The sequence below is a fragment of the Gadus morhua genome, chromosome 19 (genome assembly GCF_902167405.1).
Source record: "Gadus morhua chromosome 19, gadMor3.0, whole genome shotgun sequence".
Taxonomy (NCBI): domain Eukaryota; kingdom Metazoa; phylum Chordata; class Actinopteri; order Gadiformes; family Gadidae; genus Gadus; species Gadus morhua.
Genome location: NC_044066.1, coordinates 2,978,942 through 3,086,472, shown reverse-complemented (window position 1 = coordinate 3,086,472; position 107,531 = coordinate 2,978,942). Strand labels below are relative to the sequence as shown.

Sequence of the window (107,531 nt, the reverse complement as noted above, 5' to 3'; positions counted from 1 at the left end):
TTGAAAACGCAAGGTCATTGAGTGAGCATACCTTCTTTATTGGCGAACAATTGAGTGACCAGTTGCCTTTTGGCCCTCTCCTCTTTCTCCCGTCTTTCCTTCAGTTTTTGCCAACCTGACTTCATTTCTGTAGCTGTCACCACCAGCTCACCATCATGTGGTTAAGACCTGACCTCAGCCAGCCCAGCCGCTCTGTACACCTGCTGCCAGTGCCAGCAGGGCTTGGGCTGGGCCCTTAGAATCAGTACCACTTTTCCCCGCCAGGCAGCGCCCCTGGGTGAAGGAATACCCTCGAGACCATAGGGCCTATAAGAATCGGGCATAGTGATAGAAGACTACCTATGGCCAAGTAATGGATGTGTATTAAATAGAGCTGTCAGTTAAACGCGTTATTAACGACGTTAACGCAAACCAAATTTAACGGCGTTAATTTTTTTAGCGCGCGATTAACGCAATTATTTTATAAAAAAAATAATAATAATTTTTTTTTGGCTCAAAACAAAGAAGCAGTAGCCTGACTGCTATGTTCAAATGACATTTGTTCATAGCAGTCGTTTAATTGCACTATAGGCTCTTTTTTTGTATCGTCCTGTTTTGATCAGTGTATATGCCAATGTTGTTATCAATAAAAAATCATTTGCACAAGGCAAGCCGATGCAATTCACCATGTTGATAAGAGAATTAAAATGAGAAGAATTATGGGACAAAAAAATCAAGGGATATTTAGCATAGAAAAATAATTTGCGATTAATCGCGATTAATTAGAGTTAACTATGACATTAATGCGATTAATCACGATTAAATATTTTAATCGCTTGACAGCTCTAGTATTAAATAATTCTATGTGGTAAGAAGGTTAGAGTCCTTTATCAGGGTTAGAGTCCCTTTGCAGAGGAAACGGTATGCCTGGGGCATGAGTGGCACCCAGAGGAAAAAGGTAAATGAGAATAAGATAAACTAGGCTCGTTGCGTGGTGAAAGAACACCCTCGAGGCCTAAGGCTCGCCGCCCTTGATAAGTGAATCTGAGGTGCCCGAAGAAGAAGAACGATTTCTTGGCCATATATTCATTGCATATGCGGGGACTGACGGACAGACACCTGAACTGACGCAGACTAGGGATAGCAGAGACCTCTCACCCCCACCTTCACGACCAGAGAGCAAGTGCGTGTGTATGGAGTCAAGAACGAGAGTCAGCGTGGGTGGAAGAATAGGAGAGCATGGGTGAGAGAGACAGAGAGACAGTGTGTGTATGCGCGTGAGAGAGAGAGACAGAGTGGCTGTGTGTGTAAGTGGCCCAGAGAGAGAGAAAGAAAGAGGGAGAGAAAGAAAGAGAGAGAAAGGCTGTGAACGATTCTGTGTGTGCGCGTGTACGCAAGAGGCAATGTTCATGTGTGTGCGTCTGCGGGAGACAGAATGAGAGGGGCCATGTGTGAAGTCAGTGTGAATGTGCGTTTGTGTGAGAGGGAGCGAGAGAGATAGAAAGGAGAGATAGCAAGGAGAGCTAAAGTCGGAGGACGATCGAGAGGGACCATTTTCCCTCTAGACAGTTGGAGGTAGCGATAGAGTGCGTGTTTTTCTAACAATGAACGGTTGTTTCAGGACCACGAGAAGGGACTCTGTATGGTTTTCAGGCCCAGAGTGTAATCCCCTTTCCCATATGTGTAGTCCTCCCATTTGAGGTTGCCGTCCACCATATTTGAAGTCCTCTACTCCACCTCATGTTGTAGTTCCCCTCCCTAGAATTGTATGGAAGTTAGAACCTGTGAGGGTGTTTTGGTTCGGCCTGACGAGGCCTGTACCAATTTCGGTGGTCAGCTTCGTAGTTTTGTGTATATAGAAATTTGGAAAGGGGGAGCAGTATTAAGTTATACATAATAAAGTGAAAAGTTATTTGTGAATGAAGGGACAGAAGGATCTTTTTGTGTGTGAGAGATAGTTATTAGGCCTTGTTCCATGATGGATAGTTCAGGATGTTGCATTCCAGGCTTATCTGTTAACGGTCCTAGCTGCTGCTTGACCCCAAGGGGAGTGAGGAAGGGTGAGAGAGAGAGAACACATTTCCCCCCCATTTGTCGACCTACACCATTCAGGCAGTACAGAGAGACACACTAACACACAGTACAGAGAAAGGAAATAGTGTGTTCAACTGAAAGCGTTTGGTGGCCATACGCCATAAAATACCACATATCCAAGGAATGCAGGTAGAGCTCTGTTGAGTTTTCAGGCTTTGATAAATTTGTAGTTCCCTGTCTGCCATGTTTGAAGTTCCTTGTAGTCTCTGTCCATAGGTTTCACCTGAACAACCCCTCTGCTGGCCGAGAAAAGGAACTACCCATGGTTTCTCTCACACCCAGCCCCCAGAACACGCTTGCTTTCAAGGCGTTATGGCCGCACATAACGTGGGAGGGAGACACCCTTATCTGTTGTCTTGCACCAAACAGCACCCCGTACTGAGGAGGGAGAGAGAGCGTGTTCTCCTGAAGGAGGGAGAGAGTCACAGGGAGACACACAGTGGATATTCACATTATGGCTAATTTGTTTTAGTTTTAGTTTTGTTTTTTGTCTTCCTAGGACAACAGTTATCATTCATGATGATGAACATCGAAGTTCATGAGGAGGTTATAAGGACAATAACGTTGATACTTTAATAGGACAACAGTGATGCTAATCTAATGCAATTGCACTAAAGAAGGTGTTGCTATTAACTAAGTGATTAATATTATTTTCACACAGGGAAAGAATAATTGAATAAATATGGATATGATAAAGATGAGAATAATAATAAAAAATAAAACGCAATATTGATAAACTGTACAAGTAGTACAACACCTATTAAAATATGGGGTATATCTCTTTGGTCAAGGATGACAGGTGGATTAGCGCTACATCTGCTGGGAAGGGATCCTACATGCTATGTTGTCAATTTGGATTCGGAAGTAGTGGGTTTACCTTTCAAATGCCACTACTGCTGCTGCAACACTTTAATAATTTTAACTCTGATAAATTACCTTTTGTCTTATAGTCCCCCTGATGTGTATCCATTACGCACACGCTTGGCTGCATAGGGCAGATGGGGCTGAAGACTCTGTCTCCATCCCTCCACTTTGCGATCTATACTACCATATGGGTGGGGGTTGATTGTATTCCAGGTACGGCATCCTGCAGCGAGCCAGTATGGAAGGCTGGTTAGCCAACGACGGGTAAGATCCCACCTTGACACCCGGGACGACCTAAGTCAGGCACAGTCACGATTACTTGGCAGAGTCGCTGTGGGCACTGGCTCACTTGATCATGAAGTGACGAGCTGCAACAATCATGGGAAGTGCCGGGTGGGGTGTAGGGTGGAGGAGGAACAGGAATATTTTATTTTATTTTATTTTACCTTTGTGGTATAGAAGCCCACTAACGCATGTACGTTTTTCGGTTTAGTGCATGACTTTGGAACAGCGTGGTTTCAGGCGGCTGATGGTAAACCCACCCATATTGGGCTTTGGTTTTGGACATACTGGTTTCGATTTCCCTTCCCAAAAGATTGGTTTTAGTTTGCTGATGGTTAAGGTTAGACGTTTCGACGTTGGTTGCACCAACGGCGTTCTTAGATTTGCTTATCATTTAATGCGCATGGTTTTGACCATTGCCCAAGGGGGGAGGTATTGAGGAGAATTAAAAAAAAAATATATATATATATATATATATTAAGAAAACAAGGTTTTTCTTCACCATACTTGCAAACAATGATTGACATCCAGCTAAATAAGTGTGAAATATAAAACAAAACAAAAGTGTTCAACAGATGGGTAGAAGCAGTCCCATCAAAAGACCAAAGTGCGGCTACAGTAATCAAGTTTCGGACTAGAGAAGTCATGACTAGGTTTGGAATTCCTTCAGAAATAAGCTCAGACAAAACGTTTATTCAGAGAACACTCAAACAAGTGATTCAACATTTGCATGTCAAATAAAGACTAGATTACGCCCCAATCCTCAACCACAAGGTATGGTGGAAAGAGTGAATGGGACGCTCAAGACAAAAAATTAACAACATTTGTGCAAGCACTAAATGGAATTGATGCACTACCACTGGCACTAATGAGTTATCGCATGAAAACTAACAGAACGACACATCTAACCCCGCATGAAATGCTTAAGGGTCGACCCATGCCTTCACTTAACATTCGAGGGTGCCAAAAGGGACTTCCATTAGAGTAATTAGAAATAGAATTAAGGAAAATATGTTTGAACATCTAACTGTTGTACATAAGTTTGTAATTCCAGCAAGAGAAACACAAAGTTCCAGGGCCAGAGGAGGAGCCAGATGCAGACACGCCCGGAGCCGACCAACTACCCAAGGATGATGCAATCAGATTTCGCACCGGATGGGTCGGTGGCCAGGGTGCTGGCAGGGTTACAGTCCCTCAGATTAGAGTTGGCAGAGAGCTCCGGCATTAATGACCCCTTCACAGGATGGATGGAGAGCCCAATGAGCGATGGGCGCTACAGGTGCAGCAGGTGCCATCCAAGCTTACCTGGGGATCGAGTATACACCGGAGAGTTTGGACGAGGGACCACCAGAGGGGCCCGACCTGATCCGGCTGGAGAACATGGAACAGACCCCTGCCCCACTGTCCAAGAGCCCCCACGCAATGCAGCGCACCAATACATGAAGATCATCCGGCCCCTGCCCCACTGTCCAAGAGCCCCCACGCAATGCAGCGCGGGGGCTCCCCCCCCCTCCCTTCCCCATCCCAGCCACTACAAGCAAACCCCACCACCACACCCCCCTCCCCCCCCGCCTATGACGTGCTAGTAACCTCTCCAGGTGGGCTGCCCCATTCCCGTCCCCGCCAACGGCAACACCCCCCTCCCACCTGATGCACCCACGTCGCCCGGACCAGGGATCTGCGTTCCGGTACCAGGGGCTTCCCTTAAGGCTTGAGGGCGCCCCTGGTTGTATTTGCTTCTGTACGCTTCACTGTTTTTAGCCGCTCCCATATCTATGCCCGTGTCTACGCAACCGACGCCGGGAACGCAAATGTTGTTGTTTATATCGCTGTCCCACTAGATTGAGCTCGGGGATACACATGGGCGAGATTCCAGGGGCCTTGATTGCCCGTTAATCAGATGAGGTCCTGAGCGCAGTTGAATAAAAGGGTCTAATGCTCAGGTGGCGCCTTGCGTCCACCTGCCCGTGATGACGCTCAGGACTATTCCGTGGTTTCTTAGTTGTTCCCGTGCCCCGGGCCTACCCTGGATACCCCATGCGTGTGATTGCTTATTGTTACACGACCAGTTAACTCCTCCTCACATCCTTAGTGTGTGGTCATCTAGGGATGGGTTGAGGGGGATTGCCATTCGTTGTGTACCTCATATCTTTCTGATATTATTATTATTATTATTTAGGGACACGTTTCATGGTTGCATTTCTTTCCTGTGATTGTTATTGTGTAGTGTTTGTGTGATTGTTGCATTTTTGTTTATATCGTTATTGTTTACTGTTAGTTTTATTGTTGCATTTTGTTGTTGTTATGGTTTGGTGTTGGTTTTGTTGTGTATCATCTGCTGCCAGTATTGTTGGTATTGTCTGCTCGCGATGTAAGGCCGGGGTGGATGCCACCCCCTAGGTGGGGTGTGTATGGCATACCCAAGTCTGAAGCAGGGGTAGCGTTTCTCCCACGTGGTTCCCCATACACCCGGTCCAGCGAGTTGTTTTAGTCCCATGCTCATGGTTGTTTGTTTTTATGATCATTTTGCCTTCTTTCTGTTATTTCTAATGGTGTTATAATGGTAGTCCCGCGCTAGAGTCCTATCCCTCGTACCCCTAATGAGTAAAAGTCGTCTTGCGATGACTTGAGGGGGATATGTTGGGCAAAATAACCTGCTGAGTACATCACATGTACATTACAAATATAGCTAACTCCTACCCTAGCCTGATGAGCACATCACATGGCAGTCACATTACAATATAGTCAACTCTTGCTCTAACCCAACGAACACATAACACAAACATGATAATATAGTCAGGTCAAGGCCGGAGCCGAAGGCCCCATTTCCCAACCAGGCAAATGGTAGACACTCAGACAATGCACCAGTCATCCTCAAGAACGGGAGAGCCACATTAATTTATCACACAGGAGACACTTCGAGGAGCTCTCCCCCGTTAGGAGGAACACAAGAGATACACATGCATATACCAGGGCCTGGGAGCCAAGGTCAAGCAAAAACACACAGAACCACACACACCTCAAACGCACACACCTCATCGAGAGGAGGATACAGCATAAGACTATCACACAGGGACTCTTGATCTTCTTCTGAAGCAGACCTTCCACGGAGGCGAAGCTCTGGACGAACCATCAGCGCTGATTAGGGACTTAGACATATTCGATCTCTCACGCTTTATGACTCTGTATAACCGTTGCCACTTTACTTAATAAATCCAAGGTCCTCGTGCCGACAGACTTTATTACCTCTCCGTCTCATTTCATCTGGTCCAGTAACTAGACAGACCGTTTTTCCCCTCACTACAAGCCCCTGCAGCAGCAGCAACATCCTAGCATCAAGCCCCAGCAGCAGCATCCTAGCATCAAGCCCCAGCAGCAGCAGCAGCATCATAGCATCAAGCAGCAGCAGCAACATCCTAGCGACAAGCCCCAGCAGCAGCAGCAGCAGCAGCAGCAACATCCTAGCTACAAGCCCCAGCAGCAGCAACATCCTAGCTACAAGCCCCAGCAGCAGCAGCAGCAACATCCTAGCTACAAGCCACAGCAGCAGCAGCAGCAGCCTTCTAGCTACAAGCCCCAGGAGGCTTGTAGCTAGAATGCTGTGGCTGATGCTGTGGCTTCAGAAACATTCACCTGTACCTCATCAGCTTCATCAACATCTAAAGAGATTTGGCAGTAATTGTGCTCTTGATTCATATTACTTACCTCTGCCCTTACCTTACAGGGTGCTCCAGGGTTGCCGAAAAGGGTGGGGACCGCATCTGCACTGTAAAAACGAAAACTTAAAATTGTTTGTCTCATTATGATTTCTGAGTAAAATGAATATAAAACATTAAGTATTCATGTCAACTGTGCAATTCAATTTAGTCCAACCAACAATGTTGAGTTTTGGGTCAAGAGTTGGGCTCACTGTAGTATCTTTCTTAGCAAGACACACAGGTTTAAGTCAGACTCTGTCTGAGGCTGGGCCAACTACGATGCACATGCGCATTTCGACACTTTGGAAAAATACGGGGTTTCATAACGGAATTTTGAGGGGTTTCACCTACATTCCTGCACGTCGTGGGTCTTCGCTACGTATCACAACACAGTTCCATGTTGGAACACAGTTCCATGTTGGAACTGTGTTGTGAGCCGCACAGGTGCTTTTATGCGTTTTATGCGTTTTATGCGTTTTATGCGTTTTATGCGCACAGGTTATGCGTATTTTTATTTGACACGGCCACTTCAGATATGTCAGCAATGTTGTTGCTGTTGTTACAATTGTTATGCACTGCACAATGACATGTTTATAAGATGGTAAATATTGTGGCGACTCCTACCCCCCGGGGAGTCTGGGTATTCGTGATGCCGGATGGGAAAAAGGGGTTTATTGCCTTTTGTCAATTTGTTTCTGTTAGGTTAAGTGGGGTTAAAGGGTTTGGGGTCTTTATTGTTTGTGTGTTGTTTATTGTGTGTAGTGTTGCCGCCACCGTTACCGAGACTTGCATGTCCGTTGGTTGGGTGTGCGGTGCGCTGTGTGTTGTGGGTGTGTGTTAAATAAAGGCAGCTCTCGGGATCGTGCGGGGTATGAGGCACGAGAGTTGCGTCACCGTTTAACCTGGTCTCCCGTCTCGTGCAGACAAGTTTGACCATAATGTCGAACTTGTTCTGCTCTTTGGTTTGCTGAATTTAGACAGCGATTCTCTGCTGCTGAACTATGTTGCTTGTTCTATTGCTGTCTGGCATTCAGAAATGGAAAATGGAAGTTTCCAATTATTACTTTCAATAAAGTGAACTTAAAACTTGTTTTGCATTCTTTGAAAATGCAATTATGTTATTAACCTTAATTTGAAATATTAAATTAACAACCCTGACTTACTTTTTTGAGTTTTGTAAAATATAAAATCTTAGTTGGTACAACTCTAACTTTCAAGTTTGTCTAAAGAAGAAAATGTAATTATACAAACAAAATAATATCAGTTGATGGAACTTTTTTAAAACTCAAGATCTTTTCTTGGGCTCAAAACTCAAAAATTGATTGCAGTAAGTTGCCTTGCAATTTTGAGTTTTCTCAACTTTTTATTTTTTACAGTGCAAGGTACACACTGTAATACTATAATCAAGAGTACATACAGGCAGTTCAAATAAAAAGAGATAGAACTTTATTGATCTGGAAACTTCATAAATATGTAAGATTGCTCCATATAATACCATAGTAACATAGTAAACGTATGTAGGCCTAGAAAAATACAGTTCAATGTTATTGCTTAAGAAACAGATTCCTTCCAACTAGCTATTTACGAAAAATACAATCAATAATTTATATAAAAGTAAATGTTTACATATCGACCAGCAACGGAGTTGCAGTAGCCTACCCAAATAATGAATTGTAATACACCAACATTGTTAACTGTCATACATAGCTAACCATAACCCTGTCAAACATAGCTAAACAAGCAAATGAAAATGAAATACCTACCAACGCAACTGAAATGTTAATATTAGACAATTAACAATATTATGAAAATTACGTAGGTCTCCCATAATCATTCAGGTAATCAATACGTCCGTGCCTGTTACAGCTATTTCAATGATATGTGTGTTATATATCCGTGTTCAACGCCATTCATGTTAAGTAAAAGGACAAATCTCAGACTTCGGAAGTTAAAGGCCCACTATGCAACTTTTTTAGCTAAAATTACATTAAGTATGCAGGTTGAGAGTTATGCTGATGGTTCTGCATCCATTTCTTGGTCGATTGGTGGGTGTGTCATTTACCCATGTCGCCTCTCCAGTGAAAAAGCGCATATGCAACTTGCTCTGTTCGGACCGACACAATCCGGATGTGACGCAGCGGAAGTATCCTCGAAAATGTAGTCAGATTGTAGTTTCGCAAATGCTTTACGGCACAGACACACACCCAAACATGGCACCGGCTAGATATAAACAGCCAGTTGCGAGGCAATTGTTGCATTCATCATGGATCAATCGACTGATAAGGGACCCAAGAGGCGACCGTCGACGGAACAAAAGAAGAATGGACCAGAAAAGAGATCAGACACGAGTGAAAGGGGAACTATGCAACTTTTTTGGCTTGATTTACCTTAATATAACAGGCTAAGAGTCATTGCGATGGTTCTATTATACATTTTTGTTCGATTGTTCGTTGTTTCGACTCACCCTTGGGCATCTTGGCGGAGAAAAGGAATATGTTTCTGCCGGCGACCCGCCGCCCACTCTCGGGGGAGTCTCGGGTCTCGCGAAGTAACGAATTGCTTTACGGCACAGACCCCCAAACACGGAACCGGCTCGATATAAACACAAGTCACTAGGGATTGTTATATTCATCATATATCAGCCGAGAGACAGATAAGCCCAATGTCGGAGGAACAGAAGAAGAGAAAAGGGAGACTGACCGGCAGAGAGGCCAGACACGAGTAAACGTTGGGCAAGCTTTTCAGGAATAGCGTGAACTGAAAGAAAAAGAAGACTGCAAATCAGACGCCGACTCGGCCGTGTTGCTTTTGAAATTGAAAGTACCCTTGGGTGGCCTTTGTCTTCGTGGTATTCTTGATGTTGATAGTCTCTTTACAAATGTGTTTGCTCAACCATTTTGTTGTGAGCCCTGTAAAAATTGTTTTCCCGACCGTTTTGTTGTGAGCCCTGTATGTTTCTAGCTTGCTTGGTTGCAACCATATAAACACCTTTGTTTCCATGGGTGTTTTGCTGTTCGTCTGTCTCGTCCCCCAGATACAGACTGAATCCCCGAATCCAGGTTCTTGTTTATTTAGATTATTATGTTGGCCAAACCTCTTACACTGATTGTTCTGTTCAACCTAAGATAAAACAATTATAATCTAGGATATAAATTCTCCCCGTCAACTATAAAAAAGGATGGATTTATGTTTATTGCAATACAAATACACCCTTTTATGTATAACCTTGCCTACACTTTATGATAATCTACTTCGGACATGGCTCCACGCATTCGCCGGCTTCTTTGAAAACAAATGCACATGGCTCGCGTAGAAGTGCATGGGGAAGGGTCGTCAACGAGTTGTTACGACAGTGTTGTAAAATATCTACTACAAAGCTGTAGGGGGCGCTGTGTAGAGAAATGTGCGTGCCAAAACCAAGAAAACAGCGAAGAAATTCCCGAAGTTGCATAGTGGGCCTTTAATGGAGTTAATGAAAGTTAATTCGGAATTTAATTCCGAATTTAATTTAATTCGGTAGGCCCAATATGCAACTTTTTTAGCCAAAATTACATTAATTATGCTGGTTGAGAGTAATTCTGATGGTTCTGCAACCATTTCTGGGTCGTTTGGTGGGTGTGTCATTGCAGGCCCGGTTCTACGGGGGTGCATAAGCATGCATTGCACCCCCAAAAAAAATGTTTGCACCCTCAATTGAAAAAAAATAAAAAAGATTATTTTTTTTATAAATATGATAAAAAATAATAAAATACTTGCTCACAAAACAAATTGTAATGAAACCTGTGACAATTTCCATTAAATACCGTTGAGATATCAGCATCCAACATCACTCAGACTGTTCACCAAACTGACAAAATCACTCCGCATTTATGTGTGGTGTTTTGTTTATATGTTGCTTGGCAACAGTCCGCTCAGTGGGGATCTATTTTTGTTGCCGGAAGCAATTTCATTCGTTTATATGATTAAATAAACAAACAAATCAAAATCTATTGTCAATTATTATTATTAACAGTACATTTTACTAGTATAACTGTTGTATAAAGCAATATCACACTCGAGGTCGCAATGTTGTCGCTCTATATCAGCGCTGCTGTGATTGGCCGCCGGCCGGCATCGTGTGCAAAATGCACGCACCCATATAGTATATCTATGGTGCGCACGGTAGTGACGTTGAACTTCTTCGGCAGCAACAGTTATATATCCGTTGGATATCCAATACATGTATTAAATGTATTATGTTCATAAGAACCCATATTTCTTTTTATTGCATTTATTTACAATCGTGTTAACTTTAAGAGTATGATTACTTTTTGTTCAAAGTTCAAAGTCTGAAAGTGTTCTTTCCTTGTTCAGCTAAAATCTGTTTTATTTGTAAGTGGCAATGTACAATTGCCACTTAATAATCGTTATTTTTGAATTGCAGTCACATGTTTTTTTTTGTGTAGAATTCTGTTCTTTTTTATCCTGCCACAATTTATAAAAAAAATAATCGTTATTTTTGAATTGCAGTCACATGTTTTTTTTTTTGTGTAGAATTCTGTTCTTTTTTACACCTCAAAAACCTATCTCATATTCAAAGCTATCTAAGATATCAATAAGCTAATGTTTCGGCTGAAATGTTCTCCACATCCCAAGACATGATATGATACCATCTTTTAAGCACAGTAATTGTTTGTTGTCCCAACATGTCAGTAGAACTACGCAGAAGTGCTTGTCTATGGTAGGAAAAGCCTGTGTGTAAAAAAGCGAAGTCTGAACTGAAGCTGGGTAGCTGGTTTTAGTATAGTACTGGTGCACCCCCTGTAATCTCAGATGCACCCCAAGGCATTCTGTTCTGGAACCGGGCCTGGCTGCAAATCAGAGTGCCGTGGAAGATGCAAATGTTTTAGATTGTGGTTCACTTGCACAGAACTGTGCAATTGCAAATGTGAATAAAAAAATAAGTAGGGGAGGCATTGGCTACCATTTTTAACAGTCTTTATTATGACTCGACAGGGCACAAACTCTCAATCTCAGGTTCGACAGTCTAACCAGAAGGCCTTTGAGCTGGTCAAAATGTGAATACAACTTTTTTTTTATCCTTCCTTTTAACTCAGTCCCAACAGAGTACACTATTAAAGCAACACCCACCGTGAAAAATGAATCTAGAATTTTTGCGATTGCCCTTTTCTAAAAGTGTGGCCGTTATTTTGCTAACATGCATGTGTGCATCAGTGTACATACTACCAAAATGGAAAAGTCTCCATCTTGAATTTTTTATTGGCCCTACAATTTTAATAGTAGTAATAATAATAATAGTGGCCTTAATAGAGGCATATTTTCTGTATCACTATTTGGAAACAGTGGCAATGAACATAGGACAGGAATGGCAGTCACCTTGAAAAATGGTTTCCATCCTGAATTTTTACTGGCCACTTCCCAGTGGCCCTTCCTCTCTGTGGACTGCACCTTGCCGTGGTGGAGAGGCTTGTGTACTCCAATGAACCTGAGAGCTGTGCCGGCGGGGATTTTATATCCCTGGCAAGTTTAACTAGGCCGGACAGGTCAAAGGAGAGGAGGCAGACAAAGCCATATGACTATTTGACAGAAATGGTGGCCATCTTGAAAATGTTAATTGTAAAGAATAATACCTCGAGGCTACTGTTTGTTTGTTTTTATCCCCACGTCGCCCGGAAGTGATGATTCTGTCGACCAATCAACGGAGGGGGTGTGTAGCTAGAATTTCCCGGGACCCTTTCAGGCGTCTCGTCTCGTTTTCAGTACCCCAACGGAGGAGTCCTGAAAACGAGGCCAAAACGGGTACGGCTAAGTCCGGGTCACGCCCACTTTTGGCGGTGGAAACGCGACCCAATCCGCACCTTTGCGATCCGATCCGTTCCTGCAGTGGAAACGCGCCATTAGAGAGTATCTGTGCTAAATTTCATGCTTGTATACAAAAGTGAACGATTTTTTTACTAATCTGCTCACTTATTGAATCTAGAATAATGTTGTCGTTCTTTACTAGTTTGTTACTCTGACCGTCCTGTTTGATATTGTGGAAATTGTGAGGAAAGGGTGAATGATTCAGAGCATGATGCATTTTAAATGGCATCAATTTTGGTCAGTCTTTTCTTAAAACAATTGTTACTGAAAATAAACATAGCTCAATTACAACCTATAACTTCAGTCATTGACGGCAATCCATGAGTGCTGATATAGAGTAATTTAGCAAAAATAGGCCCCGATTTTTTTATTTACTTTTACAAATCAAGAGTAGGCCTGATTTGAAAATTGGGCTTTGCATCCTTTCCTTCTGCCCTTGTAGTCCATTTCAAAGACATGCTGCCCACCAGCTTTCAAATTACAGTGATGCCACTGGTGGCTTTGTATCAAATTTATTCACATAACTATCCCTCCATACTATTTTGTAGTTCACCAAAACACCCTGAAACAACTTGAGTCTCACATTCTTATGCCACCATACACCGACAGTGCAAGCAGGCCAATGGCAACCAAGCGCGCAGTCCTTCCTCCCTCACTTTAAAAACTACCAGCCGCCACTGGTGTAAACATAATTTGGATGGGAAGGAGTGGTGTCCTTATACACGCAACTGATCCCTTCCCTTCACTTAATCGGTTCGAGTGAAGTAGAAAAGAAATAGTGTTGAATTATACGTAGCACTCAATCGGTATCGGTACCCAGCGATACCCAGCCCAATGGTACTATGTTCTTTACAGGTCAATTTATTTAGGATTTGTAAGTATTATCTGGTTCCCCATTTCTATCAGCATAATGTTTTGCAAGTATTATTCAGTATAACAGTATTGTACCTAAAATACTTATATTCTGTAGACTGTAGTATAGAAAGCAGTGATAAAATACACTTCATTTTGACTTCTATTCTACATTATAGTATAATAATATTGTACTGAAAGTACATGCCTTTATGATGCCTAAATTGTGATAGAACTTTATCAATATTTAAGCGATATCACACGAGAGGGAGTGCTGTTGTACTGAATATCAGCACGGCTGTGATTCGGTCGTAGCGCCGAAGATAATCCCAGCCGTGCTGATATTCAGTACAACAGCACGACCTCAAACGTGATATTGCTTTTATGCAACAGTTCTAAAGGCACCATTTATTAGTTAACAGTAACAAGCAACAAGAGATTATGATTTGTTTGTTTATTTAATGATTTATTTGGCTCCGCCAACACAAATAGATCCGCAACTGGACTGGGACTGAACTGTTGACAAGCAACACATAAACATACTAGCAATCTAAGATACATAAAGTCTGTTAACAACATTAACGGTTTTTAAAACAGCTGTTAAGCGGAGTGATACATGTTTAGTTAAGTCCCAGTGCTTTTATACTCTATATCAGCACTCATGGAATGCCTCTTGTCCAATGAAATTACTTGGTCGGAACTGACTGTTGTACACACATTTGTATAACATAACAGCACACTTTAAAAATCCTAAATGCAATCAGAAAGTGCATTATAATTAATTTTGAAATATTACAGGCATGCTAGAATAATAGTAAAGAGTAGTTTCCAAATGTTTACAAAATACACCTCTACAATACTATCAATTGAAGTATAAAGGCTTTTTCAGTATATTTCCAACACACTTGTGATATAATACAATTAAAACACTATAAATATATTATATAAAACACCTGCAAGTGTGTTTAGAATGCTCAAGAATCGAAATTTTCACTGTTCAGCACACAAAGTTCCTAAAAAGTTGTTCCAATACAGCATACTTACTAATTACACTTAAAGGATACTAAAGTAATAGTCAAGTAGTACTGAAGGACTTCTTGAGTACCATGAAGGCGACAAAAAAAGCACAAAGTACAGTTACATGCTAAAAGTGTACATTCTTTCAAAAGTATCGTTGAAATATAATACTTTTCCCCTGGGTGTGTACATATAAATGCTGATGTAGAACTATAACACAATGACAGACGTCATGTCCTACCAATGTCCTAACAACAAGACAGACCTCCCCTGGGATAGAACCAGGACAACATGAGACCTTTAAGTCAACAGGATGTTCCCAGGAGCTCAGTCTGTTAGGCGTCTCCTCTGACCTCTGTGAAGGTAACGCTGCCTGTCAACGCGTCCGTCACCATAATGGGCGTGGCCGCAGTGGGCGTGCTCCCCTCCGTGATTGGTCCCATTGCAGTCGTGTCCACGTCCGCCGCTGTGATAGTTGTTACGGCAACAGTGGGAGGGGCCAGTGTACCAGGGGTGGAACGCTCCTCTTCTTCTTCTGAGGAGGAGGAAGCTGAGTCATAGGACTCAATGGAGGAGGAGGAGGAGGAGGAGGACTCATGGGACTCAGACTCAGAGGACGTCTCTGAGGAGGACACCAACCGCCTCATCTTTGCAGGAAGTGTTGGGGAAAAAAGAGACGATTTCAGTTCAGACTACTGGAATTAAACTGCATCTGCATGGGTTCTGTGTGTGTTTATGTGTGTGTGTGTGTGTGTGTGTGTGTGTGTGTGTGTGTGTGTGTGTGTGTGTGTGTGTGTGTGTGTGTGTGTGTGTGTGTGTGTGTGTGTGTGTGTGTGTGTGTGTGTGTGTGTGTGAGAATAATAATCAATCAATCAAGGCATCTCAATGAAATCCATTATTTGTGAGGGTATGAAAGAAAAAAAAGGTAAACCGGAGCTAGTTAGCTTACTGGCATAGCGAACGCTGGGGAGAGGAGAAGCAGGACGAGGGACAGGGATTCCATCTCTTTGCCCTGATTGGTCACTGTGCCTGACGGAGGGAGGGAAATCCACAAATAAAAACAGATTCAGGAAATCAACTTGATTATCTGTCTCTATCCTACTAAAAGTAAAGACAACCATGGTCCTACCTTTGGAGACAGAAGGAGATAAGATTGCTGGAGGTTGTGTTTCTCTAATCACTGGGGAGGTCGTAGTCGGAGGGGGAGCAGATCTCTCACCAGATATATATACTGTGGGGGCTGAGAGGTGGGACTGGGATGTTGAGGGTTGGACCTTCCTCTCTGCCCAAACCAGTGTTACCTCAAACCCAGAGAGGGTGTCACGAGATTGGTATGACTGTCCCTACATCATGCTGAGGTTACTTCACTGGAGAGTATCACCACAAACTTGCTCATGGCAGCATGAGATGCTAAAGCACACCCTTCTTCAGCATATGCAGAATATCTCACAACAAAACAGGAAACGAGCTCTAATGCTCCCTTTCGGTTTGTGGATTCAGGCCCTGGCTCTGTCCCTTGTGCCCCCAGAAGTTCTGGTAGATCTGCTGGGTCTCATTAACCAGTCCAGGCAGTGTGAGTATGAAAATTAGAGCCAGTGTAAGTATGAACCCAGACCAGGCAGACCAGTGTAGTGGCGAATTGTCCTCAATAAAACAATAACTGGAATATAAAGAAATCAAACTAAGCAACGTAATAAAAATAGCCACTGAGGCACCAGAGGCAGGAATTTTATGAAGTGTGGGCGAAGAGTCAACTGTCCAGTCGGGATATTGAGTTTCTGGAGGTTTATTTTCCGGTGTTACAAGCAAACAAAACAAATGACAGTGTGAACTCCTTTGTCTCTCTGGTACAGCTGGTGAAAAAACACGACCCTTCCCCGTGGCCTCTCTTACCTATGCCCGCCTACCTCTATATATATACACCTCTATATAGACAATCAGTTAAATTAACTTTAATTTATAATGCAAACGAGCGAATAAACATAAAATAATCATATTAATTAAGCAAATGAAATCATGATCCCAAAGCAGGCAGTGTCAGTATGAACCAAGAGCAGGCAGTGTTAGTAGGAACCCAGACAGAATTCTGGGTTTTAAGTAATGAGTCAACGTTACTCAACCAGCCAGGTCTGTTCTTGTCCTCTGTGGCAACACTGTGACTACATTGTGGTTAGCCTACAATAACTCAGTTAGACACAGTTAGAGCAATGGCCTTGCTTCAATGGAAGGACACTGTGAGGTTTCTCAATACACAAAAAAAAAAACTAAGCAAAAATGTGTTGATCTGCATCATCGTCGCGTCCGCTGTCTCCACTGTCGTGCCAGCTGTCAATGTCACAAGCTGTCACTTTAGCATTGCGCAGAAGGTTCAGACATGTTCCCAAACCACTAACTGCGTTTGGGAACATGTCTATGTTCCCCGGGTCCTATGTTCCCCAGGTCCTATTTTCCCCTCTTTGTATGAGACTGGGGAACATAGGACCCTTTTTTTTAAAAAAGGGTCCTATGTTCCCCGCTTTTCCAATCCTGTGCACATGCTCCTACCGGGGGATCACAGGGAGACCATCCGGTTCATGCTTCTGCCTACCCCCAGCCAACCTGTCATCCTGGGTCACTCCTGGCTTCGTAGGCACAACCCCAATATTGACTGGTCTACCTGTTCCATCCGGGAGTGGGGAGTGACCTGTTTGCATTCCTGCCTTAAGACGCAATCACCGTCGCCTTCCCCCCTCGCTCCTGCTCCAGCCTCAGACATCTCCGGGGTCCCTGCAGTCTACCATGACCTGAGGGACGTCTTCAATAAGGCTTAGGCCACGTCCCTGCCTCCGCACCGTCCCTATGATTGCGCCATTGATCTCCTTCCAGGCACTTCACCCCCCAAGGGACGTTTGTACTCCCTTTCCGCCCCCGAGCGACAAGCCATGGAGGAGTACATCCGGTCCTCCTTAGCAGCGGGGATCATCCGACCCTCTTCGTCACCCGCTGGGGCAGGTTTCTTCTTTGTGGGCAAGAAGGACAAGTCCCTAAGGCCCTGCATCGATTACCGAGGTCTGAACAACATCACAGTAAAGAACCGTTACCCCCTTCCACTACTCTCCTCTGCCTTCGAGATGCTCCATGCAGGGGGCAACGTTGTTCTCCAAGCTCGACCTTAGGAATGCTTGCCATCTGGTTCACATCCGAGACGGAGACCAGTGGAAGACGGCCTTCAACACCCCTACAGGTCATTACGAGTACCTGGTGATGCCCTTCGGTTTGACCAACGCCCCGGCAGTCTTCCAAGCGCTCGTCAATGACCTTCTGCGGGACATGTTCAATAAGTTTGTTTTCGTCATCTGGACGACATCCTGATCTTCTCCCGCAACCTAGAGGAACACGTCACCCACGTCCGGTCGGTTCTCCGCCGCCTCCTAGACAACTCCCTGTACGTCAAGGCGGAGAAGTGCGTGTTCCATGTACCCTCTGTCTCCTTCCTGGGATACATTATAGCAAGGGACAACCTGCGGATGGATCCTGCCAAGGTCTCTGCTGTCACCTCCTGGGCCCCCCCGGAAACACGCATGCAGCTGCAGCGTTTCTTGGGGTTCGCCAACTTCTACCGCCGCTTCATCAGAGGCTTCAGCTCCATCACGTCCCCCCCTCTCGGCCCTCACCTCGCCCAAGGTTCTCAAGACCAGCTTCACCACCGCCCCCATCCGTCAGATCCCCGAGCCCGACCGGCAGTTCATTGTGGAGGTGGACGCATCCGGTGTGGTAGTAAGGGCGATCCTCTCCCAGCGTTCTTCCACCGACCAGAAAATCCACCCCGGAGCCTTCTTCTCTCGCCGTCTAACCCCCTCGGAGAGAAACTATGATATCGGCAACAGGGAGATGGCCTTGGAGGAGTGGTGGCACTGGCTAGAAGGAACCAATGTTCAGTTTTTGGTCTGGACCGATCACCAGAACCTAGAGTATATCCGGTCCGCCAAGAGGTTGAACTCCAGACAGGCCCGCTGGTCACTGTTCTTCGACCGGTTCAACTTCACCTTGTCCTATCCACCCGGTTCACGTAACCTAAAACCTCAGGCTCTCTCCCGACAGTTCCCCGAGTGTCCCGATGAGACGTTCAAGCCTTCCACCATCGTCCTAGCTTCCTGCTTCGTCGCTTACATCACCTGGGAGATATAGGAGAAGGTACGAACTGCCACTGTGGACCAGCCAGCTCCGAGTCCCTGTCCCCATGACCGCCTGTTTGCCCCGTCACACCTCCGTTCTGACGTGCTCCAGTTGGGCCATGCTTCCCGGCTCACCTGTCACCCCGGCATCCAGCGGACCCGGGACTTCCTGGGACGGCGCTTCTGGTGGCCGTCACTGGAAGAGGATGTCCGGGGCTTCGTCAATGCCTATCCTGTTTGCAACCAGAATAAGACCTCTCGCCGCCCACCTGCCGGCTTCCTAAACCCTTTGCCCATTCCCCATTGTCCCTGGTCGCATATCTCTCTGGACTTTGTGACTGGTTTGCCTGCATCCAAGGGCCACACCGTCATCCTTACCATCGTAGATCAATTTAGTAAGTTGGCCCATTTCATCCCCCTTACTAAACTTCCCTCTGCCAGGGAGACTGCGGAACTGCTCCTCAGCACCCCATGCCCATTACTCGTCTTCCGCCTCCATTGGTTACCTACGGATGTCGTCTCTGACCGGGGGCCCAAATTCACCTCGGTCTTCTGGAGGGGATTCTGCAGCCTAGTCTGAGCTACCACCAGCCTATCTTCCGGCTTCCACCAGCAGTCCAATGGACAGACCGAGAGTGTCAATCAAGATCTGGAGACCACCCTCCGATGCCTGGAGAACCGCATTCCGGCTTCCTGGTCCGACTTACTGGTATGGGTAGAGTATGCGCATAACACCCTTACCTGCTCATCCACCGGCCTCTCTCCCTTTCAGTGCGCCTACGGGTATCTGCCACCCCTATTCCCCGACCTGGATAATCTATCCTCCTTGGATAGATTGTTGAGAAACGACTAAATATACTCTGCAATTGAGCCTACTAGTATTGAACGGTTACGAGGGTTACTAGGGTTAAAGGGGTACCATGGTTGGAAGGTTGGGGTTAGGCAGTTCCAGGGAAATTGTGTGTATGTAGAAAAACTAAATAAATTAGAACATTACCAGTGTTCATGTTTTTATTGCAGTGGTATCAACCCTTATTTAATATTCATTGATTTCAATAATTGAATTATCTGTTCAGTTCTTTGAGGAAGCAATATCCTTTATAGTTATGAGATGAAGTAACAATTTAATCAGACAATAACTCGGTTTATCATGGGTAAACCCCTCCTCCTCTTCGTCCAACAGATCTCACTCTTTCTCCTCGCTCTTCTTCCGGTTCCTGTAGTGTTCATCAGGGACATTCCTCAACCTCTCTGCTGCCTAGACAAACACACACACAAACACACAATCCCACTGTAACACACACTGTGGAACAGGAGCTGGATGAAGTCATGTGGACGCAGGATGAAGGTCAAACATAACTGATATAATAACTAATAACTGATTAAATGTGACTTGGCTATTTGTCCAAACCCTTTGCTCTTGACACCGGTGTCCCTAAAAGGCACAATACTTCACATATAGTACTGAACAATAAACCATGTAGTGATCCAAACCAGGACACACCCGAACTGTTAAACCCCTCGTACCTGTTGAAGGGTCACTTGGTACCTGTTGAGGGTTAGTTAGTATGCAGGGTTAGTTGGCAATGGCATCAAGGGTTAGTAACTACCTTTTGGGGGTTAGTTAGTACATGTTGAGGGTAAGGCAGTAACTATTCAGGGGTAAGTAAGTAGGTCAGTGCCTGCTGGGTTAAGTCAGTACTGGAAGCGGATTAGTAAGTACCTGTCTGGGATAGGTAAGTACCAGGGGTTGGTCAATAATGGTGCAGGGTTTATTTAGTATCAGGGGTTAGTTAGTATCAGGGGTTAGTCAATACCAGAGCTTACGGTAAAGTAGCTCACGGAAACTTTTTGATACTCTTATAGTAACGTTTTTGATTTATGTGACATCACATAAATCACTGCTCAGAACAAGCTCCAGACATCCACATACACCGTAGCGTTATACCTTACTCTCTCTTGAACACGATCATCAAAATCAACGGCTTTCCAGAACTAGCTCCACACACACAGTAGAGTTATAGTACGATGAGTGTTTTTAACTTTAACTGCTGCCCGGACAGAGCGCTACACGTCCTCACACACCTCTGCTCCAGTATTCCTTAGTCCTGACAACGAAGAGTTTACTAACGGGCATTAAGCAGAGTGGAACATCCACCTGGTGTTTTGGGGACTGTTTTCACTAAATTGAGGACTTATAAAATACCTAAATGTAGGACTTTTAGGACTAAAGACATTCCTTAAGACAAGAAAGGGACCACAGGGCAGTGACCACGGAAGCAGTGATATGGTACAAAATGGGGTTCATTAAGATGTCGCAAAAAATCACAGCCCCATATATTTTTGGTCTTTTTAGTTTGTTTAGAGAAAAACTTTTGCATTAGTTTGAAAAAATCAATGCTATATTTTTAGGCCGAATCACCCAGCCCTGGTTTGGAGTTAGCCAGCAACCGGATAGTCAGTCCTGGTTGAAGGGTTAGTCAGGACCATTGGTAAGTCTTTACCTGTCGGGGGTTAGTAGGTACTAAGGGTAAGTCCGTACTATTGGTTAGTCTGTTCCTGTCGGGGCTAGTTGATACTTAGGGTTAGTCAGGACCAGGGCTTAGTGGCTACCTGTTTGGGGTTAAGTGGTACCAAGGGTGAGCCAGTACCTGTTCAGGGGTTAGGTCCCTCTGCTCCTGGGCCAACATCTCGTATCCCACCATGAACTTCCTGACGGAGGCGGAGCGCAGGAGGGGGGGGTAGTAGTGGGCGTGGAGCTGCCAGTGGTCCACCCCTCCAGACAGGTGAGGACCTGTGGGAGCACCTGGAGGAGACAAACACTCACTATCACCACTAAGGCCACATAGTATTGCAAAATCATGGAATTGCAATACTTTTGTTCTTTACATGTATATTTTGATGATAAAAATACAGGAATTCCATCAGAGATGACGTTATATCACATATAAATTACTTTAAAGTTGGATAAAGAATTGAGTAAATAATGCTCATAATGAATGACACAAATTGATTGATATACTCAGAAAACTTTACTGCTTGCCAAAATTCTGATGTCCCCGGTCATCTATGAATACAGCGCATTAAATTAAGACTGGAAACAATAGCATAGTTTTATATATCCAGTTTCTCCAATGCCAAGCATGTGTGTCTACTTTGTACCAAAGCAGCTGTGACTGTGTGCAATGAATACAATATTAGAGCCACCGCAAAATGTATGCATTGATTGAGTGTGGAGAAACCCATTCTTCATAACGCCTCACTGGGGCCTAAATGAAAATATAACTTGAGAAACTTGAGGTCATTCTTCATTTGGACATTATATTGGGGACCTCATAGTTGGTCCAAGAATGGTCAACAAAAAAGAGAATGTTATTATAAAATCATCTTGTGGGTCGAAACATGTGTCTTGGTGCCTGATTCGGTCCATGTTCTTCCTATTTCCAACCCCTGTTCTAGTTAAACTACAGCTCTCCTAACTGTTAACAATGCTAAGGCAGCTCTGCTAATGTTTTGGGTCTGTTTGTGGTACTATTGTGCGCTCACTCTTGAGAGGAAGCAAGAACCCTCCTTGATTTTAATTTCAATCTACTGTGTCGTTCACGAGCGCACTTTGCAGATCGATTTTAAAGCAACCTGGGATGTATTGTGTGAAATAAAAAAACAATAAACAAATAAACATTATCGCCACACAGACACTCTTATACCACAGTCATTATCCCCTTACATACAAACTATTACCACACACCCATTATCTCAAAACACGCACATTCACTCAAGCTCTTTGTTACCGTTTGTTTTAAAAAGTGCTATATAAACATAGCTGTACGTTCTTACTTACTATCATCACAACACACATTCATTATCCCCACACACACACACACAATTCACAACACGTACACACTCATCACAACACACACAGCGGCTCACCGTGCCAGCCCATGGAGTAGGGGAAGGACACCTGGAACAGGTTGTCGTACTTGGTGAGCAGCCGCCGCATGACGTCAGCCAGGTCTGAAACACATCAGTAATACTCCTGTATTAACACTTATAATGCATTACGCACAGATACATGCACACTCAATGTAACCACACACACACCCTATATAAACACACACACACATCCTATTTAAACACACACTCATAATCACAAAATAACCTTATCATCACTGGAAACTCATTATCACCACACACACACACACACACACACACACATTATCACCACACACACACCCAGTGTTTACAGGTCTGAAAATAAAACGCATCAGTTAATAACAAAAATCTATGAGTATATATTATATGTATATATATATATATATATATATATATATATATATATATATATATTTATTATAATGTACTTTTTATACTCTTTCAGTAACGTTGTTGTGTAAATTGCTTATAATGACGAACGTTGTCTATGAACACGCACTGTGGTGTTACACCACAGTGAGAACCGCATTCCGGCTTCCTGGAATGCGGTTCCCCCCCCCCCCCACACACACACACACACACACACACACACACACACACACACACACACACACACACACACACACACACACACACACACACACACAACCTGTTCTTTTCTTTTTTACTGGAATCCCCTTAACTTCATTCCGGGGGTATTTAAGCCATTTATCCATGAACGCTAGCAGCTGAAGTTGGTTTGCACGCAATCTTGACGTTTACGAGAATGTAGCGTGTGTGTGTGTGTGGTAGTAGTATAATAATAATAATAATACATTTAATTTAGAGGCGCCTTTCAAGACACCCAAGGTCACCTTACAGAGCATATAGTCATCATACATTTTTTAAAAAGCAAGACATTGTGGAAAAAAAAAGTATGCCAGTATGACTAGTATTATAAGAATTACTAGTAATAGAACTACTACTAATAAAAGCAGCATGAAAACTACTACTGGTATGATAGGCTTATTACTAGGATATGTACCAGTAACATAAGTACTATGATAACTAGTAGTAGTATGATAGGCGTATTACTAGTAATAGAAGTACTATGATATGAGCGGTTGGGCTCCATGGAGGACAATGAGATTGAGAGAAAATATACAAAGCGGCCATTCAACTAAAACTGTGGATTCAAGAGTAAGAAATAACCTTGAAAAGGAAAAACGTTTCGAGGGGAGGGAAGGGAGAAAGTTGACAGCCATGAATATACACGGTTTTGTTTTGCCGTTTTGTTTTGCCTACTTTTGCACTATTCAGAATTATTTTGCACTATTTAGAATTTATTTATTGTGAAAATTACTTATTTTATTTACCTAATTTTATCCTTTTCCCCTTGTACCTTTGGGCAGAGAATTTTGATGCCCAATCGAACGCCTCTTTTCAACGGCAATATGATGTAAACCAAGATGCATGAGCTCCACACACAAGATCCACTGAACCCGAAGATCAACTTTTTGGTTTAAACGGGTCATTTGATCTTATAGGATCGGCAAAAAAGTAATCTATGGCATATTATCACTGTTACTGAAATAAGTACCTAATGTAGCTAAAGAATTGTCTACGGTGTGCGGCAAATTTCATATACAACATTCCTTATTATAACCCTCACACAACGAAGGTACTAAAAAAGTATCACAAAGTTGGCTGCGGTCGTAACCATGTGGTCAGCCAAAAACCCTTTTTTTTATCCCATTGTGTTAAGGTCAATGTGAAGCAGTGGGTTCACCGGCTCTTTAAGGGCCGTGGTGTTGTCAGAGGGGGTCTGGTCCGGTTGGGTCTACACTACGCTGGGACATGACTGCCCAGACTGCCTAGAGGGGAGACCTGGGTTAACACAACCCAAAGAGAATAACATCTCTCTCTTTACCTCTTCTCTCCTCAGGGGTGAGGTCAGTGAGTCTGAGAATGTGTCGTCGTCGTGGTAACAGCATCGTCTGGTACGGCCATGTGGCCCAATACGGAACCACAGCCAGCCAATCAGACGACTGAACCACCACACGTTCCTGAGGGGAGAGGAGAGGAGTGGAGAGAGGAGAGAGGAGAGATTAACCTCACTTAAAATGAACAGTCACGTGGTTAACACAGAATTTTTGTGATGGTGTGTAGAACCACCATGGGTACTCAATAGAGTAGAACCATGCGTACTGTATTGTTTATGCTGGAGGTTGCGAGTGTTGCCAGTGTGTGTGTGTGTGTGTGTGTGTGTGTGTGTGTGTGTGTGTGTGTGTGTGTGTGTGTGTGTGTGTGTGTGTGTGTCTGTGTGTGTGTTACCTGTCGGTTAGCTTCCTGTTCAGCGTAGCGTAGCAGCAGCTGTTGCTGATGTTGTTGATAGTAGGCTTTCTGACTGCGGTCTGACACCACTGCCTCATTAGGCAGGAAGCTACTGGCCCACACCTATAAGGCAAGGCAAGGCAAGGCAACTTTATTTATATAGCACATTTCATACACAAGGCAGACTCAAAGTGCTCCACATATAAACATCGTCAGACAATAAAATAAAATAATAGATAAGTAAAACAAAACATATGCAGAGAAATGGGTAAAATAGAAAGTTAAAAAAAAAGGCATTTTAGTATTAAAATAGAAAATAAAGGCAAAGTTAAAAAAGCTTTTTAGAAGGTGAAATGTGTTTAAGATTTAGCAGAAAGCTAAAGCAAACATAAAAGTCTTCAGTCTTGTTTTAAAGGTGCTCAGAGTTGGGGCAAGTCTTAAATCCTTAGGGAGTTTATTCCAGCTATTTGTTGCATAGTAACTAAATCGTGCTTTCCCATGTTTCGTGTTTACTCTGGGGATAATTAACAGATTTGTCTCAGAGGATTTTAGTGGTCTAGAAGGCTTACGTAGTGGAAGCATATCAGTTAAATATTTTGGGCCTAAACCATGGTTTTATAGGTTTATAGGTTAGCAACATGATTTTAAAATCAATTCTCTGACCTACAGGAAGCCAATGTAACGATTTAAGAATTGGTGTAATATGTTCACATTTTTTGGTAACTAACACCACAGGAAGCAAGGAGTTGAAATAGAAACGTACAGAGACATGAAAATGAATACAAAGCTTTCAGACAACATGAAAGGACTGATAGGACTGATAGGATTTCAGCTAGAATTTGATGGTCTATCACCATTCCGACTAGTGCGGCCTGCTAAATATGTTGCTTTCTTTGTGCTTCCAGCTCCATGTCAAGATGGTTGCTCTGGCCTCCTGCCTCCCCTCAAGGCGTTCACCTCAGGGTCCCTGCTGAATCTCCACCAGAAGCTCAAGAGGCGGCTGAATTGTCTTTGGGACTCTTTCCAAACAGGAGGTGTTTGAGATTCTTTAATGCTGACATTTACGTACCACACCAATGTATGGCCACAGATAAACACTGGATCAGCTACCAAGTCTGAACGTTGTGATTGGTCTGAAAATATAAAGTTTTCCCAATTCCTCCTGGACCCTTTATCTACCACAGGGGCTCCCACCACCGGGAACACAGCCCTAGCTTGAACATAAGAAGTAGTATTGGAACAGACCCTTTATTAAAGTAATACTTAACTCTTTGGAAATTATGGGATACAACATGGTCTCTCAAAAAAACTATTTAGCATTGGTTGGACAGCCTCTGGGTACTCCTCCAGCTGAAACAGCCAAGCCTAGCAGTGACTTGTGAGCCGTGACGGATGGACATGGAGGATCCGTTGTCCGACTGCTATCTGTAGTCCAATTCAACATTATCCAAATGACACAAAGCCATACTGCAACTCTGGAACAGACGGTAATCTATGCCATTTTGTTACCGTTACTAAAATAACGTCATTTCGAGAAAACCGGTGAGCAATCCTATGTTTATGCCAATCTCCCAAAAGCACTGCATAAACGTTCAGGGTTCCAGAACGTATGTCACTAGAGTCGCAGAGTGGGCGTGCTGACACTCACAGCAGACTGGGCTACTCGGGATATAAATCAGAAGGTTTTTGACGCTGAACATTATCCGTTGTCAATAAAATATTTACAAATCATGGAGCTGATTCGTTTTTTCTGTGAATCGTTTTGCTGTGCCAATTTTATCTGTGTTTTTTTTGTTGTGAGCTCCAGAGTTATTTTTGCCTGCGATTTTTGGCCTTTCGTGATGCCATGGGAAATCTGGGCGAGTTGTGTCTGTCTGTCTGTCTGTCTGTCTGTCTGTCTACCTGTCTGCCTCTCTGTCTGTCGTTCTGTCGTTCTGTCTGGCTGTCTGGCTGTCTGGCTGTCTGTCTGTCTGTCTGTCCTTTACCTGACAGTGTGGGTGGGGATTAGAACATCCCATCGTAGCTCCTTTATTTTCAAAGATCTGAAAACAAACCAAACAAGAGTCAAACCTTCCGCCTGTGTGCGTGTGTGTTAGTGCGTGTGTATGTTCCTACCTGAACCCAGGGGTAGGTGGCGCCTAATTCCTCCACAAGTTCCGCCCACTTGTCGATCACCTTGATGACCTCATCCTGTCTCATGAGGGGGAGGGTGATATCAGACCAGGGGTGGAAACACATCACCTGACTGTAGAATATCATATATATATCATAATAACATAACAAACACACAATTTAATATTACCTAAGATCAGTAAAAATTATATTTATTAATACGGAAACATTGGCCTTCTGAAAAGTATGTTCTTGTATATGCACTCAGTACTTGTTTGGGGCTATACATTATTATTTAATTTTTTTAAATACAAACATACATATATTATATACGTATACATACATACATACATACATACATACATACATACATACATACATACATACATACATAATAACACGGCTTGATTAAATCAACTGAAAACAACAAAAAAATAGATAATAGATAATAATAATAACAATAATATATACACGTATATTCTTTATAGATTATAATACATCACGCATATACTGCATAGATTATAATAATATAATTCTCTATCATATATCAATACTGTTTTAAACTACAACATAATAATAACAATATTTCTCACCACTTGCCCCTCGCTGCTTTAGACTGGAACAACGAATCACCATCTGATCCTGGAACGGGTTTTTATCCAGACAAGACTTGAGAGTCAAACAAATTGCTAAACTAAAAATTATCCAGTTTGAGCCTAGGCCTAGGCCTAGTCAGGCCTAGTAATAATAATAATGATATTGTAATAATTATAGTGTTCATATTGTACTAATATGCTTACCCTGGGGGGGGTCAGGTGCGTCTGGCTGCAAGGCGGGGAAGTCATTTTCAAACACAAATGTGCTCTCATAGTCTGGGTTCACCTGTTCAAATGAGAATATATATTGAAATACTGTATAAATGTCAATTGTATAGATGAACACTAACTCATATTCATTCACTTTATGATATATATATATTCTGCATAAAGATATTCTATAATACTGTATGAATATATACTGCAATACTCTATGTAAACTACTGCATACTGTAATTATGTGTAAATATATACCATACAAATACTTCTAGTCTGGTTTCACCTGTTACAGGTGTGTGTGTGTGTGTGTGTGTGTGTGTGTGTTAAGAGCCAGAGAGGGAGAAAGATATTTGTTCCGTCAGGGATCAAAAGTTAAAATTAAAATGAATTTAATTTAATTTTTTTTAATGTCCCACCAGAGGGCAGCACTGAGCGGTGGAGGTCACGCTAGATGAGGGTGATTTAATCTATTAAAGGGGTAGTTCGGAATTTTGGACATAGGGCCTGATTCCCAAGTGAGCCTTGGTGTTCTTTATCATTGGAGACAGTTTTCAACACGCTTCATTCAGTCCTTTTAGTTGCAGAGTTTGCTCGTGCTAGGCTAGCGTACGGCAACGGGCAATACTAGCCTGCTAATAAAACTGTCTTACCCACTCCACAGTACACCCGAGGTAAATCAATTATAACACCAGACTATAGATGTAAATGTCTGTGTTGATAGAATAATTGTAGAAATAAAACTAACCTTGCATCGCATGAATCATCTTATTTTTAGGGACTACTTTCTCAGCAGCAGCGGAGTCCCCCGCTGCCATAGCCTACTACTAGGAATATAACACTGCTGCTGAGACACAGCAAGTCCCTCAAAATGCAATGCAAAGCAAGGTTGGTTTTATTTCTAACATTATTCTATCAACACAGACCTTTACATCGACCGTCTGGCGTTATAGTTGATTTGCCTCAGGTGTACTGTGGAGTGGTAAGACTGACTTTATTAGACTTTATTAGCAGGCTAGTATTGCCCGTTGCCAAGCGCTAGCCTAAGACAAGCGAACGCTGCAACTAGAAGGACTGATGAAATGTGTTGAAAACACCAAGGCTAACTTGGGAGTCAGGCCATATGTCCAAAATTCCGAACTACCCCTTTAATGCTTCCTTTGTCTGACACATCCACACGTTGAAGAAGACGAAAAAAATGAGAAAATAGGAAACGAAAACTACAACTGGGTGCACATCAACGTAAAGAAGAATAGATTGACGCTATTGGTTTGTTAATATGTTCCCCTTGTGTGGGTATATTTGTTTACTTTGATTTGTTGGGAGGTAAAAGGTGGCAAATGTTGTGAGGAGAACAATTATAGCATGAAAGTGCTGATAATTTTGACTGTAGGGTAATACTGATCTACTTTCTCTTTTCTGTGTGAGGAGATGAGGAGTGAGAAGGGGAGAGGAGGGAGAGGAGGGAGAGGAAGAGAAACGAGGGAGACAGGGGAGAGAGGAAGGAGACGGGAGAGATGAGGGCGTCAGGGTAGAGGGGGGAGCGGACACTACAATTTTCCTCCCGGAAAAGTATTTCAAACTGGTTTGATATTATCTGCCCGAATCTCGTAGTGCAGGGGGTCAGACTTAATTGGATGATAACGACTGTAACAGTTAATTGAAAGAAAAGCAAGGCCTGCTCCCCTTAATGGATAACTCGGATATCTGGATTCATCTGGATCTGGATCAATTTTGATCAACAAAACGTTCTCCTTCCCGTTCGGGGCGTCTTCTGGTCTGATGGCAGGCTTACGTGATTGGCCGCGGTAGTGTGACGTTGGGTCGCATTTCTACCAACGTTTATTCAGTTTCAAATTTTCGATACAGGCAGCTGCATTTTTTTCAGCAACCCCTGGGGCCGATAAACTCACAGCTTAAACGCACAACCCCATTCAAATCAAAAGATAAATGTGCTGATTTGGTCTGAATCTGCCCTTAGCCCCGAGTTTAAATGAGGCCTATTGGGCAGGAGCCTCTAGGAGAGAGAGAGACAGGTGTGTGTTTCAGGAGAGAGAGAGAGAGAGAGAGACATGTGTGTGTTTCATGAGAGAGAGAGAGAGAGAGAGAGACAGGTGTGTGTTTCAGGAGAGAGAGAGAGTGACAGGTGTGTATTTTAGGAGAGAGATAGGTAGACACAACAATGAAACTACTGCTCCCTAGTGGTCAGATGTAAGTATCCCACTCTACAGCAAGTCATTTTTACAAGAGTCCTTTGTTGTCGCTGCTGACGTGCGTACTGAACCCTGACCCTGTCACTGCGCCCTCACCCTGTCACTGAACCCTGACCCTGTCACTGAACCCTGACCCTGTCACTGACCCCTGACCCTGTCACTGACCCCTCACTCGGTCACTGCGCCCTCACCCTGTCACAGAGTCCTCACCCTGTCACTGACCCCTGACCCTGTCACTGACCCCTCAGCCTGTCACTGAACCCTGACCCTGTCACTGACCCTGTCACTGACCCCTGACCCTGTCACTGACCCCTGACCCTGTCACTGACCCCTGACCCTGTCACTGACCCTATCTCTAATGTGCTTATTGCATCTTGCAGTGTAGTGTAATGTCATTATGCAAATGCAAACTTGTAGATATTAAAGTGTATCTCCGTCCGTAAGAAGGCAGCAGGTGTGTGTGTTCACCTGTCCGTTGGCGCGTGTGTTCCCGGGACAGAGGGGGTTTTGAGGATCGCTCCGGACCACTTGCTGCTCGGATACGCTCTCCTTCTGGCCGGCCCAGGGCCTTGTCATGCGGTGAGCGGAGACCAGCACCCAGCGATCCGTCAGGGGGTTGTAACGCTGGTGCTGGTGCTCTGGGAGGGGGACGGAGCCAGGTTAAAGTCTGTTTAAACAGCCTTCTCACTGAACGCATGTATAAACAGCCCACTGAACGCATGTATAAACAGCCCTCTCACTGACCATCAGTCTGTTTAAACAGCCCTCTCACTGAACACCAGTCTGTTTAAACAACCCTCTCACTGAACACCAGTCTGTTTAAACAGCCCTCTCATTAAAAACACCAGTCTGTCTAAACATCCCTCTCACTGAACCAAAATGGCCCATCACTTCATACCCATCATACTAATAATTTTGTGTTTGGGTCATTGTTTAGTTATTATCATGAAACTATTCGTCATTATGGGGAGACATTGTTGTGTTTGAAACTGCCACAGTGTTTCTCATGAGAGGCATGTCCGAACACATTGATTAGCCTAGCTGGTAAAGTTCTGTGGATTTTATATTTTACATCATTATAACCAACTCAAGGCATCAAAAAATGGGTATTGACAAGAAAAAACAATATCCAATCATTATTTAAATCCAGAAGAGAGCGCTACAATTGTAAAAACCCCATTAAGGAGTGTGGTCTGAAGAAGTGAAAGCAACAAGCTCTCTCAACACAAGGCCCTTACAGAGCTTTACTGAGAGACAGAGACAAGAGAGAGAGAGCACGACAGAGAGACAAGAGACCGACAGACATACAGACAAACAAACAGAGAGACAGACAGACAGACAGACAGACAGACAGACAGACAGACAGACAGTTGTAGAACAGAAAATACTATATTGACCGCCGTTTTAAGGGATTACAGTAAAGTATGACACATTTTATGAGAAGAAATAACATGCGTTGGGTTTATAGTTGGTTGCAGCCTACAGATCGGTCCATCACAGAGTCAACATTGAAAAATAATTGATAGGCGGCCTATAACTTAACTTGCAGCACTATTACCTTTTGGATCAAACTTGACGCCGTCCTGGCCGCTCATATTGAGAGCATTCAAATTATCTTGAAAAGATCTGTTCAAATAACAAATATCTAATCGCTACTAAATGTATAAGTTGAACTAATAAGTGATCACAAGCTCACTGTTCTAGTTCATTATTCTGCACATCCTTATTTGCTTGTTTCGTGTCCCTGAACTCATGACTGGCAGCCAGCACCACGGCATGTTTCAGTAAAACCAGCAACTAAAAACAGCAAATACATACATACAAGATAACCAACCACCACACTTTATTTTTTGTAGTTTGCAAAAATATGTCATATTATTTACTAAGTGACAACAGCAGGGGGGTATACAGTAGTTGTTTTTAGAATAAAATATGCATATACGAAAATACATCGAATGGGGGATTTCGTTTGTACTGGCAACCGTTGCGTTGACAAAACTAGCTACGCGTTGTATCGAGCTACTGATTGGTTCGTCCACTTTGCCCCGTCTCCAACATACCATGGTATGTTCCTGCATGGGGATCCGCAGAGATTCCGAGCGGCGGGAAGATGTTCTTCTTTAAAACTAGCCAGAAGTAGACCACCACCACCTATCCGAGCTTGTGATTGATCATAACCCATACCAATGACGTTGTATTTGTATTGAATAGCGGGCTTCAGCTGACATTAAGTGTATGTTTGGAGGACTTCAGACACGTCTTGTGCCTGTATAGGAGGATTTCTCTACAGACTGAGAGAGCAGGGGAGTACCCCATAGCAGAGGGTATAACATAACATATAGGGATTGTTATAAGAGTTGATAATCCATTAACACTAACTCCCGATTAGTGTTTATATTAAAGTCAATTGGAACGTAATCTTACAATACTAAGCTAAGAAGGTCCCGCAGATGCCGGCAACACAAGTGGATGGCCCCTGGAGAACTAACTTGCCATTGTTCAAATCTAAAGGGTGTCTTGTATAGATATGTTGTCTCATTGATTTATTTTCAATCCCAGTTGACCTTTGTTTCTTCTACAACCGTTCGTTATCTGTCTAAACTCAAATGGTTAAGAACGCATCATACGTCATGTGATCCATCCTGTGTTTTCCGAGCTTCTGATTGGTTAGTTCCCTATGTCCCACCCCTAACAGCAGTCATCTGAGTCAATTTTTTCCGGCGTTTACAATCCACCCCCAGGTTCCACATGTCGTCCAACCTCGTCTGCTTTAACCGTGAATAAATGTATTTAGTCAGTCAAATATCAGCATGTCTTTAGTTACCAAAATATGTAAACTCTGTGTGTTCTTGGGGTTTACGATCCTGGCCGTGCTTTTAGTGAAACACTGGTTGGCCACCAAACAATACGTGTTTACTAAGGAAGACGTCGCTAAGATAGCCACACAGTATGCAGGTAAGTTTGTTACCAACAGTAACAAACTTTATTTAAATATATTAAAACATATGGCGATATCTGCCTTGTAATCCGTGCCTTCCCTACAGGGCAGGACCATGAACAAGCCTTTGCCAAGATCGTGGTGGAACTCAGGAAAAGGTCAAATATTGCAGGACACCAATCCAATCCTTTCATCGTTTTCTTTTAAAACGATATAAACAATTAACAATAGCTACTCAAACGTATTTAACAATGACTACTCTAGGTACATCAATGCTACACCTTGAGTTCCCAGCTATTGGTCAGCAATAGGGATGGGAGCTTTACAGAAGCTGAGACACTGGCTATTGCGTTGGTTATTTTTTATGGTTAATAATTGCATATCAATTAATTATAGAATGTTTGATCCTCATTTCTGATGGGCACCCTTTTCTCCCACAACAGATTTAAGTCCATCAAACAATGGGGGGCTATTAAATATGACACTGTCCAGTTAGTCAAAGGGGTGAGGGCAGACCGGGGATGGAGGTGCTGAGTGTGTGTCTTCCCCAGATATCCTGGTCACATCCTGCCAGACGAGGACCTCCAGTGGGTTTTTGTGAACGCTGGCGGGTGGATGGGCTCCATGTGTCTCCTCCACGGCTCCCTCACCGAGTACGTCCTGCTGTTCGGCACAGCCCTGGACACCGGAGGACACTCAGGTCCACTTCATCACTACACCCACCTGTCACCAGCCATGAAATCATCACTAAACACTATCCTCTTCGGTACTAGTTGATAGAGGAGAGAGAGATGTCCTCCTCTTCGGTACTAGTTGAAAGAAGAGAGAGAGATGTCCTCCTCTTCGGTACTAGTTGATAGAGGAGAGAGAGATGTCCTCCTCTTCGGTACTAGTTGATAGAGAGAGAGATGTCCTCCTCTTCGGTACTAGTTGATAGAGGAGAGAGAGATGTCCTCCTCTTCGGTACTAGTTGAAAGGGGAGAGAGAGATGTCCTCCTCTTCGGTACTAGTTGATAGAGGAGAGAGAGATGTCCTCTTCGGTACTAGTTGATAGAGGAGAGAGAGATGTCCTCCTCTTCGGTACTAGTTGATAGAGGAGAGAGAGATGTCCTCCTCTTCGGTACTAGTTGATAGAGGAGAGAGAGAGATCTCCCCTCTTCGATACTAGTTGAAAGGGGAGAGAGAGATGTCCTCCTCTTCGGTACTAGTTGAAAGGGGAGAGAGAGATGTCCTCCTCTTCGGTACTAGTGGATAGAGGAGAGGGCGATGTTCTCTTCTGTACTAGTGGATGGAGGAGAGAGATGTTCTCTTCTCGACTAGTAGTTAGAGGAGAGGTGATGTTCTCCTCTTCTGTAATAGTGGATATAGAAGTAGGAGATGTTCTCTTCTGCACTAGTGGATAAAGGAGAGGGAGGAAGGGATGTTCAGGAGGGACCATATAACACTGATTCCTGTGGGACTTCTCAGGTCGCTACTGGGCTGAGATCTCTGACACCATCATCTCTGGAACATTCCACCAGTGGAAGGAGGGGACCACCAAGAGTCAGCTATATTACCCAGGTCTCTCTCTCACTCACTCACTCACTCACTCAATCACTCACTCACACACACACACTCTGATGTGATTGGCCGTTCTTCCCGTCAGGTGACACCCTGGTGCACGGGGTGGGCGAGGCGGCGGCGGTGCAGTGGTCTTCAGGGACCTGGATGGTGGAGTATGGCCGGGGCGTCATCCCCTCCACGCTGGGTTTCGCTCTGGCAGACACCATGTTCAGCACCCTGGACCCCCTCACCCTGCTGCACACTGCACGCATCTACTGCAAGGCCCTGCTGCTTGAGGCCGCCACCGCACTGGAGCACTACGGCTTTTTCTGAGGACACATCCCCCATGAAGACCTGCCTATATGAGGACTCTCACCCCTCTGACAACACGCCCCCCTTCTCTGTTGACACACCTCTATAACCCCCTTCCCCTCATGACACACTACTCATGTGTCATGCATCCGTTGGAGACCGGCTGGCTTCAAAGATTGATCCATTCTACTCGTGACGTCACTAATGGTTAGATGTGATGTTCTGTCTACACAGGGCTGGTGAATCTGTGTTGTTGCCTGTGTTCTCATCTCATATTGACTCATTGTTCCCAGCCAAGCGTGTTTTATTACACGGCACACCAGTTCCACTCAAGGATTGCACACATTATTTTATAGTAATGACATTTTCTTTTATAATAAAGTTACCAATAAAGTTAATCTCCCAACTTCAAAATTACTTTCTGCCTAGATCAAAAAAATATTTTACATCTTGGTGTGATCTCAGATGTTCTGGACTGGTCAATATTTAAATCAGGCAACATGTAACCACTCCTTAGGTTAACTCCACGAACATCAGTCACTGTTAAAACAACATGTTGTAGCCTCAAGCAAACTGGTCCACATCTTATAGAAATACAGGTTGTACTTATACATACCACGATCAGTAGCCCCTTTATATACACCATGAGTAAGACCCTAGTCCTACCGCACTACGAAGACGACTGCCCAACATGTAAAAAAAAATATATACGAATGAAACATGACCTTGTTTAGTGAACATAAGTGGTTTGTTTCATGACCTCATCCCTATAATAGTGAGCAGTCTGTTTAATGACCATCATTATTGAACATATTCAGTATGTTTAATGACCATCACTAGTGAACACACTAGCAGTGTGTTTCATGACCATCACTAGTGAACATATGCAGTATGTTCACGACTTTATACAGTGAACACAAGCAGTCTGTTTAATCACCATCACTAGTGAACATACGCAGGCTGTTTCATGACTTTATATAGTGAACACAAGCAGTCTGTTTCATGACCATCACTAGTGAACATATGCAGTCTGTTTAATGACGATCACTAATGAACATATGCAGTCTGTTCATTACTTTATATAGTCAATATAAGCAGTTTGTTTCAGGACTTTATATAGTGAACACAGTCGGTGTCCTTCATGACTTTATCTCTATAGTAAACAATAGTCCGCTTGACATTATCTAACAGTCTGTTTGTGTGTCTTCACGAGGCTGAGGGGGCCTGCTGGTTCTCCTTGTGAGTGACGAGGCCCCGGGACACCAGGTCGGGGATCTCAACAGCCAGCCAGGGGCCCAGGCCGAGCGCCATCAGGTGGGCTAGGCCGAAGCGGGGCACATTGCGCGCCCACAACGGCTTAAAGTGGTCGGTGAGGCAGATGCGGCCCCCACGGTACATCTTGGCCGTCTTGCCCTCCAGCTCCGGTAACGCCACCTCGGGCGCGGTGGCAGGGTAGGTCGCGGGCACGTCAAACTCCACGTCAAACTCGTAGCGAAGCAGCTCGTGCACGTACCAACACTTGCCGAACCAGCGGGTGCCTTCCCGGTTGGACTCGAGGCGAAACCAGTCGTTGTCCGCCGCCTTGTTGTTCTCAACGTACTTGATGAGGGACACGTACTCCTCCCGGAGCCGCTGCACCCACAGCTCGCGGTCCCGCGGGCCGGAGTTGGTCTTCAGCAGCGGGATATCCGACACCGTGCGCCGCGTCGCCTCGTCCGACATTTGATCGTTTCTATTATTAGTTTTCCGTTTTATAGAGAAGTCATCGACAACGGGAGAAATAAAAGACGACGTGTGTACTCTCGCACCGTGACGTCGCACAGGAACCGGAGAGAATGACAACAGGAAGTGTTCTGCCTTCCATCCTTGCACTGCATTATGGGGGATTTTGGAGTCGCACATCGGGAAACCTTTTTGTTCTAGATGTAATCTCACAATTATTACAAAATAGCCGCTGAATAAAAATTAATTCATCAATTAATACTGGAGATACGTTTAAGTGTCTTTTGAACTGTGGGAAGCAGAAGACCGCGATACAATAGGCAGGTTCCTCTCATGATGTCGGCGGAGCGGAGAGACGAAAAAGGTGAGCGAGCCTCTGATAGCATGGATGACTAGCCTCTGGTAACATGGACGGCTAGCCTCTGGTGCTGTAGCCGGCCATCCTAGGACTCGAACCTGCAAACCATGGCTAGCCTAGGACTCGAACCGGCTAGCCATGGCTAGCCTAGGACTCGAACCGGCTAGCCACGGCTATCCTAGGACTCGAACCTGCTAGCCACGGCTATCCTAGGACTCCAACCTGCTAGCCACGACTAGCCGTTGGTCCCACAGCCTGCTAGCATATGATATCATAGCTGTAATATAATGCGATATATTGTTAATAAGTAATACAATTACTTTTCTTAAATTGTATTATTGGTTATGTAATGCTTGACAAATATCGATTTTCGATACAGTTCAGTTTTCTCCAGAAAATAACCTACCCAAAGTAAATAAAGTATGTCTCCACAACTGCGAGGGCTATAATATGTAATCTTGGTATGAGAAGAAAGATGGTTGTGCAAATGAAATATTCAATGCGGATAATACTTAAACATAGAGCCTAAGCACTTACAAATGGGAATGTGTGAATAACGACAAGTCTGGGTTTACAACCTTTGGCACAAACCTAGAAAACAAAACAAAAAACCCAGGGACAATGAAGCCTGTGATCTATGTTGCAGGCTGGTTATTGCCTCCTGCAACATAGATCATCAAAAAGCTATTTCTATCTTGAGTGAGCCTGCCTTTAACGTGAGTCAAGATGAATTGTGTTAAAGCAGGATCAAGTCACTGTCTCAGTGACTGTACCGTATGACTGCACAATCGTTTTTGATTCACGTGATTGGATTCAATACTAGCCAATTCAAGTTAATCGGCTGATGACGGTTTCCGGGCACATGTTGGTCGACGACTAATTTTGTGCCAAAAGTTGAGTGAAGGAGGGGAGGGTGTGGGTAATCCCTATGCTTTTGTGATTTAATTTTTTGTTTTATAATGCATTAACTGTGAAGGAGGTCCATACATATAGCGATCATTTTAAGTCTATGAAAGTAGTTTACTGCTATGGACCCTACAGCTTTCTAGAGGTGAGTCTGGATTTCCAGGCTAAGCCTCCCTCAATTTACATCATAACAATGGCACAATGATGATAACATGTTACAAATGTCTCAATTTAAAATGATAAACATTTATTGAACTGTCTGTAGATCACGCCCAAAAAAATTAAAAAATAAATTGGCTGATGCTTAAAAAAATATCGGTCGATAGATACATGTAAAAAACGCAAATATCGGCCGATATATCAGTCGATCATTAGTTGTGAACACAACCCCCGCTGTAAGGATCACATTGCTGCGCTGGAGTGGTTATAGTCACTGCCCTACCACCTACCCTACTGTCAAAGGGTCTATCTAAATACCTGGAGTGGTTATAGTCACTGCCCTACCACCTACCCTACTGTCAAAGGGTCTACCTAAATACCTGGAGTGGTTATAGTCACTGCCCTACCACCTACCCTACTGTCAAAGGGTCTACCTAAATACCTGGAGTGGTTATAGTCACTGCCCTACCACCTACCCTACTGTCAAAGGGTCTACCTAAATACCTTGGCCACTCCATAGGGTAGGTACTTGGGTAGTGCCTCCCCGGCTCTAGTGTGAATCCTTTTCACTACTCAGTTGGAGGCTGTGCTATTTCAGACATCACACATGGGAATCTCAAACTGGATTTTGCACACTGGCCTTTCAACCTACTCCCTCCCCTCCATGTCTCCTCTGTCCTCCCCAAGAGGGGGAGCTCAGTGTTCTGGAGGACATCCTAACCGACGCCCCTGACCAGGATGATGAGCTCTACAATCCAGAGGCCGAACATGATCTGGCCGACAAGAAGGGTGAGAAATAAAGACTTGTTAAAGTCCTTTTGTGAACCTCCTGAGGAACGGAAAAATATGATCCAAAATAATATGTAATTTCTAATCCGTACTATTCTATCCTTGTAAAAGTTATTATCGTTTGGTTAAATCTGAGAAGAGGAATAAATCATTTTTTAAGGTTCATTTGGATCCTGAGGGGAAGCGGTCTGCTACTCCAGACTTTCTTAAGGTCCTTTGACACCAGACGCCTAGCAAATATAAGGTGTGGAAAAAAAGCTGTGACACAAATATGCATACTTTTCCAATAATAATCGCGCGATTTGATCTTATGCATGTCCATTAATATAGCGAATGGCAGTCTGTGGATGAGGGGGATTATGGAAGCGGGTGTTCAATCTTTAATGCATCCATGCTTTGGAGACATTTGTTTCTCAGATTGTTTCTCAGATTGTTTCCCTGTTCGACAAATACAGTTTACTCTTTTGAAGAAAAGTGGTATCCAAAACTGAACTTTAGCAATGCAACTGCACACCTTGATGTTATCAAAAGCAACCCATGCGTACCGCAGTGTGAATAAAAATCTGCTTGTACCGCTAACTGCTATCGAGATGATAAATACATATAACAGATGGTGATAATCATGGGTTTGTGAAAATGTAACCTACAACCATAAATAGGCTTTAATGGTGACTTTAGCAAAGCAAACATTAATTTTCACGGTAGGGAGGCATCGTTCTGAGGAAACTTCCAACTTTCATTTCAGGGACCAAGAGAAAGGCGGGTCGTCCAGACAGCCAGGGGACCAAGAGACCCCGCCCCTCGGGCCACACCCACAGACCCAACACTGGAGCCAAGCGCACCCCCCCCTCATCCTCCAAAAAGGCTCCGGCCTCCGCAGCCTACAGGGCGGGATACTATGAGGAGCGCAAGACCCGGAGAGCGGACATCGTTGTTGCTGAACAGGTGAGCCTCCAAGCATTCAACGACTTACAGTTCACCGTTTATACTAGGCCTGTGGAGAGATTAACCAGTAAAATCCCCATTGGCGATCGGCGTCCGAAATACCGCTGAATACATTAAAAAGCATAGATCTGAATACATTTCTGGGAGATACAACCACAAGACAGCGACATAGCCTGCACCATTTTGGAGCATTTTTCAAGTCGTCTTCTCATGTGCCTCTTGAGCATGTTTCTGTGTTAGTGACCCCCACATCGTCTCCTCTTCAACCGTCTCTGAGCCAGACCCCTCTGACAACACTGAGCCTACTTCCCAGGGCTTTACACGCTAACTAAATGTCGGACACAACTTACAAAGCGGCAGCCACAGACTTCAACACAACCTGGCTTTGAACTTTGGACAAAACAAGTGCAGTGTGCAAAACTCACAAATCTACCATTTGATACCTGTGCCCCACCGTTAATCTATGAAGGTGGCATGAAACTGACAAAAGGCCTCTAATGTTAGCAAGTTCTACACAATTAAGTCACATAAGCCATGCATGAATCTATTTCCAAACATCCTGGAAACCCGACTGAGGAGGTCCAGACGGATCAATCTGGACCACCTCAGTGGGGTTGACAGGATATTTGGAAGTAGATGAATGCATTGCATTCCCACATCTATTCCCACAAGTTAAAATATACCAACCAGGGACTGCCCTAGAATGGATGACATATCCTGGCCAATCAGGGATTGTGTCATAGTTGATGATGAGTAAAAAACTGTCCGCCCCTGGCATAGCAGTAACGGCGTGTTTTTTGTGGTTTCTGGTGGTCCTACCCTCGTTGATCTATCATTTTTAATGAAAAATGTGAAGTTATCGAGTTAGTTTGAGGGTCTACGGAGCTTAGTCTGGGAGAGGGTTGTCACATACGTCTAGCTACCAAAAGCTTTAAATAAAAAAAATAGTTAATATATGCGTTATAATGTATACAGTTTATACAGTATGTACAGTACAATTCTAAAATTCATTCCTCTGTGCTCTTTTCACTACTTTACCCAGAAGCCTCGGCGAGAAGAGCGCCGGCCCGTCCCCATCCACAAGGAGGTAGAGCAACCGGGAGAGGAAGGAGAAGAGGAGACGGCAGAACAGGAGGAGGAGGAGGAGGAGGAGGGGCTAGAGGTTGAGGAGGAGGAGGGCCTGGAGGAGGAGGAGGCGGTGGAGGAGGAGGGCCTGGAGGAGGAAGAGGAAGACCAGGAAGAGAGGGAGGAGGAGGAAGGGGAGGAGGAGGAAGAAGAGGAAGAGGAAGAAGAGGGTGAACAGGAGGAGGAAGAAGAGGAGGAGGAGGAAGAAGGCGGCTATGGGAGGAGTCGTGGTGAGGCCTATGACACACGCAGCGAGGCAGGAGACTCCCGAAGTGAGACGCACTCCTCATCCCGCTCCTCGTCTCGCTCACCTGCCTCATCGCACTCCGCCTCCACCGACCGAGAGGGCGCGGCCAGGAGGGGCGGAGCCAGGAGGAGGGGCGGAGAGTTCTCCGATGGGGGTGAGTTAGTGTGGCGGCGCACTGATCTTAGGATTTACATTTTTACTCTCGGTGCTAAGCTAACAGTTACTGAAGCAGCCATTGCTGAGCTACCTGGTGCTAAACTAGCTGATGTTAAACTAGCTGATGCTAAGTTAACATGTGCTAAGCTAACTAGTGCTAAGTTTGTTAAACATGTTTTTTTAAGACCGGTTCTCTTACTTTGAAAACAGGTTCCAACAGGAAACGAGAGAAGCTGTCGTCTTCCGTCCAGGCCGTCCGTAAAGGGATGGAGAGTGAGTCTGAAACCAAACTACTAGTAGTACTACGTATACTACTATGTATACTACTTATACTCCCCCTCATACCACAGTACTTTGCTAGTATATTAGACATACCAGGGTTATCAAGGGTTCCCATCAGATTGTAACCATACTCCCTTCCAGAACCAATGCTTAAAAAGTCAGTTCACACGTAAGGGTTGGATGTCCCCATTCTTGTGTGGACAGAGGGGTAGGGCTTTCAGAGGCACACTCAAAAACGAAATGTTATAAGAAATCTCCAACAATGCCTTGGGAATAATCGGTTAGATGGAATCGAACGCTGCATATGTCCGGCAGCAAACCTGTTGCATCTGTCTGCGTGCTCCCATCGGTGACTACTTATCAGGGTCTTGTAGGGTTGTCCCATTTCATAGGGAAGGAATACATCCACTACCCCTTGTAACTCTGCTCCAAGGGGCAAGTCCAAAAGCATGTTTAGGATTTACATTTTTACTAGAGCACTAAATAGTTCAAACAAGCACAAAGTTCTTCATAGATCTTGCCCCTTATTAGTGCGGTAGATTGACGCATTTAAATTTGAGAAGTAAATACAAATTCTGGAGCCGCTAGAGGCTCCAAGGTCCAGCCACCATAGTCTTACTTAACCATGTGGGAAACCCTGGAGCAGTAATTAATGTCCTTTTTCTTCTTCTTCTTCTTCTTCCAGACCAGAGCAGCAAGCTCCGCTACATCCTACGGGACGCGCGCTACTTTCTAATTAAAAGCAACAACCATGAGAACGTCTCCCTCGCCAAGGCCAAGGTGTGTATGTGTTGGTAATAATGTGTGTGTAACCCTTTATGTGGTTCTTTTGTCCTGGGTGTGAAGGAGATCTTCATGGAAGATTTGTTGCATACCTTGGGGGACACTTTATCTAACCTTAGCATTGTATGCCGCGCTAGACCTCTTTCTCTTTGAAACGCTCTCGCTCCAGTCATCTAAAGGGACTTTTTGAGTGCCATGGCATGTGAGTGCCATGGCACTCACATGAGATACGATTAAGATAACGCTGCATAATCTTTATTGCACTTTATTTTTTATTCTTATCCTTATTATTTATTGTATTTATTGTGGTCCACTCTACCAGTAGTTCATATAAAACAGTATTAATATATACATTACATTATAGGGAATGTTGTCACTCTACCAGCAGTTCATATATACAACAGTATTAATATACATTACGTTATAAGGAGTGGTGTCCACTCTACAGATTTAATATATACATTACGTAATAGGGAGTGTGGTCAACTCTACCATTAGTTCATGTATGAGAGTATTAATATATCCATTACGTTATAGGGAGTGTTGTCTACTCCACAGTATTAATATATACATTAAGTTATAAGGAGTGTTGTCTATCTACAGTATTAATATATGCATGATGTTATAGGGAGTGTGGTCCACTCTACAGTATTACATGATGTTATAGGGAGTGTGGTCAACTCTACAGAATTAATATATACATGTTATAGGGAGTCTGGTCCACTCTACAGTATTAATCTATACATGATGTTATAGGGAGTGTGGTCAACTCTACAGAATTAATATATACATATAGGGAGTCTGGTCCACTCTACAGTATTAATATATGCATGTTATAGGGAGTGTGGTCCACTCTACAGTATTAATTTATACATGATGTTATAGGGAGTGTGGTCCACTCTACCAGTGAACGAGAAGAAGCTGAACACTGCTTTCCGCTCCGCTCGAAGTGTTATGTTGGTGTTTTCTGTACGGGAGAGCGGCAAGTTCCAAGGTACCCAAACACACATGCACATCTTCACACAAGCACAAACTCACACACACACACACATGTAGTTTTTCCCATTGGGGAATTTGCTGCTTTGATGTTTTTTGCGTTAAAGAACTGAAAATCCATTAACTCTGGCTGTGTGCACTACATTAAGTCTAGACTAACCCTGGGATTAAATCTTTCAAAGACCCAAGATATATCTTGTCTTTAAAGTGTGTGTGTGTGTGTGTGTGTGTGTGTGTGTGTGTGTGTGTGTGTGTGTGTGTGTGTGTGTGTGTGTGTGTGTGTGTGTGTGTGTGTGTGTGTGTGTGTGTGTGTGTGTGTGTGTGTGTAGGTTTTGCTCGTCTATCCTCAGAGTCCCAGCATGGTGGCTCGCCCATCCACTGGGTCCTCCCAGCTGGGATGAACGCCAAGATGCTGGGGGGGGTTTTCCACATCGACTGGCTGTGCAGGTATATTGACTAAGAATACGATCAGTCTCAAACACCGTGAACTACAGTATGGCCCCAGTATGGGGGGGGGGGGGTTTAAATGTCTAACGCCTCTTTGTGTCCACCAGACGGGAGCTGCCATTCACCAAAACTGCCCACCTGAGTAACCCTTGGAATGAGCACAAGCCCGTTAAGATCGGACGAGACGGACAGGTAAACACAACACTCTGCTATACTCACCTTTATTTTTCAATCCCAGTACTCATATTGCTTCCATAGTGGTACATTCAAGTACCTTCATAGACCTTTAATTATCTCTATCTGTTACATGTATTGATCATCATACGTTGTATATTACAGGAGATCCAGCCCGACGTCGGAGCCCAGCTCTGCTCTCTCTTCCCTGCCGACGAGAGCGTAGACGCCGGCCCCGTGGCCCGCAAGATCCGGCGCAACCGCCTGATGGCCCCTCCCCCCTCCCTGCCCCCTGCCCACGCAGGCCCCGCCCACCACCACGCTGGCCCCGCCCACCACCACCACCATCACTCATCCACAGCGGCCGGGATGCCCGGCGGCCCGGCAGAGAGGGGCCGCCCCCCCCACCGCGATGTCGGTGGCGTCCTGGGAAGGTTAGCTAAACAACCCCCAGGCAGTGGACAGCGCGGAACACACCCACCTAGCCCCGGGGGCTAGCAGCAGGGGCTAGCGGCGGGGGCTTGCTATGCCCCGGGGCTAGGCCCAGCCCTCTTGTTTACCATCAGCTGGTCAGTACGGGGTAGGAGGTGGGGGACCCGCCCACCACCCCCTCCCCCTTCTGACCGCCACTCAGCACCGCTGGCCTCTGATTGGCTCGCAGGCGGGATGTCATCCTGTGCAGGGGTGGGGGGGAGGGGGTCCTGCAGACCCTCCCCTACCGTCTCTCCTACCGTCTCTCCTCAGCAAGTGAACAAGGTTCCTTCAGTCTCTCCTCAGCTAGTGAACAAGGTTCCTTCAGTCTCTCCTCGGCTAGTGAACAAGGTTCCTTCAGTCTGTCCTAAGTGAGTGAACAAGGTTCCTTCAGTCTGTCCTAAGTGAGTGAACAAGGTTCCTTCAGTCTGTCCTCAGAGAGCCAACAAGGTTCCTTCAGTTTGTCCTAAGTGAGTGAACAAGGTTCCTTCAGTCTGTCCTCAGTGAGTGAACAAGGTTCCTTCAGTCTGCCCTCAGTGAGTGAACAAGGTTCCTTCAGTCTGTCCTAAGTGAGTGAACAAGGTTCCTTCAGTCTGTCCTAAGTGAGTGAACAAGGTTCCTTCAGTCTGTCCTCAGAGAGCCAACAAGGTTCCTTCAGTCTGTCCTCAGTGAGTGGACAAGGTTCCTTCAGTCTGTCCTCAGTGAGTGAACAAGGTTTCTTCAGTCTCTCTTCAGATAGTGGACATGGTTCCATAAATCTATCCTCGGCTAGTGAACAAGGTACCTTCATTCTTTCTTCAGCTAGTGAACAAGTTTCCTTCAGTCTTGCTTTAGTTAGAAAACAAGGTATCAGTCTGATCTCAACTAGTATATGATATATAATATTTGATATGATATAGATACGCGCATTGTTACTGGACAAACAAACCTAACTGCATGCAGTACTGAAGGTACATGGCTCTCTTTGTCAAAAATGGTTTGACATTCTTAATAGGAAATGTTACCTAGAGTAATATGGATTTATCTAGATTTTAAGATTTATTTTTTGTTTGCAGATTGAAATAAGCATTCATTGGTTGTGTTTTGACAATTAACCAATTATCGACCAAATATATATTTAACAACATAACATTTTCAAATCATCAATAAGTGATAGAATTTATAACTGGAAATGTAACTTAAGTTTTGAACAGTTCCTAATCTGTAGCACAGGTGTTGTGTACTAAAGACGGCTACAAATGTACTACTGTGGCCAGGTTCTCCAGGTGAATGCTGTGTGTTAAAACCATCTTCTCTTCACAGGAGTGAGGTGTGACCCGACAGGCTCCTTCAGGACGTTAGAATAAATAGATTCCTCCTATACTAAAGACTTTATATAAGAGAGCATCAGTCTGGAGGAGAGGGATGATAGCCCAGAGTGGACTGGGTTTTTTCCGAACAACATAAAAAAAGAAGTGGAAATGGAGAGAGCGTATAAATAAGAGAAAGAAGGACCCTCTGCCTGCCTCCGCCACTTCTGCTCTAGTTCTATTCAAGGTCGTATCCCATTGGGTAGAGGGCAGAGTGTGGACGTAATGGGGGCGAGGTCTGTGGACTGTGGGGATCTGATTGGTTGTTCCAAAATGAACTCTGGCTGAGGGAGGGGGGAGACCACTCCCCACCTTGGACTTGGGTTGGTTGCTAGGATGAGGGTCACTGTTGGGGGCCGGGTCAGGCGGCGAGGGTTTGGACTGTTCAAGGACTGAGTTTCCTGTGAGCGGAGCTTGCCTGGGGGGGCGTGGCCTTGTGAGTAAGGGGCCGGGCTTGGTTTTGTTACGTTTTTGGGACTGTCATCATTCCCCCCCACTCCACCCAACTCTAATAATAGAGTCCGCCTCTTCCCATGAAAGCCTCTCCTCTGGCCAGGGCAAGCTCCGCCCATAACGACCCCCCCCCCCCCCCGCCCATAAGGACCTGATGACCTTTGGTGCTATGCTATGAACTATTAAACCCCACTACCATCCCCCTCTTTCCCACAATTCCACACTGCGAGACCGGTATGTCACACACACATGCCCAGAGAGAACATGGAATGGACGCAATGTTCTATAAGACAGGGGTGTGTGTGTGTGTGTGTGTGTGTGTGTGTGTGTGTGTGTGTGTGTGTGTGTGTGTGTGTGTGTGTGTGTGTGTGTGTGGGGGGGGGTAGTATTGAACAGCATATTCAGGGTAGTGTTCTTACACTTGAGCTATCTGATTAATTCATTAATTAATAGTATTCATGCACTCGTAGACCGTACCATATATTTAGCTCTCACAATTACTAGACAACGTAAACACAATCTTATCGAAAATCATCAAATGATAAATTAGAAGTTGTTAAAGTGGCAATCAAAGATTTTATTGTAAATAATTGTATGTAAAGTCACTATCACCAAATGAGGTAACAAAATGGTGGTTGGTCATATGGCCCTTGTGTTTGCAGTATTATCAATGTTATGAATCAGTGGCCAAACTGTTTGCATCTCTGGGGAATGACGCTTCTCACTAAAGAGAATAAAACAGAATTCCTCGAGATTGCCAATTTAATATAGTTATAATTAATGTAATTATTTTACCATTGATAAATGTGAAATACCTGCAGGCTAATGTCACGTTAAACATTATGCCCTATTGATGTATATATACTTCTACAGCCTTACAGAAATGTATTTACAAGTATGCATCTGATGTGTCTGTGTGATCTCGCTTTGTGTGTGTGTGTGTTTGTGGGGACTTTTTTGTGTGTGTGTGTGTGTGATGACTCTTGGTGTGTGTTTTTGTTGACATGGTGTGTGTGTGTGTGTGTGTGTGTGTGTGTGATCTAGGCGTCGCTCGGATGAGTATGAGGTACACGGCCGGAAGCGACCACGGGCAGAACAGGAGATGAACCAGCGGCCAGGTCAACATAACGCCTAACTTACCCCTCCTCACCCTTATCCTACCACTCCTAACCCTACCCTACCACCCCTACCCCTCCTCACCCCTAACCACCTCCACTGACCTACCCCTCCTCTCCTCTAGCCTTCCATTCCTAACTCCCAACGTTCCACTGCTAGCTCCCAACCTTCCACTGCTAGCTCCCAACCTTCCACTCCTAACTCCCAACCTTCCACTCCTAACTCCCAACCTTCCACTGCTAGCTCCCAGCCTTCCACTGCTAGCTCCCAACCTTCCACTGCTAGCTCCCAACCTTCCACTGCTAGCTCCCAACCTTCCACTGCTAGCTCCCAACCTTCCACTCCTAACTCCCAACCTTCCACTCCTAACTCCCAGCCTTCCACTGCTAGCTCCCAACCTTCCACTGCTAGCTCCCAACCTTCCACTGCTAGCTCCCAACCTTCCACTGCTAGCTCCCAGCCTTCCACTCCTAACTCCCAGCCTTCCATTCCTAACTCCCAGCCTTCCACTGCTAGCTCCCAACCTTCCACTGCTAGCTCCCAACCTTCCACTGCTAGCTCCCAACCTTCCACTATATATATATACCTTTACCATAGCGCCTAGCGACCCATTACCCCTCTGGGTGAATGGTTTGCTACCATCTTGTCCTCTGAAGAGATGAAGGAGGAAAGGCCTAATGGTTGAAACCTTATTATCCTTCTGCTCCCCTCGGCCTCACGCCACCTCACACACATGCGTGATAATAGGCCTCTGGTGAGGGTAAAGGCATACTACTGTTCAAACTCCCCTTCACATAGTGATTAGACTTACTTGACAACATTAACGGTCCAGTGGGTTGAAATAAGTGGCATTGAGTGAAATGGACTTGAAATAGCAGAAATGAATAATAACCTTCATAAGTATGTTTTAATTAGTGTATAATCCCTTGAACATATTAATTGTTGTTAGTTGCCTTAGTTTGAGCCCTTTAATATCTACATTGAGAGAGGGTCCTCTACAAAGGAGCCAGCCATGTTGCACTGCCATGGTTCTACAATAGCCCAGTCCTCTAGAGAGAATGCGTTTTAAACGCTTTTAACCCTGCCTCTGGCTTGGACATAAACGCTGTACAGCTCCACACATCTGCACACACAGTGGAGCTAGAGGTGTCCTAGCAGCTTAACAGTCTATCATGGACATCCACCGCTGCACAGACATAGTTTAACAAAGTTGCAATCTGATACCTAACTGCCTCAATCTTACACACTGGACCTTTAGGAATTAGAAGGACATGGTTTGGCCCAAACCATGCTTTATAGCCCAGGATCCAGGCTCTAGCTGTCCCTCTCCTTTCCTCCACCTACCTTGACCACTGCGATCATGCATGACCTTTGGAAGAGCAATAAGTTCCCATCCCATGCCCCCCCCGTAGGCTCCCCAGAGTGTGACGGTGAAAGGTTGAGGGAAGAATTCCCTAACCCCACTCCTAACCATTAATCATTATATATTCATAGGGCTTTATAATAATTATGTATTCATACGCTCTTATAATAATGATTATATATTCATACTTTTGTATTATAGCTTATAAGTCGTACAGTTTACTACCTTTTTTAGATTTAATATTCCTCCGTTTTAAAATAGTTCTATGTATATCCATGCTGTTTTATAATGTTGCATTATTTATTCATGCTGCTTCCTAGTAATTGATTTAATGAAAAACAGGTTCCATTCAAGATCTACGCAACGCACCCATTGACAGGTAAACATTTGTTTACATATTCATATGTACTTTAATATTACTCTCCTAATATTATTATTTGAATATTGAAGGTGTACTCACTTGACTATGAATATAAGAAAATATTAATGATGAACGTGTACTTACTTTAATAGTAAGATTTAAGTGATGGCCAGCGGGCTGCAGGGTTCAGTGGTGCTGCATCATCAGGCTCTGTTATAGCGCCACCGTGCCCCTTTAAAATAAAGGGCTAGAACACAGATCTCCAACCAAGACCTCATTATTCTGACCCACCCTAATATACACTGTAAAGTATTTAATGTAGAGTAGGTCATGTTTAACGTAGAGTATATACAATTGTATCTTCTGTCTACACATGTAATGTAGAGTATGTCATGTTTAACGTAGAGTATGTACGGTCCTATGTATTTTATACACTTGTAATGTAGAGTATGTCGGTGTTATGTACTCTATATACATCAATGTATAATGTAGAGTATGTACTGTATATACATGTAATTTGCTATGTACTGTATATACATTTAATGTTAAATATGTAATGTATAAACACGTAATGGGAACTTCTTACAGACGATTCTCTGGTGTACGAAGAGATGTGTTTCTGAACGGGGTAAGATTAAATGTTTTTATTCGTTTTTTCAAACCACTTCATTTATCTGGATTGTTGTATTCTTCTGCATACTGGAAGAGGTTCTTAGTGATGGACCTAAAAATGAAGATAATACCATATACACACCTACCAGTAAAATGTCAAAATATATAAATATATATCTCAGTCAGTAATAATGAAAAAAGAAATTCAATCACCTCAGAATGGTCTATAATAGACTATACTCATAGACAATGTTTACATTGAGTCAACTGTTGTTGTCTCTCCCTCTCTAGTCTTATAATGACTACATGAGGGACTATCATCTGGGACCCCCACCAACATGGCAGACGATGGTACCTCTTCTATCCATTGCTAGCTAGCTTCTGTTTACCTCTTGTATCTACAGCTAAGATCTCTTTCTACCGGTTCAATCTATAGCTAGCTAGCGTCTCAATTTACCTTTTCTTTCTACAGCTAGGTAGCTAACATGTGCTATTATCCCTGTGCTACATTGTTTTGTGTATATTTATCCATCTATAATATGTATCTGTGTCTCCAGGCACCATATCCCAGTGTGGAGCAGGCCCCACCCCCTCCCCACCACCACCACCACCAGGGGCCTCCGTACTACCACCATGCCCCCGCCATGCACCACCATCCTGCCTCTTCCTCCTACTCTGCCCACCACCACCAGGGACCCCCCCTTGCCCCACCTCCACACCACGACACACGATTCAGAGAAAAGCGTCTGCCGCGCCCCTTTGCACCTAGCCCGGTGAGCAATGAGCTAGGCTAAGACCAGAAGCTAGGCTAGGCTTAGACCAGAAGCTAGGCTAGGCTTAGACCAGGAGCTAGGCTAGCCCAGGAGCTAGGCTAGCCCAGGAGCTAGGCAAGACGAGGACAAAGAGCTAGACTCAGACTAGTAGCTAGACTAAGCCAAGACCAGTAGCTATGGTAGGCTATCAGGAGCTAGACTAGGCCAAGACCAAAATATAGACTTGTATCATATCTCGAAAGGGCAGACTAGCCACAATTTGTCTCTCACTCTAACCATACGTCTCTCTAACTAATCCTATGTTTCTATTTATTTCTAAGCCTATGTGTCTCTCGCTAACTCTAACTCTGTCTCTCACTCTATTCTATATCTCTCACTCTACCCTCTGTCTCTCTAACTCTAACCCTATGTCCCTCTCCAGCTCTAACCCTATGTCTCTCGAACTCTAAACCTATGTCTCTCTAACTATGTATCTCTCTAACTCTAACCATATGTCTCTTACTCTAACCCTATGTCTCTCTAACTCTAATTCTATGTCTCTCTCTAACTCTAGCCCTATGCTTCTCTCTCTCTCTAACTCTAACCCTATCGCTCTCTCTAACTATGTCTCTCTCTCTAACTCTAACCCTGTCCCTCTCTCTAACTCTAAACCTATTTCTCTCTCGCTAACTCTTACTCTATGTCTCTCTCTCTCTAACTCGGTCTCTCTCTAGCTAACCCTGTCTCTCTCTAACTATGTTTCTCTCTCGAACTCTAACACTGTCTCTCTAACTAACCCTGTCTTTCTCTAACTATGTCTCTCTCTCTCTCGAACTCTAACCCTATGTCTCTCTCTCTAACTAACTCTATGTCTCTCTAACACTAACCCTATGTCTCTCTAACCCTAACCCTATTTCTCTCTCTCTAACTCTAACCCTATGTCTTTCTCTCTAACTAACCCTATGTCTCTCTCTTTCTAACTCTAACCCTATGTCTCTTTCTCTAACTCTAATCCTATGTCTCACTCTAACTCTAACCCTATGTCTCTCTCTCTAACTCTAACCCTATGCCTCTCTCCCTCAGCACGACTATGACATGCGTGTGGATGACTTCCTGCGTAGGACGCAGGCCGTGGTGAGCAGCCGACGACAGCGGTCGGACCGGGTACCTCGTAGTGGGGGCGGGGAGGGCGGGGCTTCAGCCCCCTCCGCACGCCGCGGTGAGCGTTCACGTGATCGTGAACGACCTCGTGAGCGTGAGCGCGACAAGGAGCGGGGTGGAGCCAGCAGCCGTTACCGACGGTAACAAGCAACATCCAAAGGCGGTTAGACAGCCGGTCGGTTGGTCTGTTCCATCTGGACGGAATGCTTCACAATATGCTATGACAAATAATATTGTAGTTATCAGAAGAATATCCTGATTTTAATATTATCTAGAGATCGTAACATCCACATGTTTATCTTATCCAGAGATATTAATATTGATGTGATATTAATATCAGGATATTCTCATAGTATTCGTTTGGTTTGAGGTTTTTGACCTGAAGCACCCCAAGCTTCATGCCCCACCTTTTGTTTTTTCTATCAAAGAGCAAGGACATCAATGTGTCCAACATGTAGTTGTTTAACATGGCGCATATTGAAATGAAGAACAACTACCAGTGCCCCCTGTGAAACAGAACTCTGTATATACTCTATGTGTATATATACAGTTCTATGTAGAACTCTGTATATATTAACAATGTTTTTGATCCAGGTTTGTTTTCTCTTTTTGTCCGTACACATACAAATGTTCCTGAAAACGATTAAAGTGATTGTTTAAAAAAAATAAACAGAATCTGTGCCATGTAGAAATCAAGGTCCCCTGACTTCCTTTTGGAGTTCTGATGGAGAACATCCTGCACTGGACTGTTCTGATGGAGAACATCGTCCACTGGACTGTTCTGATAACTACCTTTTTAGTTGTATTTCAACCATTTCCTCCGCCCACTACGACTCGATTAGACTTTGATAGTTAATTTTTTGATATAATTTTTTAAGTTTGGATGTTGTGGAGGAAATCGAGGCTCATTTTAATGTTTTACTGTCTGAACGATTTTTTTGTTAAGGTGTAAAATTGAGCTCTCTGATTAAAGTTTTACAAAAGTCCTGGGCTTGGGTTTGTATTCCTCTGGTGTGTAAAATGACCTTGACTAAAGAAAGGAAATTCTACATTTCAATCTAATGAGTGGATACATCGTCTTTTTGAACCCCCTGTATATCCATAATGAAGGTGTATTGTGTGATCCAAGAGTTCTCTTTACTTTTTTCACCTTATGGGGCCTCAGAGAGGAAATCTTTTAGGAAGAACATAAATTCAGCTGTTATTCTGAATTAACGACTAAACTCAGAATTCTGAGAAGTTTTCATGGAAAATTTGATTTCTGCTGTTTTTCTGAATGAACGAGAAACCTTAAAATGCCAAGAGATTCTGCGTTTAGTTTTAGGAAAGCGGGGGACGTGTTATCGCCATGGTTACGGCCCACGCTAACTTTATTTTCTATAGTACCGTCTTATCTCAGAAGTTTGAGGTAGTTAACTCAGGAAAACAGCAGAATTTATTTTCTCCAGAGAACTCATTGCTTCAGTAGAAGCCAGATGGCGAGGTTAAATGAGTATTTTATTCTGGATGCTAAAACGTATTCTGCTGTTTTTCTGAATGAACGAGAAACCTTAAAATGCCAAGAGATTCTGCGTTTAGTTTTAGGAAAGCGGGGGACGTGTTATCGCCATGGTTACGGCCCACGCTAACTTTATTTTCTATAGTACCGTCTTATCTCAGAAGTTTGAGGTAGTTAACTCAGGAAAACAGCAGAATTTAATTTCTCCAGAGAACTCATTGCTTCAGTAGAAGCCAGATGGCGAGGTTAAATCTGTATTTTATTCTGGATGCTAAAACGCCCCCCCCCCCCCCCCCCCCCCCCTCTGATGTACACGTTATACAGTAACAGTAGGTGTTACCTTAATCACTCTTCAGACTTTAAAATTCTGTCCACGGCACGCCAACATTCAAATTATTAATAACTCGTTTTCTGGTTTCTTGACCAAAGCGCCGATATTTATTATAAGATATTTCATTATTAATCCACGGATGTATCCGACTACACGGATAATACAGCAATTATAAAGAGCACACCAACTTTATAGACAACTCCGGTCAACCGAAGCATTCCGTTCAATACAAATCAATCGAAATTTCTTGATAATCCACTCTCTTCCCAGTTCCCACCATCCCAAAATAAGAAAAAGGTAGTGTCATTGAACGAACGTCGATCGTTTTGAAGTCGTGGACACTCCACTGGTTTGATGGTCGTGGTTCGGCCGCTGCATCGCTTCAATCCCACGAGACTCGAACGCACCATGCGAACTCCTTCATGGTTCTTCCGCTGTCAATATTGCCAGATTTCCAGCCCAATCTGGCAGCACCGGCTGAGGTACGTTTCAGCCAGTGTTGCCAGATTGGGTGGGAAATCGTGCCTAATGTGGCCAAACTGAAGCATTACTTCCATCCAACACGACTCGAATGCACCATGCGCAGCTAGTCGGATAGCCGGAGAGGTGGCTCGTTGTCTTGGGACCAAACCGTAGCTTGTTGTTGACTTATTGCTTAAAAACAAACATGAGCATGCGCCCGAGTGGATGGATGTCTCCGTAAAACCGGGAAGAAATCGCGGTAAGTCTTTAGTTTGGATTAGCCGGTCGGCTAGCTAGCTTGCTTACCATATACATACAGGGTACTAGCATTATGCTATCTGGAGCTACACCGTAATTTGTATAGTTCATCATAGTGAGACACTAACTTCTAATATCAAAACATGTAACGATGCCTCATGTAGTTACAGTTAATACCTAGGCAAACTTATTACGTTTTTAACAAATACTGATTTACTAACTGTTAAGTTATGCTTTGTACAGTAAATATGGAGGGACAGTTAATTGAATACCAGTACATCCTGAGAGACATTTATTAAGTTATTACCTGTTCATCCTGAGAGAGACAGTTATTGGGTTATTACCAGTACATTTTGAGGCAGTTATTAAGTTATTACCAGGACATTCTGAGAATGACAGTTACTTTAATACCGGTACATTCTGAGAGAGACAGTGATTAAGTTATTACCATTACATTGAATACATTCTGAGAGGGAGTGATTAGTTAATTACCAGTACACTACAAACTGAAGGAGGGTTATGACCAATGCAATCTGAGAGAGACAGTTATTACGTTTTTAACAGTGAAAAGACAAAGTAAATCAGTTTACCATCAGTTATTTAAAGTAAGTACTGAATTATTAATCTAAGAACAGTAAATACTAACGTATTATTCAACTTACTTTAAGTAAAACTGAGCGTGACGGTTATTATGATATTTACAGTAAATACTGATAGACTGTTATTTTAGGTTAGCTTCAGTGAATACTGAATGAGCAACAGAGGTTATAGTATATATGTTTGTATTTAGTAGAGTTTTCGTATTATAGTAATCTATTCTCTCTCTCCAGTGTCTGTCATGCTCACTCCACAAACCTCCCAGATGGACGGGGCTCCCCCCCTCCCCGCCCCTCCCCTCTCCTCTCCGGGTCGTGGATGGGACCTCGGAGCACCCTGGGTGGTCAGGGACCATAATATCACTCAACGTGACCATGATGAGGCCAGTCATCACCTTTACGTTGAAGAAGTCATTCATCAACGTCAGGACTGTGTCGGTCGTCACCTTGACGTTGTGGGTCATCACCATGAGAACAATGTGGGTCATCACCGTGACATCGACGTGGGTCATCACCGTGACAACAATGTCGGTCATCACGCTGACAACGATTTGCGTCATCACTGTGACGATGTCAGTCAGCAACATGAAAACAATCTAGGAGTCACGCCCCCAAACTCCACCAGACCGCCCCTCCAGGAAGGACCTGGCCTGTCGGAGGAGCAGCAGCTCCTCCCCCTCAGTCTCCTTAAGGAGGCGCTGGCGCCCCTCTGTCTCCGTCTGGCTGCTGTGGAGGCCGGGCTCGAACGCTTGTGGCTCCACCTGCCTCTGCTAGTCATGCAAAGGGGTGGGATTATGCTGGATGAGGGCGGGGCCATGTCAGGGGGCATGGCCAGGAAGAATAGAACCAAAGGTGAGGAGAATGAAATGTGTTATCTGAGAGAATTCCGAATTATTTTAGAAAGTTAAAATGTTTTTCCCATTTGCGGTGGTCGTCATAGAATAGCACCTGTGTGTTTACTCTCTTTGTGCAGTTTTATAGAACCATCCTTAACATTTTATCATCACTTTAAGTACCCCCGAGCTTTGACTTTTACACTGAAGCTCTGCGGTAACCGTGTCTTTTACACTCAAGCTCTGTCCTAACCATTTCGGACATGAACCAATAGGTGGAGCCGAAAGCGACAGGTCCATGCGGCATTTACGTGTTATTGATCTTTTGAAGCAGCCCAACTTGTTTTTGGAATATTAACCGTAATATACATCATTTGGGCGTTTGTGAAGAGCGCTGGCGGTGCACAATATTGACATTGCCATTAAATCTACATCAACGCACGGGTTATGATGCAAAAAAGTACATCAACACAATTAAATACAAAGTCTAGTCAGAGCTCCATGGTGACTACTGCCATCTTTAGAACATGCCCCACGTGTGACTCGCGTGGTCCCTGAGGCGACCAGGTGGTCCCTGACCAGGTAGTCCCTGAGGCGAACAGGGCGTCCCTGACCAGGTGGTCCCTGACCAGGTAGTCCCTGAGGCGAACAGGGCGTCCCTGACCAGGTGGTCCCTGACCAGGTGGTCCCTGAGGCGAACAGGGCGTCCCTGACCAGGTGGTCCCTGACCAGGTAGTCCCTGAGGCGAACAGGGCGTCCCTGACCAGGTGGTCCCTGAGGCGAACAGGGCGTCCCTGACCAGGTGGTCCCTGACCAGGTAGTCCCTGAGGCGAACAGGGCGTCCCTGACCAGGTGGTCCCTGACCAGGTGGTCCCTGAGGCGACCAGGTTGTGCCGGGGGGGGGGGGGGGGGGGGGGGGGGGGGGCAGGTGGTCCTTGACCAGGTGGTGCCGGGGGGGGGGGGGGGCAGGTGGTCCCTGACCAGGTGGTGCCGGGAGGGGACCAGGTGGTGCCGGGGGGGCGACCAGGTGGTGCCCACAGGTTCCGTGTTGGATTACCTAGAAGGTAGTTTGTGCACAATGCTCGTAGAGCTTTACATTTATAGAGATGAAAATGTAAACTTTTTTCAATGTGCTTTCGTCAGGAAGTATGAAATTGGTGGAATAAACACAGTTGAGAGGGATTGACAGGTTTAGCGATTAGATAAATAGTGGAATAGAGAGATGGAGGAGTTGATAGAAACTTGGAGGGAGGGGGTAGATACGTAGTATCTATATATGTCTTTGATACGTATGTATCAAAGAATATAGCTGGATGGAGATAGATGGGAGGAGAAATATGGAGGTACAGTGTTAGATGTATATGGGAGGTCATATAGAGATGTATCAAGGGAGCGAGATATTGAGGGGACAAAGATATGGAGGGATGGATAAAGGCACATTGAGATATGAATAGAGCTTTGAGGAAGGGCCGCAGTGACAGAGATATGGAGGGAATGATAGAGGCATATGGGGGTTGATATAGGGATATGGAGAGGGATATGAGCCCCTTTCACTCATGAATGCTGTCAAGTTGCCGGATCAATTTCTGTAAACAACAGAAACTGCTCACGCCTTTGTAGCAGAATGGTAGCATTGTTACACATCTCTGTTGTAATTTAGATGAAATGATGTTACCTTTGCGCAAGAATCACTGCAGTTTGAAAAATGGCTAATAGTCTAATTGGCCATTTTTGCCAATCCTTTGATTAAACAAGCTGTGCCGCTCCTGATCCGCTGAGAGGCTTGATCCACCGTGCACATTGTTCAGTGGCCAGCATGGAATAAAACCTTCACCCGGTTCACCGTCTCCGTGAGAGCTTTGTGTGTACCTCACATCAAAGGAATCTTGGCTACAATCTAGGGCTGAACGGTTTGGGCAAATCATCGAATTGGATTATTTCGACCAATATTGCGATTGCGATTTAGTCAGCGATTTTAGTTTTTAAAGTTCCTCATGTTCTGTATCATTCACTCAACAAGAAATAAATCATTATATAATATGACCAACACAACATTGTAAGCAGTCAACATATTACTGCTTTTTCCTTAAGGCCAGGCCTATTTGTTGAGATAAATTGATGCATGAGTTGATAATATAAAATCTTTAACCAACTATTGAAGCCTGATTTTTTTTTTTTTTTATCACAGCCGTTGCGATTTACAAATTGCTCTCTATTACATCGCAATTTCAGTTTTAATTCAATTAATCGTTCAGCCCTACTCCAAGCCAAATTTACTTGCACTGCGTTACGGGAATATAGGTTGCTTTCAACATGCAGGTGTGCAGTTGTATCGAAACAATTGTGATTTGTTTACCAACTTCCTCCCAAAGAGTGGTTGGCTATTCTAACAGGGAAAAAAAACAAAAAACCAATGTCTCCAAAACATGGGGACATGTACTTGTACGTCATGATCCCCCTCCTCCTCAAACCGCCATCGCTCCACTATTTTACACCTGGATTAAAATGTAAAACTCCAGTATAATTGAATCAACTAACGTTTGGGAAAAGGATGGAGCATAAGCTTATCTCCTCTCTGTTTCACCGGCGTGTGAGGGATCGGAGATTAATTGCACAGTGGCGCTGCGGATGTAGTTTTGACCTGACATCTTTGTCTGTGTTGTTTTGTTGTCATGGTTGTGATAACACAACCATGTATCATCCACATGGTTATCGCTCACAGCAACTTAAAGGGGACATATTATACCACCAGGTGAGAGTGTGATTAGCCTTATAAGCCGTTTCGAAAATCTGCCCCATATGACATCACGAGTGGGCGTGTCAGGAGGGGTGAAGTAAACGTTGCTCATCTGTCCAGCACAGATCTAGGTGGACACGCCCACTAGTGATGTCATGGGGCAGATTTTCGAAACTGCTTGCAAGGCTAATCGCACACTAATCCCACACCTGGTGGTATAATATGTCCCCTTTAAGGATATTTTCATTTTGGCTAGTTTGCGTCATTGAGTATGAGCATTATAAGATTTGCCACACACCCTGATGTTATACTATGTGTTCTGCATACATTTCTGAGAGGCTCACCTGCTCCGACCGACCTCCCCTCACCCCCACGCACCGTGGCGTTGGAGTACCCTCTAAGTGTTGCCGTACCCTTTTGTGATGTCAAGGTGCATCGACAAAAAAAGCACTGTTCTGCATTACGCTGTTATTTTGTGACAAACAGTGACAAAAAAGCAAGGATTACTATGATGAAGATCATCGGAGACGTATTAAATGTTTAAAGCGTGACTTCATGTTCACTAGCACTGTAACACTGATGTCCTCTTCTGTGTGCTCTGTCCAAAGGGGCGGCACCATGCACAGAGACCACGGCCCCCGTCTCCTCCACCAGGACCTGTGTGTCGCCTCTATTGAAACCAACGCCCTCCCGCCTGACCTGCAGGACGCGCCGAGAAACGGCAACGCCCTGCCTCACAACGGGAGGGCCCTCCAACCTGACCTCTATTTTGCCCCCGGCAACAGTAACACCCTCCTTAGCTACAGGAGCACCTTCCCACCTGACCCGGGCATTGTCCCTAGCAACAGGAACTCAAACCCTATCAATGGGAATGCCCTCCCACATGACTAGTCCATTGCCCCTTAGCACAAGAACACCCTCCCTAGCAACGGTAACGCCTTCTCACCTGAACTGTAAGTCGCCCATAGCAACAGAAGTGCCCCTTTTAGCACCTAGATTGCCCTCCCTAACAACAGGAACGCCTTCAATAGCGACGGGGAGGCCCCACCTAGCAGTGGGGTGTCCCTCCATCCTAGTCTGCAGGTCGCCGCTAGCAACGGGTGCTGTGACGACTCAGAGAGCAGGTTCCAGCACCATGGGGGAGGAGCTTAAGTCCACTGCGCTGGAAAGGGAGGTGCCCGCTAAAGGGAAAAGGAGGTGGTCTTTGAACGGGGGACATTTTCCATTGAAAAAGACTGCTGGTGGCGGCAGCAAGCCGATGTCAGGAGAAAAAGGAGGCGGGTCCTCAGGACAGCGGAAGGAGCTAAAGGGATTTAAGAAGAGAAGAGTCTGCAGGGACATTCCCAATTCCTGTCCCGCTGCTTCAGGGGTAACGTCCAATGCGACCATCGTCCAATCACAGTGTTCTATTCCACCTCTCCATCAATCAAGTAATATGCTGTTGCCATGCGGCCAATCCCGGCTCCCCCTCTCGCACTGCTTAGACAAATCAATGAGCTCTCGCGTCCCTGACCGTTCGTGGCCCAACGGTGCCACTCATAACGTCCTGTTTGTTGGAGACTATCCACTATGCCAAACATGTCCAACAGACCCTACGGCACAGTCTGACCAATCACAAGAAATCTTGTGCAGCCATTCAGTCAGTTACTCCGCACCACTTCCTTGCCAATCTGAGACCTCTTCGCCACCTCCCGGCCAATCAGAGACCTCCACACCATCTACAAGCCAATCAGGGAATCCCATCTCCTGTTTGTTCTGGTCAGGCTCCCCCGCAGGCCAATCAGGATGCTGCTTCTTTTCCCTCCGCTCACCACAGGGCCGATCACTAACCGCCCTCCGAATCAACTCACCTCATGTCTCCATGACGACAGGCCTTCGGCTCCGCCCTCTTCGTGCTCTTGTCCACCTCTCGCCCGTTGCCATAGAGACAGCAAGGCTTTGTCTCCTAGCAACAGCGGGCCAATGGCCTCCAGAACGCCCGCTGAGAGACCGGACAGCCCCGCCCGGTCTGGGGAACGACCACAGGTACTGTCCATCTCCCTCTGCCGGTCGGTCTTTATGAAGGACATCGATGCTCATGTCAGTATTCATCATGTGTTTGATTTATTTCTGATCTTTCTAGTTATGGAAAACCTTTGGCCCCCAAGTGCAGCTCTGTAAGGTCAGTCACGTATCTCACAAACAGAAAAATTAGTTTCAATATTTAGTAAAAATGTCAAACGTAACAATACCGCTGATATGACTCCAGGTCCCTCTCCAGATGTTCCCGTCGGCTGAAGAGGCCCGGGGCTCACGGCTCATTGGCCGACGGAGCGGCCAGCAGCACGGCTTCAAGCCAATCACCGGCTCCCACTGCCGCAGAGCACCTACGGAAGACTGGACCACGGAAGACTGGACAGGTCACGCTTGACCTGGACCTGAAGGTCCGGATCAAGCGTGTATCTGAAATCCCAATCAGGAAGTCGATGCCCAAACGAGACGCTGAGCTGACGCCCATGGGCCTCCCCCGACCCAAGAGGTGAGAGGACCCTAGAGGGTATAGGGGCCTCCTAAACCCTAGGGGTGAGAGGACCCTAGAGGGTGTAGGGGCCTCCTGAACCCTAGGGGTGAGAGGACCCTAGAGGGTATAGGGGCCTCCCCCGACCCAAGAGGTGAGAGGACCCCAGAGGGTATAGGGGCCTCCTGAACCCTAGGGGTGAGAGGACCCTAGAGGGTATAGGGGCCTCCTGAACCCTAGGGGTGAGAGGACCCTAGAGGGTATAGGGGCCTCCTGAACCCTAGGGGTGAGAGGGTATAGGGGCCTCCTAAACCCTAGGGGTGAGAGGACCCTAGAGGGTACAGGGGCCTCCTGAACCCTAGGGGTGAGAGGACCCTAGAGGGTATAGGGGCCTCCCCCGACCCAAGAGGTGAGAGGACCCCAGAGGGTATAGGGGCCTCCTGAACCCTAGGGGTGAGAGGACCCTAGAGGGTATAGGGGCCTCCTAAACCCTAGGGGTGAGAGGACCCTAGAGGGTACAGGGGCCTCCTAAACCCTAGGGGTGAGAGGACCCTAGAGGTCAGAGGTGAGGGGACCCTAGAGGGTACAGGGCCCCTGACTAACTATAATTATTTCAAATAGGTTATAAAATGTTGGTGTAACATGGTGAGGTCAGGGGTCGTTGCCCTAGGGAACTTTTCTGACAAGCCAATGGCGACTGATTATTTTTCTATTCCTCTTCAGACTAAAGAAGAAAGAGTTTAGCCTGGAGGAGATTTACACCAATCAGAACTATCGGTCGCCTAGCAACAACAGGTACACACTCATCTACACCCACCACAACCGCCAAAGGTGCCTCTAGAGGGAGGAGCTCTCACAGGCCTCTCCTGCTCTGTCCTCTCACATCACAGCTCAGCACCCTTAAAAGAGCAACATTTAGTATTATCATATCTTATTTGTTTTAACATTTTATTATGTAATTACGATTTGATACTATTATGATTTTCTAATTATATTATTAGTGCAGTATGATGATTATCATTATTATCTTTCTTTTAATTACAACGCATTTCTATAAATGATGATCATTAATATTTGATGGAGCTTGGAGACAAAATTATGTATTTTTAATTTCATATTTTTATGATATATTGTTATTTTGGGCTGGGCCTGAATATTCAGATATTAGTTTGTTAGGTAGGAATTATATGAAAATAATCATATTTCATAGGAATCATAATCATATTTTCTTAATGCATATTTGCAAAAGAGACAGTTTGGTTACATTATGCACAAATACGAATACTTTGCTGAAAGGTGAGAGGAGAGATAGTCCAGAGACAGAGTGGGAGGGAGGGTGAGAGTGGGAGAGAAACAAGGTGGTATCAACAACAGTTGAGGTTTAGACTCCTCTGTTTGGATGTTGACGTCACAGTACCAGTGGGGTCCTCTTCAGGTCCTCTTCAGGTCCATAGGAAGTGATCTGAGTGTGTGAAACTATGTTTAATATTATTATTAGTATTTTTTCATAGCTTGGAGACTATATTATAATCATTTTATATTTTTTACATATAATTGAATTATATACTGTTATTAACATTTGTATTATTTATATTATATTTGTATTCTTGCTTTGAGACTTTATTATATTAACCATTTGCAACACATTTATTATTTATTATTATTGAATCTTAGCTTGGAGACTATATTATATTAACTATTTGTAACACATATTTATTATATATGAATATTAAATCTTAGCTTGGAGACTATATTATATTAACTATTTGTAACACATATTTATTATATATGATTATTAAATCTTAGCTTGGAGACTATATTCGAGGAGCCGCGGGAGCGAGGTGGGCGTGTCCTCTGCATGGCTCACCAAAAGAGGCCACGCCTCTTAGACTTTAGCCATGCCCCCAGGCCGAGAAGACGTCGCCTTGGACCAGGTGATCTATCAACCTAACCTCCTGCCTACCCCTCTCCCTCTCTTTCGCTCTGTCTTTCTTTCTGTCTTCTATCTATTTATCTATTTATCTCTATATAATATTTTGGGCTGGGCCCAAATAGTCAAGTAACCAAATTATGCTGTGTTCGTTTTGTGTGCGGATATAAAATCCCTATTCAAACCTTTGGTAGCACTAGTTTCCTGTGTGGGAACCTGACAGAGATGGACTTTAAACTGGGAGGTTCTAATAATAATCATTAATCAAATATTCTGGGGTTCTCCCCAGGGTTCAGTATTCCATGGCTCCCAATAATCTGTTGCAGCCATAGATTTGGCTATTTGGCCGCAAATTCAATGTTTAAATATGGCCAAAAGATGCCAAAATGCTCGACCTCCTTAAAATAACAGGTTTGTTATTTGATAAACACCAGCAGAACAGGTAGTGGTGTATTTTCCTTGGCTATCCGTCATCCACAATAGCGCCTGTGTGAGTTGTCCACAGGGATTAGTCCTATGGTGCAATTTCCTCAACACTTTGCACAATGTTCACACAACTTTATTTTCCTTGCAGTCATCGGAGTAGCCTACTCTTATCCTATGGTCTTCTGAAGTTTCTAGGCTACACTGAAGCTCTGCCATGACCCATGAGGCTTCTAGTAATTACAAATGTGTGATTACTGCCTTCTCCTGTTACTATTGGCAACATTTTTGGTTTTACTCATTAAACATTTATAATAAAGAACTCAAACTACACACACAAATTGCACTTATTTATAGGCTTATTTTTTAAAAAGTGAAGACACGTGATGAGGTAACAGAAACTAAACTGAATGGTATCCATTATTAAGGGCCGTATTCCTTCAACAGTGACCTTTCATGTCCACATAAACAAACTGGAAATTTGAGTATCTTACCTCTCAGTTACTGTCATATCAAACCATAGATATGTTAATGTGTTAACTGTTAACAAGGGAAAGATAAAGGATAATTTCATCAATGAACTTTTTGTTTATAAAAAATATAGTCGCATCATAAAGTCGCGTGGGTCGTAATCAGTGTTGGGGAGTATCGGAATACATGTACCGGCGTTACGTATTCAGAATACAAATTATAGCTAACTGTATTCGTTACAGTTACAATTTAAATTATTGGTATTTTGAATAGTTACATTGTTGAAATCAATGGATTACATGACGATACTTCTGTTTCAACAGTTTATTCGTGCTTTCACACCAACAGCATTTAGTGCGCACTAAACGAGTTTGGTCCCTTGGTTCGTTACGTTTGCGTTGGTGTGAATGCAACCACCTCACTTTAATGCAAACCAGTGAACCTCATTTTGTCAGCCGACCGAGACCTCCCTGAACAGCTGGTCTCGGTTTGCTTCCAAACGAACCCTGGTACAGTTCGCTTGAGATGTGAAAGCAAACGCACCTCGTCCGATCCAGTTCTACAAAGCATAATTATGCCTCTTTGGACGTAACAGGCACCCGCTCAGCCGCACGCATTATTGGAATTATTGTTTGATTAGCGGTAACTCCAAGACTAGCAGCAAATTGTCGGGCCGTTTGGGAATTTGGACAGACACCCACATAAAACGTATGTTCGAAAACACACGCTGATGCATTTAACACATTCAGCACCAGGATGAGTCTGTCTCACACAGTTTATCTATCGACAGTGTGCGTCTCTATCTCCCTATGTCTATCTTTCTTTGTCTCTATCTCGTTATCACTATCTTTCTAGCTGTATCTTTCTATTGCTCTGTTTCTAGCTCCCTCTAATATTTATGTTTCTGCCGCTGACCTCTCAAATCCTTCTCGGTCTCTCAACCTTATCTCTCTCTCTCTGTCCCTCTCTCAGCTGGAAGTGGACTCATCTCCACGGCTCTGCTGACGTCATCCATGCGCTCGTCAGCAGTGACTCGCAGGCGTTGCCGTGCCAACGGGGGCCTGGCTGGCGATGAGGAGGAGGATGCTGATGTGAGGCTGGTGGAGCGACTGAGCGCACTCGAGGACTTTCTATCTCGCAGCGGATTGGATTAGCTGTGATTGGATGAGGTGTGATTGGATGAGATGAGATGGGATTTTACAAATTGTGATTTCTCTCCAAGACATATTCATTTAATTAAATGTTTTATTTATTATAATTGGATTGGTGTCTACCTTTTTACAGAATATGTGATTACTAACGGTTTTCTGTTCTTGCCAATTTTAAATGATGAATGAAAATGCAATGTTGTTCGAGACTTTTCATATTTTAAGTTGTTAAACATCGAAGTTTGGAATATGGTATCAAGTTTTCACATAATCGTGTTAATGGTTTTCTTTGGAAGGTGCAGTAGGTATTAAGTGAGTTGTAACGAAAGAGAGCTTAAGAGAGCATCATGTAGAAACTAGAATACCGAAAGAAGTCCCCTCCTTCTCTTCTCCTTGTTGTAAGTGTTGCAATTCACATAGCTGGGATTGACATGCAGGATGGATTATCTTAACCAATCAGGAAATGGATGACCTTATAGATCAGAAATGACCTGGAAGATTTCTAGTGCAGGCGCATGAACTCGAAACGGGTATTCTTACAGAGCAGGCCAGGCCATTTGTAACAATTTGCACAAAAATTATAGCTCAGATAGTTTGTGAAAACGGCCAACGGCCACGGCCAGATGGCCTAGTGTGAGTGCAACCTTCACACTGGCAGATTTGAGCACGGTTAGGTGTGAAAACGGCCAAGGCCACGGCCAGATGGCCTAGTGTGAGTGCACCCTTAAAACGTTCCTACAGCACCTTTTTAAAGGTACAATATGTAACCTAAACATCAAGCCGTTCAATTAGAAGTGCAGTCCCAATTCATCCTATTTGAGCTCACGCCGATTGCCAGGTGGTGTGTTCAGGGACACTGAACACACAAGAGCAAGACGAGCCAAGCGCTACATTATTCTTTGACAATGACAAGCAACGACGAGTCCTACACTGGAAGGTGATCCGCTAATGGATACGTGTTTCATTTATTTATTGTTTGCAAATTATAAACCAGTTTCTGTGGCATCCGTCTTGAAATCCTTCTCGGCTTCTAAGTTGTCTCCATCTGTCAAATGTGTTTTTCTCATAGCTGTTGTCATGGGGCTTCTTGGAGAGAGGCCGAGTCTTTTTAGGTGTGGTAGATTCCAGTATAGTCTCAGTTGATCCAGTTGGAAAAGCCAGTACTTGGATTTACATGTTTCCTTCATCTCTGATGCATATCATGGTCATTTTATGATGGAGTACAGTACATTTGTAACATATAGCTCCTTTAACAAATAATATATTTTTATAATTAACTAAAAGAAGGATCTGTGATTTTTTAATAGCATATACTTTTTTTTATAATTGTATATAAAGATTTGGAAATACGTTTTTTACATACATACACATTTTGATTAATTGTAAATGTTTATTGTTTAACAATGAATTATAGTTGCTGTTGAGAACACTACTGAAGTCAGGGTTGTAGTAAACCATAAAGATGCAGTGAGTACAATTCTGTGACCAGATTTTGTAGAAATTTATAAAATAAAATAATATATCAGAGAATGTTGAATTACTGTATAATCCCATGAAAATCTGAATGGTTGTGTTTTCCCAACCTTAGAATGAGCCTTTATACACAGCTGGTCTTCTACCAAGGATGGTGCAACACCATGTTTCTACTGTACCCTCTGACAATGACCGCGTGTTGGAAGTAGGCTACCTCCTAGCCCCTGACATGCCAGCATAGTCCACCATAGATCTCCTAAATTGTGAGAGGTCGGGGTATTCAGTTGGTCGCAATATACAACCTTACTAGTCGCTGCCACTGAGGCCTGCACCCTGCAGCCATACTTTAAAAAAAACAACTAACTAGTTAACAATGTTAACCAACACTCATTTGTACATTTGCTAGAGACGAGGTGTTTGAACTGGTATGACTGGTTACTGGATTCTAAATATCTATTTGCATAGATGTCCATCGAGAAACATTTTATATTACAGTGTGATAGGATAGGAATGTAGTGAGTCTTGTGTGATGAAAAACATTTGTCGGGTTTTCTCCAATAAAAGTTTTCTAAGAAAATATCGACAACTTCTTCCCTTCTTCTTGCTCCGGGAACCGTGTACTGGGACTGTCACCGAGCTCCTAGGAAGAAAGGCTAAGACTGGATGGTCACAAAATGATGTCCTATGTCCTTTCCTAACCTCTTTTCCTTGGCCTCGATGGAAAACATCTTGATGCAGGGATTAAAGTGAAAAAAAATCTTCTGACTGAAATTTTATTCGCGCTACAGCCAAGTCACGTGCAGTGTGTTAAACATGTTCCAGGTTAGGTTAATTGACACCTGCTTAAGAAATACAAATGTATAAGACGTCAGCACCAAATGCAGTCATCACGTTTAAATGCTCGACCAATACTGTTTTACAGGAGGAGGATTTTTAACAGCTGTTCTTTTGCATCTATTGCAATTTTTTTGTTGTCTTTTCAATTAGACTCTAAGATTTTTTTTTTGCAAAGCTTGTCTCATATTTTACTCTCTAAAAAAGGCTTGCCATCGTTTCCCGTTTCCGTCAGCCATGCCCATCTCCATTTATTTTTTTGTGTTTTATCAATATCCGATACATCAGAGCCGTCAATCATTATAAGGGAGTTCATACTAGCTTAACTTTCGCTCTGACACTCAACACTAACACAACAAAGAGACGTAAGATGTGGCGCGAAAATGGTGTGTATATATATACATTTGTATATAATATATTTAATATATATTTAATATATAATCGGGATGTACATTAAAATGCTTGTGTTTTCAGTCAATTTTAACGGTAGACCTTTTAAATACTCACTATATAATTTGACAATTTTACCGGCGTTGACGCATGACGACATAATACCTCCTTTATTATGTCCATGCATAATACACGCGTGTATTATGTCCATGTTCGAAACTGCATACTACCGTACTGCCGACTACATACTGCGCGGTATGTACTGTATACTGCATACTGAATGTTGGATTCAGTATGCAGTATACAGCAGACCGACTGCACCGCAGTACAGTATGCAAGTTTCCCAGAATGCATTTCGCGGCAGCGGTAGCGGTAAAGCTGCTAAAAGCTGTTTTAATTCTCGCTTCAGTGCTGTTAATACATCACTTTCTTAAGTTTTAATATTTTTTTATGCGAGAAAGTACCTATTTAGATCCTTAATATGCGATTAGTTTATCCAAATGACGCCTGTTTGTAAATTTGTCCCGACGTTATCGGAGATGTGAAGTGGCCTCTGTGAACTCCAAATGACGGAAATCCGTCGTAGCGACGGAGAACTTTAATCCATGTCTTGATGGGAAGCAAAATTACAACCCAAAACATACTAATAAGCATGAACAAACAAGTCTCACACCAAAATGTAGCATAACTAAGTTGGTCCACACGGGGGAAATCAACGTTTTTTCACCTAGAGACTCCATTCCAATGTTCAGATTAGCTTGGAATCGCACTTCCTTTCAGAAGGCGAAGCCGTCCGCCCATTCTCCAACACTTCAACTACTTCAGACTTCGTAACTTGGTAAATTCTCAACCATTGACTTCCGTACAAATGTTTAACAAATCAACAGAAAATATGTCATAAAAGATAATTGATATAATTTATACTTTTTTTCAGAATCAGTTTAACGGCTTCGTATATTTTCCATTGATCTTATTGACTTACGGTGACTTTGCTCTAGAACAGACACAACGCAGCGATATCAGTAGTGAGGAGTTCTAACTGGAAAGACGGTGAAATCCGCAAGTTGCTGATAATGTCAGAGAGAAAGTGACGCAGCCGCTTGAAACGAAGATGGGGAAAGATGGCGCGATCTACGAAAGACGCAGAGGAACATTTCTTTCGAGGCTTTTGTTGGGTTAAAAAACAAGTGGTCAGTAGCCTAAATAGTTAATCGTATTTGTAGTCTACACTCAGCTGTGAAGTCATTCTTGCATTCGGTTGCCTCCATTCATAAACATTTTTTAACATTTGTGAGCATGCAAATTATTCTAAAGACATCTAGCCCGCGAACGGGGGATTTGAACATGATTTTACCCCCTCGGTTTCACGTCAGCATGGTCAAATTTGCATTTGCTGTGTACATACAATTTGGGCTGTCTTTGAAAAAAAACGGATGGGGTTATAATTACTTTTAAAAACATAAATTTAAACAACGGTGACCGCCCCCTTTTTTAACAGCTCTGGTTCCGGAAGTACATTTCCCATTCATTTTCACCATTTACTTTTTGTAAAATTGTTCTATAAAAACTTTTAAGCCTGGAACCAAGCCATCGTTCATCAAGGTAGTCGTGAGCATGAAACATTTGATTTGTGGCAAAAATGAATTTGGAAAACAAAAGAAAAAGGTACAAGACTGAATGCATTATTTTTTGGAATGAGTGCAAGAACTACTAATCCCATAAACCATTGTACGCAATGGTTACAACCCAATCGTTTAGCGCGTTTCTTGCATCCCGTAACCTTTGTTATTATATTGTTTATTTTTTTTATTGTCATATTTTCTATGTGGATGTATGTTTGGTCTATGTAGTGCTTAATAGAAGTGTATAGCATTGTCTTCGACATGGTACGTTCCCGACTGCAGTCACAGCGTAATAACGTTACTCATGTGAATTCAGTCTTGTATTCATTCAACATTATGTATTCTGCTTTTATGCTACCAAAATTACCAAAGTGCTATATCATATATTTACATATTTTAACATGTACAGCCAATTTCCTCTACAGCTCTTGCAACTCTCTAACCTTCCACTAATCGAAGGGAAATCATGGTTGCTTTGCTAAGCAATCTAATTCAGTGGTAGCTGTCCGACGACTTGCCTTTCAGGGGTAAACGTTTCCCTGGTAACAGCAAGCGCCAATCAAAGACATGCTACACTTTAGGATCGTTGGTAGTGTAGTAGTAAGTGGTTTCAAATGACCATGTGTTTTTCTAAAACCTAGATCCTAACGTCTTTAACTTGTGGCTTATGCAGGAGCATCGTTTCACAATATAATGGCGCGTTGTAAGTATACTTTGGATGGTTACGACATAATGGCTTTTAATCAAAATCAAATGGAGAAAATTAATGGGATTTAGTGTGGCTCCGGAAGTATTCCAATAGAAGTGATGTTGACGTTTAGATTCGACCCAATAATAAAAAAGTACACGGTAAAAATAGTAACATTTTATATAAGATTTGAGAGTGCAAATAAAAGATTTAAAAAAATAGAAAAGGAGACAAGTCTCCTTTGAAGGTTTGTGACCGTTGTCATTCCGTCTCACATCTTGTCCACCATCCTGCTGAACAACTGGAGGAGCTCCCTCTGATCCTCCCTCAGCGCCCTCATCTCGCTCAGGGTGTCTTCGTGCCGCCTCTGGGAAGCAGCCGTGGCAGCAGCATCTGACCTCTCAAGATAGGCCAAGAGGTAATCCTCCGTCATGTCCCTCAGGTCATTCATCCTCTTCCGGTTCCGCAACCTCAGGGTGTCAGAGGGTACGGTGGGGGCTCGACCCGGAGGTGGCAACACTGTGGTGCTGGAAGGCCCAGCTGAGGGAGCCCCGTCTGATAACGCTGGTGAGGGAGCACCGTTGGACTGCCTCAGTGCACCGGGTATGCCTGTCACCACTCCAGCACAATCGCTCTTCACACCGGGTGGCTCCACGTCATTGTCTCCCCCAAGCAGCTCGTCCATCTCCCTGTAGAATTGGAAGCGGAAAGGCCTCTTTTCTTTCAACACGTTCTTCTGCTTGACTTTCTCATATCTCTCCACCAGCGTCAACCACTTGCGCGCCACCTTGTCGGTCTGGAAGTCCTCCTTGAACTGTCCGGCAAGCTTCCCAGTCATCTCCTCCCACAGCAGCTTCTTTGGCTTCTTGCCCAGCCTCAGCCGCCTGTTGAGGTCATCGAGGGACTTTACAGGTATCCCGCCCTCTACCTCAAGGTGGACCTTCATCAGGTGGATGAGGAAGTGTGTCTGAGCTTTGGTAAAACCCTCATTCACCGGCAGTGGTGCAGTTGGCTTGATATTGCAGGTATCTGAATCATAAAAAGGAAACATGTCAGCACAGTACTTGCAGCTCCCAGGGATAAATGACTGTTGAAGTACGCTCATGTCAACAGTGTAATGCTTCTTAATAACTCACCCGTGCAAGAGCAATCTGCAGGGTGTAGGTTGGTAGCCATCCCGGTGCCCTCATCCCCAATGCAGCCGTCCGTGGGCTGGTAAGGCACAGTTCTGTCCTTGTCAAGGAACGCAACCATGCTCTGGTTGAGGAAGACTAAAAAGAAAAGCACGATTTATGTTACAGACTGCAACTTGTGAAGTATGCTGTGAATGAATAAACAGAACGCTCTGAGGTGAAACCCACCTTAAACTAATCTACAACCATTTATAACTTTTTCAATCTCTGTATGCCTATCCATTTTTTATTAAACCACTACCAAAAACACAAATTTTCGACCATTTCCCACCTCAAGTATAATTTTCCAACAAAAGTAGGCTAAAAACATGTCCATCATTCTCCCTTTTTGGGTACAGTGTCAGGTCAATGTGAAATAATAATTTCACATTGAAATTAAACGGTTATCTCAACGGAAGCCTCATCCTTGAAGGATCACCGCGAACCATTAACATTTCAACAAAGCCATGCATTGTTATTGTTAGCTACATTAGCCTCTTAGCAAACCAGCTCGAAGTAAAAACTTTACATTGTATTGCACGCACAGCAAGACCGTGCAATACATACATGGGTGACCGGAATAAAGCAGCAATGTAATCAAGTGTGTACGATCATTTAAAATTACATTAAAGGGACCAAAGTGGTAAAAAATACAAAGAAAATACATCATAACTTGCCGTCCAATATGGGCGCAGCCATCTTTGCTTGTATGCCGCATTCGAGTACACGGCCCGCCCGAGTTGGTTTTACGCGCGAACATGACGTAATTTCCTGGTTTGATGCGCTTAAGGGCAACAGAGTGGCGAAGTCCCGCCTTTTCCGGTCGACCCCCATGGGACCTATGAGATCGTAAAACATGAATGGGTTTCAATGCAGAAAAAGTAATTGTTTTCTGGTCTCAGTCTTTATATGCCCCGGATTACACATGTTTTTTGTGGATTTAAATGATATTTTTTCATGTGTAGACTTTGACCGTTTATTCGGCAATTTGTCAGGCTGTAGAGAAAAAACAATGAGGAAGTGCAACTTCTGTGTTTTGACCAACATGTTAGAAGTATAACTAGAATAGCCTTTTTCCACCTGAGAAATATTGCAAAAAATAGACCAATCTGCAGCAGATGCAGAGACACTAAATCATGCATTTATATCGTCAAGATTGGATTGCTTTAATTCATTGCTCTCGGGACTACCAAACTCTACCAGGAGAAGTTGTACAGAATGCTGCAGCTATACTGCTGACCAGAACGGGAAAGTTTTATCACATCACACCTATTCTTGCCTCTTTGCACTCGCTACCAATAACTTTCAGATCGGATTTTAAGGTGTTACTGCTAACCTATAAAGGTACGGCCACACCAACCGCGTTTTGGGCGTCGAAAATCTGCATTTTTGAGTTGGGTCTGTCTGCGTCCTGCAAGACGGAGGCGTAACTTGTAGTAGGAGACGTAACTTGTAGTCGGAGGAGGCGTAACTTGCACTAGGAGGCGTAATATGTAGTCGGAGGCGTGTCTAGTACTTTTCTAAATCGCGGAAGTGATCTGTATGTAGCAGCGGTGCGCGGGTACATAAATGACCGCAACTCGGACCTCAAATATTAGGCCTTAAATGTACTTACCGTCATGAATATCGGAAGACCCGACTTCAATGAAGATCTCGTGTGAACCGTGATTTGCAACGCTTTTTGTTTACCGCCAAAGAGAAAGATCTCGCGTGGACCGCGATTTAGAAAAGAACAAGTTACGCCTCCTACTACAAGTTACGCCTCCGTCTTGCAGGACGCAGACAGATACTATTGGCATTTTTGCATAGGGACCCATTGGTATAGGCGCGTAGACTCGTTACACGCGTTGAAGCGTCGCGTTAGGGGCGACCCGAAGTCACTGGTAGACAGAAGCAGAAAGAACAAAGAAGAAATGGAAGACGCACTGATAGTGGCGGTGCTTGGTCAATCTGTCCTGTACGACAACACGTTGGTGTTTTACAGGGACAGAATTAAAAAGCAGCAGGCGTGGGTCGTCGTGGGCGAGGAGACGGGGATTCCTGGTAAGTTGAGTGAATAATTTGTATTTTGCTTGGCTTCAGTTATCGGTTGTGTTTACTATGATACAAGTTCGCGCCGGTTAGCGGTAGCACCAGTTAGCGCTAATATAAAGTGATACTACAACAGACTGTCCCGCTTGTCAGGCTACACAACTTAATATGTATATTATGTTCTTGTCAGTGGACGTTTGTCGCAGGAAATGGAAGTCCCTCAGGGACAGATACATCAGGGAGAAAAGGAGTGAGAAAGAGGGAAAAAAGAGCGGGTCAGCGGCAAGGACAGTGAAGAAATGGAAGTTCTTTGCGGTCCTGTCCTTCCTCGACCCCTTTGTCACACCGAAGGAGACCAGCAGCAACCATCCTCGGTGGGCAGAGATAGAGGTAAAGATGGAGGATGACTGGGCTTCAGAGACTTCAGGGGTAGGAGAAGCAGATGAGGAGCGTGATGAGGCAGATGAGGAGCGTGATGAGGCAGCAGCAGCAGCAGGAGGGCCATCGCACAATACAGGTTTGTTGAAGTGAAGACACGTATACAGCTTCTGCATTATGGCCACATTCTGTATTGAGAAAAGGTTCATAATGCTGCACGATTCTGTCTCCATCTTTAATGTGCTGTAATATAGATCATTCGTATATCTTCCAAGCCAAAAAAAAACCAAGACTTCTTTCTCAATAACAGATCAGCTGTCAGGGAATGAATCAGACCCTGACGATGTTGCTGCCGCTGCTACTCCTGCCCCTGTCGCTGGCCCTGCCCCAAGACCACCGGGCGGTATGTACAGGACAAAGTTGTATGGCTTTAATTTCAGGGGTTCAACTATGTTTATGGCTAACCGTTTAAGCTTTAACTGATATGAATACGGTTAACGGATTACTACTATAATTGACACTTCCAACCAACCACACATGCAGGTTAAACAGGTGTATTGATAACGTTTTGGCTTTTCAATTGTGAAGGTATATTGCACTAACTTACAAATGATGGTGTTTTACATTTCATACAGGGATGAAGAGGAAGAGAGCCAGCGGGGTACCATGTGGGAACACCCCGATACAGGAGGCCATCCTCCAGGCCCTGCAGAGGGATGGACAGTTGTGCACAGACGCACAGTTTTTTAACGGCCTACTTCCTTCCCTGAAGAGATTGCCACCAGACGCAAAGGAGTATGTGAAATTCCAAATTCACAAAGTCATATTTGACGCCACCCAAATCAACCTTAATTTGGAACCTGTCTAATCCTGCTCCTGCTTATTAGCAAGAGTGATGGTGACAATCTCTCCAGGGAAAGAACTGGGCTGCTGTGACAAAAAAATAAGCTGTTTGTGAGAAAGGTAGTTTGTTAGGTAAATCCTTTCTCACAAACAGCTTCTTTTTTAGGAAGATGTTAATGTTTTTGTGTTCTGTTTTATATTTATAATATGTTGTTTTGTTAGTCGTTTTGTAAATAAAATATTTTTAATAACTTCTCTCAATATAATTTTAAGATCTAGCATGCACGGACACAAATACAAATACATTTTGCTACTTAATATAAAAAATTTAATAACAACTTAATAATGAAGGAATTGCCGCTTATGTTTTGTGTGGTTGGCTCTTAAAAGAGCCGTTTTGGGGTTGCTTGTGCACTGCACTAGATGTCGTCCTGCCACGAGACGGTTCCTTCAGAGAGGTAGGAGGTGAAGGTCTCACGGATCAGAATGTCCTCTCTCCCGGCGTTGTTTGCAGCGCCTTTCAAAACAAAGTAAAAAAGTGCTTAACAATAACAGATAATCAAAGACAATAAGAATCATGTAATAAAACATATTACAAGATGCAATACAATAAATAAGTTCCAAAACATGTAATAAAACTGATAAAATAATAAAACAAGATAAAATAATTGAATGGTATGCCATCAGTTAGGAAAAGCAATAAGATAAAAGTATTAACTCTTGTCTCAATATATGATTTTATGATCTAGCATGCACAGACACAAATATTCATACATTTCGCTACTTAATATAACTATTTTAATAATAATGAAGGAATTGCTGCTTTTGTTTTGTGTGGGTGGCTCTTAAAAGAGCCGTTTTGGGGTTGCTTGTGCACTGCACTGGATGTCGTCCTGCCACGAGACGGTTCCTTCTTGAGAGAAGTAGGAGGTGAAGGCTTCACGGATCCGAATGGCCTCTCTCCCGGCGTTGTTTGCAGCCGCGCTCCCCAGCCTTGGCAGAGGCTCCACCGCACCACCCGGGATGCACTCCCTCACTGCTGCTGTTGGTGCTGTTCTGCGGAGGAAATTGTGGAGCACACAGGTGGCCTTGATGCATCTCTCTGCCAGCTCCGGACGGACCTCGATGACCCTCCGATAGATCCGCCACTGAGAGGAGAGGATGCCAAATGCGTCCTCCACCACCAACCGAGCCCGGGACAGACGGTAGTTAAAGACGCGCCGCTCTGGTGGGAGGACGCGTCCGGGGAATGGCCTCATGAGGTTGGTCCGTAGCGGAAAGGCCTCGTCCGCTACAAACACATGAGGCAGGGGTCCTCTGTGCTCAGCCCCCGGCAGTGCTCTGTCAGCAGGGAGCTGGAGATCGCCAGCGTGGAGGGCCTGACCAAACGCAGAGTTGGCCAGAATTCCTCCATCGCTGGTTCTCCCGTAGCCCCCCACATCGATGACCCGGAAGCAGTAGTCTGCGTCGACAACTGCCAAGAGAACGATGGAAAACGTTCCCTTGTAGTTGAAGAACTGCGAACCGGAGTTCGCAGGGGCCTTCAGAACTACATGCTTCCCATCGATGGCACCACAGCAGAGAGGGAAGTTCCACCACTCCTCGAACCGCTCTGCAACCACTCTCCACTCCTCTGCAGTGGGCACAGCCATGAACTCCTCCACCAGGCAGTCCCAAATAGCTGTGACCACATCCGAGACGACGGAAGCCACGGTGGAGGCCCCGACCTGAAAGCTGTTGGCGATCGTTCAAAACTAATCACCACTAGCCAGGAATCTGCAAAACATGAATAATTTATTTTAGCCTTATTGAGCATATCAGTTGTATAGCAAATCTGTAGGCCAATTATCTCGCTGCACAGGTAAATGTCTCGACTAGTGTTTACAGTGGATTTGCATCAGCTTACTTTACTTTCAAAAGCTTGACAAGGAGGTCAATGTGGAATTTACTCACATAGTATAATATGGATGAATATGTTGAGCCATGATGCATTTCTTTATTTAGTTTGCATAAAACAGATGTGCGTTTAGGTTGAAACACCGTGGAGCATTGACAGGAAAAATGAATAGCAGGTAGGTGCAATGGGGAAAGCAACTCATATCACCACCATGTCATGTCAGCACGCTTTCGTTTGCCTTGTGTTGAATTTAACTCAATGAATATTGCCTGTCATGTCACAATGGCCTATGCCACGGGTGAGCCTAGTGCACGATACTTGAATAAATGTGTCACTACTCAAATATAAACAGCGCATTGGAAATAGATGCATGCACTTTCCGATAGTATATGACTACAGAATGTGCTGATTTTGATAGCCTATGAAACCGCAACTTACCGGAGACAGATGGACAGGCGCTCGGCCGCTGATATGTAGGAGGTGGTGAAACTCACGCAGCTCTGAGCGCCTACGGATGATCTCATGCACCCAAACACAACGGCGTTTGAGTTTATTTCTCTCTTCCAACTTCCACAACACATACAGCGCTGCGATGGTGGTGACCTTCATGTTTGTGGAGCTTTGGAAAGAGAAGGAGCGGGAGAAAATGGGCGGGCTCATGACGCGTTGGACGCGTTGAACCATTTTTGTGACAATGATCAAGCGTCAAGGCACGTTACACGCGTTCCAACGCGAGTAACGCGTTTGGTGTGTCCGTAGCATTATATTCCTTCTCGGTCCCTCCGGTCTTCGGGAGCTGGCCTTCTTTCACTACCGAGGGTTATAAAGAAATCGGCTGGACAGAGAGCGTTTGCCTATCGAGCCCTCTTCCTAGGAATAGGCTGCCACCGGTGATCAGGGAAGCTGACTCTGTGGAGCTATTCAAAGTAAAGCTCAAAACGCACCTCTACAATCTTGCTTTTGGAACATAGGTGTATGAAAACCCACAGATGCGATGTGATGCCCACTCTGTGTTTGTTTGTGCAATTGTTAATGCAGTATGCATTTCCATTATGTACATACTTTTCCGTTCTAATTCACTATCATTAATTTTCACGGTTGACTTTTCGTTAAATCATTATATATTGAGTTTTAAGCCAGGAACCAAGCCAATCATCCGTCAAGTTAGTCATAAAACGTTTGATCCAGGGCATTTTTTTTTGTAAAAATGAAGGAAAGATAATGGTACAAGACTGTCCATTTATTTTGCGAACGCGTTCAGGAACTACTCATCTCATAAAACATTGCGACCTTTTCGCAATGGTACAACCCAATAATTGAGCGTTTCTTGAATCTTATTACCTTTGTCTTTATTATATTGTTGATATTGTTAATACAAGTTGCGTCATATTCTATGTGTGTTTGTTTGTTTATGTGTGTGTGTGTGTGTGTGTGTGTGTGTGTGTGTGTGTGTGTGTGTGTGTGTGTGTGTGTGTGTGTGTGTGTGTGTGTGTGTGTGTGTGTGTGTGTGTGTGTGTGTGTGTGTGTGTGTGTTAGTTAGTGTTTCATATAGTGCGTAAGAGTGAGCGTCATCCTTGGCGAGCCGTATCGTTATCACCAGGACCCTGAACGCGCCTCTACAAAAGCGACGCCACTGTCAACTGGCCAAATCTTAAATAATGAAAAGCAATGGACGTTTCTGTTATATACGAGGTTACGTTATTGAAAAAGTTGGCGCAGTCGAGAAATAGCGCGTAATTTGAGTGAGAAAAGGAGGTGTGGGGGCCGCGTGAGTGACAGCATGTGAAGCGGGTCTTTCAGTGATTCTCAAAGCGAAGAGTATACAATTCAACAACAAAAGAAACAAACATTCTACTTTTTTGCTTCACTCTTCTTCGGTCCAAGTAATGTTTCAATATTGTGTGATTTCTATTTTCTACTTTCAATTGCTATGACGGTGTCACCTCCAACGCGATACGTAACTGCGGATACAGGTCATTGTTGACATCGCTTCTGATTGGTCACCTTCACTCAGGCTTCTGATTGGTCACCTCACGCTGACGCAATCCAACATGGCGGCGCCCGTGCGGCAGCTTTCTCGATCTTCGGATATTCTGCTTAAAAGGTTTTTCCGTGTTTGTCTGTTGTCTAGTTTATTAAGAGTTTATACCTCATAGTTTTAGTGAACCAGAGGTATTTGTCGTCCCTGGATCTATACACACGTGCCCCGACCAATCTGAATATACATCTCTGATTGATGTGTTGACAGTTCAGTAGAGGCTCACATGGCGCCCTCAATGCGTTAACACCCTCGGGTTTAGAGCACTATTGGGTCAACAGGACTATTGGGTCTAGAAGACTACTGTGTCTCCAGAGGACTACTGGTTCTAGAGGACTACTGGTTCTAGAGGACTACTGGGTATAGATGACTACTGGGTCTAGATGACTAGAGGACTATTGGGTCTAGATGACTAGAGGACTATTGGGTCTAGAGGACTAATGGGTCTAAGGACTACTTGGTCTAGTTCACTATTGGGTCTAGAGGACGATGCTCTCAATACAATAATACAAGAACCAAGCCAACGTTGTCATGAGTTTCCTACTTAGTACTTGTTCTGACACTTAATGTGCGTACTAATTGGCACTTAATATACGCACATTGTATGTTGTACGTCTTAGTACATAGTGTACGCACTTTTTGTAGTTGCACTTCCTGGTACTTAATGTACACACTTATTGTTGTTGTACTTCCTGGCACTTAAAAATAGTACTTTGTTTAGCATCTTATCATAGCTATATTTGTTGTATACAGGGAATTTGTTAACCTTGCGATTGTGAGTGCTAGGCACTATGAACATCCTTACTGTACTGACAGCGATAGATGTTTCTCCTTCTTCTGACAAATGTTGTAAGTCGCTCTGGAAAAAAGTGTCTGCTAAATGCCCTAAATGTGAATGTTGTTTCTGTGTTTACCTGGATTGAGTTGGAGGGGGCATATGTAATTTCCTAGTTGAATGAATGACAGGTCGTTTAATGAAGAGGGTGATCGGGTCAATGTCAATCAAGTCATTTGCATTTGTCATTTTTCTATGAAAAGCTTCTTTCGAGCTGTTACCATTGTTAATTGCGTTTTTGCACTTTCAGTAATATATCTTTTAAATACGTCGAACCATTTGGTATTTAGAAATGCCTGGCTCTCTAATTGTACATATTTATTTGAGCCATTTAGTATCATTCCTATGTTGATATTAATGTCATATTACGTGCAATATATTTATGTATGTTTTTCATTTAATATATGATCTATTTCTCAACAGGAGCCAACTTATTTGGAAAGGAACCCAGCGTCTTCTTTCAAACGGTGTGTTTTCCCTTTTTAACGACCCTAACCATTTAAACTAAACCCTAACCATTAAACATAACCCCTACCGTAACCCTTTAAACCAGGAGTGTGAAACTCATAAGCATGCAGGGCAATGATAGACCAAATGCTACTAAGTTTTGGCCGAACAATGAAATGTGACAAAAAAGGTAGTTCAAACAGAAATCTACTTTTCAAAAAGTTTTCTTTAGTATTTTTGTACTCAACTTAATTTAAATAACCAAAACACAACCAACGTCACATATACATTACTGTAGTTAATCAGTGAGGCAAAGAATGTGTGTGTGGAGAATAAAGCGTATTATTGTTGAGGTAAAGTCAAACTACCAGAAGCTCTGGTTTAAAGAGCCCATGCCATTAAAATCACATTTTTCCTATTGTTTGTTAAATAACATAGGTCTGAATAAGTTTGTGAGCTGTGGTAAGTTTGAAATCTATGCAGTTTGTCTGCTGAATGCAATAGGCAATGAAAGGAAAAAGGCAGAAGAAATGAGCCGATCTGGATAAGGTGACACTGTGACGTAGCGTTGTCAAATTATTATTCATGGCCCTGCCCACTTGGTTGGTTCGTAACCACCCACAAGAATACTGAAGGAGTCGTGATTGAGCTAGTGCTAAATGCTAATACGTGTACGGTAGTTGCTTAGTTCGTAGTAACAGGCTAGTTACAGAATTTTGAATGCAATGGCAGAACGACATCGAACTACATGAACTGCGACATGCTGCCTGCCACCGGTTGCCGCGAGGCACCACCGCCGCGAAGCACCACCGCCCGGCAGCGGGCAGCCGGGCGGTGGTGCCTCGCGCCGGCAGCAGGCAGCAGGCAGCGCACAGTTCTGTCTACTACGGATTGATGTGGAAGTGGAAGAACCAGAGACGTCGGAGAACCCGACGAAGTCCTTTGTGATTCATTATATCGTCTGGACGTGCACACAGCTTTTGGCCGTGATAATATGTATTATTTGATATAGATATCTATGTAGTATATGATATTATTTAGATATAGAGCTCCAGGACTGTAACGCAAGTGTTGTACAGTTCCTTGTTATTTGGATAACCGTTCTGCTGTTGGTGTGATGGCGCATAACACGTCGGACTCTCGTCTATGGTATTTCTACAACTAGACCCGTAGTGGGGGTTATCTCAGCCATGGTTGAGAATGAATTGGGGGAAAGGAACTTTGGCTTTGACTCCCTGAAGTCATGAACCACGACATGGAGGAGAAAGGGATTGTTGACCGCGGTCGTCCCCCGCCGGAGCCTCGCTGCCGATGGACCATCGCCTCGGCTTCAGGATGCGGTGATTAGCGCTGACCGCTGCCGAGGCGGCAGGAAGCAGGGCTCAAGCGGGATACATTCGCGGCCAACAATCCTTTTCTCCTCCATGTCGTGGTTCATGTAGCCTACTTCAGGGAGTCAAAGCCAAAGTTCCTTTCCCCCAATTCATTCTCAACCATGGCTGAGATAACCCCCACTACGAGTCTCGTTGTAGAAATACCAGAGGCGAGAGTCCGACGTGTTATGCGCCATCACACCAACAGCAGAACGGTTATCCAAATAACAAGGAAGTGTACAACACTTGCGTTACAGTCCTGGAGCTCTGCTCTATATCTAAATAATATCATATAATACATAGATATCCATATCAAATAATACATATTATCACGGCCAAAAGCTGTGTGCGCGTCCAGACGATATAATGAATCATAAAGGACTTCGTCGGGTTCTCCGACGTCTCTGGTTCTTCCACTTCCACATCAATCTGAAGTAGACGCGGTCGTTTGAGATTCATAATAACCTATCGTCTGGAGGCTCACACAGCTTTTGGCCGTGATAATATATATTATATATTATATGATATAGATATCTATGTATAATATGGGTTTCTAAGAGCCATTACGATACATCCACCGTAAACAGAGCGCATGGTACCGTGGCTACAAGTTGCTCAGGGCCAGGTGATATTATATATTATATGATATAGATATCTATGGATAATATGGGTTTTTACGAGCCATTGCGATACATCCACCGTAAACAGAGCGCATGGTACTGTCAGTGGCTACAAGCTGCTCAGGGCCACACCCCCACCCCCCTCCTTGACCTGCCTTGACACGCCCACCGTATACAGAGCGCATGGTAGTGGCTACAAGCTGCTCAGGGCCACACCCCCACCCCCCTCCTTGACCTGCCTTGACACGCCCACCGAAACAGCGCGTTTGAGGGAAGCTCAATGTGCGACTGTTTCGGAGTGACTGTAACTCTGCACCACGGCTGAATTTCGGGGACGTCTTTGAATACTGTGTTTGTGGCCCACTAATACCTATATTAAAGCATCATAAAATAGAATGGCATGGGATCTTTAAGGTCACCTTGAACAAAGGAAGCACAAACCAAGACAGGAACACCAGACAGTGGCTGACAAACCAACAGACCTTAATGGTGTCATGATATACCAACAGGTGTGAGTGTGATTAGCCATTACAAGCCTTTTTGAAAATCGGCCTCTACTGACATCACATGGTCTTGTAACGGCTAATCACACTCAATTCTGGTGGTATAATGTGGGACCTTTTAAATAGATTTCATCACAGGTGCAACATATCAGCTGACAGTCCCACCATTTTCGGTTGATTAACCAACTGACAGGACCGATAGACAACAGGCCGAGAGGGATAGATCGTTATAGTATCGTTCTGGTGGTGAATATATAATTTGTAACTGCTACTTGATGTGTGCACGCTAAGCATGTTGGGCATCCATTCACTGACTAAATATTTATTCTTACAATCATTTTGAAAAATGGCTTTCTACAATTAGAAAGGAACATCTTAGTTGAAGTAAGGAGTTGGCTGTTCTTACCTTCTGATTTATTTGGGGCCTATTGGGTGTCTAGCTCCACTTAAGTTATTTTGGGAATGACTTGGGTGGATATCTATCCATTTCATATTCCTATTTTTCTTTTGTTTTGCAAAAATAGATATCCTACATATTTTGTAGATGTTTCTTAAATATTGCCCCCAGGGTCCGATTCAACAACCCACGGGCTACCAGTTTGAAACTCCTGCTTTGAACTAACCATTGCACCCTAACCCTCTAACCTCACCCCTAATTCAATGTTTGCTAGAATCAAGGTTAGCATAGAGCTTCGAGGTTTGCACAGGGTTGATTGTGAGGTCATCATGAGGCTGATTGTGAGGTCATCGTGAGGCTGATTGTGAGGTCATCATGAGGCTGATTGTGAGGTCATCAGAAGGCTGATTGTGAGGTCATCTTGAGGCTGATAGGGATGTTAGCATAGGGCTGATAAGGAAGTAAGGATATAGATGAGTGTGAGGTAAGGATAGGGCTCGATGTCATGTCACCATAGAGCTGAATGCCTGAAGGACTTGTCCTCTACTATTCTTTTCTTCCTGGTAGGAAGAGCCCCTGCTCCCCACTTCCTGCAGGCCCGCTCCCGACTCCTCCCCCTGCTGGTTTTCTCAGGTACGGGCTACCTTGGTTATGACCAATATGGCCGTTACCAGGACCGCCGATTGGCAGAGCTTGGGATAGAGGCTCCGCCCCCTCTTGCCAGCGATAATCAGGTTTGTATATAGACACAATTAATGTACGTGTGTGTGTGTGTGTGTGTGTGTGTGTGTGTGTGTGTGTGTGTGTGTGTGTGTGTGTGTGTGTGTGTGTGTGTGTGTGTGTGTGTGTGATTTCATCCAACCTAAAATGCTTACTAATTTGCTATATACAGGTGCATCTACATTAGAATATTTCGGAAAGTTAATTCATTTAAATTCAATATAAGATTAAACTAATTCATAAAATAGATTAATTACATCCAAAGTGAGGTATTTCAAGCCTTTTATTTGTATTAATCTTGATGATTCTGGCTTACATCTCATGAAAACCCAAAATTCAGTATTTCAGTTCAGTATCTGCAGAACACAGTCACTGAAACCCTCCACAAGGAGGCTCAGCCTCAAAAGGTCATCGCTAAAGAACATGGCTGTTCACAGAGAGCTGTATCCAAGCAAATTCATAGAAAGCTGAGTGGAAGGAGAAAGTGTTGTAGGAAAAGGTTCAGAAGCAACAGGTATAACCACTGCCCCGATAGGATTGTCAAGCAATGGCTATTCTAAAATGTGTGGGAGCTTCACAAGGACTGGACTGAGGCAGGAGTCAGTGCATCAAAAGCAACCACACGACATATTCAGGACATGGGCTACAACAACTGTCTCATTCCTCTTGTGAAGCCTCTCCTGAACCAGAGACGACGTCAAAAGCATCTTACCTAGGCTAGGAGAACTGTCTCTGTCGTTCAGTGGTCTTTCACCGATTTCATTTGGAAATCAAGGTCCCAGAGTCTGAAAGAAGAATGGAGAGGGACAGAATCCAAGTTGCTTGTCCAGTGGGAAGTTAACAGTCCGTGAGGATCTGGGGAGCCACGTCATCGTGTTCCAAAGCCAACGCAGCAGTCTACCATGACGTTTAAGAGCACTTCATGCTTCCTTCTGCTTTCAAGCTTTATGGAGATGCTGATTTTATTTTACAGCAGGACTTTGCACCTGCCCAGTGCCCACACCAGCAAAAGTACCAATACCTGGTTCAAACCCTGAGCCCCATAGAAAATGTATGGGGTAATGTCAAGAGGATGATGAGTGACACAAGACCCAACAATGCAGACGAGCTGAAGGCCGTTATCGAAGCAACCTAGGCTTCCATAACACCTCAGCAGGGCCACAGGCTGATCGACTCTGTGCCACTCCGCATTGATGCTGTAATTCATGCAAAAGGAGCCCAAACAAGTACTGACTGCATATACAAGAACATACTTTTCAGAAGGCCGATTCTGAGATACACAATTTTGAGTTGTCATGAAGTTTAAGCCATAATCAAGATTAATACAGATAAAGGCTTGAAATATTTCACTTTGGATGTGATGAATCTATATAATGAGTTTCACTTTTTAAATCGAATTATTGAAATGAAGGAACTTTTCCACAATATTCTAATTCATTAAGATATATCTGTATATCTTGTCTCAAATGTAAAGTATCTTTGTGTACCATGAAAAGCGCTTACATAATAATCTATGATGTCTTATGTTAACGCTCGACTACCTAACTTCTTTTGATTCCGTGTTTGATCACTAGATGTCAGACAAGGATCTCAACGTTCCCCAACCTTGGTCTGTTGGTACTTAGGAGATGTCTGAGTAGGAGTGGCTAGAATAAGGAAGGGAGATTTTCGTAGGGGGCCTTGATATCTGCCTCCATCTGTACTCCAATAGGCTGTGCATGGATTGGAGGGTGTAGTTGAGGCGTTCCTTCGACTGAAGGCTCAGACTCGTCATGTAGCCAATTATTGCCGATACAATATGGAAACCTTCATCAAGCATGTTAAAACAGAGGTTCTGACAGCAGACTGCCCCTGGACTAAACGTATCGTTCTTATTGTACATCCTTGAAGCGTATACATGAGCACGCATCTAGCAACACGGCCTGCCGAGAGGAGGTGTATGTCTGTGAAAGGGTTCTCAGACGTTCTCGGTATGTTTTGCCTTATAACCGTGACTCGCGCTAATTGACCTTTTCAAACTTTATTCAATCAAACCACAACAAAAACCTTGATGGTACAATTCCTTAACAAAAACTAAAATTACATAACTGTCCGTACAATGCTACTGAAAGGGACCGGAGTGTCCCCTGTGCTCAGTTTGAACTAGGGATATGCATTTCTGGCAAAAATACCATTCGATAGCCGCTCAAGAACCCTGCACGCACAAACGCACCTCGTATACATGCACACACAATGACACAGGGGGAGGCTTTTATGATTTGTATGAAATCAATCTGTTTATTTCAACAACTGCGCCATCAACATTCAACATCAAAATTATTTCAACGTGGGCTTAGGCAGATAGGCCTAAATGCGCCGAAAACAGATCGCTATTTATTTGACTGAACACAGCCTGCATGACGGTGAACTAGACACGTCTTTAGCATATGGAAACTATGGCCAAAAAAATAACTTCACACAGTGTGCCTTTTTACAATTTATTTGTTACCAGCATTCGTAGTGTTGATAGTCTGCCAAAGACGTTTTGGCTCGGGTTGATAAGTTACCGGACTACTTCTGGACTGATACGATAGAAAGTGAAAAATATACTTCCTTGACAGTGGTCATTATATGCTTAGCAACGGTGAATTATCAAAAAATGATTCACCACGGGAAGTTGTGAAGGCCTATGCAAGTGAACGGAGCGTTCAACAGCATTGAGAAGAGCCGTGTAATAAATAGTGTCACAAACCGACCGTGGCGGTTGTGGCAAAGAGGGGAGACGCACACAATTGACTGAGTTTAACAAAGAGATTTATTATAAACAAGTGAATATAACATAACATAAGGTATGGCGTGTGTATTCAATCTAGTCAGTGATGTAAGTGTGTGTGTACGTAAAAGTGTATGGGTGTAGTGTTGTCAGGTGTAAACATACCTAGGATACAACTAAACCAAAAGACCAAAGGAACAAACAATAAGTGGTGCCTCCCAAACGAGAACCACCCCGACACTGGGCTCACAGGTCTACTTAAATAAGCCCAGCTCAGGTGTTGTCAATGAGCTTGTTAAGCTCCCCTCGTTAGGGTCGTGACAATAGCGATAGTCACATTCATTATTCGATATTCTACATGACTCAGACTATTCAACGATCATTGCCCATCCCTAGTTTGAACCATCCTATAAACACGATGCGGCACATTGTGCGCCTGCACTTGGACCCTAGTTCCCAATGTCGTCTCAGATGGATAGTAAGTACCCACTCAGTCCTCATGAAAAACACAACAATACTTTGTTAATAGGCTGAGAAAACAACATTAGAATGTGAGCCTATTGCACGGCGTATGTTCATGCTGTGAGAATACTGCAGGGCGAAGACCTCTAATCCCTGTGCTTCAATCCCAAAAATATGTTTTCAAACATGGTTTAAACTCCAATGAACACTAACCAGCCAAAACATGAATCATTCAATTCCTGACCAAAAAGGGAAATATGCCACGTTGCCGTCCATTGCCGGTCCTTTGATTCTTTCAGTGCGCTCCATCAGGGCACCAAATTCAATAGTGACACTGATCCTATTGCCTATCTCCAAGAAAAACAACTACTTTCCTTTCTTTTACTTTAACAAGGATGAGATGCTGGTCGCTTGGATCAGGAGTCCACCCTTGTTTTTTGAAAGAATTAATGTAAGGGAGACATGCAAGCTACTTTTTATGCTGTTGAATGCTCTGAGCCTTGTCAATCAAAAAGAGGAACAAACCAGATAAACGGAGGGAAATATACTTAAACAGCTCTGTGGGCACTGGCAGGGTTTTAGTTCGCAATAATATATAAAACCACCTGATGCCGTTTTGATTCCATTCAAAATGCTTTATGGGACGACTATTGTTTTGAACAGTATTACCGATGCATTATTTATCTTTATTTTTTGTACTTGTGGGAAGTATGTTTTCTTTCCCTACGAGAGTTTTGTACTTTGTTATTGCATAATAATTTAAAAATATTTATTATTATTATTATTATTATTATATATATATTTTTTATACATTGGTAGTTAAGGCGGGGCCCTACTGTTGTTAAGGTTTAACCATACAGTGCTGGGGGAAACACTGTGTATAGTGGTTGCTGGTTCTGTTACTACTGAACTTTACATGCTTTTAGAGGTTTGAATTGAAATATTTTTATCCACACCATAATTGTATGTTTAAGAGAAAAATGTCGACGTCTGACGTTTTTTTCATTTTTTTAGAGGTGGTACATTGACGGGGCTATTACTCAAAGGATTACAGTGAAGCCCGTTTAGCAGGTAACGGCAGCAGCGTTCTTGCTCAATACTGGACCAATGAAAGGATGATTGTCGATTTGGGGTACTGTACGTTCCACACCAAAAGCTAAGATGCAAACTCGCAGAATAGCTCAAAACGCATCGTTGTCCAAAATATTTACTGCTCCATCGCTCTTGCGATTTTGCTTTTCCATTTAAAGGAGCCGCGCTTTTTGCCTGCACGCTCGTAGTTGAGGCAAGTGCTGCTGCTGATGCCGAGCCACAAAAACACAAGATAGTCATAAGTTTGGTCAATATAAAAAGTATAATAAGCATAAATACATGAAACACTGAATAACAAATTAATGGAGCGATTGCTTATATGCTAGATTATAGCTTAGTTGATCGCTTGTGTGTGTGTGTGTGTGTGTGTGTGTGTGTGTGTGTGTGTGTGCGCGCGCGCGCGTGCGTGCGTGCGTGCGTGCGTGTGTGTGTGTGTGTGTGGGTGGTATTGTTTATTATGGAAAAGATCCGCTCACCGGGAGCATTTGTGCCAGGCAGACACACGGCAAACTGACACATTAGAAATATTTTTTTGTGCGGTATCTCCCTGCTTCTGAAATGCGCGCACATCTCCACCCACCACTCGTCCGCTGGTTTCCATCCGCATTCCACTGTGCGACCATCCCTGTTTAGTAATGCGGATTGCATATGCCCTCATACATTGTTGAAATCATATGCTGGATGCTTTATTCTTTCTATGTGTTTTTTAGTTAATGATCGGGCTATAATAAGACCACGTTGGCTATGCAATCTGGGGTCTATTGCATATTCTCGAAGAAAGTTGTCCAATCCCGGGTTGCTTTAACTCACTTCATTTATTATAAAGTCGTCGGCATGTTTCGGTATGGTAACTGAAGCTATACGGAGGGAATTGTATCTAACACGAGTGAGAGATAATAACTCTGGCTACTACGGGACATGGGCAAACGCCCATGTCCCCTCGCGGGTGTCGCTGAAAATCTCTGGCCCCTTCTGGTAGTGTGCACAGGTAAGGGACCGTCAAGTGGGCGTGGCCTAGTGGGCGTGGTGGCTTCGACTTCTTCAGGTGATGCCTTCTGTGGTGGAGCCGCTTTCAATAAGGTCTTGCTCCCCTAGTGGCTATGTATAGTATTTACGGCTTATATGTTTGGTCGTGCTTCATTGGGTCTATGTGTGGGTAGCTTAAAGATTCTTAAAATACGTAACAATCCCTCCTTGGTCATCTTAGATGACCATACAATAATATTTTAAATCAAAAACACCATTTACCACACCGAAAACATAGTCAAATTAGGATCAATCATCAACACCATCAACCGGAGTGGAAACAACTCTATCGAATAGAGAAAAACCACTACGCGCCCCCATAATACTGAGACGGCATTCACCTTGTGGGTCCCATTGGAAATACAGGTCATTATTTAACAATACAACAATGAACATGAATCTTGTTATCATACAATCACATGGCCAAACAGCACACAAACAAAACTATCAATAGAAATCCTGAGCTAATACTCTTGGTCATGTGCTACAAGGTCATACAATTTTCATCATGTGCAAAAGTAAAGTAAAAATTGGTAGTCATAATACAATTTTTTAAAAATTCAAGATTATTGATAGCCTAGCATGGATTCGGGTGGTTCAGGTGATCTTCGTGCATTGGTTCGCTGTTGCATGTGGGTGGTTTTGGGCGTTGTTATTATCGTAGCCATTGTTTCTTCTGTCGCCGTCGGGCCTGTAATTCATGAACCCAAGACTCGTCCCTCCTTGTCAAGGGCTCAACTCAGAGAGGTTACTCCTACATCATGGGAGCCTCCAAACAGGTTCTCCGTCGTCGTCGTGTCAGTAACAGGTGGCCTGTAAAACAACCGTCTCAAAGATCAACTGTATGCAGCGATTCAGAACAAACATAGTCTGATATGGTTGTTTTAAAATTTGTTTCTAATGGTGGACAACCAAAACAGAACCGATTCAAATCCTCCTGTTATTTGATCTCCTCATGTGACTGTTAGTCCTTGCTCGGCGGTGGTAGTTTGTAGGCTCCGGGTGTGTCTGCATCTGGTTCTGGAACTTTTGTTTCTATTGCAGAAATACAAACTCATGTACAGCAGTTAGTTGTTCAAAAACATATTTCCATGAATTCTAATTCTAATTGTTTTACAGTATCTACTTTGATTTAATTTCACACTACATCCCTCCTTGCGCATTGCTTCAGCCATGCGCATTAAATGACAACCAAAGTTAACAACACCGTAGTTCAACCAAGTTGCTATAACCAAAAAGATGTAAAAGGGAATTAACAATGTTAAAATTTGCATGTTCAATATCACTTCTGTGTTAACCGTATCTCATAATAACAGTTACCTTCATCATACTACCCGATTGTCCTACACTAACTATGTATATTGGATGACCTAATCTTCATTTATTCTACCTATTGCTCGCATTTGATGTTGTCCACACTTTGATTCACTCCTCTGTACATCGCATACCACATCAAACGTGAATACGCCTTATTCTCTGCACAATATCCTATTGCGCCACTTTCTGCATACCACATCAAACGTGAATATGTCTTAGCAAAGTGAAGTAAAGTAAAACTCAGTTTTATCTTTACTTATTTTATAGCTACACATGTCCCGGACACGTTCATTACTATTTCCAAAACAGTTTTTTTAGCTACGCAGGTCCCAGACCTAACTATACCATTACATGAACAGTATTTATTATTATAATTATCTAGTTTTTTGTTGGTCAACATCAAATCGATACATTAATTCAACCTTCTGACTTACCGACCTACCCGATTTCTCCCCGTGTGAGCCCGCGAATGACAACTCTCCCGGGGCCTCCCCATGAGCCCCATCGTTACCACCTCAGAACACTGCAGGAACGATTAGTCGATTAACGTGTGGCTTGGAGGAGGCTCCCAGGAAGTGCCACAATCCTACGTCTGACACCCGGTGAATCTTGAGCTAGGTCAATCAAAACCGTCTAAACTAGGCAGAACAAAGAGTCATCCAAACCTACAACAATTATGCACATCTGGGTATCAAATATATGGTGATATTCTATAAACAAAACAAAAACTGAACCTAAAAGAAAAATTCAGAAGTTATCGGATGAAACAAATGTTATTGTAATTGAACTACAGCAGTTGAGCTAACTCCCGCCTTGGGCACCGGTTAAAACCATGAATGCCGGGCATCCATCACTGCTTGGGTTGCAAAGGCCTGAAGAGGAAGAACAAATTTAGTACAAATGTGAACATTTACAGATCGTTTAAACTATTAATGTTGGTGAATCAAAAAACATTGATTACAACCCACACAAACATTTGCATGTTTTGCCGATATCAACTAGGGAGTGGCTCTCTGTATTTCAGCACCTAGACACACAGACCCTCAAATATGTAAACACTAAATTTACATCCTGCCTCCAACACATGGCTAGGTGTGAGGGTGGGAGGGGGCAAGGGGAAGAAAGAACTTCCCCCTGCCCCCTCAACCCAACCAAGAACCTCAACCCAACCAACAACAGCGAGGCCACTTGCCTCTCTATTGTTAGTTAAATCGAAGCCCCCGTCCCACCGTTCCCAATCTTCTTTAAGCAATATGAATAAGGAAGGGTAGGGGAAGAGAATGTTTGCAGGGACAAAGGGCGGGGAGGGGAGGATCCGACGACTGGACCTGTGGACAGGGGGATGGGGGGGGGGGGGGGGGTCTGACTACTGGACCTGTGAAAACTGGGACAAAGGGAGTGGGGGGGTTTCACGATAGGATCTTCTAGGGAGAGGGGGGGGGGGGTGGAGAGGGGGGGGAGGGAGAGGGGGGGGGGGTGGAGGGGGAGAGAGTGGGGGGGGGAGGAGGAGGGAGAGAGAGGGGGGGGGAGGAGAGAGAGGGAGGGTGGGAGAGAATGTAACACTGTAGTTAGGCTCCCCGCTGCTCTTGGTCTCTGCAAGACCCAAGATGGCGGACGTCTGGACAAAGGAAACCCACGTCACGAAGACGCGCCGTCTCTTTAACACCACGTGGTTACACTCTACGGCTGCGTTGTATACTAATCAAAATTGCACATTAGATTTGAAATGAACCGGGAGGAATCAATCCAATTTGAACTCCTTGGCCAAGCCTCCGTTTTAATATGCAACTAAGCTAGATTAACGTTAAAAACCTGACCTTTCCTCCCCCCACCGTAAAGAGTTTGGAAGTTTGTGGCCGGTAATAAATAAACCTTATAGTGGCCCGGCTTAACTTCGGCGCTTTCACTATTTACCTTATGATGGTCTCGGATTAACTTCGAGACATTCACCAATTACCTTATGATGGTCTCGGCTTAACTTCGAGACATTCATCATATAAAACAAAAAACACAGGTACTACTTCTCCCACGTATTACCTGAGGTACAGACAGACACAGAGACAGACAGAGACAGAGACAGACAGACATAACACACCGGGGGTCCCTTTGTGCAGGCTACCATTGCCTTATCCAACAGCCAGGAGCGCCCAGGTGAACAAAGGGATGGGGAGAGGGGGGGGGGGGGTAGAAGAGGGAGAGAGAGAGGGTGGGGTGGGGGGGGGGGGGAGAGACTTCACGTGTCTAGGGGGTCAGGGGGTATTTTACCTTAATAATTCATCGTCTTTAATAACAAAATACCAATAGACTTGAATGTAAAATGAAGCATGCAGTCTTGGGTGGCATTTAGCGGATCGGCAGATAAGATAGTATACACTCCGAACGTCCGCTATGGTGGACGCAGACCATGCCGGCCTCAGCGGAGAAGTTAAAGATAACTCTTGTTAATATACTATTTTGGCCCGATCTATACAGAGACCGATAGTGGAGGGCTTCACCTCTCAACCAGTAGCCTACCAAGAATGATCGTTAACGACGAGTACTCAAAACAACTCAAATGTTATGAAGGGGGGAGGTTGGGTTTTCAGAGTTCCCTGCAACCGTTGATCTACACGTGCTGTTATGCTAGGCCTCTGCAGCAGCATCTTTGGTGGCTAAAACAAACTTACACCTAAGTGTTCTTATAACCAATCCTATTTCAGATTTAATCTTTAAAACAATGATTTATACTTACCTCAGACGTGTGTGGCCTGTTGAAGTTGTTTTAGCGTCGCGCCCGCCGGGATTCTAGGGACTTTCTTCCAAACGTCGGTGGTCACCATCTATTGCATATTCTCGAAGAAAGTTGTCCAATCCCGGGTTGCTTTAACTCACTTCATTTATTATAAAGTCGTCGGCATGTTTCGGTATGGTAACTGAAGCTATACGGAGGGAATTGTATCTAACACGAGTGAGAGATAATAACTCTGGCTACTACGGGACATGGGCAAAGGCCCATGTCCCCTCGCGGATGTCGCTGAAAATCTCTGGCCCCTTCTGGTAGTGTGCACAGGTAAGGGACCGTCAAGTGGGCGTGGCCTAGTGGGCGTGGTGGCTTCGACTTCTTCAGGTGATGCCTTCTGTGGTGGAGCCGCTTTCAATAAGGTCTTGCTCCCCTAGTGGCTATGTATAGTATTTACGGCTTATATGTTTGGTCGTGCTTCATTGGGTCTATGTGTGGGTAGCTTAGATTCTTAAAATCAGAAGGTTGCGTGTTCAAATCACGTCGGGGTCACCAAATTGCAATGTACTTCTTGGAAAGAGGGGTCGAATCCAAAGGAATAGCTTTAACGAGACTTTATTTGTATAAAGTATTTTCGGTATGGTAAACTGATGCTCTGAAGTAAAGAGAGATTGGAGATGTGCCTTAGCACGTGCGAGAGTGTTCTCCTAGCTGATCCTAACCACAAACCCACGTATGGTAATCGCTGCCGGGAGAGTTCTAAAGTTTTCGTGGCCAGGTGGTCTTCTTTATGGACTCAGCGAGGACCGGAAGACTTGGAGAGGAACCGGTGTGACGTAATCCTCGGTTTTCCTCGCCTGGTCTGTGATGCTGCCCTCTGTGATTAAAGTATCTATTGCAGCCTTCAGTAATGTCCTGCTTTCCCTTGTGGCTATGTGTAGTATTTACGGCTTATATATTTGGTCCTACCCCCTATTGGTTAAGTGAGGGAAATACAGCTTGTGTTCCTAAAATACGTAACAGGTCAAATACGATGCCATGCAATAGCCGCAATTATTCTCTGACGCACCATGATGAAGGAACAAATGTGTGGTAGGAACTAGGAAGTAAAGTTCTCGTGTATGTTTATTGGGACCCATGCCGGCTAGAGACATCTACATTCCGATGGGCTGGCGGTAATTTAGAGTTGAGCTGTTTTCAACTCTCATTTACAGCTTTACAGCTTTAAAGCTACCGCTCAAGCGTTTAATCGCTCCTATCGCTTTATCGCTCATGCCTAATAGAAAGTGAATGGGCGTTTATCGCTCAAAACGATTTACAGCTTTTGGTGTGAACGCACTCTTGTTTGTGTCAATGTTGAAAAATCCCAAAGCTACCCTTTGACAATAGTTTCAGAGGTGTGTTGGTTTGGAATAAATATTAAATAGTTTTGGAGATGTTTATTTTTACTTGTTTCAGAGGTGTGTATTTTACCTTGTTATAGAGGTGTGCATTTTAAATAGTTCAAGAGGTACAAATACAAGTTCAGGCTAACTTGTAGGTGTGTGTGTGTGTGTGCGTGTGCGTGCTTGCGTGTGTGCGTGTCCACCCACCAGATATGTCTTTACACATGTTTACCCAGATCTTATCTGATTGTTCGAAATGCTCATGCCACCTTTGCCTTATATTCATCACAAAAACCGAGTATACAGACATAGCACACATGAACCACATAATAAGAACTGCAGAATTAACTTCAAAACTACGTAATAAATAATGCTTATTACACACATTCTACATAATCAATAACAATAAATACTACTTAATAGTTAATTCAATAATATGTTTACACACACACACACACACACACACACACACTCACACACACACACACACACACACACACACACACACACACAGCACGGGGTGTTTATTCTACTTACACCATCAATGATATTGTCCAGTCATTGAAAGCTGGACACCTCTGCCAAAAAGAACAGGAACGTTGTTGACCAATCTGAATCTAGTATCCTATAATGCTGTGGTACAACATATAATAACTTTAAAAGAAGAAAAAGGTATTTTATAGTATTTTATATTATTCGGAATTATAATATTACGGTAGTAATATTATGAATTCATATATATACATCACATTATAATTACATTATGGCCAGACACTGAACTGTAGTGCGGTTGACGTAGCATTAGCTACTAATCCCTCTCAGAGAGAGAGAGAGGCTTAGAGAGAGGGAGAGAGACTGAGGAAATTAAGCCCCTCCTCTCCTTCCTACCGTTACAACACATCACCTATAACAGACAGAGATGGGCTTCAAATCCTTCTCTAGACTCAACCCCCTGTAGACTCAACCCTCTAGACTTGACCCTCCTCTAGACTTGACCCTCCTCTAGACTTGACCCTCCTCTAGACTTGACCCTCCTCTTGACTCAACCCCCTGTAGACTCAACCCTGTAGACTCAACCCTGTAGACTCAACCCTGTAGACTCAACCCCCCTTTAGACTCAACCCTCTGGACCTTCTAAAGGTTGATAGTCAGGGGATTTAGGCAACATGTGTCCGAGGTTACCTCTACCTTCCGCCTCTTCTCCGTCGTCATGGTGAGATTTCGTCGGCCGTCGCCACAGGGTCGTCGTGGTAACGGGGAAGACCTGCACCGCGTGCGACCCCGGAGCCGGCATGTGTTGCTTGGGGCAACGGCGTCAGGCGGGGAGGGAGAGCGAACAAGCAAAACGGAGCGAGAGAGAGAGCGGAGGGCCGCTCGATTCAGGTAGAGAGAAAATGGAATACACTGAAAGAGATATAATGTGTTGAGAGAGAGAGAGTAGAGATATGGTGATAGAATGTGTTGAGAGAGAGAGAGAGAGAGTAGAAATATGGTGATAGAATGTGTTGAGAGAGAGAGAGAGAGAGAGTAGAGATATGGTGATAGAATGTGTTGAGAGAGAGAGAGAGTAGAGATATGGTGATATAATGTGTTGAGAGAGAGTGGGTGAGACATGTTGATATGTGTTGAGAGACAGAGAGTGAGAGAGTAGAGATATGGTGATAGAATGTGTTGAGAGAGAGAGAGAGTAGAGATATGGTGATATAATGTGTTGAGAGAGAGAGAGAGTAGAGATATGGTGATATAATGTGTTGAGAGAGAGAGAGAGTAGAGATATGGTGATATAATGTGTTGAGAGAGAGAGAGAGTAGAGATATGGTGATATAATGTGTTGAGAGAGAGAGAGAGTAGAGATATGGTGATAGAATGTGTTGAGAGAGAGTGGGTGAGACATGTTGATATGTGTTGAGAGAGAGAGAGAGAGAGAGAGAGAGAGAGAGAGAGAGAGAGAGAGAGAGAGAGAGAGAGAGAGAGAGAGAGTGAGAGAGTAGAGATATGGTGATAGAATGTGTTGAGAGAGTGGGTGCGACATGTTGATATGTGTTGAGAGAGAGAGAGAGAAAGAGTGAGAGAGTAGAGATATGGTGATAGAATGTGTTGAGAGAGTGGGTGAGACATGTTGATATGTGTTGAGAGAGAGAGAGAGAGTAGAGATATGGTGATAGAATGTGTTGAGAGAGTGGGTGAGACATGTTGATATGTGTTGAGAGAGAGAGAGAGAGAGAGAGAGAGAGAGAGAGAGAGAGAGAGAGAGAGAGAGAGAGAGAGAGAGAGAGAGAGAGAGAGAGAGAGAGAGTAGAGATATGGTGATAGAATGTGTTGAGAAAGAGAGAGTAGTAGAGACATGGTGGTAGAATGGATAAAGAGATAGCAATATATTTGTTGAGAGAGTGAAATAATGTGTTAGCAAAGAGACACTGGTAGAGAGACAGTGATGAAACTGTTGAGTGAGAGAGTGATAGAGAGACATGGTGAAAGAATGTGTTTAGAGAGGTTGCTAGAGAGTTGATGGCATATGTTAAGAGAGAGAGAGAGAGTGGAAGGGGGACAAACTGACAGCATCTGTTTAGAGAGTGGTAGAGAGGCTTGTTGACCCGATCAGCTGCCCAGGGTGGGCGTGCAGCATGCTGATGGCCCTTAGAGTGTGTGTTGTTTATAAAGGTAAGCAGATTAGGTGTGTGCTCAGTAGGTCAGGTTGCCCCAACTTAGTTAGCTGCTGTTAGCAGGGCTCACCTATATTTAGCTGCCCGTTAGCCTCATTATTCCCATGCAGGAGTTGGCCTTGTGTCTTTGTGTCGGTAGCTATGTTCAAGTAGGTTCTACTCCATGGATGTGTCCTCAAGCACGTGTCTGCTTGACGGCCGTCAAATGTCATCCTTTAGCAAACACACCTATCCATGTAGCTCGTTGATCCCTCCCCGCCGTCAATATGCCTGCCCTGCCTGCTTGCTATAGCCGATAGCACTAGCTACCCCCAGGTCTAGCTAGCTGAACCCACCCACTAGCAATGTAACTTATATACTTCTTCCTGCCATCAATATCCTACACTTTAGCGCTTGCTTGCTAGCTTGCCCGTTACATTTGCTACCCTGTAGCGCGTGTTCTGACCCCAAGAGAAGCTTATTGTTAACTGTTCCTCGCCTTACGTTCATCCTTTCTCACTTCGTCTCTATCCTCCTCCCTTCTTTTCTTCGTCTCCTCCTCCCGCTCTCTTACTCGCATGTATTCGTCCCCAGGCTGCAGTTTCCTCAGCTGGCCTTAAGGAGACGCCTGGGTGCTCTGAGGCGCCGTGCCACGCCCCTCTCATTCCTGCTCTACTTTTTATCGCTGGGCCACGCCCCTCTCCGCAAGCCTGGCGCTGTCGGCAACTGGGGCCCGACAACCAGGGTAAGGCTCAGGCGACAGGGGGACGGGACGTAGTGGTCACTCGCCGTGGTCAAAATTGGTTTGGCTATCATGTCTCTCCCTTTTGGCTCGTGGTGACTAGCGGTTTGGCTAGTGGTGAACAGCCGTTTGGCTAGTGGTGACTAGCGGTTTGGCTAGTGGTGACTAGCGGTTTGGCTAGTGGTGACTAGCGGTTTGGCTCGTGGTCCCTAGCAATTTGGCTAGTTATCACTAGCGGTTTGGCTAGTGGTGACTAGCGGTTTGGCTAGTGGTGACTAGCGGTTTTTCTAGTGGTGACTAGTGGTTTGGCTAGTGGTGACTAGCGGTTTGGCTAGTGGTGACTAGTGGTTTTGCAAGTGGTGACTAGCGGTTTGGCTAGTGGTGAGTAGCGGTTTTGCTAGTTATCACTAGCAGTTTGGCTAGTGGTGACTAGCGGTTTTGCTAGTTATCACTAGCGGTTTGGCTAGTGGTGACTAGCGGTTTGGCCAGTGGTGACTAGCGATTTGGCTAGTTGTCACTAGCGGTTAGGCTAGTGATGACTAGCGGTTTGGCTAGTTGTCACTAGCGGTTAGGCTAGTGATGACTAGCGGTTTGGCTAGTGGTGACTAGCGGTTTTGCTCGTGGTCACTAGCATTTTGGCTAGTGGTGACTAGCGGTTTTGCTCGTGGTCACTAGCGGTTTGGCTAGTGGTGACTAGTGGTTTGGCTAGTGGTCACTTGCGGTTTGGCTAAGGGTGACTAGCGGTTTAGCTCGTGGTCACTAGCGGTTTTGCTAGTGGTCACTAGCGGTTTGGCTCGTGGTTAATAGCGGTTTGACTAGTGTTGACTAGCGGTGGTTTGGCTAGTGGTCACTAGCGGTTTTGCTAGTAGTGACTAGCGGCTCGGCTAGCGGTCACTAGCGGTTCAGCTAGCGGTCGCTAGCGGTTTGGCTAGTTGTCGCTAGCGGTTTGGCTAGCGGTCACTAGTGATTCGGCTACTGGTCGCTAGTGGTTTGGCTACTAGTCACTAGCAGTTTGGCTAGTTTTCACTTGTTTTGGCTATCATGGCACTAGCAGTTTGGCTACTTGTCTATTCCGGTTTAGCCATCATGTCTGTTGATGTTCGCAAGTTGTCTCTCTTTGTTTGGCTAGTTGTCTTTACTGGATTGGCTGTCATTATATATATCTATATATATATATATATATATATATCTCATTTTTTAAGGCGCACTTACTAATTTTGTGCGTTGTGTCTTTGATTATGACTTAAGTCCTAATGGGATGTTCCAAGGTCTGTCGGGTGTCTGATTGATGCTTCTAGGGGGCAAATGGTTACCATGTTACCGTCTGTTGATGTGAATGCAGCATGTCAATTTTCCGCCGGTCCAGAAGGCGGCGCAGTTGGCTTGAATGGCGCAAACTTTGAATGGAGGAAACCTCGGCCAAGTAACGCAGTACAATATTTGCTTCGCGTGAGATTACTTGAGTAGAGCGTGAGGCGGGACCTGACGCAGAAAGTATGCAGCGGAAGTCACAGTGTACCCTAGTACACACAAACCCTACCCTAGTACACACAAACCCTACCCTAGTACACACAAACCGTACCAGTGGCGGCTGGTGATCAAAAAAGTTGGTGGGGCACTGTAATAGACAGGGGGTCTGGGGTTTCCCCCCCCCCATTTCCTGTATTCTGGTGCATTGTGGGGATGGCCACTACCTATTTACCTACTATTCATTCAGATTCATAGCCTACATCCGACTTGCAGGGCCTGGACAAGCTTACACTGCATATACAGACCTACTTCATGGCCATTCCACCAGCCATTGCTATTTGACCCAATGTTGTTATTCTGATATTGAGGCAAATCATGATTACTGTCCAATACCGTCCATTTTTTCTGGGTCTCAATGTCTACTTCAAATGCAGTTAGAAATATGGGACAGTTGCTTCATTTTGTTTATATGCCACAGGCCGAAATACTAAATTAATATGTAACTTACTTGCTCCTTTTAAGTATAACATTGCTTGGGGAGTCCAATTCCTCCACTGAAAAGGGTGGAAAGTGCTTACAACACTCTGCTAGTTAGCGATATATCCCTTCTCTACCTGTAGTTGTGTTGCATGAATGCTGCTGAGGGAGGTAGCCTATTTGATTGATTCGCTGAATTGTCCAATCTTGTGGTGTTAACAAAAAACAAAAGCGATACCATTGGCCTGGGGCGCACACTGGTGTGACCCGAGGGCAAATTTTCTGGCGCCAATAAAAGCTTGATAGACAGCAAAAAGTAGGCAAGCTTACATTGACTTCAACGTGGCCGGCGCCCATGACTTGGAGGAGGGCTTTATTACCAATAACTAGCCTAGCCCAAATCATTGACGTTCAGACGCATTTAAATGGTTGCTGGCAGTGATCACGTATATCACACAATTAAACAAGGTTAAACGCTATGTTTTTTTGTTGATTTATTTCGTATTGATAATAGTTGATTAATAGTTGGCAGATATATTAAAGTGAATATTTCACGGGAGGGCGGCGCCCTAGCGCCCTCTATTGACCCAACGCCACTGCCTATTACACACAAACCGTACCCTTGTACGCACAAACCGTAACCTGGTACGCACAAACCGTACCCTGGTACGCACAAACCGTACCCTGGTACAAACAAAGCATTACCTGGTACGCACAAACCGTAACCGGGTACGCACAAACCGTACCCGGGTACGCACAAAGCGTACCCTGGTACGCACAAAGCGTACCCTGGTACGCACAAACCGTACCCTGGCACGCACAAACCGTACCCTGGCACGCACAAACCGTACCCTGGCAGGCACAAACCGTACCCTGGCAGGCACAAACCGTACCCTGGCAGGCACAAACCGTACCCTGGCACGCACAAACCGTACCCTGGCACGCACAAACCGTACCCTGGCACGCACAAACCGTACCCTGGCACGCACAAACCGTACCCTGGCACACACAAACCGTACCCTGGTACACACAAACCGTACCCTGGCACACACAAAGCGTAAACTACTACACAAACCGTACCCGGGTACACACAAACCGTAACCGGGTACACACAAACCGTACCCGGGTGCACACAAACCGTACCCGGGTACACAAACCGTACCCGGGTACGCACAAACCGTACCCGGGTACGCACAAACTGTACCCTGGTACGCACAAACCGTACCCTGGCACGCACAAACCGTACCCTGGCACACACAAACCGTACCCTGGCACACACAAAGCTAAAACTAGTACACAAACCGTACCCGGGTACACACAAACCGTACCCGGGTACACACAAACCGTACCCGGGTGCACACAAACCGTACCCGGGTACGCACAAACCGTACCCGGGTATGCACAAACCGTGCCCGGGTACGCACAAACCGTACCCGGGTACACACAAACCGTGCCCGGGTACACACAAAACTTACCGAAATCATCTTTTCAAGCGGGCTCGGCACACAGTAACGGTACACAGTAGTCACACTTATTAAACAAAGGCGATTCTGGTTCAACTTTCCCCACAGCCTTCTCGAGCCCAGTCAGTCACTGTGGGAAGGCATGCTGCCGTTGATGTCATTTGATCTCTTCTTGACTTCATTTTGAAAACTTGTTTTAATTAGATGGGCAGAATAATAACCATGGATGTATGAATGTGCTTCCACACATTCACCGAGCAGTTGCAATTGTAAAAATGCTTTTCAGATTAATTTAAAATAGGATTTTGTTATAAAAACATAGTATCAAAGTTCAATTTGTAGCTACTAACTGTAATACTGATCAATAGATTACCACGACAAACACGGCTACATCTTGAGGATGCGTTTGAAAGGTGGAGAAGGGTTAGAGAAGGGTTTCATGACGGAGACCCTATGAGGTGGTTTATAATAATAAGAAGACAATCAATTAATAGCAAAGCTGATCAACCTATAGTATAGGACTCGTCGGCGCTTGTCATTGTCGAAATATACCAATTGTGCTCATCTAAATACACAATGTAGCGGTCAGCTGGTCTGGCTCCAGCGTGCGTTGAGGGCCCTCCTCTGTCCCGCGGGGCCCTCCGGTCGGGGGGGCGGTGCACAGAGCTCTCACATGCTCTGCATTAAGACTGCAGTATCCATTTTAACAATTGGTGTCACTGTTGCATATATTGTATAAAATAAAATAAAAACACACAATATATTATCCTGACCCTGTTTGGCCTCTCAGATTGTAATGTGTCGCTTTTCATAGATTTCTAGGCATTTTCTTTGTTTCAGTCTGGTTAACCTTCAGAGAAATGAGTCGTAAGGACCATCCCTAACTAACTAACTAAGACCCGTTCAATTAAACCAACCAGTCTTTTTGAAAATGACATGCAAGCTCGACTTAAAATATGTTTTTAGTAGTCGAATAATGAAAAATATGGCAGTGCCCATCTCTAGTATCTAGGTAGGTAGGTATCATGTTTAGTTTTACACATCATATCCAGTGTGTTTCTCTGGACATCCCCTAGGTAGCGTTGGACCACACATTATATTCAGGGTCTTTCTCTGGTGTTCCAGTAGGTGGTGTTGTGCCACATTAGATCCAGTGTGTTTCTCTGGCCGTCCCCTAGGTGGCGTTGTACCGCAGCATCCCCACTCGGCTGGTGTCGCGGGCGTGGGGTCGTCTGAATCGTGTTGAGCTCCCAGCATGGCTCAGGAAGCCAGTCTATAGGCTCTATATCTGGACCTTTGGCGTCAACATGAAGGTATAAATTGTTCTAATAATGTCTATAGGCTCTATATCTGGACCTTTGGCGTCAACATGAAGGTATAAATAGTTCTAATAATGTCTATAGGCTCTATATCTGGACCTTTAGCGTCAACATGAAGGTATATATAGCTCTAATATTGTGTGTGTGTGTGTGTTAGGAGGCGGAGGTGGAGGATCTGGCTTCTTATCGTAACCTGGGAGAGTTCTTCAGACGACCGCTGAAACCCCACACTAGACCTGTCTGTCCCTCTAGCTGTGTGGTGAGACAATACACAACACAATACCGTCCTATACTCTACAATATGCATTATACTGTACCCCGGCTAGACCTGTCTGTCCCTCTAGCTGTGTGGTGGGACTACAATCTACAATATGTATTATGCTGTACGCAAGCTAGACCGGTCTGTCCCTGTGTGGTGAGACCAATACTCTATACCTCGCTAATAAGCACTTTAAGGTTCCTGGCCTTTGACTTTTGGTGTACCCCTAAATTCTTATCAATTGATCATATTCCAATGGCGCATCATACATACTGTACTGCAAGAAGGACATGGCTAGTGGGAAACCGTGGAGAGGAAAAGGGAGCAAAGCTCTACGAGAGAGGCAGCCAAACAATTCCTTGCGAAGTGCCATAAGAACATTTTGCCATAGAAACATGACAATAGCAAAGATTACTTCAGTCTGTAAATGTTATTTTAAAAGCGTTCAGAAGGATCGTTATATAAGGCATGTTATGCGTACATACATCTCTACAATCCTTCGCAATATCTATATTTATATATCTATCATAGATAGATATAGATTTGGATATACATATATATACATATATATATATATGTTATGATATATATATAGATATATAGATAAAGAGATGTATATCTATGATTTGTATATCTATCTACCATGATCTATATATCTATCTATATCTACCATGATCTATATATCTATTTCTACCAGGATCTTTATATCTATATCCAATGCTTTGTGCCACATCAACATTCAAATGCGCTGAAGGAACAAATGACGTGTAGTATGGGGAGGAGCTAATGACCTTCACACAGGACATGATGTCAAACTATTAGTGTTGGGAGTGGCGGAGGTGCTCTATCTAGAGGTTTCAGAGCATTCATTAAGAGGTTATTTCCTTGATAAAACAACACCATTTGTACAAATAAAAGAAAATCATCTGATAAGATCGGCAAACCGATATATCAGTCCAGCTCTAGTTAGAATGACTTTCTCTTTTGGTAGAGTCAGTATGGGTTGATTGACTCTCTTGTTAGAAACTGAATGTCTGACTATTGGTAGAGTCAGTATGGGATTGAACGACTCTCTCTTGGTAGAGGTCAGTATGGGTTTGAATGGCCATCTCTTTCTCTTGGTAGATCAGCCCAGCAGATGGGCGTGTCCTCCATTGTGGGCGCGTCGTGAACGGAGAGCTGGAGCAGGTGAAGGGTGTTACCTACAAGCTGCATGACTTCCTTGGACCAATCACCTGGGGCTCCACCCCAAACACAGGTAGCTACGAGCGCTAGCTAGGGGCTAGCTTTGGACGTCAAACACGGCCGAGTAACTTGCATGGTTGCTAACGGTTTGAGCTGAGTGTAGTCTTTGCTCCGCCTCTCCAGGAGGCCACGACCCCTCTCTGCCAGACCCGGCGGCCTTCGAGGAACAGCTCCTTTGTAGCCCTGGCAACCAGCTGTACCACTGCGTGGTGTACCTGGCCCCCGGCGACTACCACCGCTTCCACTCCCCCGCCGACTGGACCATCGAGCACCGCCGACACTTCCCCGGTATCTCTCTCTCTCTTTCTCCATACGTGAATTGACAGAGACCCTGGGCGATCTATATGATGATGTAATGTTCATCCATATGATGATGTAATGGTCATCTATATGATGATGTAATGTTCATCTATATGATGATGTAATGGTCATCTATATGATGATGAAATGGTCATCTACGTACATGATGATATAATGTTCATCTATATGATGATGAAATGGTCATCTATATGATGATGTAATGTTCATCTATATGATGATGTAATGGTCATCTATATGATGATGTAATGTTCATCTATATGATGATGAAATGTACATCTATATGTAGGGCTGCAAATAATGATTATTATTATCATTAAAATAATCCATAGATAGTTTTTTCGGTTAAATTCAATATTTAGTCTATAAAAATATATAATAGGAATAATAATCAATAATAGGAAATGCCAAAAAAGCTATTCATTTTATAATGATCCATGAACCAAATATTTAAAATGAACTGCAACAAGAAGCAGTTAATATTTGTACTTGATAAATAACTTATAATAACAACAATCCATTAATCGATGAACAATATTCGACTTGATTTACAACATGTGGGATCAATCAAACTTCTAGCTATATAATGTAACGTAAATCATGACATCTGATGATGTCATGTACATCTATAGGACGTGGTCTAGCTGTAGGAGGATATCATGTCTGTCTATGATGATGACATGTACGTCTATAGGACGTGGTCTACAGGGTGTCCGCGCATCCTTAAAAAGTCTTAAATTCATGTTTCTAAATTTAAGGCCTTAAAAAGTCTTAAATTCGTTACAAATGTCATAGGCAAATGTTAAATACTGTAACTCAAGGTCTTACATTTTTCGGGGCAGGACTATTTATTTTCGTGGGACTTTTCAGGAAGGACATGTAGAGAGGCTTCTTTCTTGCTAGCTGCATATATAAACGATTATCTGCGTGCTTGCTAGCTAGTCTGCGACAATGGCTAGGTGCAAATTCAAGGACAGTTGGCTGGAAGACGTCCGTTTCCGAAGTTGCTCGCGTCTGTTGCCAACCCCCACCATCGCGTATTTTAGGTCTTAAATTTCATTCAAGGTGGTATTAAAAAGGTCTTAAAAAGTCTTAAATTTGACTTTCTGAAACCTGCAGATACCCTGGTCTAGCTATAGGATGATGTCATGTCTGTTTATATGATGATGTCATGTACATCTATTGGATGTGGTCTAGGAGGATGTCATGTCTGTCTATATGATGTCATGTAAATCTATAGGATGTGGTCTAGCTATAGGAAGATATCATGTCTGTCTATATGATGATGTCATGTACATCTATAGGAGGATATCATGTCTGTCTATGATGATGTCATGTTCATCTATAGGAGGATATCATGTCTGTCTATATGATGATGTCATGTACATCTATAGGAGGATATCATGTCTGTCTATATGATGATGTCATGTACATCAATAGGATGACATCAACTGTCTATATGATGATGTCCTGTCTCTAGGTCCACTGCTGTCGGTGAGTCCCAGCGTGGCCAGGCGTGTGCGCTCGCTGTTCTGTGTAAACGAGCGTGTGGCGCTAGCCGGCCGCTGGCAGCACGGCTTCTTCTCATTGGTTGCCGTGGGAGCCACCAACGTGGGCTCCATACGCATCTACTGTGACCAGGTAAGGGGGCGGGGTTTAGGCACCAAGTAAGGAGGAGGGGCTTAACGACCAGATAAGGGGGCGGGTTGATGGACCAAGTAAAGAGGAGGGGCTTATTGACCAGGTGAGGGGCTGGTCGGGGCTAGGTTAAATGGTTTTGCATCCTGTCCTGCGACCAGCACGGGGCAGCCTAGGCCGGACTACGGGAAGTAACCCAGGACATGATCAGAGGCCATGTTGAGGTGGGGATCGGCTTAGTGTCATGGTAAAAGAGTCATCAGGGACAGGGTTGATCTGCGACCACCACGCTGCTGCTGGTTAGAATCACATTATCAGGAAAGAAGCAATCTAATAATTCAGCCTCAAACACTCTGACATAGTTCTAAAACGTCTACTGGTGTTGTTCCTCTGCTGGGAGAGCTAGCCTGCCAATGCTGACTTTAGCTTAGCCAGTGGTGCATTCTAGAACACTCATTGACAGTTTTCAGTGCTGGATTTACACCCTGTATGTCCCTCCCATGTCCCAAATCACAAAAAATAAACCTTTTAAAGAGCCAATACTTTGCTCTAAATTTGACTGTGCAGCTGAGGCTAGCAAGTTTATCCTCAAAGAAAAAAGGTACAGCCGATGAATTGCTGCCCGAATGGTGTAGGACCGCATGTGGAGACTAGTCACCACTGCCAGAATCCTGAGGCCGATGCCGTTTGCTCTTCGGCGGCTATGCCTCGGCAGCTCTACGGTTTTGTCATGCGAAGATTTTACTAATATTTGATATTTATAGACTTGTAGCTACCGCGGCAATGTCTCATTGGGACGTAATAGCGTTTAGAGTAATTAAGTGTCTGTCTGTCTGTCGGTCTCAGGAGCTGCAGACCAACGCGCCTCGCTACACCACCGGCTCCTACAATGACCGCAGCTACACCAGCCCGTTGGCCGCCTCCCCCTCCAGCCCGCTGGCCGCCTCCCCCTCCAGCCCGCTGGCCGCCTCCCAGGAGGAGCTGCCGGGGATAGGCTTGGCGTTGAGGAAGGGGGAGCCTCTAGGAGAGTTTAACCTTGGCTCCACCGTGGTCCTTCTCTTCGAAGCTCCGCCTGACTTCTCCTTCTCCTTGAGACCGGGCCAGCCAATCCGCTTCGGCCAACCCCTTGGCAGCCTGTGATTGGTTGGGAAGTAACACGCACCAACAAAACGTCTAACAACTCTCTTAATTTCCCCGGACGTTAATTAAGTCCATCTTCTTCTTTGGGTTTGGCTTAGTTTGTTTCTACTTTACAACATATTTAAATACCAATCTGCTGCAAGTACACCGATATAAATACCGATCTGCAAGTACAATGTATTTCAATACTGATCGGCTCTCAGAACACGTTCATTTTTACCTCTTACGAAGATGATGGTCGAATTCTTTATTCAATGTTTTATTTCTGTTGTTCTCTGTGTTGACATAATTCACCTCAATGTCAATTGTGATTCAATCACAAGGCTATAATTTTGGTGGAATGTTAGTCATTAATAATGTTTTCATGAATGCCAAAAATATCCATGAATAAGTATGACTCATTTTTCTTTTTCTTTTTTTATCCCAAAATTGTATTTAGTTTATTTAGTTTAAGTTAAAATCTATTTGTTTGTGAAATATGAATATGTAAATACATACAATAAAAACTTGTTGGGGCCGTGTCCACCGAGCTGTTTTCTCTGAGAGCCGGCATCTTTTATTATTTGTGGCCGCGTAAGACAAAGAGCAGTCGATGTTTACTGCACAGCCAATCCGCACCCCCTCCCTCCCCAACTCACCCATACAACATGGGAGCACCAGATCCATTGAGGGGGAGAGTTACGACAACCCAAGTTCAAAGTGCTCGCGCCTCATCGTTCAGGGAGACTGAAACATTTCAAGCCTTTATTTTTTATTCATCTTGATGATTATGGCTTACAGCGCAGGAAAACCCAAAATTCAGTATCTCAGAAAATCTGAATATTTTGAAAAAATTCAATATTGTAGACTAAAAAGTGTCAAACTGATCAGCTCAGAAACGCATAACACTTGTAAAGGTCTCCTGACCCTTTAAATA

The 107,531-nt window shown here is 44.1% G+C and overlaps 8 protein-coding genes and 3 long non-coding RNA genes across 17 annotated transcripts; 5 read left to right on the top strand and 6 right to left on the bottom strand.

Moving 5' to 3' along the window:
* Positions 1 to 14,076: 14,076 nt before the first annotated feature.
* Positions 14,077 to 15,935, bottom strand: LOC115532211 (uncharacterized). The gene is made up of 3 exons (XR_003973997.1): positions 15,778 to 15,935; positions 15,598 to 15,677; positions 14,077 to 15,295 (listed from the first exon to the last, which is right to left on the bottom strand). It is a non-coding gene; the product is annotated as an uncharacterized LOC115532211 (long non-coding RNA).
* A 3,860-nt stretch (positions 15,936 to 19,795) lies between these two features.
* galt (galactose-1-phosphate uridylyltransferase) lies at positions 19,796 to 31,945 on the bottom strand. Its single transcript, XM_030341828.1, has 11 exons — positions 31,744 to 31,945; positions 30,654 to 30,823; positions 27,961 to 28,042; positions 27,754 to 27,802; positions 27,164 to 27,293; positions 27,034 to 27,090; positions 25,049 to 25,171; positions 24,645 to 24,780; positions 22,733 to 22,816; positions 21,454 to 21,608; positions 19,796 to 20,060 (listed from the first exon to the last, which is right to left on the bottom strand). The coding sequence occupies exons 1-11, from the start codon at positions 31,778 to 31,780 to the stop codon at positions 19,989 to 19,991; spliced, it is 1,095 nt and encodes a 364-aa protein (XP_030197688.1). The 5' UTR covers positions 31,781 to 31,945; the 3' UTR covers positions 19,796 to 19,988.
* Positions 31,946 to 32,868: 923 nt separating this feature from the next.
* sigmar1 (sigma non-opioid intracellular receptor 1) lies at positions 32,869 to 35,395 on the top strand. Its single transcript, XM_030341310.1, has 5 exons — positions 32,869 to 33,140; positions 33,230 to 33,281; positions 33,675 to 33,823; positions 34,591 to 34,683; positions 34,769 to 35,395. Exons 1-5 carry the CDS (start codon positions 32,996 to 32,998, stop codon positions 34,996 to 34,998), a joined length of 669 nt encoding a protein of 222 aa, XP_030197170.1. The 5' UTR covers positions 32,869 to 32,995; the 3' UTR covers positions 34,999 to 35,395.
* A 541-nt stretch (positions 35,396 to 35,936) lies between these two features.
* On the bottom strand, positions 35,937 to 36,808 carry ufc1 (ubiquitin-fold modifier conjugating enzyme 1). The gene has a single exon (XM_030341311.1). It carries the CDS (start codon positions 36,697 to 36,699, stop codon positions 36,184 to 36,186), a length of 516 nt encoding a protein of 171 aa, XP_030197171.1. The 5' UTR covers positions 36,700 to 36,808; the 3' UTR covers positions 35,937 to 36,183.
* A 26-nt stretch (positions 36,809 to 36,834) lies between these two features.
* On the top strand, positions 36,835 to 52,690 carry ythdc1 (YTH N6-methyladenosine RNA binding protein C1). 2 transcript variants are annotated; one of them, XM_030341309.1, is made up of 16 exons: positions 36,835 to 37,063; positions 38,810 to 38,911; positions 39,657 to 39,856; positions 40,902 to 41,382; positions 41,595 to 41,657; positions 42,352 to 42,446; positions 43,335 to 43,443; positions 43,775 to 43,892; positions 44,000 to 44,084; positions 44,232 to 44,500; positions 47,384 to 47,457; positions 49,161 to 49,197; positions 49,768 to 49,807; positions 50,083 to 50,142; positions 50,349 to 50,564; positions 51,627 to 52,690. In XM_030341309.1, exons 1-16 carry the CDS (start codon positions 37,033 to 37,035, stop codon positions 51,846 to 51,848), a joined length of 2,202 nt encoding a protein of 733 aa, XP_030197169.1. In that variant the 5' UTR covers positions 36,835 to 37,032; the 3' UTR covers positions 51,849 to 52,690. The 2 variants fall into 2 exon arrangements, with proteins under 2 accessions (XP_030197169.1, XP_030197168.1); XM_030341308.1 differs by having other exon boundaries at positions 40,899 to 41,382.
* LOC115531946 (uncharacterized) lies at positions 47,347 to 48,081 on the bottom strand. The gene is made up of 2 exons (XR_003973970.1): positions 48,022 to 48,081; positions 47,347 to 47,895 (listed from the first exon to the last, which is right to left on the bottom strand). It is a non-coding gene; the product is annotated as an uncharacterized LOC115531946 (long non-coding RNA).
* A 1,324-nt stretch (positions 52,691 to 54,014) lies between the features above and the next one.
* On the top strand, positions 54,015 to 65,003 carry wu:fi75a02 (uncharacterized). The gene is made up of 8 exons (XM_030341951.1): positions 54,015 to 54,254; positions 55,084 to 55,701; positions 59,028 to 60,444; positions 60,542 to 60,580; positions 60,668 to 60,937; positions 61,640 to 61,711; positions 62,723 to 62,850; positions 64,713 to 65,003. Exons 1-8 carry the CDS (start codon positions 54,221 to 54,223, stop codon positions 64,892 to 64,894), a joined length of 2,760 nt encoding a protein of 919 aa, XP_030197811.1. The 5' UTR covers positions 54,015 to 54,220; the 3' UTR covers positions 64,895 to 65,003.
* LOC115532281 (uncharacterized) lies at positions 56,635 to 60,787 on the bottom strand. The gene is made up of 3 exons (XR_003974008.1): positions 60,651 to 60,787; positions 60,270 to 60,473; positions 56,635 to 56,739 (listed from the first exon to the last, which is right to left on the bottom strand). It is a non-coding gene; the product is annotated as an uncharacterized LOC115532281 (long non-coding RNA).
* A 5,049-nt stretch (positions 65,004 to 70,052) lies between the features above and the next one.
* On the bottom strand, positions 70,053 to 72,913 carry LOC115532290 (uncharacterized). Of its 3 annotated transcripts, none has more exons than XM_030341972.1 (4): positions 72,683 to 72,913; positions 71,733 to 71,906; positions 71,032 to 71,166; positions 70,053 to 70,924 (listed from the first exon to the last, which is right to left on the bottom strand). In XM_030341972.1, the coding sequence occupies exons 3-4, from the start codon at positions 71,147 to 71,149 to the stop codon at positions 70,167 to 70,169; spliced, it is 876 nt and encodes a 291-aa protein (XP_030197832.1). In that variant the 5' UTR covers positions 71,150 to 71,166; positions 71,733 to 71,906; positions 72,683 to 72,913; the 3' UTR covers positions 70,053 to 70,166. The 3 variants fall into 3 exon arrangements, with proteins under 3 accessions (XP_030197832.1, XP_030197831.1, XP_030197833.1); XM_030341971.1 differs by having other exon boundaries at positions 71,745 to 71,906; XM_030341973.1 differs by lacking the exon at positions 71,733 to 71,906 and having other exon boundaries at positions 72,683 to 72,772.
* LOC115532291 (uncharacterized) lies at positions 72,823 to 74,565 on the top strand. The gene is made up of 4 exons (XM_030341974.1): positions 72,823 to 73,110; positions 73,289 to 73,615; positions 73,787 to 73,879; positions 74,112 to 74,565. Exons 1-4 carry the CDS (start codon positions 72,981 to 72,983, stop codon positions 74,342 to 74,344), a joined length of 783 nt encoding a protein of 260 aa, XP_030197834.1. The 5' UTR covers positions 72,823 to 72,980; the 3' UTR covers positions 74,345 to 74,565.
* Positions 74,566 to 78,083: 3,518 nt separating this feature from the next.
* pisd (phosphatidylserine decarboxylase) lies at positions 78,084 to 107,158 on the top strand. Of its 4 annotated transcripts, XM_030341902.1 has the most exons (10): positions 78,084 to 78,099; positions 78,231 to 78,320; positions 79,513 to 79,556; positions 82,997 to 83,163; positions 101,875 to 102,009; positions 102,173 to 102,274; positions 103,400 to 103,532; positions 103,643 to 103,807; positions 105,318 to 105,478; positions 106,322 to 107,158. In XM_030341902.1, exons 2-10 carry the CDS (start codon positions 78,268 to 78,270, stop codon positions 106,613 to 106,615), a joined length of 1,254 nt encoding a protein of 417 aa, XP_030197762.1. In that variant the 5' UTR covers positions 78,084 to 78,099; positions 78,231 to 78,267; the 3' UTR covers positions 106,616 to 107,158. The 4 variants fall into 4 exon arrangements, with proteins under 4 accessions (XP_030197762.1, XP_030197761.1, XP_030197760.1 ...); XM_030341901.1 differs by lacking the exon at positions 78,084 to 78,099 and having other exon boundaries at positions 78,215 to 78,320; XM_030341900.1 differs by lacking the exons at positions 78,084 to 78,099; positions 78,231 to 78,320; positions 79,513 to 79,556; positions 82,997 to 83,163 and adding exons at positions 94,755 to 95,285; positions 97,139 to 97,289.
* The last annotated feature ends 373 nt before the right edge of the window (positions 107,159 to 107,531 follow it).

Coding starts and splice junctions, on each gene's coding strand:
- LOC115532291 (XM_030341974.1), top strand. CDS start 72,981: ATGGAAGACGCACTGATAGTGGCGGTGCTTGGTCAATCTGTCCTGTAC. Junction 73,111..73,288: donor CGAGGAGACGGGGATTCCTG/GTAAGTTGAGTG, acceptor TGTTCTTGTCAG/TGGACGTTTGTCGCAGGAAA. Junction 73,616..73,786: donor AGGGCCATCGCACAATACAG/GTTTGTTGAAGT, acceptor TCTCAATAACAG/ATCAGCTGTCAGGGAATGAA.
- sigmar1 (XM_030341310.1), top strand. CDS start 32,996: ATGTCTTTAGTTACCAAAATATGTAAACTCTGTGTGTTCTTGGGGTTT. Junction 33,141..33,229: donor GATAGCCACACAGTATGCAG/GTAAGTTTGTTA, acceptor CCTTCCCTACAG/GGCAGGACCATGAACAAGCC. Junction 33,282..33,674: donor GTGGTGGAACTCAGGAAAAG/GTCAAATATTGC, acceptor TGTCTTCCCCAG/ATATCCTGGTCACATCCTGC.
- galt (XM_030341828.1), bottom strand. CDS start 31,780: ATGAGCGGCCAGGACGGCGTCAAGTTTGATCCAAAAG. Junction 24,781..25,048: donor AACAGGAAGCTAACCGACAG/GTAACACACACA, acceptor CTCTCCCCTCAG/GAACGTGTGGTGGTTCAGTC. Junction 21,609..22,732: donor CTACTCCATGGGCTGGCACG/GTGAGCCGCTGT, acceptor TGTCTCCTCCAG/GTGCTCCCACAGGTCCTCAC.
- pisd (XM_030341900.1), top strand. CDS start 95,113: ATGGTGAGATTTCGTCGGCCGTCGCCACAGGGTCGTCGTGGTAACGGG. Junction 102,010..102,172: donor CCTTTGGCGTCAACATGAAG/GTATAAATTGTT, acceptor TGTGTGTGTTAG/GAGGCGGAGGTGGAGGATCT. Junction 103,533..103,642: donor GGGCTCCACCCCAAACACAG/GTAGCTACGAGC, acceptor CCGCCTCTCCAG/GAGGCCACGACCCCTCTCTG.
- ufc1 (XM_030341311.1), bottom strand. CDS start 36,699: ATGTCGGACGAGGCGACGCGGCGCACGGTGTCGGATATCCCGCTGCTG.
- ythdc1 (XM_030341308.1), top strand. CDS start 37,033: ATGATGTCGGCGGAGCGGAGAGACGAAAAAG. Junction 44,085..44,231: donor AGATCGGACGAGACGGACAG/GTAAACACAACA, acceptor TGTATATTACAG/GAGATCCAGCCCGACGTCGG. Junction 44,501..47,383: donor GTCGGTGGCGTCCTGGGAAG/GTTAGCTAAACA, acceptor TGTGTGATCTAG/GCGTCGCTCGGATGAGTATG.
- wu:fi75a02 (XM_030341951.1), top strand. CDS start 54,221: ATGGATGTCTCCGTAAAACCGGGAAGAAATCGCG. Junction 55,702..59,027: donor CAGGAAGAATAGAACCAAAG/GTGAGGAGAATG, acceptor CTCTGTCCAAAG/GGGCGGCACCATGCACAGAG. Junction 60,581..60,667: donor CCCAAGTGCAGCTCTGTAAG/GTCAGTCACGTA, acceptor ATATGACTCCAG/GTCCCTCTCCAGATGTTCCC.
- LOC115532290 (XM_030341971.1), bottom strand. CDS start 71,901: ATGGGGGTCGACCGGAAAAGGCGGGACTTCGCCACTCTGTTGCCCTTA. Junction 71,167..71,744: donor GGCTGCGCCCATATTGGACG/GCAAGTTATGAT, acceptor TTTTCTTTTTAG/TCTTCCTCAACCAGAGCATG. Junction 70,925..71,031: donor TGCAGATTGCTCTTGCACGG/GTGAGTTATTAA, acceptor TTTATGATTCAG/ATACCTGCAATATCAAGCCA.